Raw genomic sequence first — 134573 nt, forward strand, 5'->3', positions numbered from 1 at the left:
CTAATTAAATGCTAAGGCCTGCTGTTGATACAAAATTAACTGGTCGGGAAGAGCTCCAGTCCCACACGGAGCTTACCAACTAATTATAATAATAATGATGGTATTTGTTAAGTGCTTACTATGTGCCAAGCACTCTTCTGAGTGCCGAAGGAGATACAAGGTCATCAGGTTGTCCCACATGGGACTTACAGTCTTAGTCCCCATTTTACAGATGAGGTACCTGAGGCACAGAGAAGTTAAGTGACTTGCCCAAAGTCACCTAGCTGACAAGTGATGGAGCCGGGATTGGAACCCACGACCTCCGACTCCCAAACCCGTGCTCTTGCCACTGAGCCACGCTGCGGGACCCCTTCCTCTTCTGATGGATGAGGAAACTGAGATACAGAGAGATTAAGGGCCTTGTCCAAAATCACGCAGAATGTCAGTGGCTGAGCTGGGATTAGGATCCAGGTCTTCTGATTCCTTATCCTGTGCTCTTTCCACTAAGACTCCTCTTCTCCTTTAAGTGCTAAAAGGATGGTGTTCCCACGAAATCCCTCTGGCGGGTAATCTCGCTCCCAGCATCAGGGCCTGGCCTGACTTCCAGCAATCACTCCGGATATGTCAATAAGTACATGTGGCAGTCTTCATGTTCTAACTTCTAGGTCCCCCAGGGTGAGAGCCAAGTTTTCAGAGTAATGCTTAATGAAACCCATCATTTTTCTGTCTCGGTGTTCCGCGAGAGTCCTCTCTGATTTATGGGGGATCCTTGAGGTCAGAAGATATTCCCAGGCTATGGGACTAGGAGAAAGGAGGGGGAGGAAATGGAAGAGAGAATAAAACAGAGGGGATGGAGTCAGGAGTAAGAGCTGGAGGGGATATTCTAGGATGGGGTTGAAGGTGCAGAGAAACAGCATGGCCTAGTGGAAAGAGCACGGATCTGGGAGTCAGAGGTCCTGGGTTCTAATTCCGGCCATGGTGTTCGTCTACTATAGTCAGCTGTGTGATCTTGGGCAAATCTCTTAACTTCTCATCACTTAACTTCTCTCTGTTTCAGTGACCTTCTCTGTAAAATGGGGATTAAGACTATGAGCCTCATGTGGGACATGGACTGTGTCTGACCTGATTTTCTTCTCTCTAGTACAGCGTCTGGTACCTGGTAGGCGCGTAACCTTTGTATAAAAAAAAGATGGGGAAAACAGATGGACAGTCCTTTCCAGAAATGAAGGAGGGGGAAAGGGCTAAGGGTTGGGAGTGGTAGTGAAGTGACGAGAAGGAAAAGAAAATGTTGGAGGCTTGTAGAAAGATTTTAGAAGCCTGCTAGCTAGCTGTAGTCTGAACTGTCACACAGCTGGTCCCCTTGGCCCCTTTCTGGCAGATTTGGAGTCCTGTCCTGGGCCAGTTCTTCCCAACAGTTCATTCATTCAATAGTATTTATTGAGCGCTTATTATGTGCAGAGCACTGTACTAAGCGCTTGGAATGAACAAGTCGGCAACAGATAGAGACAGTCCCTGCCGTTTGACGGGCTTACGGTCTAATCGGGGGAGACGGACAGACAAGAACAATGGCAATAAAACAGTGTCCCAGATGGTGGTTAAAGCCAGTTTGCAGCTGACTCCCTGGAATGTCTTTCCCCACTGAAGACCCTTAGAGATGAGAAGGCAGTCCCTAAGATTAAGACAGGCAGCCCAAGGTGATTTTCAGGGAGTTGTGGAGGGTGGGACCACAGAGACGGCAGGAAGAGTGGGTGGATTTCTGGCCTTGCAGTGTGACCTCCCACTCCCTACCACCGTTGGATACCCCAGCCTCAAATGGACCCCTCCACTTACACAGGGCCAGGACAGGCTGCAGGTGAAATGACTGGCTGGCACTCATGTCAGAGATTCATTCAATCAGATTTAATGAGTGCTTACTGTGTGCAGATCACTGTAGTAATCGCTCGGGAGAGTACAAAATAATAGTAAGCAGACACATCCCCTCCTCACAACATAAGATTTCAGTGTACTTTCAGAAATGAGTGGAAAGAGCACTGGCCCGGGAGTCAGAGTTCTTGGGTGCTAATCCCGGCTCCACTACAGCCTGCTGTGTGATGTTGGATAAGTCACTTAACCTCTCTGTGCCTCAGTTACCTCATCTATACAATGGGGATTCAAAACCTGTTCTCTCTTCTACTTAGATTGTGAGCCCTGTGTGGGAGAGGGATGGAGTCTGCCTTGAGCATCTTGTATCTTCCCCAGTACTTGACACTTAATAAACACTTAACAAATACCAAAATCATCATCATCATCCTCATCATGATAAGTGTCAGTGACTGAACATTGCCTTGGAATGCTTACTCCACTCCCATATCCAGGCCCTTAGTCTATCTTCCCAACTGTCTTCCCATTCTCCTAGCTCTCTGATCCCCTGCTCCCTGACCCCCTACCTTTCCCTGCAAAGCCGCTGCTGGGATCCAAAAGCACAAGTCCCCCCATTCACGGTCAATTTGGCCTTGGACAAGCTGCTCCAGTCAGCAATTAAAGAGCCAGAAGCGAGGACCCACCTGGGAACTCAGGGAGGGAGCTTGGGGCCTGAATAACCACTGGGAAGCTTGTCCTGCCCAGAGGAAGGGTTTGTGGTCCCCTTCTGTTGCCTAAATTATCCAAGCAGCTGGTTGATGTCCCACAGCCACAGCACGCCCCCAGACAGCTCCGGCCCCAGATGACCCTGACCCCAGAGAGCCTCGGCCGGCCACTGAGGCCCAGTGTGGCTCTGGGAAGCTTAGGGTCATAGCTGGGGGAGCCAAGGCATGGGATCTCCCTGCCCCCAGCCTCTCCTCTCTCCAGGCCTTTCTACACTCAGCTGCCTGGATCGGTTTTCTAAAACATCCTTCTGTACTAGTCTCCCAGCTTCTCGCTAACCTCCAATATTCCCCCATTCCTCTCCGATTCAAATATAACTCCTGACTGGTGTCTGGTCCCTGGGATCACTTCTCATTTCCCAGCAGGTCAATTCTGATCAACTGCTCCGTCGCACTTAGCTGAGCTAGAGTTTCTATTAAGCTATTAAAAGAGCAGCATCTTAATATTCTTGAACTAGAACATTTCACAAAGGATGAAATCCCATGGACCTCTTGCCCTCTGCCCTTTGTAAACTGAGTTAGTGGACTGCCTTTCTCTAACGTTCATCTCCCGAGTCCAAAGGGACAAATGTCACTATTTTAATTGCTTCTGGGTTCGAATGTCTAGGGCTCTGATGCCATTTCAAGAAAGTCTGCTAATGACCACAGCATGATCCCACAGGGCTGCTTTGCTCCACCTCCCCAGTGTCGAGTCCAAGCTCACAGCTTTGGAAAGAGGTTATTTATTCACTGAATTTCGCTGATCAATTTAGACCACTAGCCACTTCTCTGGGGAATCATCGGGATCAACTGGTGACCCTGCTCTAAAGTATGTCAAAATGAAGTGATACAGCTTTGAATTTCTATTACAGTCTATCTAATACATCCTTTGGTTAACTGTGAATCTAGGGTGAGAACTGGCATCCACATCCTCATGAATCTATCAGTGGTATTTATTGAGCGCTTACTGTGTACAAAGCTAAGAGATTGGCAGAATACAATAGTGTAGGTAGATACAATCTCTGCCCTCAAAGAGTTTCCAATCTAGTGAGACAGACAGACACTAAAATAAATTACAGGTAGGGGAAGTGGTAAAGTATAAGAACCTGGACATAAGTGCTCTAGGGTTGTTTGTGGGTTGGATATCAAAGTGCTTCGAAGGGTACGGACTTAAACGTACAGATGACAAGCAGGGAGGGAAATAGGATGGGAGATGAGACAATAGTCAGAATTAGTCAGAAAAGATTTCGTGGAGAAGATGTGATTTTATGGGGATTTGAAGATGGAGATGGAGAGAGTAAGTGCTCTGTCAGATATGAAGAGGAAGAAGTTCCAGGTAGGTGTTAGGAGTAGTTTGGTGTTAGAGGAGTGAAGCGTGTGGATTGGGATGCAGTGAAAGAGGAGCGAAGATAGGTAGGGGGAAGAGGTTAAGTGCTTTAAAGCTGATGGCGAGGAGATTCTGGTCGATGAGAAACCACTGGAGATAACTGAAGAGCGGAAAGATGTTGCGGAATGATTTTTTGGGAAAATGATACATGTAGGAGAGTGAGGTATGGACTAAAGAGGGGCTGAAGTAGCTGGAGGAAGGGAGTTGGTGAGGAAAATGATGCAGTAGAGATGGGTTAAGAGAAGTGCTTGGACCCCTAGGGTAGCAGTTTGGAAGGAGGAGGGTGGTGGGGGTGAAAGCAGATTGTTGGGGATGTCGAGGAGAGAGTTGGAGAAGAGAAAACGGAGGCAGCAAGTGTTCCAGGAGTTTGGAAAGGAATGGTAGGAGGGAGAAGGAGTGCAAGATGGAAGGTGCTGTGGGAATTGCCTCACTCCTCTTCATTGACATTCCCACCCTCACCCTGTTGATGGAAGTGTCAGGACCCACAAGACATCTAAAACCAGCCAAACCTCTGAACCTTCAAGAGACCCTTGATGGGGAGCTGACGTAAGTCTAAGCAAAGTCAGGAAAATGGGAAGCATCTGTCCTGTGTGGGAGGGTTGGGAACGGCATTTGTGCAAAATGCTATTATGGTCCATTTGTGGAAGATAAAAGCCATGTCCAGCTGGGGGATTTCCACCTCACAGTGTTCCATCACACAGGGCCTGCCAGATCCATTCAGATCAAGCCTGCAAAGTTCCAGTCCCTTTTGCTGCCAAAGATGAGATCAACGATCATTTTCCGGGCAACCCCGAGCCTCCTAAGGGAAACTGGGTCAGGGACACCAGCCACGTTATCCTCCGAGGCACTGACAGCCCCCAGCCCTGGGGTGGGAATGGTGACTCGCAAAGGAAAAGAATCATCCAACAGCCATTTGGAATTTACTCCCCTCTGGCAACCGTGAATATTTTCAGAGAAATCGATAAAAGCCATTTATAAACCTCTTTCCCGATCCTTTTGGCGTTGCTTAAAATGCCCAAATGTCTCTTGCCCTCTCCCATCCGAGTGCACAAATGATCCATTCACAGAAGCTGCCTGTGGATTTCAGTAACTATTACATCCTCAGCTTTCCTTGCCTCTCCCTTGTAAGGCTTCGAAGGACATAATGTCATCAGGCTCCAACCAGTTGGATTCTCAGAGAGTCTGCTAGGAGCAGGAGAGGTAGGATGGAGGAAACCAGTCTTGTTCCTCTAGACTAGAAGCTCCCCGTGGGCAGGGGACATGCCTACCAAGTCTGTTGCTTTGTACTTTCCCAAGCAATTAGTACTGTAAGCCCGTCAAAGGGCAGGGACCGTCTCTATCTGTTACCGATTTGTACATTCCAAGCGCTTAGTACAGTGCGCTGCACATAGCAAGCGCTCAATAAATACTATTGAATGAATTAGTACAGTGTACACAGTAAGTGCTCACTGTTTGCTTCACAAAGTGGATCATGGTTTTATGAGTAGCAAAGGTGCTCTGAGAAGATGAGTGCTTTTCTGAAAACTGTTTTCCCAGTTCCTGAAACCTTGTCAGAATAAGTGTATTGCACAGTAGCCTCTATTGTTATAGCACTTAATCAGTGCTCCCTGGGAACCATACACTGTTCTAGAGAAGCAGCATGGCTTAGAGGAAAGAGCCGGGGCTTGGGAGTTAGAGGTCATGGGTTCTAATCCCGACTCCGCCACTTGTCAGTTGTGTGACTTTGGTCACTTAACTTCTCTGGGCCTCAGTTACCTCACCTGTAAAATGGGGTTCAAGACTGTGAGCTCCAAGTGGGACAACCCGATAACCTTGTATCTATCCCAGCGCTTAGAACAGTGCTTGGCACATAGTAAGTACTTAACAAATGCCATTATTATTATTATTATTATTATTATTAAGTGCTAGATACAAGATAATCCAGTTGGACCCAGTCCCTGCCCTACACGGGGCTCACAGGGTGTCCAGATATTGAGTCCCCATTTTACACATGAGAAAACTGAGGGACAGAGAAGTGAAGTGACCTGCCCAAGGCCACTCAGCAGCTAATTGGCAGAGCTGGGATTAGAACCTAGGTCCTATGACTTCCAGTCCTGTGCTCTTTCCCCTATTCATGCTTCTCCACATGCTTCTAGCTTATCAACAAAATTAACCTATTATCTGGTCAGTTCAATGACTAAAATAGATTCATACAGGAATGTCTGTAGTTTAAAAATAGAAAATGATTTCTCTTTTATAGGAATATAGCTAATATCATGTTGTGTTCTTGGATAAACTTTATATGCATTCTTTTGGTATCATCTCCCAGAGGATGATTTTAATATACTTACAGTGGCAGATATAAAAATGATCCATCCACATATACACTATAATATGCAGTGATAAAATAATATATTAGAATATGTATAATATTAGTACATTCTATTTTTTCTATATCATGATATTAGTGCAATATAGTATTTATGGTTTTATTTAGCATATATGTTATACTATATGTGATATATATAATAATAATAGCATTTGTTAAGCACTTACTATGTGCCAAGCACTGTTCTAAGAGCTGGGGTAGTTACAGGGTAATCAGATTGTCCCACGTGGGGCTCACAGTCTTAAACCCCATTTTACTGATGGGGTAACTGAGGCACAGAGCGGTTATGTGGCTTGCCCAAGGTCACACAGCAGACAAGTGGCACAGCTGGGATTAGAACACACGACCGCTGACTGCACGGCCCGTGTTCTTTCCTCAAAGCTACGATGCTTCTATAATGCTCCCACTTCCACCTTAGCACTTCTGGGCCAGCTGTAACTGAGGCACAGAGAAGTTAAGTGACTTGCCTAAAGTCACACAGCTGACAAGTGGTGGAGCAGGGATTAGAATCCACGACCTCTGAATCCCAAACCCGGGCTCTTTCCGCTGAGCCACGCTGCTCCTCGACTATTATTACTAGTATTACGACTACAACCCCCAGGAAAAGGAGGTCCGGAAAAACCTGCACTCTATAGCTACAAAGATCTGCCTTGAGGAGTGTTGAGGTCCAGGTTACACCAGCTGGTCCCAAGCTGAGGACTTGTCTAATCCAGAAAGGTTCACTCTGCCACAAGAAGCTATATGACCCATCCCCGGCTCAGGCATAAAGGAAATCCTGCTGCAACGTCAACAACGGCCCGATGTTCGAAGAAACCTTTCACGATTCAGGGAAGGATCCCTTGGAAGAACAGAGAAGATGCCAAAATGTAAAGGCGTCACCTTCCCTCTACCTTTTAAGGAGGTCATGGGTACTTTCAGGGCCAGAAAGACTGTGAATCTCTGGTCCTAGAGCCAGGGTAAGACCTATATGCAAGGGTAGGATGCCCTTGGTGACATTTAAAAAGAACAATGGCATTAAGTGCTTACTAAGGTAACAAGGACTCTGCTAAACACATGGTATTTATAGAGCACTCACTATGGGTAGGGCACTGTACTGAACACTTGGGAGAGTACAATACAACAGAGTTAGAAAGCACTCTTCCTACCCACCACAAACTTACCGCTTGGAGGGGGAGGCACACATTAAAATAAATCGCAAGATAATCCGATGGATCACGGTCTACAGGGAGCACACGGTCAGAGCTGGGACTAGAGCCAATGACTTCTGGTTCCCAGTCCACTTGGCTGTTCACATAGGGAATGCTAAGGAAATAGACCAAGATTACAGGCCCAATATGCTCATTTTTTAGACCAATAACTCCTCTCTGGGCTCCCGTGTCCTTTTTTTGACCATCTGATAAAGTCAGTGTTGTTGCTGTTGGCAAGTGTGAAACCCATTTGCATAACATCGATGAATCATGTTCCGCTCAGAATTTTGAAATGTGAAATCGATTAATTTCATTCCATGCATAGCAGTATTTGTCTTACATCGATCAATCAGTGATGTTTATTGGACGCCCTTACTGTGTGCAGAGTATTGAACTAGGCACTTGGGAGAATACCACAGAGTTGGTAGACCCGTTCCCTGCCCACGAGAAACTTATATTCTAGAGGGGGAGACAGACATTAAAATAAATAAATACAGTTTGAACGTGTACATAAGTGCTGGAGGGCTGAAGCGGCCCATGATGTGATTTGAAGCTCTCTAGCCAAAAGATATGTTCTCCCCCTCCAGACTAAGCCTGTTGAGGGCAGGGAATATGTCTATGAGAAGCAGCTTGGTTTGATGGAAAGAGCACTGGCTTGGGCCTCAGAGGTCGTGAGTTCTAATCCCGGTTCTGCCACTTATCAGCCGTATGACTTTGGGCAAGTCACGTAACTCAGTTACCGCATCTGTAAAATGGGGATTAAGACTGTGAGCCCCACGTGGGACACCCTGATTGTCTTGGCCCATAGTAAGTGTTTAACAAAAATCATCATCATCATTATTATTATTATGCTTAGCAATTCTCCCAAGTACTTAAGATATTGGTCTGCGCACAGAAAGCGCTCAAAAAATTGATTGACTGACTGATTGACCAAGTCCCCTCTGGGGACAAGAAAGAGTGGATCAATGTAGGGAAAAAAAAGTTGTCCTTCATATGCAAAGAAATGCCACCGAAGATGAAATTCACTTCCGGGTACTTATGCAGAAACCGCATTCTTGACTACATCATGAAAACGGATAGACTGTCCTCTGTTGTGTTGCTGTATTTGTTGTTGGTGAGGCATGGAGCCGTTTTCCCTTTTCCCTCTGTCACCTGATCCTATTAAAGCTTCCGTTCAAAAAGAAACTCTGATATGCGGGGGGTCAAGCCAATGTGTGCAGTTTCTCCAAGTTTTCAGCTGTGGCCCCATATTGACTGATATTTTAGTGTATCCTTAAGATGTTTCCTCTGCTTCTCCCGCTTCCAGTTACTCCATTTCAGCTCACCATGTGGGGTTCATCGGGCAGCTACTACCATCCATTCTCACACATTCATTTCACCCATCAGAGTTCTTTGTTTATGGTATTTGCTGGAGATTGGTAGGGATTGTCTGTATTTGTTGTCGAATTGTACTTTCCAAGAGGTTGGCACAGTGCTCTGCGCATAGTAAATGCTCAATAAATATGATTTAATGAATGTTTATCAGACACTGGCCCTGTACCAGGCACCATACGAAGCGCTGGGGTAGATACAAGCTGGTCAGGTTGGACACAGTCCCTGTCCCACATGGGGCTCACAGTCTTAATCCCCATTTTCTAGATGAGGTAACCGAGGCACCGAGACGATTAGTAACTTGCCCAAGGCCACCCAGCAGACAAGTGACAGTGTGGGGATTAGAACCCAGGTCCTTCTAACTCTCAGGCCCGTGCTCTACCCACCAGTCCACGCTGCTTCTTGTCATCGTGCTGAGGCGATCGGAGACGCTGTGCTAGTCGGTAGACTGAATTTGATGACTTGAGGCCCGTCCACTTGTTGTTGACGATGGCTGGCAACTGGGGCCGTGATGGAACTGTTCGAGGTGATGAGGTGGCCGTGGCAGTTTAAGGTTTTGCAACTATATAGAAGGTTGGCTAGAAAAACCCTGGACTTGGTCCAAACCGTACTCTGCTTAACTTGCTGCCCCCGTGCTCTGCTTAACCGTCTTCCATAGGTTGTGCTGGCCTGTTTAACTCAATTTTCTACGTCTCGTCGGCCACTGTACTGCCTAGGCAACGGGATGATTCTGTGATGGTATTTAGATCCGGAGTTGCCCTTGAGGAGTTTACAGTCTAAGGGGGAAGAGAGGGAGACACAAATTGCTTGCATACAATAAGAATAAAAACAGATAGAAATGATAAAAAGAAAAGGAAAGCAAAAAGTGAATGACCAGTCAATCGATGGAAATAAGGCCAGTATCCGCGTAAGCGCTGAAGGATGGCTGATGGGAAGACCTCTGACCCAGGAGGTGGGAATTGGTTGGGGAGGGCTTCCTGGAGGAGATGCCTTTTTGGCGGATTTGTTTGGGTAGGGCGCACCGTGTGCAGACAGTTGTGTGCAGCGGGTCAGAGATGGGATAGTGGAGAGAGAGTGGAGGTTAATTTGCTATACTTGTCCTTCTTTTTTTTCTCACAGTGTCTGTTTCTTTCTTAATGGGCATATTGTGTTCAGTTAATTTTGGGGTTTAGATTTTTTTGCATAAATCAAACGCAAGCAAAATATAAACATCAAAGCCAAAGAAAATTAGTGTTAGTATCTCCACACAGCGTTCCTTGGAGAAACTAACCAGGGCAGAATTTAATCCAACCAGCCCTCACTCCCGCCCATGTTCCAGACCCAGCTCCGTCCTCCCCTGCTGCCCTTCACCCGCATCCCGGTCCATGCAGAAACCAACTTTCCTTTTCCTTTCCAACTCACGCTGCAGAGATTGCCACCCTCGCCCCACCCCTGCAGGAGAGAAGCCTTTCCTGTCTCCCTTTCCCCCAAAGGCTGGCCAGTCACCCAGGAAAGCCAAAACTCCCCAATCCTGCCCTTCCCAGCGCCCGCCGGGGACACGCTCTTGGTGGACACACTCTTGGCCGGGACTCTGGGCTCCTCCTGGCAGCGCAAACAGCACAGCTGTGGTGGAAGAGCCCACCACCCTCAACATTGGGCAGGGGGATAGCCAGGCCTGGAGAACAGTGCCAACCCTTTCTAATACAGGATTTTGGGAACCATATTTACTGTAAGGGCTGAGTTACCTCAGGAAGTGGAGTCTGTGGAGTCCCCCAGGACTGCCCAGTGCCCCCCAGACCCCATCGCCACCCATGCCAGTTCAGGGCCCTGTACTTCGGAGTGCCCAGCCTGAGAATGGAGAGGTCGCACAGTCCCCACTGGTCTTTCACGCTCCTCTTGGTTCAGCTTTACTCAAGAGCCTGATTGACTCTGAACTCGCTATTGGCAGGGAATATGTCTACCCAAACTGTTCTACTGTGCTCTCCCAAGCACTTAGGTCAGTGTTTTGCACATAGTAAGCACTCGATAATACCACTGATTGATCTGAACAGATTCCAAATTGCCCTCTTTACTCCAAATGAGTTTTCATTGGGACAGCGTCGGGGAGCGACCTGCCCTGAGTCTGAGCAGATGCCGGCGGACTCCCCGGTTTCCTTCCTCACTGTATCCTGGCAGGAAACAGTCATCTGTTCTGCCTGATCTGGGACAAAGGACCACTGGCCTTGTTTATTTCATGGGTGACCATGGTAACATCACACACTCCAAGCGAGGTCAACGAAGGGTGTTTTCATTTGGACTGTGGAGGGCTGTGCCGAGATGGAACATCTCAAATTGAAATAAGCTTTTGGCTCCAACGTAGGCACACAGGAGATGCCAACAGCATCTAATAGCCTCATTTCTGAGAGAAAAGATTCTTTTGAGGAAAAGCCCAGCTGGGTCAACATCCTGGAGGGTCTATGGTTTTCAGGATATACAAAGAGAGGGCTTTTTATCCCGCAGGGCCTCTGCCATTTACTTCTCTGACCCTGCTCTTTCTCCTTCTCTGCAGTCTCACATTTCCTCCTGTCTTCAGGACGTCTCTACTTGATGTCCCACTGACACTTCAAACTTAACGTGTTCAAAACGGAACTCTTCACGATAATAATAATATAGTATTTGTTAAGTGCCTTCTAGGTGTCAGGCACTGTACTAAGTGTTGGGGTGAATGCAAGCAAATCGGGTTGGACACAGTCCCTGTCCCATGTGAGGCTCGTAATCTCAATCTCCATTCTTAGGATGAGGTAACTGAGACACAGATAAGTGAAGTGACTTGCTCAAGGTCACCCAGCAGACAAGTGGTGAAGCTGGGATTAGAACCCATGACCTTCTGACTCCCAGGCCCATGCTCTATCCATTATACCACGCAGCTTCTCTTCATCTTCCCACCCAATCTCTCTCCTCTCCTTGTTTTTCCCATCAGCGTAGACAACACCACCATCCTCCCTATCTCATAACCCCCTAACTTTGGCATTAGCATCTCTCTCATCTCTCTCGTTCCACCCACATATTCAGACTGGCACCAAAGTCTGCCGGTTCTACCTTCACAACATCGCTATAATCCACCCTTTCCTCTCCCTCCAAACTTGTCTTATGCAGTTGAGTTGTCTCCAACCCATAGTGACTCCATGGACACATCTGTCCCAGAAAGATGTGTAAAATCTTGGTAAAAATACAGAAATGGTTTACCACTGCCTTCTTCCATGCAGTAAAATTGAGATTCCGCCTTCGACTATCTCCCATGCTTCTGCTGCTGCCCCGGACAGGTGCATTTTGACTTGTAGCAGATTGCCTTCCACTTGCTAGCCACTGGCCAAGCTAGGAATGGAACGGGTAGGCCTCTGCTTGACTCTCCCACCCATAGCCGAGACTGGTAGAGTACTGTAAACTTTCCAGGTACGATCCCGATAAAGTGTTACCATGTTAATCCAAGCATGTTTCCTAGCCTGCCTTGATTTCTACAGTAGCCTCCTGTCTCTCCCCATTTCAGTCAATATTTCACTCTGCTACCCGGAACTTTTTCTATAAAACCACTAAGTTCATGTTTCTCCACTCCTCAAGAACCTAGAGTGGTTACCCATCCACCTCTGTTTCAAACAGAAACTCCTTACCATCAGCTTTAAAGCACGTAATCAACTTGTCCCCTCCATCCTTACCTCTCTGATTTTCCAGCCCACGTACTTGGCTCCTCTAATGCCAACCTACTCACTCTACCTCAGTCTTGTCCATCTCACCCTCAACCTGCCTCTGGCCTAGAACTTCCATTCAATAACTACCACCGATTGATTGATTGACCTCTGATGTCATTTCTCAGGTGACCCTGGCTATTTTTTCATATTCTGGAGGGTGATTCTACCGAATCTGAACAAAAGAGAAAACAGCATTCAGGTGCTGCAAACATAAAGCACAATAACACAACCAGGGACAACATTTCTGTGTGTACAATGTGGCCAGGACTGTGGATCTCTCCTTGACGTTTTCAGCCACACACCCATTCCTAGGTGAGCTTTTTTTAATGCTCTTTTTGTTTGGCTCTTCTCCCCTCCCAGTCACAAAGCACTTATGTACATATCCGTAGTTTTATTTATTTGTTTTGATGTCTCGCCCACTGGAGACGATGGGCAGGGAATATCACTGTTTATTATTATATTGTACTTTCCTATGCTCTTAGTATAGTGCTCTGCACATAGTAAGTGCTCAATAAATACAATCAAATGAATGAATGAATGAATGAATGAATGGTACCAGGCACTGTACTAAGTACTGGGGTAGATACAAATTAATCAGGTTGGACACAGTCTCTATTCATCCATTCATTCATTCAATGTATTTATTGAGCCCTTACTATGTGCAGAGCACTGGACTAAGCGCTTGGAAAGTACAATTCAGCAACACATAGCGACAATCCCTGCCCAACGGGCTCAGTCTAGAAGGGGGGCTTTATGACCTTAGGCAAGAGTTATCTTATCTGTAAAATGGGAGCCCCATGTGGGACAGGGACTGGGTCCAACTGATTTGCTTGTATCCACCCCAGTGCTTAGTACAGTACCTAGCACATAATAAGTACTTAACAAATGCCATTATTATTATTATTAGGTTATCCCTTCATCTGGTCCTTTTTAGGTTTATGGTTCACTATTATTTTTACCCTGAAGATAACCCCATCCTGCTCCCTTAATAAGATAGCTTTCCTCCTCCAGCTGCTGCTATCACCCTGTACTTCTGCGTAAACTTTATGATCTTCCCACCCCTTCCCAGTACCTATGCATCCATTAAATCCTTCAAAATGTCTGTACTAACTGACCCAAACAAAGGATTTCACCTCAGGAAGAGAGGAGCTTGAAGGGACTCAGGTTTAGCTAACCTAAAGGGGGCCCTCTAGAAAGAAGACTTTGAGCTCATAATAATTGTGATTTTTGCTAAATGCTTATTATGTGCCAAGTAAGCACTCAATAAATATGATTGATTGAGTGAGTGAAGCAATGGGGTAGATACAAGATAATCACGACACAGTCCCTGTCACTTTTGTGGCTTATGAGGTATGTGGGAAAAGAGGTATCCCGATTTTACAACTAAGTAAACTGAGGCACAGAGAAATTAAGTGACTTGCCCTAGGTCACACAGCAAGCAATCAGCTGATCTTGGGATTAGAACCCAGGTCCTTCTGACTCCCACCCTTGTGCTCTCTCCACTAGGCCATGCTGCTGGCCAAAAGAACCGTGACTAATGCTTGCCGGGTCAAATGTGGATTGCCAAAGTCCTTTGATCACTTTGTACTTTGGGTGTGATTCCACATTGAATTTCTTGTCCAATCAGGGCAGGCTTTATAGTAAGCACTTTCTCTTGCCTCTCCTCCCTGCATACAGCAAACCTTCTAATAATAATAATTATCTCTGTGCGAAGTGCTTACTAAGTGCTAGGGTAGATTAAGGATAATCAGACTAGACACCGTCATCGTCATCACTGGTATTTACTGAGTGCTTACTGTGTGCATAGCAGTGAACTAAATGCTTGGGAGAGTACAGGAGTTACACATGGGACGCATGACCTAAGTGGGAGGAGGAGAAATTTAAGCCGCATTTTACAGATGAGGAAACTGAGGCACAGAGCCATTAAGTGATTTGCCTAAAGTCTTACAGCAGGCAAATGATAGAGGTGAAACAAGAACCCAGGTCTCCTGACACCCAGACCTGGGCTCTTTCCATTGCTCCCTGGCTGCTTCTCAAACAAGTCTCTTCCCAAACATCAAGTGGATGGTCAGGGCTGTGGAGACCTAGAAACTGAAATTCCTTGTAAACTGAGAAATTACAATGGGCCCAGAGGAAGGGGAGGGGAAGGGTGAGCAGGACGTTTCCTTCAAGGGTCAAAGCATCTTTGATTTGGGGGTTGGCAGGAATCACATCACCCCTGTGGCATTCATGGGGTACCTGGCTGAGAATCCTCTGAGAGAGGAGGAGTGGGAACTGGACTACTCCAGTCCACAGGAAGGGAAGAGGCCCGGGCACTTCACCACTTCCAGGCTGGCCAGGTGGTGCGGCTGGGCCTCGGAGCCAAAGCGAATGCCCGCCCTTCATCACCACTTCCTTCCCCAGTCTCCTGGCCTCTTTCCATGCCATACAGCCGTTCAGCTTCTGGTCTGATGCCGGTGCCTGCAGAGAGGGAAGTAAAGGGAAGAAAAAGTGGGGGCTTCTTGAGTGATAGGAGAAGGAAGGAGGGAGAGAAGGAAAGGGAGGGTGGGAGGGAGAAGGGGAGAGAGGACTTGCCCTCTGCTGTGCCCTGATCACTAGGACATGCAGCGTGGCTCAGTGGAAAGAGCACGGGCTTGGGAGTCCGAGGTCATGAGTTCGAATCCCGGCTCTGCCACTTGGCAGCTGTGTGACTGTGGGCAAGTCACTTAACATCTCTGTGCCTCAGTTACCTCATCTGTAAAATGGGGATTAAGACTGTGAGCCTCATGTGGGTCAACCTGATTACCCTGTATACTCCAGCGCTTAGAACAGTGCTCTGCACATAGTAAGCACTTAACAAATACCAACATTATTATTATTACTATGGTGCTAGCCTGGGACAGCTGAGCCAGGGAAGCTGGTCTTGGATGGTGGCAGAAGAAGAGTGGTGTGGCATATGGCAACCAGGCAGACCGGCCCCATTGTCCCCAGCCCGGACTCCAGGTAGTGTCTGGAGTCGCTTCTGGTAGTTTGGTTCGACTGGGGTTAGCTTCAGGGCCTGTGATTAGATGGAGTCCCCAGCCCAAACCCAGATCCCAGGGTGGGTGAGAGGAACCAAAATTATTTCTGGGGGTTCCGTGGTCTGATGGCAAAGGCCAAACCCCGGAAACGGTGATGGGACACTTTGGGCTCTATGGTACAAGATTTTCGGGGCAAGGGTGATGATGATGATGATAATAATAATGATTGTATTTGTAAATGCTTATTATATGCCAAACACTATACTGAGCGCTGGGGTAGTTACAAGATGATCAGCTGGACACAGTCCTTATCCCATATGGGGTTTACAATTGAAATAGGAGAGTGTGGGATTTCATTCCAATTTTACAGATAAGAAAACGTAAGCCCAGAAAAGTTAAGTGACTTAACCATGGTCACACAGCGGACAAGAGGTGGAGCCGGAAATAGAATAATAATTGTGTTATCTGTTAAGCGCTTACTATGTGTCAGGCACTGCAGAACCCAGGTCCTCTGACTCCCAGGCCTCTGCTCTTTCCACTAGGCTATGCTGTAAGTATAGGAGTCCCCCGATCAATTAATCAACGCTGAGAAGCAGCATGGCCTAATGACAAGAGCTTGAGGGTCAGCGAACCTGGGTTCTAATCCTGCCTCTGCCATTTGTCTATTGTGTGACTTTGGGCAAGTCACTTTACTTCTCTGTGCCTCAGTTCCTCATCCACAAAAATGGAGATTCAATCCCTGTTCTCCCTCTTACTCAGACTGTGAGCCCCATGTGGGGCCTGATTATCTTATATCTACCCTGGCGCTTAGTACAGCTGCTATTTAGAGAAAATGCATGGCATGGTGGATAGAGCATGGGCCTGGGAATCAGAAGGTCATGGAATCTAAACCCAGCTCTGCCATTTATCTGCTGTGTGACCTTGGGCAAGTCACTTCACTTCTCCGTGCCTCAGTTACCTCATCTGTAAAATGGGGGTTGAGACCGTGAGCCCCACGTGGGACGGGGACTGTGTCCAACCCCATTTGCTTGTATCCCCACCACAGCTCAGTACAGTGCCTGGCACATAGTAAGTGCTTTACAAATTCCAGAATTATTATCATTATTATTATTATTACAGTGCTTGGCACACAGCAGACTCTTAACAAACACCATTCATTCATTCATTCATTCAATAGTATTTATTGAGCGCTTACTATGTGCAGAGCACTGTACTAAGCACTTGGAATGTACAAATCGGTAACAGATAGAGGCAGTCCCTGCCCAACGACGGGCTTACAGTCTTATCGGGGGAGACAGACAAGAACAATGGCAATAAATAGAATCAATAGAATAGAATCAACCAAACTGTCAGTGGTTTTTATTGAGGAATTTATTGTGTGCAGAACACTGTGTTAAGTGCTTGGGGGAGTCCAATACAATAAAGCTGGTAGATTTGATACCCACCGACAAGGCGATAACAGACCGGAGGTCCAGCCTTTCTAGCCGGGCCTAGCAATTCTCCTTCTCTGAGGATGGAAAGTTAACTCGGTCTGCCATCTTGGCTGAAGCAGAGGTGAGAGTGTTCAGATGAATGGATGTTATCTTTCCTCTCTCCTGGTGTCGTGATCTTCCCAAAGTCTCTGCCTTAAGACAGTTCCGCTATTTCTGATGGCTGCCCTCCAAGCTGACCTGTCCTCTGTGGTTGTCTTTCAGCTGTCCACTGCTCTGCCATGTCGCTTCAGGTTATCCTTCTCCGGGTCTTTAAAGCATTTCCTCTGTGATCCTACTTCCATTTTGGCTCACTGTAGAGCAGCTTAGCTGTTCTGTTGTCATGCCATCTCCTCAGATGTTCCGCCCCAGGTGGGGTAGAATTTACCTTGTTCTGGTTCTGACTGTTCAAGAATCTCCCTTGATGTTCAGAACCGCCCACACCATCAATAGAAAGCAGCACACAAAAACTTCTGCTCGTAGATACGTTTGGAAGAAATATCAGCCTCGTCTGAATTGGCTCCCTCTTGACCATATTGAGATCTTCCTAGTTCGGATCGAATTGTTTCAATTATTATCTCTTTTAGCGGTAATTTCATTCATCTTCCCTTAGAGACTCTGCTTTCTGACCCTGTCTGATGCACTAATTGCCATGACAACAGTAGTGAGATGTGACAGAGAGCCAAAAAAATACAACGGCCATTAAATAGGAGGTTGGCTGAGGTCAGGCAGCGTAATCTCTAGCTCTGGCTCTATTAAACGATAAATCATCAGTATTACAATATTCGTAATTGTGTTGAAGGACCGCATGCTGTCGACTTTCCCTCCACCCCCACCTCGACTGAATCCTTAAAAGAACACAGTCTGGCAAGCTGTCATGTCTCTGAGGCTCCTCTGTCCTCAAGGGGAGAAGGAAGCAAGGCTGAGATACTTTTGGAAGAACTACTGGGGTCCGGGAGGGAGATTCTAGACAGCGGTACGTCATAGAGCCTGAAGAATGGGCAGCCAAGGCAAACAGCAGACTGGCTGCCAGAAAACAAATGTGTTTGAGGGAAGAGAGAGGGTGAAAGGAGGAGGAGAAGAGAGGCAGGCAAAAAAAGTTAGCAAGGGAGACAGACCTGGCTTTCCACCTTTCCTGCTCCTCTGTCTCTCCTCTCTTCCTCCTCCTCCTCCTGCCAAGGACAGCTGTGCACCACTCGACAACACAAGGACAAACTCCAAGGGGCAGGGAGTTGGGGCACCTATCTACCTGCCCAATACCTGTGCCAACTCTAGAAGCCACCGATGCCCTGAGGGGCAGACCTCCTGTTTCAGATCCAACCTCTCTCCTGCAATCGCTGGCACAGAAAAAATGAGAGATGACGCAAATTCCCCCTGCCCTAAATTCATACCGCAGATTCACTCCTCCTGAAGCCTGGTTCTGGGCATGACCAAACAGACGCCGTGAATTCCATCTGAGAAGTTTTCTGCTCCCTAAGGATAACTTGTCCTGCTGGATCGGGGAAGGAAACCACAGTCACGCGGCGCCTTGTGCCCTCCTGGCTTTCATTACGTGCTTTCACAACCTCACACGCTTTCATGGCATCGCAGCCCACAGTGCTGAGCCTTGCACTTCAGGCACCAATATAGGCTTGAGAAGAGAAAGTAACGTTCCTTTCAACTTGAAAATTTGCCCCTGGAGAAAAGGAATGGGATCAGCGTTCAGTCACTTGGAATAGGACTCTTTGTATCCCAGCGCTCTGAATATCAGGAGTTGAAAGGGCTAGAGATGTTTTTTGCCTCCGTGCTCGAGGCTAGCCTTCTCGGGACCAGCCCCCAAGGGATCAGCCTCCATGGGGCCAGGCTTTTTGGTGTCAGCCTACTCAACGTCGGCCTATCTGGGGCTAGCCCTCCGCTGGGCCAGCCAGCTCGAGGCCAAGCTGCTCGGTACTAGCCTCCTTGGAGCCAACCTCTATGGGACCAACCTGCTAGGATTCTGGGAGCTGCTGGTTGCCTTTGAGAGCTGCACTGCCCTTGCTGGGCCTAGATCAGAAAGAAGAGCGGCAACAGAGGGAAACACTGGGCTTTGCCTGGGGATCGATTTCAAAGGCAGATATTTCTTTCTATTTCTATACTTCTGACCTCCAGGTGAAATACGCCTGAAATTTGGGCCACTGTCCCTTCTGTTGCCCCCTCCACAACCAGCTCCCTGTGCTGGGGCTGGGCTGGACTTGGGACTGCAGCTAGTGAAAGGGTCAGGATTGGGGACGGGCTGGGACTGGGGGACGACTAAGGCCGAGCTCCCAAATGCCGGTTACCGTGCCCCTCCCCCACTTATTCCTGGCTCCCTTTGCTTCTAGCCTTCCGCCCTCCCTGCCCCTTCCCTCCTCCACCCACTGCTCTCCACCTCTCCAGCCCCATGCCGTTTAATCCCTCTTCCCTCCAGCTGGATCTCACAGGGTCTAAACCAAAAAATGAAAATTAAAAAAAAACCTTGTAGCAGAGACTGATTTCAGAGGGCAGCAAGACGGAGGATGTGGGAGGAAAAGTCACTGAGAAATGAAACAGCACTGGCAGCCATGCATGAAGATGGCAGAGGTCAGGCAGTTGGGGTAAAATCTGCACTCACTTAGTGCCCATCTTGATGAGATCTCTGTTTCGGGCACCATCTTATACATCCCGAGCAGTGGCCGTCTCGAGGGTGTCAGGAGGTCCGTTGGTGATATCCTGGGCTTCGACCATGCGCCACCCTGAAGCGGCTGCTTCCCTGGATTACCACGTGAAGCCAGCCCTGACTCTGCAGCCTTGGGACTCCTGGGGCAGGAAGCTTAGTTAGGGCAGGCGGGAGGTGGGATGGCAGAGGGGTAGAGGAGGGAAAGGAGGACTGGATTTTGAAGGAGAAGGCGAGCTCTATATCAGGTTCAGGGAGAAAGTGTCTCTGCTCTTCACAGGGAGTTCTTCAAAAGCTTGTTCTGGCCCTGGCAAAGAACCGCTGACTACTCTGGAATAGGGGCTGTTGGCCGCGCTCTAGTATGATCGGCCTTCCGTGGTCCTGTTGATGGTAGGCAAGTGATCTGCAGTCACTCAGTCAGTCAATTGTATTTATTGAGCGTTTACTATGTCTGTGCAGAGCAACATACTATGGGCTTGAGACAGTACAATATAACAATATAACATTCCCTGCCCACAGTCTAGAAGGGGAGGACAAACATTAATGTAAAAAAAAAAAATTAAAGATGTGTACCTAAGTGCTGTGGGGCTGGGAGGAGGGATGAATAAAAGGAGCAAGTCAGGGCGATGCAGAAGGGAGTTGAAGAAGCGTGGCTCAGCGGAAAGAGCACGGGCTTGGGAGTTTGAGGTCATGGGTTTTAATCCCGGCTCTGCCCGTGTCAGCTGTGTGACTTTGGGCGAGTCATTTAACTTCTCTGTGCTTCAGTTACTTTAAAATGTAAAATGGGGATTAAGGCTGTGAGCTCCTGACCTTGTATCCCCCCCGGCACTTGGAACAGTGCTTGGCACCTAGTGAGCGCTTAAAAATGCCATTATTATTATTACTACTGAAGAAAAGGAAAGCACGGCTTAGTCAGGGAAAGCCTCTTGGAGGAGAAGTGCCTTCAGTAAGACTTTGAAGCGGGGGAGAGTAATTGTCTGTCAGATATGAGGAGGGAGGGTGTTCCAGGCCAGAGGCAGGATGTGGGCGAGAGAACAGCGGCAAGATAGATGAGATCGAGGTTCACTGAGAAGGTTAGCATTAGAAGAAAAAAGTGTGTGGGCTGAGTTGTAGTAGAAGAGTAGCGAGGTGCGGTAGGAGGGGGCAAGGTGACTTAGTGCTTTAAAGCCGGTGGCGAGGAGTTTCTTTTTGATGGGGAGTTGGATGGGCAGCCACTGGAGGTTCTTGAGGAGTGGGGAAACCTTTTTATAGAAATATGATCTGGGCAGCAGAGTGAAATATGGATTGGAGTGGGGAGAGATAGGAGTCAGGGAGGTTGTCAAGGAGGGTGGTCCAGTAGTCAAGGAAGGACAGGAGAAATGCTTGGATTAATTTGGTAGCAGTTTGGATGGAAAGGAAAGGGCAGATTTTAGCAATGTTGTGAAGGTAGAACTGACAGGATCTGGTGACAGATTGAATATGTGGGTTGAATGAGAGAGATTATTCAAGGACAATGCCAAGGGTAGGGGCTTGTAAGATAGGGAGGATAATGGTATTGTTAACAGTGATGGGAAAGACGCAGGGAGGACGGGGATTGGGTGGGAAGATAAGGAGTTCCGTTTTAGATATGTTTAGTTTGAGAAGTAGCTGGGATATCTACGTACAGATGTCTTGAAGACAGGAGCCAATGGGAGACTGCAGAGAAGGAGAGCGATCAGGGCTGAGGATTTATTTGGGAATTGTCTGCAAAAAGGTGGTAATTGAAGCCATGGGAGCGAATGAATTCTCCAAGGGAGTGGATGTAGATGGAGAATAGAAGAGGACTTAGACTGAGCCTCGAGGGTCCCCCACTGGCAGAGAGTGGGAGGCAGAGGATGAGCCAGAAAAAAGAAATTAAAAAGGACAAATCAGAGAGATAGGAGGAGAACCAGGAGAGGACAGTGCTGGTGTATCCGTGGTTGGATAATATTTCCAGGAGAACGAGATTCCAGAACGAATCATGTATCCCTTTAACTTATCCAATTCTGATCCCACATTCATCTGTCCATTTCACCCAGGGCCCTGCTTCTCCATAAGCCTTCTTCCCTCAGGGTCTTCAAGGCTGATGACCTTGGATAGTTTGCTTCCACTGGCCACTGCCTTGATGAACTCTCTGCTCCTGGCTGGGCTCTGGGTTTTTTCCTCAGGAAGCTGTGGCAGCCATCGAATCTACCAGATCTGAAGCTGCTGAGGGGATCCTGGCTATCACCTTTAATAATAATGATGATGGTATTTGTTAAGTGCTTACTATGTGCCAAGCACTGTTCTAAGCGCTGGTGTAGATAGAAGGTAACCAGGTTGTCCCACATCAGGCTCACAGTCTTAATCCCCATTTTTCAGTTGAGGTTCCTGAGGCACAGAGAAGTTAAGCAGCTTGCCCAAGGTCACACAGCTGACAAGTGGCGGAACTGGGATTAAAACCCACGTCCTCTGACTTCCAAGTCCCTGCTCTTGCCACTAAGCCATGCTGCTTCTCCATCTCTCTATCTCATATATCTCACCGCCAACTTCTCGCCCACGTCCTCCCTCGGGCCTGGAACGTCTCCTCTTCTCATATCAGATGGATAATTGTTCAAAGCCTTATTGAAGGCACATCTCTTCCAGGAGGCCTTCCCTGACCTAGCTCTCCTCTCCTCTTCTCCCACTCCCTTCTGTGCTGCTCATACTTATTCCTTTATTCATCTGCCCTCCCTTCCCCATAGTACATATGAATATATATCTGTAATTTACTTATTCATTCATTCATTCGTTTATTTATTTGTTTGTTTATTTATATTGTCTGTCTCCCCCTCTAGACTGTGAGCTCGTTGAGGGCAGGGAATGTGTCTGATGATGTACTGTACACTCCTAAGCACTTATTACAGTACTCTGCACACAGTTAGTGCTCGATAAATACAATTGAATAAATGAATGAATAGAACGGAGTTGGTAGATGCGTCCTCTGTCACACCGAGTTTACAGTCTAGAGGGGAAGTCAGAGATTAATATAAATAAATAAGCTCTCTTCTCCTCATCTCCCTCTTCTATTCCATCTCCTTATCCTCCAGACCTTTGCTCTTTCCTTTGCGGGACAACCCTTGGATGGCTTGTCCGAACCATTTGCTGTTCCACTACCTCCAGAGGCCCCTGATCTACTCCTGGAGAACTTGGGCTCAGAGATCCCAACTCCCCTCCACCTGACCAATCAATCAGTCAGAAGTATTTATTGAGCATTTATTGTGTGCAGAGCACTGTACTAACCCCTTGGAAGAGTAGAATATAACAGAGTTGGTAGACACGTGGGCCTGGCCCGACTGGAGAGATCCAACAGATTGCCCCTATGTGTCCACAGGCAGAACGTGGAGTCCCAGTGAGCTGCTTTGAGGGCCGAGGGCTGAGGGGGGTAAGGGGACGGTGAGTCAGAGTCAGACCTGTAACTCTGGGAGATTCGTGGTGCCATACGGCCTCGCTTCGGGAACTGGATCATGCTTCGAACAACAGCTTTCTGCTGGCCCATCGCCAGACTCACCTCGAAAGTCTTGCAACACGTTGGCGGGAGGGACCAGTGACAACATGGCACCCTTCTCAAAAAGTATAATATTGGGGATGCCACAGCTGTGATGGTCACTGGGGCTAAAATTGCCTTACTCTGAGTCACAAGTAGCCCAAAATTCTGCTCTTCTAACCCCAGGACCCTACAGCTTTGATTTTATTCGATTTTGGATTAATCCCTGTCATACATTTTTAATATTGATTTTGTGTTTTTTGTTTTTTCTTTTCCTGCTGGGTGCATTGTAGTCTCCTCTCCCCTTCTTTTCTAAGATTGTGAGCCCCTTGAGGGCTCACTCAGGTAGTCTGTTCCAGTGTGAATAATTGTGGTATTTGTTAAGCACTCACTCTCTAGGTAGGAATAATAATAATAATAATAATGATGGCATTTGTTAAGCACTTACTATATGCCAAGCACTGTTCTAAGCACTGTCAACAGGTATCAAATCCCCATTTTGTAGATGAGTTAACTGCCGCACAGAGAAGTTAAGGTTCCAAGGTCCCACAGCAGACAAGTGGCAGATCTGGGATTAGAACCCAGGCCCGGGCTCTTTCCATTAGGCCATGCTATTTCTCAATGCTTTACGGAGCTTTGCCCTGCTGAGTACTTAATAAATAATCATTTCTACTTTCTTATCCTTGGTGCAGTAAAATTGTCCTTCTTCCCACTGCTAGTGATTGCCCTGATTCCATCATCCTGCTTTCTGTGCACTTCTTATTCATTCCTCTCCCTGTTCCACATGGGGCTCACAGTCTAAGAAGGGGGGGAGAATGGGTATTTAATCCCCATTTTACGGGTTAAGAAGCCAAGGGATAGAGAAGTTAGGTAACTTGCCCAATGCTACCAGCAGGCAATCAGCGGAGCTGGGATTAGAACCCACGTTCCCTGTCTCCCAGGCCCGTGCACTTTCCACTAGGCCATGCTACTTGTCTAAGGGGATCTTTGCTGATTTTCACTAAGGGGTAAGTGATGGGTTTTGAGGAGTGGGATATGAAAGAGGTTTCGGGGAGGTAGGCCTATTGAGGGTGGGAAAGAACATAGGTCAGTCCTTGGCTCCTTCTTAGATCTGGGGATTATTTCTTGGTGCTCTTTGTGGGCTTACTTTGGCTCAGGAGAAGGATGAGGCCTGAAAGGAAGTGCTGTTCATCCAGAGAACGAACCTGTAACCTGTCTCCCCTCCTCTCCTTGCCCAAGGCTGGCTCGCCAATTTCCTGAGTTGATGGAAGAGGACACAATTTATTGCAGTAATTTGCTGAGATTTTTCCAGCTGGGGTCTGAAGCTAACAAGTTTACCTTGAGCCACAGCTGGGCAAGTGAAAATCCGTTCCTTCTCCCAGGGGCTGGAGCCAGGGGAAATGAGACATACCAGGTGCGGAAGGAGAAAATCAATATCCCCAGTGAGTGGTACAGGGAACTAGTAGGTGAAATCAGGCAGTAACCCAGATGCCTTCAGCAAGGGAGTTACTTTAGCCAAACAAAATACAGTGCTGGGCTCCTATTAATAATAATTGTAGCATTTATTAATTGCTTGCTATTTGCCAATCACTTTACTAAGTGACGAGGAAGATACGGGATATTCAGATCAGACACGGTTACTGTCTCACACAGGGTTAATGGTCTTAGAGAGAGGGAGAACAGGTATTGGATCCTCATTTTACAGAGGAGGAAACTGAGGCACGAGAAAATTAAATCAAACAGAAGACAAGTGGTAGAGGCAGGATTAGAATCCTGGTCCTCAGACTTCCAGCCCTGTGCTCTTTCCACTGGGCCACACTGCTTCCCTGTTGTTCTCCAGCATTAAATGAAATAGCCCTTTCTATCAGATCATTGACATAAATTTGTAGTCTTTCCCCAAGGGATATCATTCAATCAATCATATTTATTGAACATGTACTGTGTGCAAAGCACTGTACTAAGTGCTTGGGAGAGTACAACCTAACAGATTTGGTATACACGTTCCCTACCCACAATAACTTTACAGTCTAGAGGGGAGAGACAGACACTAATGGCTTCCGTCCCCTCCACTCTACCGAGACTGCTCTCTCTAAGGTCACCCATGACCTCCTTCTTGCCAAATCCAATGGCTCCTACTCCATTCTGATCCTCCTTGACCTCTCTGCTGCCTTTGACACTGTCGACCATCCCCTCCTCCTCCACACCTTATCTCACCTTGGCTTCACGGACTCTGTCCTCTCCTGGTTCTCCTCTCACCTCTCTGGCCGATCATTCTCGGTCTCCTACGCTGGAGCCTCCTCCCCCTCCCATCCTTTAACTGTTGGAGTTCCTCAAGGGTCAGTTCTTGGCCCTCTTCTGTTCTCCATTTACACTCACTCCCTCGGTGAACTCATCCGCTCTCACGGCTTTGACTACCATCTCTACGCAGATGACACGCAGATCTACATCTCCGCCCCTGTCCTCTCCCCCTCCCTTCAGGCTCTCATCTCCTCCTGCCTCCGGGACGTCTCCACCTGGATGTCGGCCCGCCACCTAAAACTCAACATGAGCAAGACTGAGCTCCTCATCTTCCCTCCCAAGCCCAGTCCGCTCCCAGACTTCTCCATCACTGTGGATGGCACGACCATCCTTCCCGTCCCGCAGGCCCGCAATCTCGGTGTCATCCTTGACTCGTCCCTCTCGTTCACCCCACACATCCTATCCGTTACCGAGACCTGCCGGTTTCACCTCTACAATATCGCCAAGATCCGCCCTTTCCTCTCCACCCAAACGGCTACCTTACTATTACGGGCTCTCGTTATATCCCGGCTAGACTACTGTGTCAGCCTTCTCTCTGACCTCCCTTCCTCCTCTCTCGCCCCGCTCCGGTCTATTCTTCACTCCGCTGCCCGGCTCATCTTCCCGCAGAAACGATCTGGGCATGTCACTCCCCTTCTTAAACAACTCCAGTGGTTGCCTACCGACCTCCGCTCCAAACAAAAACTCCTCACTCTAGGCTTCGAGGCTCTCCATCACCTCGCCCCTTCCTACCTCTCCTCCCTTCTCTCTTTCTACCGCCCACCCCGCACGCTCCGCTCCTCTGCCGCCCACCTCCTCGCCGTCCCTCGGTCTCGCCTATCCCGCCGTCGACCCCTGGGTCACGTCCTCCCGCGGTCCCGGAATGCCCTCCCTCCTCACCTCCGCCAAACTGATTCTCTTTCCCTCTTCAAAACCTTACTTAAAAATCACCTCCTCCAAGAGGCCTTCCCAGACTGAGCTCCTCTTCCCCCTCTACTCCCTCTGCCATCCCCCCTTTACCTCTCCGCAGCTAAAGCCTCATTTTCCCCTTTTCCCTCTGCTCCTCCACCTCTCCCTTCCCATCCCCACAGCACTGTACCCATCCGCTCAACTGTATATATTTTCGTTACCCTATTTATTTTGTTAATGAATTGTACATCGCCTTGATTCTATTTAGTTGCCGTTGTTTTTACGAGATGTTCTTCCCCTTGACGCTGTTTAGTGCCATTGTTCTTGTCTGTCCGTCTCCCCCGATTAGACTGTAAGCCCGTCAAACGGCAGGGACTGTCTCTATCTGTTGCCGACTTGTTCATCCCAAGCGCTTAGTACAGTGCTCTGCACATAGTAAGCGCTCAATAAATACTATTGAATGAATGAATGAATGAACTAATAGAAGGAAATAAATTACGGATATGTACACAAATGCTGTGGGACTGAGGCAGGACTGATAAAAGGGTGCAAGGGTGACCCATAAGGGAGAGGGAAAAGAAGGGAGAGGGTGAAAGGTCAGTGAAGAGTTTGAAGCAGTAATTGAGTAAGGATCTATTTATTGCTCTTGATTCTATTTATTGCTATTGTTTTTGTCTTTCTGTCTCCCCCGATTAGACTGTAAGTCCGTCAATGGGCAGGGACTGTATCTGTTGCCGATTTGTACATTCCAAGAGCTTAGTACAGTGCTCTGCACATAGTAAGCGCTCAATAAATACTATTGAATGAATCTGATGTGTCCCTGGATCAGCTTTGTGGCCATTTGGTTGGAGGTGAAGCGGCAGAGAAAGTTGGGGAGGAACAGTCAGCAGGATTTGGCCAGCCAATATGGAAGCTGAGAGAGAGGAGCGGAGGGACAATCCCCATAGAGGATCAGCCACCCTGGAGGTCGAGGATGGTCAGTTCCTGATGACACATCAGAAGGCAGAGCCACCTTCCAGCTGGGTCGAGGGTGTGAGTGGTGGGCTGGTTCCTGAGTGGAGGTCAGGCACTCAGTTTGCACTAATACCCCCAGAATGGAGCAGCCATTGTAAAGATGTCAGTGGAGAGAGGCTACTTATCGATAACTGATCAAGTCAGAGAGGGGTTAAAGGATAGAAAACCTGTCGGCAAGCTGTTAAGATGGAAAATGCAGCTGAGCTTTTTCAAAGTGGGCTCCACGTCTTTAGAAACACATCTCCATTGGCCTCATTTCTTCACTTTAATGAATCTATGCCCCAGCATTTAAACATGACTCAGTTTTATTGAGATTGCTTCCGTTCATCCATTTACATCTGTTTCAACGTGGTCAGATTGATTTAAGAATTACCAATCCTCAGAGCTATTGCCCTTTTATATGCATAATGCTTCCAACTATCCAAAATGGTAGCAGCAGCTACCTATCACCTGTCACCAGCCACCAGATTCAACAATTTCACCATAGTAGTGAGTATATAATATAAAATATTATAGTATATAATTCTCCGGTGAGAATGATACTTGTATCCTGGTCTTGGCTCTGGAGATTTTATTTCTTTTCACCTATTGAATCGCTTGAGTTTTTGTCTGCATTGGATCTTGAGGGCTTCTTGAGGGCAAGACAACTTTAATCGAAGACCCTTATGCTGATAGAGTCAAATGGTCCCTGTATGTGTCTTTTGGGGGGTGATTTTGTTGGAGGGCTTGGGGTGCTTGGTTTTCAGGGGGGCTGATAGATTATTAAACCAAGAGAACTAAGGAAAGAATAGCCGGAGCTTGCCTTTGAGGATGGGAGAAGAAGACTATTTACAGCAAACAAGCGGTAGGGAATACAGGAACAATACAATGTAGTGACTACAAAAAGGTAGCAAAAGGAGAGAGGACAGAATTGTATAAGGGTGGGAGGGGGACCCCCAACCACAAAGGGGGACCATAACGAAGATCCTTGATCGCAAAGACGATACCGGATGATTGAAAAGTAACCTCTGAGAAGACTGCACAGAATCCATGAGGAATGGGATGCAGAAGAATGAAATCAAACCAGCCTCCTCCACACGTAACCAATAGTCAGGAACACAACGCACATCAGAGGAATACATGGGAGCCAGAGATAGCCTCCCCGGGGGCGGAGCCAGGGATGTCACGGTGCTAAAGTGGCTCAGTGCACTGTGGGATAGCTCCACTCTGCTGGGCAGAAATCACTTCACACACGTGTACCCAGCAACCACATCGTTATGGACCCTCTGGAAAGTTGATTCATCCTTTGGTTTCCCCTGTTGGGAAGTGGGAGCCTATTATAGCTCTTGAGGACCCACGAAATGGTGAATGGTGGAGGACAGATGCCAGCAATAGTACATATTCATTCATTCATTCAATAGTACTTATTGAGCGCTTACTATGTGCAGAGCATGGTACTGAGTGTTGGAATGTACAATTCGGCAACAGATAATACTAATAATAATGTTGGTATTTGTTAAGCGCTTACTATGTGCCGAGCACTGTTCTAAGCGCTGGGGTAGACACAGGGGAATCAGGTTGTCCCACGTGGGGCTCACAGTCTTAATCCTCATTTTACAGATGAGGTAACTGAGGCACCGAGAAGTTAAGTGACTTGCCCAAAGTCACACAGCTGACAAGTGGCAGAGCTGGGATTCGAACCCATGACCTCTGACTCCAAAGCCCATGCTTTTTCCACTGAACCACGCATAGAGACAATCCCTGCCCATGGACGGGCTTACAGTCTAATTGGGGGAGGCAGATGGACAGAAACAAGACAACTTAATCACAATAAATAGAATCAAGATGGACATTTACAGCTTACCTTTGCTTTGGGTCTTCACTGTTGGCTCAGAATCATTACTGAAAGGAAACCTAGTGGGGTCTCAACGTTGTCCTCGGCCCTCTTTGAAGCATCGAGTATCCTATTTATCTATTTATTTCTAATAATGTTTGTCTTCCACTCTAGACTGCAAACTCACTGTGGGCCGGGAATGCGTCTATATATTGTTATATTGTCCTGTCTCAAGTGCTTAGTCCAGTGCTTTGGTCAGAGTAAGAGCTCAATAAATAGAATCATTTAGTAATAATGAGCTGTGAGCTAATGAGAGCTCACCTCCTCCAGGAGGCCTTCCCAGACTGAGCCCCCCCTTTCCCTCTGCTCCCCCTCCCTTCCCCTCTCCCCCACCCTCTGCTCTTCCCCTGCCCTCAGCACTGTGTTCACTTGTATATATTATTTATTACCCTATTTATTTTGTTAATGAGGTGTACATCTCCTTGATTCTATTTATCTTGATGATGTTGTCTTGTTTTTGTTTTGTTCTTTTTCGCTTTGCTGTCTGTCTCCCCCATTTAGACTGTGAGCCCATCATTGGGCAGGGATTGTCTCTATCTGTTGCCGAATTGTACATTCCAAGCGCTTAGTACAGTGCTCTGCACATAGTAAGAGCTCAGTAAATACTATTGAATGAATGAATAATAAGTAATAAATAGAATCACTTAGTACAGTGCTCCGCACAAGGAGAGCACTTAATAAATACCACTGATTGATTGAATGAGGAGTCTGGGGACACCGGAACAGGATTCTTGGAGAGGCGCTCCCTCGGTGAGCTCATCCGCTCCCAGCATCTCTACCCAGAGGACTCCCAAATCTCCATCTCCAGCCCTGACCTTCTTCTCTGCAGTTTCATATTTCCTCCTGCCTATAGGACATCTCTACCTGGATGTCCCATTGTCACCTCAAACTCAGCACATCCAAAACTGAACTCCTCATCTTCCCTTCTTGATCTCTGCAATGTGGTTTCCACTTTTTCTTTTAAAGGTATTTGTTAAGTGATTAGTATGTGCCAGGCACTGTACGGTATAGATTCAAATTAATCAGGTTGGACACAGTCCACGTGCCATATGGGGCTCATAGTCTTAATCCCCATTTTATAGATGAGGTAACTGAGGAGTTTGATTTTCCCAAGGTCACATAGCATATTATTCAATAGTATTTATTGAGTGCTTACTATGTGCAGAGCATTGTACTAAGCGCTTGGAATGTACAAATCGGCGACAGATAGAGACAGTCCCTGCCCATTGACGGGCTTACAGTCTAATCGGCGGAGACGGACGGACAGACAAAAACAATAGCAATAAATGGAATCAAGGGGATGTACATCCCATTAACAAAATAAATAGGGTAATAAAAATATATATAAATGAGCAGACGAGCACAGTGCTGAGGGGTGGGGAAGGGAGAGGGGGAGGAGCAGAGGGAAAGGGGGGGGAAAAGGGGCTTTAGCTGAGGGGAGGTGAGGGGGGTAGAGGGGGAGCAGAGGGAAAAGGGGAAGCTCAGTCTGGAAAGGCCTCTTGGAAGAGGTGAGCTCTAAGTAGGGCTTTGAAGAGGGGAAGAGAATTAGTGGCAGAGCTGAGATTAGAACCCAGGTTCTCTGTCTCCCAGCCCCAGGTTCTTTCCACTAGGCTCCAGTGCTTTTTCACTTTTCACTCCACTGAGGCTGCTCTCTCCAGGGACACCAATGACTTCCTCCGTGCCAGATTTAATAGACTCTATCCTGCCCTGGATAGAAAGAACATCAATTCTTTTGAAATGTAGTGTTGGAGAGGGCTTTTGCGAGTACCATGGACTGCCCAAAAGACAAACAAATGGATTTTAGAGCAAATTAAACCCAAGGGGTCTTTGGAAGGCCAAACGCCTCGACTTAGATTAGCATAGTTTGGATACATAATCAGGGGACTAATTCTCTGGAGAAGACACTAATTCAAGGAAAAGTTCAGGGAAATCGTGGAAGAGGCAGACCAGCAGCTAGATGGATAGAGACCGTAATGATAACGGAAGAACCATTAGAAAGGTTGAGGATTATGGCAGAGGACAGGCCGTTCTGGAGAAAGTATATCCATGGAGTTGCTATGAATTGGAAATGACTCGACAGCACTTAGTAATAATAATCCTGCCCTGATCCTCCTCGAGCTCTTAGCCTTCTTAGACCCTTTGTAAATTCCTTGTGGCCAGGAATTGCATCTACCAACTCTGTTGTATTGTACTCTCCCAAGAGCTTAATACAGTACTCTGCACACTAAGTGCTCAGTAAATACCACTGATGGACTAACTGTTGATTCACCGTGGAAACACAGTATTTAACTCTAGGTTCTCCTTTTATTTCTCTGGCTGCTCCTTTTCAGTATCTCTTCTATTTTCTGTTCTGAGTGCCCTTCTCTTCTCACTTTATGCTCCCTTGAGGAACACAGCTCTTCCCACGGTTTCAAGAGCAACTCTATGTGGGTAACTCCCGAAGGCATCGCACTAGCTCTGACCTCAAACCCCCTCCACTATCACACATTTATTTCTGTTATTCAATCGTATTTGTCGAGTGCTTACTGTCACTGGGAAATCTCTATATGATTATCACCACCGGCCCCTCGAGCTCAATCTCCAGTCCAGCATCTCCCCTCCCAAGTCCCCTCTTCCAACTTTTCCATTACAGTTGGCAGCACCATCTTCCCTTCTCTGAGGACTGAAATGTTGGCATTAGCCCTGATCCTCCCTTTTTCAAAACCTGCATTCAGTTGAAGACCAAATTTGGCCACAGAGAAGCAGTGTGACCTAATGCCAAAAGCACAGGTCTGCTGTGTTACCTTGGGCAACTTACTTTTTGGAACCTCAGCTCCTATATATGTAGATGGCGAGCCCCGTTTGGGACAAAGACTGTGTCCGACCCCAGCGCTTGGTACCGTGTTTGGCATATAGTAAGCGCTCAACAAATATCACAGTTATTATAATTATTATCCGGTCTGGTCAGTACTTCCTCCTCAACATTTTTGGGATCTGTCTCTTCCTCTCCATCCAAATGTCCATCTCAGGTCCAAGCACTTGTATTATCCCAATTTAACTAATGCATCAGCCTCCTCACTGATCTCCCTGCCTTGAGCTCACAATCTTCATTCCTCTTAACTTAACCGACTCCCTTGGGTCATTCTCCTCTCCCCTTCTCCTGTCTTGTCTTATGCGGTCGAGTAGTTTCCGACCCACAGGGACACCACGGACACATCTCTCCCAGAACACTCCTCTCTCCATCTGCAATCGTTCCGGTAGTGTATCCACTACAGTCAATTAATTGCTCATTCCTTCTGCCCTGCCTGGCTCTCTTTCTCCCTCCAAATCTGAGTTCTGAAAGCACATCTCCTCCAGGAGGCCTTCCACAAGGAATCTCAAATCTCCCCAGTGGAAATACTCCCACAACCATCACCTGAGCATTTAACGGCTTTCAACCAACCTCCCAAGCACTTATAAACATATTTTTTACACTCTATTACTTTCTCCTTTCCATAATTGATTTTAGTATCTGTTTCTCCTGCTAGACTGTAAACTCTTTGTCTATACTGATGCTATTGATGCCTGTTTACTTGTTTTGTTTTGTTGTCTGTCTCCCTGCTTCTAGACTGTGAGCCCATTGTTGGGTAGGGAGTGTCTCTGTGTGTTGCTGAATTGTGCTTTCCAAGTGCTTAGTTCAGTGCTCTGCACCCAGAAAGCACTCAATAACATGAATGAATGAATGAAACTTAGAGAAGCAGCGTGGTTTAGCGTAAAGAGCCCCGGCCTGGGAATTAGAGGACCTGGGTTCTAATCCCGGCTCTGCCAATCGCTTGCTGTGGGACCTTGGGCAAGTCACTTAACTTCTCTGTGCCTCAATTCTCCTGTTCTCCCTCTTACTTAGACTGTAAACCCCATGCAGGACAAGGGCCGTATCTAATCTAATTCACTTCCATCTAACTCAGCACTTGGAACAGTGTTTGACAAGTAGTAAGCCGTTAACTAATACTGAAAAAAAACCCCATAAACAATGTTCCTTTCACTGCAGTGCTCTATATAGCTCTTCTTGTATTTATCCTTGTCCTTGCCTTTCTATGTTGTCTTTGTGTGTTTGTTGTTTCATCGTTCTTTTGTGTCCCTCGCCAACTCTCCCCTGCAATCCTTTTCAGAAATTATGAGCCCCCTGGGACCCCGCCTGCTCTAAGGAAATCCAAAGATGTGTTAATAGTGTCTCCTCGTGGCAGCTCCAGACCCTACAGTCTACGCCAACAACTTCATCCTAGTAGGTAGGAATTTCTTGGGAAGATATTTGGGATCCTCCGCACCGGTGGTGAAGGGTTTGCTATCTGCTTGTCACTGATTCTTGCTAACAAATTGAGAAGCTCTCCTGGACACTCTAACCAAAGGGCACCATTTCAGATCCCCACAGGGTGCAAGATAATGATTTAGTGAGAAAAAGGGGAAATTAAGATGGGAGAAATGGTTTGAAAACGTACTTCTTATTGCTATTATGTTAGTGATATAGTTAAATAATTTATCAAGAGAGTGGGGGAGAGAGAGCGAAAGAAGGGGAAACAGAGAGAGGACGAGAGCTTACTACTGCTGCACTGAATTAGGCACAAAGCAATCCATCAATGGTATTTATTGAGCACTTACTGTGTGCAAAGCACTGTGTACTAAGCGCCTTGGAGAGTAACAAACAAGGGAATTGGTAGAATCATTCCCTGCCCACCAGGAGTTTATAGTCTAGAGAGGGAGCTTACAGTCTAAACCAGCAACATAAGTTCACTTCAGCAAACCACACATTTGAAATTCTCTTTCAAAAGCTCCTTGAGGGCAAGATTGTATCTACCAACTCTATTGTACTGATCCAAATACTAAATACAGTGTTCTGCATACAGTAAACTCAATAAATACTAATGATTGATTGACTGAAATGGCATTCACCCTTCAGGAACTGGGCAAAAGTTTAGATCTAAGAGTTCATCTGTCAGCTTTGTGTCTGACTTCTGAGTGACATGGATCAGTTACTAAATTCCTGGACCTTTTCCTGGTATCTGTATTGCTGATAAAATCTTGAATCGATTGCAGCAATTAGCACAGGGCTTGGCACATGGAAATCAATAAATAGTATCATTATTATTTCTATTGTTATTATTATTATATGAGTAACTCACAATGGCTCTCCACATTATGGGCGTGAAATGGCAGTTTTACCATGAATTATTCCACCCATGGTTACCTGGAAGAAGAAAAAGCTATTGAGATGTGTGCCTGAAGCATGGCCTAGTGGATAGAGCACAGGCCTAGGAATCAGAAGGACCGGGATTCTAATCCCGGCTCCTCCACTCATCTGTGCGTGACCTTGGGCAGGTGACTTAATGTCTCTGTGCCTCAGTTACCTCATCTGTAACAAGGTGAGCCCCAAGTGGGACAGGGTCTGTGTCCTACCTGATTAGCTTGTATCTTTCCCCAGCACTTAGTAGAATGCCTGGCATATAATAGAGAAGAAGCGTGGCTCAGTGGAAAGAGCATGGGCTTTGGAGTCAGGGGTCATGAGTTCAAATCCCAGCTCTGCCACTTGACAGCTGTGTGACTGTGGGCAAGTCACTTAACTTCTCTGTGCCTCAGTTACCTCATCTGTAAAATAGGGATTAAGACTGTGAGTTCCATGTGGGACAACCTGATTCCCCCGGGGTCTACTCCAGTGCTTAGAACAGTGCTCTGCACATAGTAAGCGCTTAACAAATACCAGCCTGGCTCAGTGGAAAAGAGCACAGGCTTTGGAGTCGGAGGTCATGGGTTCGAACCCCGGCTCTGCCACTTGTCAGCTGTGTGACTTTGGGCAAGTCACTTCACTTCTCGGTGCCTCAGTTACCTCCTCTGTAAAATGGGGATTAAGACTGTGAGCCCCACGTGGGACAACCTGATTCCCCTGTGTCTACCCCAGCGCTTAGAACAGTGCTCGGCACATAGTAAGCGCTTAACAAATACCAACATTATTAAATACCAACATTATAATAAGCACTTAACAAATACCACTAACAACAACAACAAAAAAAAAAACTTAGTTTGTGTCAGAAAACCAATCTCAGGCCATGGGAATCCTATCACCAGGCTCTGCATCGTAGACCAGTGGAGTTAAGAGGCAGTAAGACCATCACTGTCCCCATTTTCGAAGCCCTACAACAATCCTATCTCCTCCAGGATGCCTTCCCTGACTAATCTCTCATCTCTCCACCCTATTTTCCCTCCCTCTGCAGTTTTTAACTACACACCCCACCCCCACGGAAGGAGTGTACTTATCTTTATACTTTGTTGCTTCCCCTTCCTTTAATTCATCTTAATGCCATTCTCTCGGAGACTGCATGTCCCTGAGGGCAGGAATTGAGGAGCGAGGCCAGTGGGCTGGGAGGGCCAGGGTGGAGGGAGGAAATCGGGAACTACCTCTTGGAGATTGTAGCTCCTGGACATCAAGAGGTTGCTGAGGATGGGCTGAGGTCTCTGGTGTATGAACCCCAGGCTCTGCTCTGGGCCGTCCCAAACAGTGAAACCCAACATAAGAGCCCGAGTCACCAGCTGGTGGGATCAGAATGAGGCAAGCAGTGTGAGTGGCCACATCGGGGTGGCCCACCCAGTGGCAGGGCGCGCCTCCTCAAATACTGAAGATGGTCACCGCATGGGAATGTAGCAAGATGGCTCTCAAGCCAGACCTTAAAAAATGGCAGCCACCTTGCCCGCCCTCCGCCCCTTGTGACATACTCACCCGCGGCTGCCGTCTGGTTTGATTTTTCAACCATCCTCCCTCCCGCTGCCTCTGAAAGCAAAACATCTCCGCGATCCCCGAGGCTCGTCCAGTTCTGCGTCTCAGGCAAACTGACCATGAGCTCTGGCGACGGTAATAACTGAAGTTGGATGTTTTCCAACATTTTGGGCCTTTCAAACTTGGGTTCTCAAAAACTCTGCCCCGCCTTCTCTCTCATTCATTCATTCATTCAATCATATTTATCGAGCACTTACTGTGTGCAGAGCACTGTAATAACCGTTTGGGAGCGTATAACAATAAACAGACACATTCCCTGACCACAACAAACTTTCAGTCTAGAGCGGGGAGACAAACATCAATACAAATAAATTAATTACAGATATGTACATAAGTGCTCTGGGGCTGGCGATAACCTCCCACAGACAAGCCCACTAATAATACTTATTATCACAATTATAGTGGCATTTGTTAAGTGCTCATTGTGTGCCAAGCACTTTACTGACCACTGGGGTAGAAACGGGCTAATCAGGTCATTCATTCATTCATTCAATAGTATTTATTGAGCGCTTACTATGTGCAGAGCACTGTACTAAGCACTTGGAATGTACAATTCGGCAACAGATAGTGACAATTCCTGCCCAGTGACGGGCTTACAGTCTAATCGGGGGAGACAGAGGGACAAAAACAAGACAACATAATCACAATAAATAGAATCAAGGGGATGTTCACCTCATTAACAAAATAAATAGGGTAATAAAATATATAAAAATGAGCAAATGAGCACAGTGCTGAGGGGAGGGGAAAGGGAGAGGGGGAGGAGCAGAGGGAAAGGGGGCTTAGCTGAGGGGAGGTGAAGTGGGGGAAGAGGGAGGGAGCAGAGGGCGGAGGGGAGCAGAGAGGGAGCAGAGGGAAAAGGGGAAGCTCAGTCTGGGAAGACCTTTTGGAGGAGGTGAGCTCTCAGTAGCGGTTTGAAGAGGGGAAGAGAGTTAGTTTGGCGGATGCATACCGAGGTTGGAGTTCCTTAGTCTAGATGATCTGAGAAGGTCAGACATAATCCCTGCCCCATGGGGAATTTACAGTCTAAGAGAACAGAAACCAAATCCCCAATTAAGAGATGAGGAAACTTGTAGGTACAGAGATGTTAAGTGCCTTGCCCAAGGTCACACAGCAGGCAGGGAGGAGAGCTGGAATTAGAAGCCAGGTCCTCTGACTCCCAGGCTTGAGCTGGAGTCACGGTAGGCCACAATCCAGCACTCTGGGAGTTAACAACCAGCTCTGGGAAAAGTCAGCATGAAACATGGCGGGGAGGGCACGGGGGTGCTGCCAGTGATCACCACCACCACCACTCTGACACCACTCTGACACTGATGTAGAACTTTCCAGGGGAACAAGCTTGGGTATAAATCTTCCTGTGGGGAACAATGTGCGGTGGAGGGAACGGTCAGTGGGGAAATAGCTGAAGGCAGAGAGCCACATCCTGCCCCTCTGAGCTCACAATGCCCTTCTTCACCGAGCTGGTCAGCAGAAAAATCACTGCTGTTTCCCTTCTATTTCAATCGCCCTGCTGAAAACAATGGAGCTCTCCTACAGCCAATCATCCCCAGTGAACGCAGTGGTTCTCCTCTCCAGCCAATCGTCCCACCCAAAACGGTGGGATTCCTTCCAGCCAGTCAACCCACTGAAAATCACGGTGCCCCCTCGGCGGAGTCATTTTGCCTGCCTTGGGCGCGGCTCGGGGAGGGCATCCTCAGGTTCACTGTTGATGACAGAAACACGAACTGGTTTCCAGAGAAAGTAACGGGGGTATTAGGAATCCAGGATGGCACACGGCCTCCCCCGGAAGCAGGGTGGACTAACAAAAAGAGCTCGGGCCCGGGAATCAGAGGAACTGGGTCCTAATCCTGCCTCTGCCACTGTTGTGTGACCTTGGTCAAGTCACTTCACTTCCGTGTGCCTCAGATAGCCCATCTGGAAAATGGGGATTAAATCTTTCTCCCTCCAACTTAGATCGTGAGCCCCATGTGGGACAGGGATGTGTCCAACCTGATTATCTTATACCTTGTTAATCACTAACGAGTACCACCAAAAACAAAACAAAAAAACTATTGCTGCCTGGCAGAAGTTCTTACTCTGAGAAAGTCCCTTCTTCCTCTACTTAATAAGGAGGTTCAGGCATGCCTTGGTCTGAGGGAGAGTGTTTTGCCAGATTCTGTGACTTCAAAGGTGATCCTTCTTAACTGGTAGATGACAGCCTTTGAACAAAGGGAGTTAGAAAGAGAGGTCAGCACAACAAAGGAAGAAAAATGCAATCCGACAAAGAAGTGGGCAGGGAGCCCGAGGCCAGGATCGCACTGGTTGGCGTATGGCCTGAAATGCACCAAATCTCCTGGAGGAGCATATTAACCGCAGTTAATAAGGGGCAGTGTGGTCTACTGGATAGTGCACAAGCCTGGGAGTCAGAGAGACCTGAGTTCTAATCCCGGCTCTGCCACTTGTCTGCTGTGGGACCGTGGGCAAGTCGCTTCACTTCTCTGTGCCTCAGTTACCTCATCTGTAAAATGGGGATTAACTGTGAGCCTCACGTGGGACAACCTGATGACCCTGTTTCTCCCCCAGCGCTTAGAACAGTGCTCTGCACATAGTAAGCGCTTAACAAATATCAACATTATTATCATTATAATTTTGCACAGTTATGGCAAGATATTAAGAGGGCATGATATTATGCCATCTAATACCCCCAAACTTTCCCCTCTACATTGCTAATTTCCCACAAGTATTTTATTATGAACCATTTTTCATAAATCTACCCAAAAGCCTTCTTGAAACTATTGATAGTTTAAACTTTAAACTTGTATCTATTGATATTTCAATCTACTGATATTTTAAATTTAAACTTCCAGGTGCCACAGTTAGCCTGTGGCCAAGTTGGGACTTGAACTGGATGTCCTAACTGATGCTCAATCCTGTGTTCTTTCCATTAGACCACACTGCCAGTGGTGTTGGGATGTGGGGAAAAAAGTTCGATTTTCTCCCTCTCCTCTTGTTTCATTATTTTGTAAACTTCAATCCTGTCCCTTCCTGGCTTTCATCTTCCAGACGGAAGAGTCTTAATCCTTATAATCCCTGGAAAAGCCTATCCAAAAGGCTTCTTGAATCTATTGATATTTTAAACTTCCTATGGTAAAATCACAATCTCTGTGTGGACCTTCTTTTGTTTTGGTCATATTTTCTCCAAATTTTTAATCCTCAGAATAATTATGGAATCTAATAAGCCCTTACCATGTGCTAAGTAGATATAAGGTTATGAGATCAGACACAGTCCCACAATGGAGGTCACAGATGAGGAAACTGAGGCCTGGAGAGGTTTAGTGACTTGCTCTAGGTCATACGGTTGGCCTGGAGCCAAGCTAGGACTTGAACTGGACCACACTGCCAGTGGTGTTGGGATGTGGAGTGAAAAATTCCAAGTTCTCCTTGTCCACTTGCTTCATTATTTTGTAAACTTCAATCCTGTCTCTTCCCAGCATTCATCTTTCCAAACTCAAGAATCCTAATCCTTATAATCCCAGGAGAAGTCACCCCATCTCTCTGATAATCTTGGTAGCAATAATAATAATAATAACTCTTCTCTGTCCCCTCTCAGAATTCATATTTACTGAGTTGCCTGATGGACACAGAACATTGAACTCTACATTTTTTTAAAGGCACTTGTTAAGCATTTACTATGTACCAGGCACTGTACTAATATGTGCTGGGGTAGATACAGCGCTTAATACAGTGCTTGGCACATAGTAAGTGCTTAACGAATACCATCATCATTATTATTATTATACAAGGTTACTAGGTTGGTCACAGTCCCCGTCCCACATGGGGTTCACAGTCTAAGCAGGGTGTAATCCCCATTTTCCAGTTAAGATAACGGAGGCATAGAGGAAGTGAAGCGACTTGCCCAAGATCACCGAGCAGACAAGTGGCAGGTCTGAGATTAGAACCCAGGTCATGTGACTCCCAGATCCGTGCTCTCTCCACTAGGTCATGCTGCTTCCCACTTCCCCCGCTTTCTCCACCTCATTTTCACCTTAATATTATTTGTTGTGCACTTCCAGAGTACAGAATTGTGTACAAAACACTTACTGAAATAAGAGTTCTGTACTCCTTACTCTGTGCAGAGCCCAGTACTAAGCCCTTGGGAACATCCAAGAGAAGTAAAATCCAGGATCCCGACCCTTAGAGAGCTTCCAATTCAATGGAGGATAAAGTAGACATAAACCAAGGTATAGTTAAAATGAAAAAAAATATATAAATATTAGGTACAAGCAGACAACCAGCTTTACTGTGCCTTTTACAAGGCTAACTGGCTAGAACTTCACAGCAAGGCCTTAGTTGTTATAGGGCCCTTGGCTTGGTTTCCTGATCTCTACTTACTCCTTCCAGCATCCGCGTGACCTTTCTCGGCAGCCATTGCAGACTGACTCTGTTCTGGTCCTGCTCGTTCACGAGGGTCCCCTACAAAGTCTACGCTCCACCAGAGACGGAGAAAAATGAGATGACGCAGAGAGAGGGGTAGGCTGGCTTCCAGTCAGAGCTTGGAGATGAAGTGGGCCTAGCTCCTGGCCAGCTGCCGCCTTTGTTCTTTGATAAGTTTATCTACAGTTTGGCTTGTTTATTGTCCAGCCCTTTAGCCGCGATTGTTCTTGGCAAAGCCAGCTCGAGCCTTTCAAAGTGGCCGGCTGCGTGACCTTAGGCGACTGGGTTTGGTTGTTTGGATCTCAGGTGTTTGGAAAAAAACAAAATCAAAAGTGGCTCTTGGGCAGGGGGTGTCTCTTGGGAGAAACTGCCATGGTTCCTTCCTTCCCCTTCATCGTTTCTGCCCTGCGGGACCCCTTCGTTACAGCTCCAGGCCCGGGGGACTTGAAGAAAGAGCCCTGACTTCTGTCAGGAGCAGCCAAAGCCAAGAGCGAGCGGATCCTGGCTCCGCCAGAGCAGGGAGTCAGAAGACCTTTCCGTCCATCCCAAGCTCTTGGCCTCAGTCCTGTAGCTTCAGTGCCCGGAAACCTCTTTCTTCTGCCCCCACCGAGGGCATACGTCACCTACCTGCTAGCTTCCTTGGTCACCAACGGCCTCCTGTGGATGTTCGTGGGGGTCTCGGGGAGACGAGATGCAAGTCCCCTCTCTTCACCTCCACAGCAACGTCCTCCCTGAGATTGCCGGGCCTCGTCCAGATCGTCCACGCCCCTGAGCTTCGCCAGACCGGCTGGGAATTCAGCGTGGAAGCCAAACGATGCATCTTGGCCTCTCTCCCTTCTCAGTTCTAGCCACCCTCTGGGAGGTGGGGGCCGAGAAAAGTCCTGCCCAAACCCTGCCCCTCTCTCTCCTCCCCCCTAGACTCTGATACCCCTGTGGCACAGGGACAGGGACAGAGCAGATTATCTTGTACCTACCCCAGTGCCTAGCGCAGTGCTTGGCACACACACATCATTCTGCTGCTTCTTCTTCTTCTTATTGGTATTATTGTTATCATTGTTATTAGAAGTAGCATAGCATAATGGATAGAGCCCGGGAGTCCGAAGGTCACGGGTTCTAATCCCTGCTCTGCCACTTGTCTGCTGGGTGACCTTGGGCAGGTCACTTCACTGCTCTGTGCCTCAGTTACCTCATCTGTAAAATGGGGACTGGGACTTTGAGCCCCATGCGGGACAGGGACAATGCCCATCCCTATTAGATTGTATCCTCTCCAGCACTTAGAAGAGTGCCTGGCACATAAGAAGCACTAACAAATACCATAATCATTATTATTATTATTATTGTTAGTATTAAGCAGCGTGGCTCAGTGGAAAGAGCCCGGGCTTGGGAGTCAGAGCTCATGGGTTCGAATCCCAGTTCAGCCACTTGTCAGCTGTGTGACTCTGGACAAGTCACTTCACTTCTCTGTGCCTCAGTTCCCTCATCTGTAAAATGGGGATGAAGACTGTGAACCTCACATGGGACAACCTGATGACCCTGTATCTTCCCCAGCATTTAGAACTGTGCTTTGCACATAGTAAGCGCTTAACAAATACCAACATTACTATTATTATCACTAGGACCTTGCAGGTCTGACAGCAGGGAGCAGCCATGCCCCTGTTCAGGCTGAAAATGACATGTGCTTTCTCCTCCCCATTAGACCATGAACCCCATGTGGGACAAGGGTTATGCCTCATCTGTTTGTACTGTATCTCCCCCAGTTCTTAGTATAGTTCTTGGTTTATTGTAAAAGCTTAACAAGTACAATAATAGTCATAATAATAAAAATAATAATGACAATGATTAGATCCTGTCATTTGCAAGAAGTCCAGCAGTCTCCATTGATAGCTACACAGCTCCCCAGCCCCAATCCCCGTGTCCCTCATCATCCCAGACTAGGCAGTGAATGAATTCAAGCTCCCAGTGACCCAAGCTGAGCTTCTTACAGGGTCTGGTGTCTTACAGAGACACAGGTATCTCTTACACCTTGGCTTCACTAACACTGTACTCTCCTGGTTCTCCTCCTACCTCTCTAGACCGCTCCTTCTCAGTCTCTTTCGCTAGTTTCTCCTCTGCCTCCCACCCGCTGACAGTGGGGGCTCCTCAAGGCTCTGTTCTAGGTCCCCTTCTATTCTCCATCTACACCCACTTCCTTAGAGAACTCTTTCGCTCCAATGACTTCAGCTACCATCCCTACCCAGATGATTCTCCAAACTACGTGTCCAGCCCAGATCTCTCTTCTTCTCTGCAGCCTCACATTTCCTCCTGCCCTCGGGACATCTCTAACTGGATGTCCTGCCAATGCCTCAAACTAAACATGTCCAAAATTGAACCCCTTACCTTCCCACCCTAATCCTTTCCTCCCTCTGCCTTTCCTATCACTGTAATAATAAAAATAAATGTGACATTTGTTAAGCACTTACTGTGTGCCAGTCACTTTACGAAGTGCGGGGGTGGAAACAAGCAAATCAGGTTGGACACAGTCCCTACCCCACATAAGGTTGGGAAGCAGAGTGGCTCAGTGGAAAGAGCATGGGCTTTGGAGTCAGAGGTCATGAGTTCGAATCCCAGCTCTGCCACTTGTCAACTGTGTGACTGTGGGCAAGTCACTTAACTTCTCTGTGCCTCAGTTACCTCATCTGTAAAATGGGGTCTAAGACTGTGAGCCCCATGTGGGACAACCTGATTCCCCTGTGTCTACCCCAGCGCTTAGAACAGTGCTCTGCACATAGTAAGCGCTTAACAAATACCAACATTATTATTATTATAAGGCTCACAGTCTGAATCCCCATGTTTACATATGAGGTAACTGAGGCACAGAGAAGTGAAGGACTTGTCCAAAGTAACACAGCGGACAAGTGGCAGAGCCGGGAGTAGAATCCATGACCATCTGACTCACAGGCCCATTTTCTATCTACTACACCATGCTGACAATACCACTCTCCTCGTTATCTCAGAGGCCTGTACCTTGGCATTATCCTTGCTATTATCAAAGTATTATCCTTGACCCATCTCTTTCATACAATCCACATATTCAATCTGTCACCAAATCCTGTTGGCTCTACCTTTATAACACCATTAAATATGCCTTTTCCTCTCCATCCAAACTGCTATTCCTCTGATCCCAGAACTTATCCTATCCCGCCTTGACTACTGCCATCAGCCTCCTTGCTGACCTCCCTGCCTCCTGTCTCTCCCCACTCCAGTCCATACTTCTTTGGGCTGCCAGGATCATCTTTCTAAAAAAAAATGTTCAGTACACACCTCCCCTCTCAAGAACCTCCAGTGGTTGTCATCCACCTAAACATCAAACCGAAACTCCTTACCACTGACTTTAGAGCACTCAGTCATCTTGTCTCTCCTACCTTACTCTACTGATCTTCTTCCACAACCCAGCCTGCACGCTTTGCTCGTCGAGTGCCCTGATTTCATTTATCTCTCCAACAACCCTTCTCCCACATCTTCCCCCTAGCCAGGAACTCCCTCCTTCCCTCTCCGTACAAGCCACACCACCATTCTTTCCACCTTCGAAGCCTTATTAAAATCACTTCTCCTCCAAGAGGCCTTCCCCAGTTGAGCCCTTTATCCTCGACTTCCTCTCCTTTCTGTGTTTGTCTCTGGACTTGGATCTACACCTTTCGTGCACCCGGTATTCATCCCTCCCTCAGTCCCACAGCACTTATGTACAGATCCATAATTTCTTTATATTAATGCCTGTCTCCCCCACCTGATTGTAAGTTTCCGGTAGACAGGACACATGCCAATCAACTCTGGTGTGTTGTACTCTCTCAAGCACTCAGTACAGTGGTCTGCACACAATAAGCATTCAATAAATACCATTGATTGATTGATTGATTGGTCAGTGGCCCATAATGTGACCCCTGTGCAGGATTTAATTCCGGCACCCAACTTACTTCCTGAATCTAGTGCACATGTACACTCTCTCTCTCTCTCTAACTGCTCGTTATCTCAAGGATCCAAGTTTACTTGTCCTTGTCACACTGTTTTGAACAAGGGCTGGACACAAGACAGCCCTCCAGCTCTCCCCAGGGCCTCTCAGGTGTCCTTCCGAAAGATATGTCACCTGGACCTTTTCTGTTCTATTTTAGGTAAAGAGACTAACAGGAGATGCATTACAAACTCTGGTCTCTGTGAGTTTAAAGAAGCCTGCCAAGTGACATCTTACTGAGAAAATAGAGAGCCAAGAATCTGTCTACCCCTTCCTAACTCTTTTTCTGACTCTCTCTTGACGTAGTGTGACTTAGTGGAAAGAGCACGAGCCTGGGGGTTGAAGGATCTGGGTTCTATTCCTGGTTCCTCCACTTGCCTGCTATGTGACTTTGGGCTGTTTGCCTGCTGTGTGACTTAACAACTCTGTGCCTCAGTTCCTCACCAATAAATTGGGGATTCAATACCTACTCTCTCCCATTGATCAATCGCATTTATAGAGCACTGTGTGCAGAGGACTATACTAAGCGTTTCCGAAAGTACAATAAAACTGAATTGGTATACAGGATCCCCATTCACAAAGAACTTACAGTCTATTGGGGAAGACAGTCATTAAAATAGCAATATGAATAGCTGAAATAGTGGGGTATAAGAATGCATACAAGTGCCCTGAACCTGGGGTATCAAAGTGCTTAAGGGGTAGTCAATCAATCTTATTTACTGAGCACTTACTGTGTGCGGAACACTGTACTAAGGGCTTAGGAGTACAATTCAACAATAAAGAGAGACATTCCCTGCCCACAATGAGGCTATAAATTATTCATTCAATAGGATTTATTGAGCACCTACTGTGTGCAGAACACTGTACTAAGCACTTGGAAAGTACAATAAAACAATAAAGAGAGACAATCCCTGCCCACAGTGGGCTTAAAATTAGAGATATGTATATAAGTGCTGTGGGGCTGGGAGTGGGGGATGAATAAAGGGAGCAAGTCATGGTGACACAAAAGGGAATGGGAGAAGAGGAAAGAAGGGCTTAGACAGGGAAGGTCTTTTGGAGCCAAGTGCAGGGAAGCAGTGCGGCTTACTGGGGAGAGCACAGGTCTGGGAGCCAGAGGTCATGGGTTCTAATCCCGACTCTGCCACTTGTCAGCTGTGTGACTTTGGGCAAGTCACTTAACTTCTTTGTGCCTCAGTTATCTCCTCTGTAAAATGGGGAATAAGGCGGTGAGCCTCACGTGGGACAACGCGATTACCTTGTATCTCCCCTGGTGCTTAGAACAGTGTGTGGCACATTGTAAGCACTTAACAAATATCATTATTATTATTATTAATTCAGGCTCTACCATTTACCTGTTCTGTGACCTTGTGCAAGTCACTTAACTTCCCTGTGCCTCAGTTATCTCATCTGTATAACAGGGACTAAAACTGTGAGCTCCATGTAGACATGGACTGTGGCGAACCTTATCTACCCCAGGGTTTAATACAGTGCCTGATCCATAGTAAGCGCTTAGAAAGTACCATTTTTAAAAAATTGCCTAGTTGTTGCATAGTGGAAGGCAGGTAGGGGAAATGAGGGCTTTGTCACAGAAGGCCCTTTGGAGGAGATGGGATTTCAGGGGTTTGAAGGTGGGGAGAGTTGTGATCTGTCAGATATGAAGGGGGAGAGGAGGTGGGCAAGGGGTCAGCAGTGAGATAGATAATAATAATAATAATAATGTTGGTATTTGTTAAGCATTTACTATGAGCAAAGCACTGGGGTAGATACAGGGTAATCAGGTTGTCCCACGTGAGGGTCACACAATCCCCATTTTACAGATGAGGTAACTGAGGCACAGAGAAGTGAAGTGACTTTCCCACAGTCACACAGCTGCCAAGTGGCAGAGCCGGGATTTGAACCCATGACCTCTGACTCCCAAGCCCGGGCTCTTTCCACTGAGCTAGATGAGATTGAGGCAGAGTGAGTAGGCTGATTGTTTTTTGGCTGGGGGCGGGGGAGAACTGATTAATGTTTTAAACATTTTACTATGTGCCCAGACACTGTACTAAGCACTGGGGCAGATACACGTCAAACAGGTTGAACAGAATCCATGTTCCACATGGTTTCACAGTCTTAATCCCCATTTTACCAAGGAGGAAACTGGAGGCTCAGAGAAGTGAAGTGACTTGCCCATGGTTACACAGCAGATAAGCGGTGGAGCTAGGATTAGAAGCCAAGTCCTTCTGCCTCCTTGGCCCGTGCTCTATCCACTAAGCCAGACTGTTTACAGTAGGCAGGGAAGTGTGGGGCCGGGCTGCAGTAGGGAATCAATATGGTAGGGTGGGAGGGGGAGATGAGCCCCATGTGAGACAGAAACTGTGTCAACCTGATCGTTTTATATCTACTACAGTGTTAGTACAATGCTTGGCACATAGTACTGAACGAATGCCATCATTATTAGTAGTAGTTGTAGCGGTATTTAGTTTCAACGCAGTGTCAACCTTTGCCGACGCCCTTTTAGGTGACCAACAGAAGAGTGAGCGGTGCTTTTACATCCAGAGAACCTACGGGAAACAAGCACTTCAGAAAAGCCACCTCACAGACCAAATCATCCCACCATCCGATCTGCAGAGCAGGGATCTCTTTCCGGATTTCCCAAAACGCACTCTCATTGTAGTTCACTAGCTCCATCTTTTTTGGCGGGGAGGGCTGGGTGGAATGGGGCTGGTCGTGGCGTAATCTGTCAGGAAGAAACCCCAGGCGGGGGGAGCGTTAGCGTTGTTAGCCTCCATCCTTATCACTGCACCTCATTCCCCTCAGCCTCTCCTTAGCCCAGGATGCTCAGCAGCTGGAAATGCAGGGACCTCAGAAGACCAGAAAGGCAGCAAGGTCACACAGCTTCAGAGGGGAACTGGTGGGATAAACTCCCCAGATCCATCCCGCTGCCTCTGGGGAAAGATGGAAAGTGACTGTGGAGGAGGGGGAATAATAATGAGAAGCGGCATGACCTAGTGGCTAATGCATGGGCCCGAGAAGCAGAAGGACCTAGGTTCTAATCCTGGCTCTGCCACTTTTTTGCTGTGAGACCTTGGACAAATCACTTCACTTCTCTGAGCCTCAGCTATCTCATCTGTAAAACTGGGATTAAGAGTGTGAGCCCCATGTGGGAAGGGGACTGTGCCCAACTCGGTTATCTTGTATCTACTCCAGCGCTCAGAACAGTCCTTGGCACACAGTAAGAGCTTAACAAATATAATAATAATAATGATAATAACAATAAGTCTGGAGTTTGTTAAGCATTTACTATATGCCAAGTACTGGACTAAGCTCTGAAGTAGGTTCATGAGAAGCAGCGTGGTCCAGCCTGGGAGTCAGAAAGACTTGGGTTCCCAGCTCTGCCATTTGCATGCTGTGTGACCTTGGGCAACTCACTTTACTTCTCTGGGCCTCAGTTACCTCATCTGTAAAATGGGGATTAAGACTGTGAGCCCCTTGTGGGACAGGGACTGTGTCCAACCTAATTAGTTGATATCTGTACCAGTACTTAGTACTTTGTTTGGCACGTAGTAAGCACTCAACAAATACTATTACAAAAAAAAGAATCAGGTCCCACCTGAGGCTCACAGTCTCAGTAGGAGGGAGAACACATATTGAATCTCCATTCTGCAGATGAGGGAACTGAGGCACAGAGAAGTTAAGTGACTTGCCCAAGTCCATACAGCAGCTTAGTGGCTGACCCAGGATTAGAAGTCAGGTCCTCTGAGTCCCAGGCACGTGCTCTGACCTCTGAACCACACTGCTTTCCTAACGGGGAAGTGGAAACCCCATTGGAAGTGTCGAAAATCCAAGCAAATAGGAGGCCCCCATTAGCTCGGCACATTTATGTAGATTGCCATCCTTCCTTCTGAATAAGTCATGAACCAAACCCAGAAAATCCCCTTGATACGATGCTGTAATTAGATGAGAGAACATCGAGATTGGAATCCATCTGGCTTTTTAATGCTGTCCTCTGCAGCTTGTTTACGATTCTGCCGACTGGAGTCGGGGAATTCCATCACTTATGGGTATAATCATCACTTATAATGGGTGAAATCTTTTGCTACTTGTCTTTTATCTACTTGTCATTATGTTACATCAAGCAACTTAATTTTGACTGGGTAGAACCACGATTTTTGCATCCGAATGTAATCACTGAAAGTGTGGTTCCAAACCAGACCCTCTGCTCCCCGTTTCCTGTCTGGATCTGGAATTGGGTTAGGTTGGAGTCAGGGTTAGGAATTGGGTTCAAAAGAGGCTCGGAGCCGCATTGCCGGAGGCTTCATTATCCTGGATATACTGAAGAATGTCCATCTCATTCATGGTTTGTATCTGCTGTTCCCTTTGTTTGGTGTCCCGGGCCGAGCTCTCCCCCGTCTTTGGCAAGACTTGTGGTTTCGCAGGTACTTTGGGTTTGGGTTTGGGCTTGGGTTTGGGCTTTGACTCTAAGTTCAAGATCTTCTCCAAGTCATCTTCAACCCTGGCAAAAAAGGACAGACAATTCTTAACCAAGGTTGTTGTGGCCCTTTGTAACAGTGTGGACAATCCAGTCCAGCCCTAAGATATTCCTTCTGGCATGTACTGGACATTCTTTCACATATGTGATCATAATTAATCAATTGTATTGATTGAGTGTAGTGTGCAGAGCAATGCAGTAAGCACTAGTGAGAGTACAATGCGACAGAGTTGGTAGACACATTTCCCGCCCTCAACGAGCTCATAGTCTAGAGGGGGAGGCAGATATCAAAATATATAAATAGGGTACAGAAAGATATGCGCATAAGTGGTGTGGGGCTGCAGGTGGGGTAAATATCAAATGCCCAAAGGGTAAAGTGCATACGTGATACAGAAGGGAGAGGAAGTTGGGGAAAAAAGGGCTTTATGGGGAAAGAATTTTGTTTCCTTCCAGGTTCCCCATGCCCTGCTTAATGTCACAGACCCTAAACAACTCTTTAGCGTAGGGCTGATCGGTAGAAGGGGAAGAGGAAGAGGGAAACTTTGATTCCACCTTGCATCCAGGGCCTCAGTGCTGGTTCACTTCTTGACTACTAGGGTCCTGACTTCGAGGATCAAGGGAAGGCACAAATGTTTAACGAAACTCTGGGAAATATATCTCATCTGGCCTCAACTGGCTTCAGAATCGACAGCACTGCCATGACCCGCTCTGAGGACCTTAGAAGTTCCATAAACAATACGTTTCCTGTCAAGCCACCTAAATTCATCCCCTCTCCTCTTCAAGGTACCTAAACTCAATCCCGATCCATCCACGCAGGCCTGAGGCCTCTGCAGCTTTCCTTCACTATGCCCTCCTCGATTTTACATCTGTTCTGGTGACCTATTCATTTTTTCTACTGCTCCAATGCTACTGGTCCCAGAAGCAGCATGGCCTAGAGCACCAGCCTGGGACTCAGGCAACCTGAGTCCTCATCCCGGCTCTGCCACTTGCCTGCTGGGTGACCTTAGGCAAGTCACGTCATTTCTCTGGGCCCCAGTTTTCTCATCTGCAAAATGGGGATCCAATACCTGTTCTCCCCTCATCTTGGAGGGATAGGAACTGTGCCCGACCTGATTATCTTGTATATACCCCAGTGCTTAGTACAGTGCTTGGTACAGAATAAGCACTTAACAGATGCCACGATTATTACTGGGGATCTATTCTGTAAATACTATTTCTGCCTCCTCAGCTCTCCCAGCCCCTTCCCTGCTAGCAACCCCAGCGCTGCCAAGTCGGTCCAAGGGGCTGGATCGAGGCAGGATTGGGGAAGAGCAGGTGATGGCAGAAGAAGGGGAGAAAGTGAAGAGAGGCTTCCACCAGGCTGAAAGGGAAAAAGCACACTAGCTAATTAATGTATCAATCATCAATCACATTGATTGAATGCCTACTATACACAGAGTATGAAACTCTTGGGAGAGTTCAATAGAGTTAGCAGACATGATCCTGCCCTCAAGAAGCTGACAATCTAGCAGGACTGATGGATAAGAAATTAATTTACAGATAGGAGAAACAGTGGATATGAAAATAAGTGAGGGCTCAGATAATAGGGTAAGCAAATCGATACGTACAGAAGCGATACAAATGTCTATAAATCCAAAGTGCACAGCTGGCCCAGAAGTGCTGAGGTAGAGGTGGGGGGGTTATAGAAGCAGCGTGGTTTCGTGGAAAGAGCACAGGCTGGGGAGTCAGAGGTTGTGGGTTCTAATTCCGGCCTCTACCACTTATTGTCAGCTGTGAGACTTTGGGCGAGTCACTTAACTTCTCTGTGCCTCAGTTACTTCATCTGGAAAATGGAGATTAAGACTGTGAGCCCCATGTGGGACAACCTGATAACCCTGTATCTCCCCCAGCACTTAGAACAGTGCTTGGCACATAGTAAGCCCTTGACAAATACCATCAATATTATTATAGCCTGGAGAGATGAGAAAGCAGGGGAGAGGAGATGGTCCTGAAGCAGATGTGATTTAAAAATAGCTTAGAAGGTGGCGAGAACTGTGGTGGGCTGGATGTGGAGGGAAAGGGAGTTCCTCGTCAAACGAAGGATGTGGTCAAGGGGTCAAAGCAGAGGTACGGTGGACAACACAGAGGACAAGGAGGAGGGAAAGAGCTGATGGGGTGCCATAAAAGTAATGGTTTGGCATCGCTGTTTGATGTGAAGAGGAATGAGCAAGCTTTGATGGTTTCTGAAGAGTGGGTACGCACTTGTAGAAGAACGTTTTAGAACAATCACCAGGACAGCTGAGGAAAATATGGAACGGAGAAGGGAGAGGTGAGCAGCAACGAGGAGGTGGGTGCAACAGTCAATTCAAGATATGACAAGTTCCTGGAACAGAGTGCTGGCCATTCAGATGGAGGAAAAGGGTGGATTCTGAAAATGTTGCGGGGGTGGAAAAACAACAGGATTTATGGCAATGAAGAGAAGAACTAAAAGAAAGGGAGGAGTAATGTATTATTTCATGGATAAGAAGCAGTTTTGCCTAATAGAAAAAGCAAGGTCCTGGGAGTCAGAGGACCTGGGTTCTAATTTCAGGTCCACCACTAACCTGCTCTGTGACCTTGGGCAAGTCCCTTAATTTCTCTGTGCTTCAGTTTCCTCATCAGCAAGTTGGGGATTCAATACCTATTCTCTCCCCTACTTAGACTGTGAGCTCCATGTGGGACTTGATTACTTGTATCTACTGCAGAGCTCAGTACAGTGCATAGCACATAGTTAGAGCTCAACAAGGAGCAATGTAATTATTATTGTTATCATTCTTCTTATTATTGTGGCTTTTATAAGGCGTGGAGGGGGACGGTGTTGTCAACTCTGATGGGAAAACAAGGTGGAGGAGAGGGTTTGAGAGGGAAGATGAGGAGTTCCATTTTAGACATATTCTCTGGAGGGAGAAGGGAATGCATAACTGGAGCAGAGATAATAATAATTGTGGTATTTGTTAAGTGTTTAGTATGTGCCAGACACTGTACTAAGCGCTGGGGTGGATACAAGCAAATCAGGTTGGACACAGTCCCTTTCCCACGTGAGGCTCACAGTTTCAATCCCCATTTTACCGATGAGGTAACTGAAGCACAGAGAAGTGAAGTGATAAATCACGGGCCTGGGAGTCAGGAGGTCATGGGTTCTAATCCCAGCTCCACCACATGTCTGCTGTGTGACCTTGGGCAAGTCATTTCACATCTCTGTGCCTCAGTTACCTCATCTGTAAAATGGGATTGAAACCGTGAGCCCCAAGTGGGAGAGGGACTGTGTCCAACCTGATTAGAGTGTATCCACCCCAGTGCTTAGTACAGTGCCTGGCACATAGTAAGTGCTTAACCATCATCATTATTGTTATTAATGAGCTTACAGTCTAGAGAGAGAAACATTAGTATAAATAAATAAATTATGGATATGTACACGAGTGCTATGGGGCTGGGCGGGGGGAATGAATAAACTGAGCATGTCAGGACAATGCAGATGGGAGGAGGAGAAGAGGAAAGGAAGACTTAGCCAGGGAAGGCCTCTGGAAGGAGACGGGTCTTCGGTAAGGATCTGAAGGTCGGGGAGAATAAATTGTCTTTCGGATTTGAGGAGGGAGGGTGTTCCAAGCCAGAAGCAGGACGTGGGCGTGAGGTTGGTGGCGAGATAGATGAGACCGAGTTAAAGTGAGAAGGTTAGCACTAGATGGAGCGAAGTGTGTGGGCTGGGTTGTAGTAGGAGAGTAGCAAGGTGAGGTAGGTGGGGGCAAGGTGGCTGAGTGCTTTGAAGTCAGTGGTGAGGGCTTTTTGTTTGATGTGGAGGTGGATAAGCAACCACTGGAGTTTTTTGAGGAGCAGGGTGACATGTCCCGAACATTTTTGTAGAAAACCATCAGGGCAGCAGAGTGGAGAATGGACTGGAGTGATGAGAGACAGGAGGCTGGGGTCAGCAAGGAGGCTGATAGAGTAATCGAGGCGGGATAGGATAAGTGACTGGATTAACATGATAGCAGTTTGGATGGAGAATAAAGGGTGGGTTATGGCCATGTTGTGAAGGTGGAAGTGACAGGACTTAGTGATGGACTGAATATGTAGATTGAATATGAAAGAGAGAGGAGTCAAGGATAATGTCAAGGTAACAGGATTGTGAGGCAGAAAGGATGGTGGTGCCGTCAACAGTGATGGGAAAGTCATGGGGAGGACAGGGTCGGCGTGGGAAGATAAGTTCCATTTTAGACATATTAAGTTTGACGTGACAATAGAGACGTCTTAAAGGCAGGAGGAAATGTGAGACTGCAGAGAGAGAGAAAGAGATCAGAGCTGGAGATGTAGGTTTGGGTATCGTCCGCACTGAGGTGGTAGTTGAAGCCAAAGCGAGTGGGTGTAGATGAAGAATAAAAAGGGACCCAGAACTGAACCTTGAGGGACCACCACAGTTAGGGGGTGGGAGGCAGAGGAGGAGCCCACAAAAGAGACTGAGAATGAGTGGCCACAGAGATGAGAGGAGAACCAGGAGAGGACAGTGTCCGTGAAGCTTAAGCTGGATGATGTTACCAGGAGATGGGGGTGGTAGTTAGTGTCGAAGGCAGCTGAGAGGTCCGAAAGGAATAGGACGGAGCAGAGGCTGTTGGATTTGGAAAGAAGGAGATCCTAATCCTAATCCTTCTCGACCTCTCAGCTGCCTTCGACACTGTCGACCACCTCCTTCTCCTGGAAACGTTTTCCAACTTTGGCTTCACTATCCTCTCCTGATTCTACTCTTAGCCCTCTGGCTATTCATTCTCAGTGGCCCGCACAGGCTCCTCCTCTGCCTCCCGGCCCCTAACTGTGGGGTCCCTCAAGGTTCAGTTCTGGATCCCCATCTACACCCACTCCCTTGGAGAACTCATTCACTTCCAAGGCTTCGACTACCACCTCTCTGCAGATGACACCCAAATCTACATCTCCAGCCCTGATCTCTCTCCCCCTCTGCAGTCTCGCATTTCCTCCTGCCTTCAAGACATCTCTACTTGGAATCCCTTCCGTCACCTCAAGCTTAACATGTCCAAAACAGAACTCCTTATCTTCCCACCCAAACCCTCCTAACTTTCCCCATCACTGTAGATGGCACTACCATGTTTCCTGTCTCACAAATCCATAATCTTGACATTATCCTTGACTTCTTTCTCTCATTCAACCCATATACTCAATCCATCAGTAAATCTTGTCAGTCTCACCTTCACAAAATCATTAAAATCCACCCTTTCCTCTCCATCCAAACTGCTACCATATTAATCCAATCGCGCATCCTATCCCTCCGTGATAACCCTATCAGCCTCCTTGCTGACTTCCCTGCCTCCTGTCTCTCGTCACTCCAGTCCTTACTTCACTCTGCTGCCTCAATCATTTCTGTACAAAAATGTTCAGGACATGTCATCCTGTTCCTCAAAAAAGTCCAGTCGTTGCTCATCCTTCTCCATAACAAAGAAATACTCCTCACCATTAGTAATAATAATTAATAATTATGCTACTATGTGCCATAATTCTAAGCACTGTTTTAAGCCCTGGGGAAGATTCAAGTTGTCAGGTTGGACACAGTCCCTGTCCCACATAGGGCTCTCGCTCTTACTCCCCATTTTACAGATAAGGTAACTGAGGCCCAGAGAAGTGAAGTGACTTGTCCAAGGTCACACAGCACACAAGTGGAGAAGCCAGGATAAGAACCCATTACCAGATTTTCAGGTCTTGCTCTATCCACTAAGCCACACCAAAGAACTCAATCTCATTACCCCCTCCCACCTCACCTTGTTACTCTCCATCTTTAATCCAGCCCACACACTTCACTCCTCTAATGTCAACCTTTCCTCTTCTTCATTCCCCTCTGCGTCTTTCAGACTTGCTCCCTTTGCTTCTCTCCCCCCCCCCCCCGCCCCCAGCCCCCAAGCACTTATATACATATCTGTCATTTATTTATTTGCATTGATGTCTGTCTCCCCCGGCTGTGGGCTGTAAGCTCGTTGTGGGCACGGAATGTGTCTGTTTTTTATTGTACTCTCCTAAATGCTTAGTACAATGCTCTGCACACAGTAAGCGTTCAATAAATACGACTGAATGAATAAGATCATTGGTGACCTTTGAGAGGGTGGTTTCTGTGGAGTGAAGGGGACAGGAGTCAGATTGGAAGGGGTTGAGGAGTGAACTGGAAGAGAGGAATTTGAGACAGTAGACAACTCATTCAAGGAGCTTGGAGAGGAATGATAGGAGGGAGAAGGGGCGATAACTGGAGGGAGCCATGGGGTCAAGAGAGGGTTCTTTTAGGATAGAGGAGACATGGGCACGTTCGAAAGCAGTGGGGAAGAAGCCATGGGAGAGCAAACATTTGAAGATGGCAGTTAGGAAGGGAATAATAATAATAATAATGATGTTGGTATTTGTTAAGCGCTTACTATGTGCCGAGCACTGTTCTAAGCACTGGAATAGACACAAGGGAATCAGGTTGTCCTACGTGGGGCTCACAGTCTTAATCCCCATTTTACAGATGAGGTAACTGAGGCACCGAGAAGTTAAGTGACTTGCCCAAAGTCACACGGCTGACAAGTGGCCGAGCTGGGATTCGAACCCGTGACCTCTGACTCCAAAGCCCGTGCTCTTTCCACTGAGCCACGCTGCTTCTCTATAATAAAGGTGGTATTTGTTAAGCGCTTACTATGTGCAAAGCACTGTTCTAAGCGCTGAGGGGATATAAGGTGTCAGCTTGTTCCACGTGGGGCTCACAGTTTTAATCCCCATTTTACAGGTGAGGGAACTGAGGCACAGAGAAGGGAAATGACTTGCCCAAAGTTACATAGCTGGCAAGCGGCGGAGCCGGGATTAGAACCCATGACCTCTGACTCCCAAGCCTGGGCTCTTTCCACTGAGCCACGCTGCTTATAAAGAAGGGAGGGGGCAAGTGTTTTGATAATGTGAGAAGGAATGGGGTTGGATGCTCAGGTGGAGGGGGTGGATTTTGAGAGAAGGCAAAAAATTGCCCCTAGAGATAATGCTAGGAAAGATGAGATAGTTGAAGAAGGGGCAGCAACAGGGAGGGACTTGGAAAGGGCAGGGGAGATTTTAGGGAGCTTCTGAGGAGGGAGTTTAACATCTGCAACAACTGGTGAGGGCGATGTGAATGGGTGTTAATAAGGAGAGAGAAATAATTTTGCCAGGCAGAGTTAAAGCACGCAAGGATAAACTTGAAGTGGATGAAGTTGCCCTGATATCTAGATTTCCAGCAGCAGCAGCAGCCTGTGGCTCATGGACAAGAGTGAAGGAGGCAGACCATGGAGGTGATCCAGGGTTGTGGGTTAATGTACAAGATTGACCAAGGGATAGGGGAATGAATGAGTTGAGTTCAGTGAGAGGATGGTGTCGAAAGCATCAGTTTGGTCATCAATAGGAGGTAGTTTGGATATGGAGGCTAAATAGGGCATGTTGAGTTTAGAAAACTGGATGGGGTCCAAAGATTGGAGGCCTCTGTGGGGGAACAGCACACATTTGTGGGGAGGAGGTGAGTGTGGGAAAGAAGGCAGGTAAGGAAGTTGTGGTCGGGTAGAGGGTTTTCAGAGTTGGAGAGGGTAGAGATTAATTAGTGACCTTGGAGATAGTGGTCTCTGTGGAGCAAGGGGGCTACAAAGCAGATCAATATTTAGAGGGACAAGAAGAGAGTTGGAAGAAAGAAATGGAAGCAGTTGGTGGAGGAGAGACTCACCCTGAGTCACAAAGGAAACTGAAACACCCTCTTCCTCCTGAGTTCCAGGTCTGGAAATTCCCAAGACTCTGGGCAGGGAGCAGCACAGTGACTAAGGTTAAGCTCTCACTCAGCAGCTGCCAGAGCTCAGAGGTAACTCCTACCCTCAATGGGGGACCCAGAACTGAGTACTGAGGGACTCTCACAAGTTAGGGGTTGGGAGGCCAAGGAGGAGCCTGGGAAAGAGACCGAGAATGGGCAGCCAGGGACAGAGGAAAATCAGGAGAGGACAGTGTCAGTGAAGCCAAGGTTGGATAATGTTTCCAGGAGAAATGGGTGGCCCACAGTGCTGAAGGCAGCTGAAAGGTCAAGAAGGATTAGGATGGAGTAGAGGCCATTGGATCTGGCAAGAAGATCATTGGTGACCTTCGAGAGGGCAGTTCTAGGGGAGTGAAGGGGGCAGGAGCCAGACTAGAGGGGGTCAAGGTGAGAAATGGAGGAGAAGAATTTGAGACAGCCAGTGGAGACAACTCCCTCAAGGAGTAGGGAGATTGGGCGATAAATTCTAATACCAACCTACTCTCTGTACCCAATCTCACCTATCTCACCACCAACCCCTTGCCCGCATCTTCCCTCCGGCCTGGAACTCCTTCCCCCTTCACATCTGACAGGCTACCACTCTCCCCACCTTCAAAGCCCTCCTAAAAATCAAATCTCCTCCACGAGGCCTTTCCAAACTAAGCCCTTTATTTCCTCTATCTGCCCTCCCCTCTGTATCGACTATGAACTTGGCTGTGTACCAAAGCAGCACGGCTTATTGGGTAGAATTTGGGCCCGAGCGTCAGAAGGAACTGGGTTCTAATATCGGCTCCACCACATGTCTGTTGTGTGACCTTGAGCAAGTAACTTCACTTCTGTATGCCTCAGTGACCTCTTCTGTAAAATGGGGATAAGCGTGTGAACCCCATGTGGGACAAAGACTGGGTCCAACCTGATTAACTTTTATCTACCCCAGCACTTAGAACAGTGCTTGGCACATAGTAAATGCTCCACCATAAGAGTAACAATAATTATTATTGATAAGCACTTTGATACTCATCCCAGCACCACAGCACTGATGTTAATACTCTATACTCTACTCTTTCCCCTAATTATAACTTATTTTTATGTCTGACTCCAACTGTAGGCTGTAAGCTCCTTGTGGGCAAGGATCATGTCTATCAACCCCTTTGGTTTGTACTTTACCAAGCACTTAGTACAGGGTTCTGCACACAGCAAGTACTCAATACATACCATTGATTGATTGAATGCTTTTGGTCCAGAGGACAGAACACTGCTCAAGGAATCAGTAGACACGGGATTCTACTTCTGATTCTGACTGAGCAGGCTAATGTGGGTGAAGGCCATACCGTAGACTACAATCTATCAACGGTATTTACCGAGTGCTCACTGTAAGCAGAGCACTTGGGAGAGTACAGTACAACAGGGTTGGTAGACACGTTCCCCGCCCACAGTGAGCAGGGGAGACAGACATTAATATAAAAAATAAATTATGGCTATGGACATAAGTGCTGTGGGGCCAGGGGGAGGATGAATAAAGGGTAGAAATTCAAGAGCAAGTAGGACGCAGAAGGGAGAGGGAGTAGAGGATATTAGGGCTTCGTCGGAGAAGGCCCCTGGGAGGAGATATGCTTTTAATAAGCCTTTGAAAGTGGGGAGAGTGATAATTTGTCGATATTCCATTAGAATCCTTTAGGGTGCTATCTATTATATGAGCTATAAGTAAGATACCAACTAACAAGTGCAATTAACTGCTTGCAATAAATGACAAAAAATGCGTCGGCTAGTCTCTTGGCTCTACTAATGAAGTTATGCATTCAATAAAAGCCTGATTCTGAGGGAACTACGTATAAACAGATGCTGAGGACCGTTATTTTGGCCTGCGTGTAGTCAGTTGTGTGTGTACTTTTTCGGTCCCCTGCTGTGGGTGCAGAAGCCTCGGGAATTTTGCAGTGCAAATAACAAGCTATCTTACCCATGCCCTGTGTGGACTAAAGTATGCATGAACCACATTTATCCTTCCTTACTTGGCCTGGGCTACAAGAAAACTGGATTTATGAGCTTGAAGAACCTGCCATCCAATTTGAGAATGAATGAATGATAAATGAAAAAGAAAAGCCTTCCAAGCTGAAACTTCAGTTTCTAAAACAAAGCAATTCAGAGCATGCAAACATACACACCCACACGTATGGGTCACCTCGTAATGGCAATACATCATATTTGCACACCTCCCTTCGAAGGAGCTCAATTTCCAGATTCCAGGAAAGGGAAATGAATATTATTCCAGCCATTTACACATGCTAAAAAAATATCTGACCCTCCCTTCCTTACCCAAATTAGGGCACTGAAAAGCTGGATCACCACAGTCTGAGGAAATTAAGATCTAGTGCTGTGGGTTATACTGTCCATTTTTTGGATAATTTTTTTAGAAAAATTCTTACTGCCGGAAACCTAATCTGTACTGGGCTGTTGGATTCAGGGCCTAATTGATCAATCAATCAATCAATCAATCAATCACTCAGAAGCATTTATTGAGTTCTTTTTGTGTGCAGACCACTGAACTAAGCACTTGGGGACTACAATACAACAGAGTTGGAAGGATAAGGGAAATAGTAGAGATTAGAACATTTACAATCAGTGGTATTTATTGAGCACTTTTACTGTGCGCGGAGCACTGTACTAAGCATTTGGGAGAGTTCAGTCATCAGAGTCTGCTCCCTGCCCACAAAGACCTTAGGTCTAGATTTTACGTAAATAATGTGGATCTTACAGGCTGCACAGCCTAGTGAATAGATGGGGCAGACTACCCTCCCGTGAATTGGGAAGGAGTCCAGGTGAAGTGGGAAGGAGTCCAGGCTCAAGGGAGTACATAATAATGATGGTATTCGTTAAGCGCTTACTATGTGCCAAGCACTGTTCTAAGCACTGGGGTAGATACAAGGTAGATACAAGGTTGTCCCACCTGGGGCTCACAGTCTTAATCTCCATTTTACAGATGAGGTAACTGAAGCACAGAGAAGTTAAGTGACTTGCCCAAAGTTACACAGCTGATTAGTGGCTGAGCCGGAATTAGAACCCACAACCTCTGACTCCCAGGTCTGTGCTCCAGCCATTAGGTCACATTATACCTCCAGAGGAATCTTATTTTTGCCCAAGCCCAGCAGGACCCAGTCTGCTGGGAAGTAAAACTTAAGATAACACTGTTCAAGTATTTCAAGCCTCTAAGGAACTACTTAGTTACTTGTGTCCTTTTAGAAAGCACTGGGTTTATGGCCTGGGTAGGATAATAAAAACTAAATAAAGGATCAGTTCTTCCCATGAAGCTCGTGAAATTCCTGTGAAAGAATATCTGTCTGGAAATGCAGCATACATTAATTTCCTGAGAAGTCGAAGACCAAATTTGAAAATTCCAGTATCTTTCATGCTTATGGCAAATTGGCTCAAGTAGTATCTCGACAAATTAAATCTATCTTTTCAAAATGTTTGTGGCGACTACTACAGGACACGCCACAGTCAACAGATACTTGAAATCTGGAACATTGAATTTTCAGAATCTGTTTCACAAATCCAGGCTCCAGTTGATTTTGGTGGATTCCTATACCACCACCTTAACCAAGTCCTCTCAGGCCTCAGTTTTTCCACATGCAAAATGGAAAAATACCCTTGCTTCTGCCTGAAAGTATGATTTCATGACACATTTTGGACAGGGCACCACAGCTGAATTAGGGAAGGGTCTTCTGACAATACCTATCGGCATACGGCATGATGCGTATCAAAAGAAGTGGTTACGTGCCCTTGCAAAGGGTCAAAACACAGGGTAAGTGTTGCAATACGCATTTCTCTCAACCCAAGATTCTTCAGGAAATGACACCCAAGGTATGGGAGAATTTAGCATATCTCTTGCTCCTGTTTTTTCAGAGATGTGGTATTTGTTAGGTGCTTACTATGTGCCAAGCACAGTTCTAAGCACTGGGGAAGGCACAGAAATATAGATCGGACTCCATCCCCAAACCATGTAGCGGACAGGATCTAAGTAGGAGGGAGAATGGGCATTTAATCCCCATTTTACAGATGAGGAAACTGAGGCACAGGGAAGTTAAGTGCCCAAGATCATCCAGGAGGCAAGAGGCAGATCTGGCTTCAGAAACCAGGTCCTCTAACCTCCAGGCCCACATTATTTTCATTAGGCCATACTGCTTGACTATAGCTAGTTGTGCTGGCCAGGAATCAATGTAGGCTGCCTGCACGGCAGGTGAAAATTAGATGTCATGAGATCATCGGTGAACGCCCTGATACATGACATAAATACAAGTTATTTTCATCAGCTGTCATGTGACTATAATATTTCTGAATTTCTTAAAATGGCCAACTTCCGATGCTGTCCTTGAGTAGCACGGCTTAGTGGCCTGGGAGTCAGAGAACTGGGTTCTAATCCTGGCTCTGCCCCCTGTCTGACCCTGGGTAAGTCTCTTCACTTATCTGTGCCTCAGTTCCCTCATCTGCAAAATGGGGATTAAAACTGTGGTCTCTAGTGGAACATGGACCGTGTCCAACCTGATTACTTTGTATCTAGCCCAGTGCTTAGAACAGTGCCTGGCATAGAGGAAGTGCTTAACAAATACCACAAAAATAAAAAAAAAATCCAGCACTACATCTAGGATCATTTGAACTGTTCCTTGAAATGGATCCCTTTAGTAGAAAGAGGCCCCCAGATGTCCAATTAATCATATTTTTTTAGTGCTTACTTTGTGCAGGGCATTGTATTCTGGACTTGGGAGAGTACAATAAAACAAAATCGGCAGGTAGGTCCCCTACCCACGAGGAGCTTACAGTCTAGAAGAAAGGAAAATAATGGGAGCTTCCTGTGTCTCTCTGGCCCAGGTCTGAGAAGATGAACTGGGAAACTCTGTCCGAGTCAGTGAGTCGTCTCTAGACTGTGAGCTCGTTGTGGGCAAGGAATGTCACTGTTTATTGTTGCATTGTATTTTCCCAAGTGCTTAGTATAGTGCTCTGCAGTAAGCGCTCAATAAATACGTTTGAATGAATGAATGAAGTAGAGGCAGCATAATACAGTTGAAAGGCCAGTTTAGGGTCCTGAGAAATGTGGAGAGAGGATTCTCATCTTCATCTTCACTTAACACTGGAGGGTCCAACGTGGGCTGAGCAATGAAAAACTGCTTCTGTTTCTACCGAGAGGGATGTGATTTCTGCTTTTCCATCCACTACTCCACTGACATCCTCTCCCTCACAATCAATCAATCGTATTTATTGAGCACTTACTGTGTGCAGAACACTGTACTAAGCACTTGGGAGAGTACAATACAATAGACCTCAAGGAGCTTACGATCTAGTGGGAGGGACCGTTATTAAAATAAATTGCAGAGGGGAAGGGGTTAGAGTATAAGACTGTGAACGTAAGGGTTGAGGGGCTGGGGGGTGGGATAAGTATCAAAGTGCTTAAGGGGTAATAATATTAATAACAATGGCATTTGTTAAGTGCGTACTATGTGCAAAGCACTGTTCTAAGTGCTAGGGTAGATACAAGGTAATCAGCTTGTCCCACTTGCGGCTCACAGTCTTAATCTCAATTTCAATTTAGAGAAGCAGCGTGGCTCAGTGAAAAGAGCCCGGGCTTGGGAGTCAGAGTTCATGGGTTCAAATCCCGGCTCTGCCACTTATCAGCTGTGTGACTGTGGGCAAGTCACTTAACTTCTCTGTGCCTCAGTTCCCTCATCTGTAAAATGGGGATTAACTGTGAGCCTCACGTGGGACAACCTGATTACCCTGTGTCTACCCCAGCGCTTAGAACAGTGCTCTGCACATAGTAAGCACTTAAATACCAACATTATTATTATTATTATTATTAATCTCCATTTTACAGATGAGGTAACTGAGGCACAGAGAAGTTAAGTGACTTGCCCAAGGTCACGCAGCAGGCAAGTGGCGGAACTGGGATTAGAACCCACGTCCTCTGACTCCCAAGCCCATGCTCTTGACACTAGGCCATGCTGCCTCTCTTGGGCTCAGAGACCCAGGTTCATTAGGTGCTGCAATAGGGAAGGCAAAAAGGGTGGGGAAATGATGGGTTAAGCAGAGAAAGCCTATTGGAGGAGATGTGATTTTAGTATCCCACCCGCTTAGCATTCTGACCCAAAAAGTGAACCTGACCCCAGTGCCAGACATCAAGGGGAAAAGCCTAGCCGTTCTCAAAAATCAGCTTTAGCTAAGGCAGAGAACAATTCTCATTTCATCAATTTAGAAATGAGGAGACCTACAGAATCCAAAACAAAATGAGAGAAAATAGAAGGGACAGGGGAAGAGAGCAACCTGGGTGGGAAATTGGAGCAGAGGAATCCTGATTTTATGAAGAAATAAAAAATAAATTCATTTTAAATATAAAGAAGGATTTATGGGATGGACACCAATTTCAAATTATCTCTGCGATTCCCACAACCCTCCCGGGTTCCAAAACCTCATGATGGCCATATTGAGATCAATCAATCCACTGTATTTATTGAGTTTTTACTGTGTGCAGAGAACTGTACTAAGCACTTGGGAGAGTACAATATAACAGAGTTGGTAGACACATTCCCTGCCCACAAAGAGCTTACAGTCCACAGGACACCTATAGACACCTATTGAGCAGTGACATCACTTCTCTTCATCCTGCAAAATCGCTCACTGTGGGCAGGGATTGTGTGTACCAACTTGCTTTGAGGTATAATTTCAAGCGCTCCAACGTCCAGCTCTGAAACCCTGTGGTCACCAAACCTGGTGTATTTTACTCTCCCAAACACCTAGTATAGTGCTCTGCAAATAGTAAGAGCTCAATAAATACCATTGATGATGATGATAGTATCACGATAATTTTGTGCTCTCCAGGTGAGTAGAGGAGAAAGAGACAAAACTGAGGCTGAGGCTTCAAGCCAGGCCCATCTATTCCTCATGACTTTAAAAATCAGCATTTCATTTCAGTGACAAAACTCCTGCTTTACTGCGGGGGGAGGAGAAGGGTGGAAGATGGGAATCCCACTAGGAAACCTATGCCATCAGGAAACCAGGTCTCACTCAGGCTTCTCCCCGAAAAACTCCCTCTCCAAGCTGCAATCTCCCCCATCAATCCGGGGACCTGACGCACAATAGAAATCCATCTGGAAACAAACAACCTCGAGGTGAACAAAGATAGGTTTTCTGAGTGATGTGCCAGTGGCAGAAATTTAACAGCCACTGTGCACCTTGATTCACTAACTCTGGGAGGGCTAGTTTTTTTTTTTCAGTTGGTACTAATTATTAATAATGAGGAGTAACAGAAAGAAGCTGGTGGTGAGAATAACAAGAAGAGGGCTGTGGCCCATAAGGATGAATTCTTATGGACCATGTCCCTCTCGAAATTGCAGTCCTTGCATAGGACAGATTTTGTGGCTAATATGTAGTTACTTAGCCACTGCTATAGACACCTATTGAGCAGTGACATCACTTCTCTTCATCCTGCAAAATCGCTCACTGTGGGCAGGGATTGTGTGTACCAACTCTGTTGCACTGTACTCTCCCAAGCACTTAGTACAGTGTTCTGGACCCACTAAGTGCTCAATAAATAACAGCGATGATTCCGCTAATGAACATTTAAGCCAAAGCTATTTTTCCTATTGGACTCTAATTTCCTACTTGAAGTGAGGATGGATTTGGGAAGATTCATGCACAACCATTCATTTGATCGTACTTACTGAGATCTTATTGTGTACAGAAGATCTTATTGTGTATCGGAGAAGCAGCGTGGCTCAGTGGAAAGAGCCCAGGCTTGGGAGTCAGAGGTCATGGGTTCGAATCCTGGCTCTGCCACTTGGCAGCTGTGTGACTGGGGGCTAGTCACTTCACGTCTCTGTGCCTCAGTTACCTAATCTGTAAAATGGGGATTAACTGTGAGCCCCATGTGGGACAACCTGATGAGCCTGCATCTTCCCCAGCGCTTAGAACAGTGCTCTGCACATAGTAAGCACTTAATAAATACCAACCTTACAGAGTACTGTACTATTTGCAACTGTGGGCAACAGGAAATTTCATCTGCTTTTAGGGAAGCAGCATGGCTGGAAGAAGAACATGGGCATAGTAATCAGAGGTCCTAGGTTCTAATCCCCATTCTGCCACTTGCTTGCTGTGTAACTTTGGGCAAATCACTTGACATTTTGTGCCTCACTTTCCTCAACTGTACAATGGGGATTCAATACCTGCTCTCCCTCCTACTTAAAGTGTAAGCCCAGTGAGGGACAAGGACTGTGTAAGCTTGTTAAGGGACAAGGACTGTGTAAGCTTGTTGAGGGTCAAGGACTGTGTAAGCTTGTTGTGGGGAGGGATTGTATCTATTCATTGCTATATTGTACTCTCCTAAACACTCAGTACAGTGCTCTGCACACGGTAAGCGCTCAATAAATACAACTGAATGAATGCATGTCTGACCTAATTATCTTGTATGGCACAATGCATGGCACATAGAAAGCACTTAGTTACCAATATTATTATTATCATTATCATTACCATTATTATCATTATTATTACTAAGAACAACCTCAGCACTCCAATGTTCTTGGGCTGGGCTTGGGTTCTAAAACTCTTACTCTGAACACCTGTGTTTGAAGGGGAATATGATCTGAGTTCGATCAATACCTCAAAAGATCCTCAGTGGCTTCTTCATGGCCGAGCCTCCATTTAGGCTCTGGAGTATCACAAGTCAGCGGCAATAGAAGTGAATCTCCCATTTTAACAGTCCCACCGAGATCTGGATCATCGAACAATTTCAGATCTAAAGGTGAAACAGATTGAAAGTTATAAAAGGTCCGGTTAAGTCTATATTCATTCATTTAATCATACTCACTGAGTGCTTAATATGTGTACAGCACTGTACTAAGCGCTTGGCAGAGTACAGTACAACAGTAAACATACATCTTCCCTGCCCACAACCAGCTTACAGTCTAGAGGTGGAGACAGACGTCAATACAAACAAATAAAATTACAGATATGTACATAAGTGCTGTGGGGCTGGGAGGGGAGAAGAGCAAAGGGAGCAAGTCAGGGTGACAAAGAAGGAAAAGGGAGATGAAGAAAGGTGGGGCTTAGTCTGGGGAAGCCTCTTGGAGGAGATCTGTCTTCAAAAAGACTTTCAAGGCGGGGGGAGAGTAATTGTCCGTCGGATTTGAGGAGGGCATTCCAGGCCAGAGGCAGGACGTGGGCTAGTGGTCGGCAGCGAGACAGATGAGATGGAGGCACAGTGAGAAGGTTAGCACTAGAGGAGCGAAGTGTGCGGGCTAGGTTGTAGAGGAGAGAAGTGAGGTGATGGAGGAGTGGGCAAGGTGGTGGACTGCTTTAAAGCCAATGGTGAGGAGGTTTTGTTTGACGCGAAGGTGATGCGAAAAATAAAAACTGAAGGCGCTTCCATATTTTCAGGAGAATTTGGAATAATTTATTTCTCATATGTGCTACACATTTAAGGTATTTCTTCAGTGAATGCAAAATGATTAGTCAGTATGTTTGGAAAAAACCCAATCTGAAAAATTAAAATACAAAAGGACATGAAGTAAGCTCGACTTACTGTCTTTTGCAGGTTTCACTTCGGTGCTTTTGGACGAAAAATCTTTAACTGAGCCAAACAGGTCCTGATCGGGATCTACTTCCTCATCAAAAATGGTTAATTTTGGTTTACTGGCCTTAACAGGAACTGGGATTTTTTTCTTTTTCTTGGATCTAAGGAATTGGAAACAGGAAATATTTTAAAAATCACACATTAAGTGACTTCTTACAACAATCAATATTATAATAATACTTGTGGTATTTGTTAAACCCTTACTATGAACTATGCACTAGGGTAGATATAGAATATGCACTTCAGACAGAGTACCTGCCCACATCGGGCTCACATTTCTTTTCAATGGTACTTGTTAAGTGCACTCACTATGTGCCAGAAACTGTCCTAAGTGCTGGGGTAGGTAAAAGCCAATTGGGTTGGACTGAGTCCATGTCCCACATGGGGCTCACGGCTTTAGTGATCCCCATTTTACAGATAAGAAAACTGAGGCACAGGGAAATTCAGTGACTTATCCAAGGCACAACAGGCAAGTTGCAGAGCCGGGATTAGAACCCACATCCTCTGACTCCCAGAACCGTGCTTTTTCCATTAGGCCATGATGCTTCCAATAGTATTTGCTGAGCACATACTGTGTTAGTTAGTAGACATGATTCCTACCCTCAAGGTTCTTATACTCTTTCTGCGAGACAGACACAAATATAGTTTTTAGAAAGCAGAAGGAATTCATACAAGGGTTAGTACTTAAGTCGAGTACATAAAACTGATACAAAAGATCTTATGGGAGTTTATTAATTCGGTTGAAGTCCTCAGATGGCTCAGAGGTACTTAAAGTAGGGTGAGTAGAAATTCATCAGGGAAGACCTCTTGAAGGAGGGGTAATTTCAGAAGGGCTTTGAAGATGGGGAGAGCTGTGATGTAATGGATTTGAAGAACGAGTTCCAGGCAGAAGGAAGCATGGCAGCAGGAGGTCAGAGGCGGGAGAGACAAGAATGAGAAACAGTGAGAAGTTGAGGCTAACTTGAGAGGAATGAAGTGATAAAGCTGGGAGACGAGGGTGGGTGAGAGGAGGGAGGAATAGAGTGCCTTAGGATCCAATGGTCAGTAGGTTCGGCTTGATGTGGAGAGGTATGGGCAACCTTTGGAGGTTTCTGCAGAGTGGGGAGATGGATGCAAAATGATATTTCAGAAAAATGACCCAAAAATTAGAGTGAAGTCTGAATTGGACAGGGGAGAGATTAGAAGCTGGGAAATCTGCGAGGAGGCTGATACTGAGGCTGAGGCAGAATATGACATGTCCTTGGACCAGCGTGGAGGCAGTCTGGGTAGAGAGGGAGGGGGAAATTCTCCAGCTTTTGTGAAAGAAGAACTCATGGGATTTGGAATTGACAGGGCTGAATACGTGGGTTAAAAAAGAGAGGGGAATCAAGGATCGTACCTACACTATGGGCTTGAGAGACGGGGAGAATGAAGGTGGTTAGATGGGAAAGTGAAATGGAGGAGAGGATTTAGGAGGGAAGGTGAGGGGGTTCAATTTTGGATGTGTTGAGTTTGAGGCACCAGAGGGACACCCATGTAGAGGTATCTTGAGGCCAGGAGGAAATAGGAGTTGCAGAGGAGGAAAGCGATCAGAGCACGAGAGCTAGATTGGAAAATCACCCACCTCGAGGGGGTAGTTGAAGCCATGGAGGTGGATGGAAACCCGAAGACAGTGAATGTACATTGAGAAGATCCGGAACAAAGCTTTGAGGTACATGGTCACTTAAGGAGTGGGAGGTGGAGGAAGACCCGACGAAAGAGGCTGAGAAGGATCGGCTAGAGAGGTAGGAGAACAAGAAGACTGAGTCAGAAAATTGAGGTTACTTAGCATTTTCAGGAAGAATCCACGAAGGCTGCCTAGAGCTCAAGGAGGATTAGGCTAGCGTTGAGTCCGTTAGATTTGGCAAGTAGGAGGTCCTTGGTGGTCTGGAAGTTTTTGGTGGAATGAAGGGGTTGGAAAGCAGACTGTTGGAGAGGATTAGTAATATCACAGTATTTGTTAAGCACTTTCTATGAGTCAATCACCGTTATAAGTGCTGGGTAGATCAATCAATTGTATTTGGGCCACGTCCTCCCGCGGTCCTGGAATGCCCTCCCTCCTCACCTTCGCCAAACTAATTCTCTTCCCCTCTTCAAAACCCTACTTAAAACTCACCTCCTCCAAGAGGCCTTCCCAGACTGAGCTCCCCTTCTCCCTCTACTCCCTCTACCGCCCCCCCTTCACCTCTCCACAGCTTAACCTTCTTTTCCCCCAATCTCCCTCTGCTCCTCCCCCTCTCCCTTCCCATCTCCTCAGCACTGTACTCATCTGCTCACCTGTATATATTTTCATTACCCTATTCATTTTGTTAATGAAATGTACATCGCCTCGATTCTATTTAGTCGCCACTGTTTTTACGAGATGTTCTTCCCCTCGACTCTATTGCCATTGTTCTCGTCTGTCCGTCTCCCCCGATTAGACTGTAAGCCCGTCAAAGGGCAGGGACTGTCTCTATCTGTTGCCGACTTGTTCATTCCAAGCGCTTAGTACAGTGCTCTGCACATAGTAAACGCTCAATAAATACTATTGAATGAATGAATATTTATTGAGCAGTTGCTCTTTGCAGAGCACTGTAAGCACTTGAGAGAGTACATCTACTTATTGCTATTGATTTTGTCTGTCTGTCTCCCCCGATTAGACTGTAAGCCCATCAATGGGTAGGAATTGTCTCTAGCTGGTGCCGAATTGTATATTTCAAACGCTTAGTACAGTGCTCTTCACATAGTAAGCACTCAATAAATACTATTGAATGAATAGAGTTGGTAGATGTTCCCTGCCCATAGTGAGCTTAGAGTCTAGAAGCCAGATCCAGAGGCAGAGAATCTACTGCTCATATGTTAATAGGGGTGGACACACTCCGGGTCTTATATGGGGCTCCCAATCTGAGAGTACAAACTTTGGAGACAAGGAAAAGGAGGCAATGGGTGATTTCATAGCTTAGGGATTAGAGCACTGGTCTTTTAAATCAGGGGTCATGGGTTCAAATCTCACCAGGACCTATTCCGCTATGCTTTAGAGAAGCAGCGTGGCTTAGTGGAAAGAGCATGGCCTTGGGAGTCAGAGGATGTGGGTTCTAATTCTGCTCTGCCACTTGTCCGCTCGGTGACCTTGGGCAAATCACTTAATTTCTCGGTGCCTCGGTTCCCTCATCTGTAAAATGAGGATTAAGACTGTGAGCCCCACATGGGACAACCTGATTATCTTGTATCTACCCCAGCGAATAGAACAATGCTTGGCACATAGTAAGTGCTTAGCAAATACCATTATTATTATTATTGACTGGTTTGGAGAGGAATGGGTAGAGGGAGACTGGGAGATAATTGGTGGTGCAATGGGGTATTTTTTTAGGATGGGGGTGCATGGACATATTTAAAGGCAGAGGGAAAGAACTGTCACAGAGTGCGCGGTTGAAGACGGCAGTCAGGGGAGAGGCAGTGCAAGAATTTTTATGAAGTGAGAAGAGATATGGTCAGAAGGCTGTTTGGCTAGTTGGAAAGCAGCCAAAGATCTCCTTTTGGGTGATGGCTGAAAAGGTCAAGACACTGGATGAGAGTGGTAGGAAGGGGCTAGAGAGGTGAAGCGGAGATTTGGGGGACCTCACCCTGTTGATTTCTTCAACGAAGGGTTTGGCGTGGTCATCGGGGATGGGAGGTTGGCAGGGAGGACACTGGAGGTTTCAGGAGGAAGTTAAAGCTCTAGAGTAGTTGGTAGAGGCAAGAGATAAGGGAATGGATAAGGAAGATGAAAGGCATGGGCTACCACCAGCCAATCGTGCGCTTGAATTGTGTTAGCAGTAGTGGTGGTTTGGACTGAATCATCTTCACTCTCTGTACTAGCAACTACAATGGTCAATGGCCGGAACTGTGAGACAGCAGGTCATCAACAGTAGCTGACACCATTTAGCTCTCCTCATCCATTTGATGGACCACTGTTAAATGCAATACTCCTACTGCCTTAGTGAGGGTTGGGAGCGTCTTTCCCACTCCCTTGAGAAAACCCAGGGAAAAGCAAAAACCAAGAACATTTAGCTCTCCTCATCCATTTGATGGACCACTCTTAAATGCAATACTCATATTGGCTTAGTGAGGGTTGGGAGCATCTTTCCCACTCCCTTGAGAAAACCCAGGGAAAAGCCAAAACCAAGAACATTTTCCAAACAATGAACACTAACAGCAACAACCACAAATACACAGCCATCCTCCACACTACTAAATAGTCCGGAGCTGGAAAACAGAAGGAGAAATCCGAGCAGGGCATACGGAGGGAAGGGTTGTTTCGGGGAGCGGTATTATCTCACTGGACTTCTACCTAGTCAAACAATCGATGTTTTTTTATTGAGCACTTATAGTGGGCAGAGAACTGTACTAAGTGCTTGGAAGAGTACATACGACGGAGTTGGTAGGCACATTCCCTGCTCATAAAGAGTTTACAGCCTAGAGGGAGAGACAGACAATAAAGTATGGATATATACTTTAGGGCTGTGGGGCTGAGGGGTGGGGTGGATAGCAAGTGCTTAGAGATGCAACTGCATAGGTGATGCGGAAGAGAGAGGGAGTAAAAGAAACAAGAGAAACAAGTTGGGTAAGGCATCTTGAAGGAGACGTGAATTCAATAAGGCTTTGAAGGTGGGGAGAGTGGTGGTCTGTCATATATGAAGTACACTGCTAATGAAATGTACATCGCCTTGATTCTATTTATTTGCTATTGTTTTAATGAGACGTTCATCCCCTTGATTCTATTTATTGCTATTGTCTTGTCTGTCCGTCTCCCCCGATTAGACTGTAAGCCCGTCAAAGGGCAGGGACTGTCTGTTACTAATTTGTACATTCCAAATGCTTAGTACAGTGCACTGCACATAGTAAGCGCTCAATAAATACTATTGAATGAATAAATGAATGAAGGGAAAGGGAGTTCCAGGCCAGAGGCAGGAGGTCGGTGAGGGGTCGGCAGCAGGATAGACTTACTCTATCCAGCACTTATCCTATCCCGCTTACTCTATCAGCCTCCTTGGTACCTCCTTGTCTCCTGTCTTTCCCCTCTACAGTCCATACTTCACTCTGCTACCCAGATCATTTTTCTACAAAAACATTGCATTCATGTTTCCCCACTCCTCAAGAAGCTACTGTGATTGCCCATCCACCTCCACATCAAACAGAAACTCCTTCCCGTTGACTTTAAAGCACTCAATCGCCTTGGCCCCTCTTACCTCACCTTGCTGCTCTCCTCCCAGCCACAAACTTGGCTCCTCTGATACCAACCTACTCAGTGTACCTAGATCTCACCTATTTCACTGCTGACCTCTTGCCCACATCCTGCCTTGGGCCTGGAATGCCCTCTTTCTTCATATCCAAAAGATAATTACTCTCCCCACCCCAAAGCCTTATTGAAGGCACATCTCCTCCAAGAAGCCTTCTCTAAGTCTTCTTTTCCTTCTTTTTCATTCCCTTCTGCATCACCCTGACTCGCTCCTTTTATTCATCGCCCCTTCCCAGCCCCACAGCACTTATGTATCTATCCGTAATTTATTTATAATAATAATAATAATGTTGGTATTTGTTAAGCGCTTACTATGTGCCGAGCACTGTTCTAAGCGCTGGGGTAGACATAGGGGAATCAGGTTGTCCCACGTGGGGCTCACAGTCTTAATCCCCAGTTCACAGATGAGGGAACTGAGGCACCGAGAAGTTAAGTGACTTGCCCACAGTCACACAGCCGACAAGTGGCAGAGCTGGGATTCGAACTCATGAGCCCTGACTCCAAAGCCCGTGATCTTTCCACTGAGCCACGCTGCTTCTCTTTATTTATTTATAAATAATATTTATATTATTTATATATAATAAAATATATAAATATAGACAGATATTTATATTAATATCTGTCTCCCTGTCTGGACTGTAAGCTCATTGTAGGCAGGGAATGTGTCTGCTAAACTGGACTTTCCCAAGCTCTTAGAATAGTGCTCTGCCCACAGTAAGTGCTCAATAAATACTACTGATTGATTGATTGTTAGACGTGATCAAGGTACAGTGATCAAGGCTCGGCATTAGACGAGCGAAGTATATGGGCTGGGTTGTAGTAGGAAATCATTGTAGAAATGATTGAACAGCAGAACCACATCCCCTCAGTCCGCTTCCGCCCCGATGAGACAAGGTGTATCGCAATCCCTTCCTCACGAACCACATCCTTCATCAAGTCCTAAAGTCCTACGGCCACATCCAGGGCTGGAATACCAGACCCACACATGTCTGGTCCATATGAAACAAGTGACACCATATAGATGATATCAACATCAAGGAGCACCGTGGAAAACAGTTTAAAATCTACACCACACCCACCAGGAAGCCGGGATGGGGGAACCATGACTCCCCATAAACCCTCTTTTTGGGTTTGAATCCAAGGAAGGACACATCCACACATACACACAAAAAGAGACAGTCATGTTTCTACACCCCACATGATCCGTTCTCCCTGGCCGATGCAGTGAAGCAGGTGTGTAGAGTGGACCGCTCCCTGTTCAATTTATTCCACACAGCCATGTTGGAAGATGCCACAAAAGACCCTGATGCAGGTCAGAATACTCCAGATGACCATCCCCAGAGGCACACACGCCTAAGAAAACATGCAAATAGTTGTAAGCTGACTTGTCATATCATCCAGACATTATGGACTGATGATGTGTAAATAAAACCAAGGAAATGTATCAGAATGCTTCAAGGAAGCTGAACATAAAACCAAATACATATTTGAGTGTGTGTGTTTGTATACATTTATAGATATAGTTATCCTTGCTATTTAAAGAAGACACCATTGAACTGTAAGCTCGTTTTGGGTGGGGAAGGTGCCTGTTCTATTGTACTCTCTGAAGTGCTCAGTACAGTGCTTTGCACACAAGAGCCCTTAAGAAAGAGGACTGAATGAATGAATGTTGAGATTTGTCTACAATTGCATGTGTGGCTGAAAACGTCAAAGGGGACCCACAGTCCCAACCATCTTGTTCACAAAAAAAGTTGTCCTTTATTGTGTTATCATGTTTAATGTTTGTAGTATCCGGTGCGGTTTTCTCTCCTGACTCCTGGTCTCTTGTTCCTAACAAAGCTTTTGTTTGGAAGAGTCACTCCGTCTTAATAACAGCGCACCATGTACTGCCCAGCAAATGATTCCCAGTTTCCAGATGGGAGGCGGCATTGTCTGAATCTTTCTTTTACTGTACCTTTGAAATGTTTCCTCTGCCCTTCTTGCTTTTGGTTTCCCAATTTCAGCTCTCCACAGAGCAACTGTTTGGGTATCTTGCTGTTACTCACTCTACTCTAGTGTCCCACTGAGTATATCTGTGCTAAGATGAGCAGAGCTTGGATGCGAAGAGGCTGACTACGGCCCAGAACTCGGTTGCTCGTGTAATCTTGTCTTGCTATTTGATATGGAGTGAGGCCCAAAGACAGAGCTGGTGGAGCTGCTCCAGGAGCCAGATGTGGTACTGGAGCACGGTCCAGGTGTCCCAGCCGGAGGGAAGGTTGGACATCACTACACCTCCGGAGGCCTGCAGTTTGGTCTTGAGACGGATTTCACGCTGCCCAACACTCTGACAGTCTCCCAAGGGATGAGCTGACCTTCCCCATCCAGCTTTCAATTTTCTTATCTATTGTTGCAGCGTTGGCCGTTGTCCTGCCTAAGTCACAAAATTCTACGATAGTATTTAGCTCTGTATTGCCAATATAAATTTTGGTTCTACCCCTCTAGACTGTAAGCTTGTTGTGGGCAGGGAACGTGTCTACCAACTCTGTTATGGTTTACTCTCCTAAGTGCTTAATACAGAGCTCTGCACACAGTAAGTGCTCAATAAATACGATTCATTGACTAGTTGCGTTTATGGCTTCTCCTGATATCAACTGTTAGATTGCCTTGGTTTTCTTTAGACCCATCTTCATTGTGAGCCCGTTGTGGGCAAGGATTGTCTCTATCTGTTGCTGAATTATACTTCCCAAGTGCTTAGTAGGGTGCTTTGCCCACAGAAAGCACTCAATAAATACGATTGAATGAACGAATGAATAAATTCCATAATGCCTGGCTACTTCAGGGAATCGGATCACCATTATTTGCATGTCATTTTGGGTGTGGACTTTAGAGGACAGTCACTTGTACAAAGAAGTTCGGAAATGACTGTTCCTAAGACTTTGGATAATAATAATAATAATAATGTTGGTATTTGTTAAGCGCTTACTATGTGCAGAGCACTGTTCTAAGCGCTGGGGTAGACACAGGGGAATCAGGTTGTCCCACGTGGGGCTCACAGTCTTAATCCCCATTTTACAGATGAGGGAACTGAGGCACAGAGAAGTTAAGTGACTTGCCCACAGTCACACAGCTGACAAGTGGCAGAGCTGGGATTCGAACTCATGAGCCCTGACTCCAAAGCCCGTGCTCTTTCCACTGAGCCATGCTGCTTCATGCTGGATGATGCACAGAGTCCGTTGACTTGGAAGAGTTTCCCACAAGTGCATTCTAACACCAGGTCTTTTGTGGCATCTTCCGGCACGGCTGCAGAGAACAAGTTGAACAGAACCGGGCCCACTTCCCGCCCCTGCTTTACTCCACAAAGGGGAATGGCTCAGATTGAGCACCTTTAATAATAATAATGATAATAATAAAGTAGTAATAGTTGTAATAGATGAGATAACTGAGGCCCAGAAAAGTGAAATTACTTGCCCAAGGTCACACAGCAGACAAGCAACGGAGCTGGCATTAGAACCCATGACTTTTGGACTCCCAGGTCTGTGCTCTATCCACTAAGCCCAGCCAGCCAAGGCATCATGAAGCTGTCTCCTTGTAGATGAACTTCTCAGGACAGTCAAAATTATTTAGTAATTTCTTCAACCCAGATCTACTGATGGTAGCAAATGTTTTGACCTATGAAGACTGGGTAGAGATCTTGGTGCCATTCTTGGAAATTTTCCTGTGTCCAACTCACAGCAAGGATCATATCTGCTGTGTCACTTTGCGGCCTGAAGGCACACTGGGATGTCGGGAGGTATCTGGTCGATGATATTCGGTCTCAACTTCTCTGTGCCTCAGTCATGCCTCAGTCACCTCACCTGTCTAATGGTCATTAAATCCCACGCACTCCTCCTGTGAGCCCCATGCAGGACAGGGACTGTGTCCAATCTGATTATACTGTACCTACCCCAGTGCTTAGAATAGTGTTTGGCATATTGTAAGTGCTTAATAAGTACCATAATTCCATTACTATCACTATTATAATTATTAGTAGCTGATCCGGAAAGACTCTGGCTAAGATCTTGCTGGTGATGGAGAGTAACGGGATGCCTCGAGAATCTCTGCCATCTCATCTTTCGCGCCTTTCTTCTTGAAGACCGGTGATAAACTTGGCATCTTTGAGATCCTGCAGCATTATTCTCAGTGGTCCAAATGCTGAGGAAGAATCCGTATAAGTGCTTAACCAGGGTGTCCCCTCCCTGTTTTGTAGACTTAAAAATCCACACTGACAACACAGTAACAGTTTGACAGTGTCACAAAATTCGACTACTCAAGCAGGACGGGAAGTGGAAAATCAAATAAAGGAGACCCTCACATTCTTTGAGAGAGGAATAGAGCATAGGGGCACTGTGGAATTAGGTTCCTCGGGTCTAGAGCGCTGGTATGCTACCCAACCTTCACTGGGCACACATGTCCATCCAGAAGCCACATCCAACCCCTTCCACTAGCGTAACCTCTCAGCTATAGTCAGCATAAAATAGCCAAAGAAAATCACAAAAAACAAAATCCTTGACCCAAGTCCATCTTCTAGATTTGAAGCTCTGCTCATCTCAACAACACTTGTGCTGGATGGCACACGCAAGGAGAATGGATGACAGCAGGGAGCCAAAAGAGCTGCTCTAAGGGGAACTGAAATGGGGAGACCATTGTGGGAAGGATTTTCACATCTTCATATATGGCCTGAAAGAAGGGAGTAGGCGGAGTCAAATCTCCAAGTGTGCAAGCTAGGTCTTCCAAGTGTTGAAATGTCATGGAGAAGGAGATGAACCCCAGAAAGCCTCCCAAATGGAGCTACCAGGTATTCAAAATGGCGGATGAGTCTCAATTTGACCATCTACAAGGTAATAATACACCTGGGGAAAATACTTAGAAAAGAGACCATGGTGTCACTGTTACCTGTTCTTCTGAATCACTGATCCCAAGTGAGGCCCAAAAGGCCAAGTGAAACCATGGTACCTCCATGCCTGAATCACTGGGTTCAGATCCGGTCACGGGGAGGTAGAAAAGAGAGCTGAAGTAAAGGTAAAGAAAAGGACAATTAAAATGCTTGGAGAAATGACTTTAAAATGATTGGAGAAATGAGTTAGTTTACCTTTTCTAAGCTGGAAAGGAATCCAGCTGAATGGAAGAGCAAAGGAAGGGCTAGATTAGGGGGTGGATGGGTGGGGAGGGTGAAGGAGGGCAGAGGGCTGCCATAGCCAAAATGGAAAGTCCAAGACCAGATAAGGAGGTTGGGGGGCGGGGGGAGAGAGGGGATTTCTGGACAGAGCCCTTTATCTCTTTTTAAGAAATCAGGGGTGGGGATAAAAGAAAATGGTGATTATCTCACTTCTACTAAAATAACAGGAGTCACATTTTTGATACTCCGTCACTTTGGGAAAGTATAATGTGAAAAAACCATTTACGGTACAAATTTTTTATTTCAGCAATGAAGCAATAGGAGGCTTCAGCTGGTGGCATATTTGTATCCCAATAACAGTAATAATAATAAAAATAATAATAAAATCACTGTGCTGGTGGTGGTATTAGTTAATTGCCTGCTATGTGTCAATAAGCACTTATTACAGTGCTTTGCACACTGTAAGCCCTCAATAAATACGATTGAATGAATGAACAACTGCGCTAACTGCTGGGATAGATACAAGATCATTAGGTTGTACTGTGCCTGGCACATGGTAAGCATTTAATAAGCACCACAGTAATCATTATTATTATTATTATTAGGCTAGACATAGTCTCTGTCCCAAATGGGTCTCACAGTCTAAGTAGGAGAGGGAACAGGTATTGAATCTCCATTTTACAGATGAGGAAACTGAGGCACAGGGAAATTAAGTGACTTGCCCAAGGTCACACTGCAAACAGGTGGCAGGATTAGAAGCCAGGTCTTCTAACTCCCAAGCCGGATTCTTTCCACTAAGCTATGCCGCTTTCTTGCCTTGTAATAAAACTACTCTCACTTTCCCGGCTTGGCTTTGGTTTTGCTGGAACCGGACATGGTCTCTTCTCCTGAAACTGGTGAAGTGGCACGAGGAGTAATTCACTCAAACATGCCGCAAACTAATGTTTCAGCTTGTTAGTGGCCTGGCAGCCTCCTAGAGGACCCCAGAATAATGTTCCGCATTTGCCGGTAGTGATTTAAAATAACAGTGCAGGTCGTGGGGAAGTCAATTTAATCAAGGACAGAATATTCCCACAGCTCCAAATTTAGTAATCCAGTAAAATCCCATGCTCCTGCTTCCACAACGTGGGGCAGGGAGGGGTTTGTGATGGCTAGAAACCATAAAGAGTTGGCCAGTGCATTCTGCACTATAAATAGATGACCAAAATGCCAAAGAGCACAACAAGGCAAACATTATTAGAAACAAGGAAGAGATCACTCTGCCCTACATGGCTTTGATCTTGGTGTGGAGGCTGCCTTGAGGTTGCCTCTCAGGGTAACTAGGGGCAGTCAGAAGGAAGGAACATCTCCACCAAATCTGTTGTATTGTAATCATAATCATAATTACTATTACGCTATTTGTTAAGCACTTACTATGTATCAAGCACTGTTCTAAGCACTGGGGTAGACACAAGTTAATCAGGTTGGACACGGTCCCTGTCCCATATGGGGTTCACAGTCTAAGTAGGAGGGAGGAGGATTAATCCCCACTTTAGGGAAGAGGAAACTGAGCCACAGAGAAGTTAAGTGACTTCCCCAAGATCCCAGAGCAGGCAAGTAGCAGAGTTGGAATTTGAGCCTGCGACCTCTGATTTGCGGGCCTGTGCTCTTTCCATTAGGCCGCGCCTGCTCCCAAGTACTTAGTACAGTGCTTTGCACACAGTAAACACTCAATAAATCCCATTGATTGATTCCAGACACAAATATCTTCCAGTCTATGTACTCTACTTGACTGGCAAGAAAAGAAATTCAGTTTTGAAGCTAGTACATCCTACCCTGGAGAGTGTTATGGAGTTGGTGGCTTACATTGATACCACTGGGTTTCTCTGAATCAGTAATAGTAGTAGCATTTATTGAGTACCCACTTGTTGCCCAACGCACTAGACATTTGGGATGTACTGAATACTGACAAGAAATGATCTATTCCCTCTCTGCAAGGAGTTTATGCGCAAATGTAAAGGACGAACTTAAAATATTTACAATTGTAGAGGTCAAAATGAATAAATAAAACCAGCATATACACATGACGCTAAGGCAAGTGTAAATGAGTTTCTCCTCAGTCATATTTATTGAGAGGTTACTGTATGCAGAACTATGTAATAAGCGCTTTTTTTTTTTTGCACGGCTTAGTGGAAAGAGCCCAGGCTTAGGAGTCAGAGGTCGTGGGCAATAATCCCAGCTCCTCCACTTGTCTGCTGTGTGACTTTGGGCAAGTCACTTAATTTCTCTGCACTTCAGTTACCTCATCTGTGAAATGGGGATTAAAACTGTGAGCCCCCACGTGGGACAACCTGATTACCTTCTATCTACCCCAGTGCTTAGAACACTGCTTGGCACATAGGAAGCGTTTAACAAATGCTATTAATATTATTATAAAAGACACATTCCCTGTCCACAACAATGTTACAGTAGAGTTGGCTGAGGGATGATATGGCTCAAAGTGTTAGAAAATTAATTGCTGGAGGAGGTGGGATTTGAATGTGGAGAGAGCTGTGGTCTTTCTGATGTGGGCAGGGAGGGAGTTACAAGCTGGGGAGACTGTAAGCTCATTCTCTAGCCCGTGGTGGGCAGAGAATGTGTCTACCAACTATATTGTACTGTCCCAAGTGCTGTGTCTTCACACAGTAATTGCTCAATAAATACCATTGACTGAACACCAAGAGCAAAGGGAGGGAGGAGGAAGAGACATGAGCAGGGTATAGCTAGAAGGTGGCCTTGGAAGGAAAGAAGACAGCAAGTTGGAAAATACTGGAAGATGGAGGATACGTACAATGGGGACAGAAAGTGGAGAGAGAGCCTCTAAGTGGTTTGTGAGCAGTTTTTGTTTGATAATGATGATCGCATTTGCTAAGCACTTTCTATGTGCCAAGCACTGTTCTAAGCACTGGGGTAGTTACAAGGTAATCAGGTTGTCCCACGTGGGGCTCACAGTCTTAATCCCCATTTTCCAGATGAGATAACTGAGGCACAGAGAAGTTATGTGACTTGCCCAAAGTCACACAGCTGCTAAGTGGAGGAGACGGGATTAGAACCCATGACCTGTGACTCCCAAGCCCGGGCTCTTTCCACTAAGCCATGCTGCTAAGCCATGCTGTTTGATGCCAAGTGATACAGTGGAAGATTTGAGGAGGGAGAAAGAGATATAGGACGAACAATGCTTCAGGAAGATGATCCTGGTGGCAACGTGGAGAATAGGTGGGAGGGGGAGAGTCTGGAGGCTGGGAGAAAGAGACTGCAGGCTAAAGCCATAATCCAGCCATGGCAAGATCAAAGGATGAGGGCAGTGTGGGTGAGGAAGGAGAGGCAAATCTAGGGAAACATTCAGGAGTTATAGCCATTTAAATGAAAGGGATTATTTTCACCTCTTCCCTGCACAGGACTCCACAATTAATCACCAAACTGGACATGTGGGAGAAAGCTTGCCATTATTTTCCAGTGTATCTATGAAGGCCAAAAGCTGCCAAGGTCTTATGGAAAATCTACGGCACAGAAACCATGGGCTTTGTTTAACTTCTGTGAGAGGAAGTGCTAAGGAAAACCCTTTAACAGATTATAAAAAGACACGAGATTCAAATCAGCCTGGGCCAAATTACAACATTATGCAGTCTGGGCAACATCTCCTTCCGCTTCGGTTTCGCTTTCTGTAAAATGGCAGTAATAGCATCTGCCTATTTCTGCCACTCCTGTATACAGAGAGGATAAATAAGTGCTGCAATCTATTCTATTAATGCAGGCCAGACAGTGGATCTGTGACAACATTTGTGTAAATATCCTATACTCTATTTCCCCATCCATAATTTAAGTCTGTCTTCCCCTGTAGACTGCTAGTTCCTTGAGGGAGGGGATAACGTCTACCAACTCTCTTGTACTGGACTTAAGAGCTCAGATAATAATCGCGGTATTTGTTAAGTGCTTATTATGTGCCAGGCACTGTATTAAGCACTGGTGAGAGGGGAGGAATGGTAGGAGATGGGATATACAACAGAATTGGTTGATTACATTCCCCAACCATACAGACCTTAATCAAGAAGGAGAGACAGACATTAATATTAATAAATAAATTGCAGATACAACCAAAGTGCCATAAAAAAAAGATCTGGGCAGCGGAGTGAAGTGGGGAGAGACAGGAGGCAGGGAGGTCAGCAAGCAGGCTAATACAATAATCAAGGCAGGATAGAAGAGTCAGCAACAGGATTTGGTTATTGACTGGACGTGTGGGTTGAATGAGGTGAGTCCAGGATAATGCCAAGGTGATGTCCCTGTGAGACGGGGGGATGGCAGTGTAATCTACAGTGACTGGAGAGTCACTGGGAAGACAGAGTTTGGGTGGGAAGATGAGGAGTTCTGTTTTGGACATGTTAAGTTTGAGGTATTGGATGGATATCCAAGAAGAGATGAACTGAAGGCAGGAGGAAATGGAAGACTGCAGAGAGGAAGAGAGATTTTTGCTGGAAATGTAGATTTGGGAATCATCTGCATAGAGATGGTTGTCAAAGCCATGGAAGCAGTTCCAGAATAGAAAGGGACCCAGAATTAAGCCTTGACAGACTCCCAGAGTTAGAGGGTGGGAAGGGAATTAGAAGAGGAGGCCGTGAAAGAGAGTGAGAATGAACATCCAGAGAGATAGGAAGAGAGGCTAAGAAAGAAAAGTAACATGTCAGCATCATCTCCTTTTTCTCCTCAGTATTCATGCAGAGCAACTTGAAATAGCTAGGGGAAAAAGGTATTCCTCTCAACCCGCTTGCTAGGGTCAGGACAAATTCTGCTCCTCTAGACTCATACCCTACTGTTTTGGGTTTTTTTTTTTTACTTTATTCTGTTTGATTTCACTCTGGGTGAATTTACTGTTTTAATTGTTTTATTATCTCCCCTTATGATCCCTGCCCTAAACATATATACATAAGTGCAACAGGGTGTGAGGTTGGGAGTGAGGACACAAGTGCTTATGTGACCCAGAAGTGCTGAACTAGAAATTGGGAAGGACTAGGGCAAGGAAATGGGAGATTAATCAAGGAAGGCCTCCTGGAGGAGACATGATTTCATCTTCCCATCCAAGCCTTCTCCTTCTTGCAACAAATTTCCCATTACCTGTGACACTACCATCATCCCACCTGTGTCGCAAACTCGTAACCTAGGCATTATCCCCAGCTCCTCTCTCTCCTTAAAGCCAACTAAACTACTACATCAGCCTCTCCACTGGCCTCCCTGCCTCCAGCCTCTCTCCTCTCCAGTCAATTCTTAACTCTGCTTGGTTGGCACTGAGAGAGATGACAACAAGGCACAGTGAGTACCTTAGTTTGAGAGGAACACAGCAACTAAGCTGGGCTGTAACATGAGAGGAGAGAGGAAAAATGTGGGGGGAGAGTGGATTGAGTGTCTTAAAGCCAATGGTCAGTAGTTACTACCACATGCAGAGAGGACTGGGCAACCACTGGAAGGTTTTGAGAAGTGGGGAGATGTGCACAGAGTGATTCTTTAGGTAAATAATGATGATAATACTAAAAACAAAAATAACAATTGTTGTATTTGTTAAGTGCTTTCTATGAGCCAAGCACTGTGCCAAGTGCTGGGAGTAGATACAAGATAATCATGTCCCACATTGGGCTTACACTTTAAACAGGAGAGAGAACACGTTTTGAATTCCCATTCTGCAGATGAGGGAACTGAGGCACAGATAAGTTAAAAGGCTTTCCCGAGGTCACACACCAGGTATGTGGCTGAGCCAAGATTAGAACCAAGGTCTCTTGGCCTAGGCCCATGCTCTTTCCACTAGGCCGCATGCTGATCTAGGCATCGGATAATGAGAAGTATGAACTGGAGAGGGAGAAACTGGATTCAAAGCAGCCTGTGAGGAGTTTGAAGCGCTTGCTGAGTTGGGCTTTGACAAGTGTTTAGACCAGCCTGGTGGCAATTTGGATGGAGAAGGGGCAGATTCTGTGGAGGAAGAACCAACGGGATTTGGTGACAGACTCAACTATGGGGGTTGAAAGAGAGAGAGGAATTGAGGATAATGCCAAGGTTATGGGTTTGAGATATCAAGAGGACGGTGGTGCTGTAAACTATGATGGGAAAGATATACGGAGGGGAGAATTTGGAATGGAAGATAAGGAGTTCAGCTTTAGCCACGTTGAACTTGAGGTGCCCGTGGGATATCGTCGAAAAGATGACCTGGAGACAGCCACTGCTGACAGAAATGCCCTGGACATGTCCAGTGTGGCGCTGCCATGTTCCAGTGGCCAAGCTAGAAAACTCCAGAAAACTTCTAGAAAGAGGCCATTCTAGGTGGTGCCACCGCCGAGAAAGAAAAGGAGTGGAGGATGAGGCTGCATGGTCTCTTTCCCCATTCCAACAGCCACTTCCTCCACTCTTCCACCTCCCTGCTTCTGCTTTTCAGTAGTGACCACTACGGCACAAGGTCTCCTTCCAACACCCAACCTTTTCTGTGCCAGCTCTGTTTGGCACCAAGAACCCTCACTGATCTGCCTAAAATGCTACTTATGGTCACTTTTCCCACAAGGGAGCTGGGGTATGAAAAGGCTGAGGTATCTCGCGTTTCTCATAAGAAGAGAGACCGGCAGGCCAAGAGGACAAGCAGGTTCAGAGCCAGGCTCAGGAGACAGCTCCAACACATAAAATGTTTGTAAGTAATACTACATAAGATAGATGTTCCTTGGTGTCAGCGCTGTCCACTTCAACAGCTGTCATAAAGGTCTTCAGAGGCTTCCAGAGTGTGTTCTGTTCTTTTTGCATAACCTGCAGCTTGAGCAGAGAGTTCCACACTCAAGGTAATGTAAGCAAAACTTGACTGGCCAAAATGTGGTGGCCAAAAGAGAGCATATTGAGATTCTAAGGGGACCGATTCACCTATATCAATAAATATGATTGATTGTATCCCATTTGTTCCAATTGATTCAAACCACTTATGTGGTTAGAACAGGTCCAATGACCAGATTCTATGGATATTTGCCATGAAAGTAGTCCCTGTATTAAGCACTGCAAGCTAGCAGCGTGGCTCAGTGGAAAGAGCCTGGGCTTGGGAGTCAGAGGTCATGGGTTCGAATCCCGGCTCTGCCCCTTGTCAGCTCTGTGACTGTGGGCAAGTCACTTCACTTCTCTGTGCCTCAGTGACCTCATCTGTAAAATGGGGATTAAGACTGTGAGCCTCACATAGGACAATCTGATTACCCTGTATCTACTCCTGCGCTTAGAACAGTGCTCTGCACATAGCAAGTGCTCAACAGATGTCAACATTATTATTAACAACTTGTTTCCTCATTTAATAATAATAATTGTGGCATTTGTTAAGTGCTTACTATGTTCCAGGCACTGAACTAAGCCCTGGGGTGGATACAAGCAAATCGGGTTGGATATAGTCCCTGTCCTGCATGGGGCTCAGACTTAATCCCCATTTTACAGATGAGGTAACTGAGGAGAAGTGAAGTGACTTGCCTAAAGTCACAGACAGCAGACAAATGGCAGAGCTAGAATTAGAACCCATGACCTTCTGACTCTCAGGCCCATTTTCTAACCACTACATCAGGCTGCTTCTTTGTAAAATGGGGCTTCAGTACTTGTTATCCCTCTCCCTTAGACTGTGAACTCCTTATGGGTCAGGGATTGTATCCAACCTAACTTGTATCTACCCCAGAATTTAGCACACGGTAAGTGCTTAAAAAATACCACAATTACCATTATGATAATTAGTAGTAAGAGTAAAATTCTGAAGGAAACCATAAAAGAGGTTGCAATAATCTCTGTGGGTAAAAATTGGGATGTTTTAGCCTTTCAGCTAGGATGACTCATCCCGAAACAACCAGAAGAAGCATTTCAAAACACGCAATCGTTTTATCAGGCTAGACATTCATTTTCCCCAGTGACGGGACACCACTTTACAGAAATGACACATCTCCCATTAGCCTTTTGCTCATAGAGCTCGCTTACAGGAGGAAATCATCAAATCCATGCTTGGTGCCCGGGATCATTCTGCACTTTTTGCCAAAATTATTTATGCTTTATGCCGGGCTAGGTTTCTCAGGAGAAATCCCACAAATTAGGAGTCTTGGTGGGAAAAGCCCAATCGAAGCCCCTCATACACTTCCTTTCAGGTTTACCTCACCCATTACACCTATGAGAGAGACACAGCCGTACCTCGCAGTGACGCCTCCTCTCTCCTTGCCAACCCTGTGAGCTAGAAGGGGCAGGTATCCAAGGGACAGACATCCAGCCCCGCTGAACGGGTCAGATCACTGATGGATACCTCTTTGCTGGCTTCTGACCCTGCAGAGCCTTCGCAAATAAGAAGGATCTCGATGGAGATGATTTCTCCCATTGGGAGCCCCATGTGGGAGAGGGTCTGCGTCTGATCTGAGAGTATTGTATCGACCCCACAATTTAGTACAGTGCTTGGCCCATAAAAAGTGCTTAACAAGCATTATACAACTACTATTTGGGCCTATTAGTTTATTTCTAGCCACAATTCCAATCAAACGCTGCTGGAAGAGAGAGACAGAGAAAGAGAGAGTCAGTCAAGGGAGCCCCCTGGTTCCCATGGCTAAAAGGTGCCGCCTTTAGAGGGCAACTGGAAACAATGTCCCTTTCTCCGGGAGAACGTTCTCCCTTTCCCTGGGAGAATGGGGAAGAGTCCTTTAGATTTCTCTAAGGGTCACTGGTTAACTTAGTAAGTGCAGTCTCGATGGAGTAGAGGCATGGACAACCTGGCTTGGTGAGTCAAGAGGAGAGGTGGTGGGGAGGAAATGAAAACCCCATTCCAGGAGTGTGGATGGGAATGGGAACAAGGGGATAAGTCTATCACATGAGGCCTTTTGTTTAATAGCAGAGAAGACTTGAACATGTTTGAAGGCAGAGGGGAAGGAGCCATTGGAGAGTGAGAGGTTGAAAATAGTGATCAGATAGAGGAAGCGATTTTAGGAAGGGAGAAGGGATGCAGTGTCAGAGGCATGAGGCGAGGGTGTGGATTTAGAGAGCAGGCAATTAATCAATGAGTGGTATTTATTAATAATAATAATAATGATGGTACTTGTTAGGTGACTGTAAGCCCGTCAAAGGGCAGGGACTGTCCCTATCTGTTGCCGACTTGTACATTCCAAGTGCTTAGTACAGTGCTCTGCACATAGTAAGCGCTCAATAAATACTATTGAATGAATGAATGAATGGGTCAAGCAGTTCTAAGCGTTGGGGTAGATACAAGCTAATCAGGTTGGACACAGTCCCTGTCCCACAAGGGGCTCGCAGTCTTAATCCCCATTTTATAGATGAGGTAACTGAGACCCAGAGAATTTAAGTGAATTGCCCAAGGTCACACAGCAGGCAAGTGGTGGAGCCGGGATTAAAACCCAGGTCCTTCTGACTCCCAGGCCCGTGCTCTAGTCACTTCACCATGCTGCCTCCCTCCTTCTTGAAACACTATCAGGTCCCGGATAGTCTGACACAGAACTAACCTAGTTCTCCTCCCTCTCCCATCGCTTCCTGGTTTTGCCCTCTTATTCCTCCCTTTTATACTTCTTATCCTTTTGCTGTGGGTGTTCCACACCACTCTGGCCTGTGTCTCCTGCTTTTCTCATTGAATTATCACCTCCATGCAGATGACTCCCAAATCTACCTCTCAATCAATCCATCAAACAATGGCATTTATTGAGCAAATAGCAATCGATTATATTTACTGAACGTTAACTGGGTGCAGAGCAGTGTTCTAAGTGCTTCGGGGAGTAAAATAGAGTTGGTAGAAAAGTTATCTGCCCACAGGGAGCTCATAGTCCAGAGGGGGAGGACAAACATTAAAAACAATTACACACATGCATGTAAGTGCTGTGGGGCTAAGGAAGGGGAGACCTCTCATCCAATCTGTGATTTTACATCTCTTCTGAACTGAGTCCCCCACCAGAATTTCCAACTCAATATGTCTAAAATCCAACTATTCACCTTTCCCTCAAATCCACGCCTCCTTCGAAATTTTTCAGCTCGGTTGATAAAAATCACAATCCTCCCTGTCCAAAGAGCCCACAAACCTGGCGTCGCCATCGATTCATCGTTGTTCTAAACACTTATATTCAATCTGCTGCCAAATCCAGCAGTTCTTCCAGATCGGCCCCTTCCTCTCCAGCCCAACAGCCACCACCCTGATTAAGTTTGAGTCATATCGTGGCTAGACTATTGGGTCAGTCTCTCTGTCTCCAAGCTTCCAGTCTCCCCACCTCCAAGATTTCTGCTCGAATCATTTGAAAGCCTCCCTCAGGAGACATCTTTCCACTCCCCAGAGCTTTAAACGGTCTTCACATATGCCACATCCTCTTCACAGTCGGATTCAAGGCTCTCCACCAGCCAGCCCCATCTTCAATATACGTTCTTCTCACTCGCCACTCCCCTCTTCGCTCCCTTGGTTCCCCAAGCCCACCTTCAAACTGTTCCTCCCGCTCAACTCTTTTGTCTCCATACCCTCACCTGCACTATTGCCTCGGCTTGGAATTCTTCCCGCCCTCCCTATATTCAAAGCCCTTCTGAAATTTCACTTCCTCTGACGAGCCTTCAGTGATCTATTCCAACACCTCAAATCACAACAGTCCGACAGCCATCTCTACCACTTCTCAACTCATTTATACTCACCTTCATCACTTTTGTAGATTCAATTTTACCCTCAATTAATTTTTAAATTCTATTTCCCCCAAAGAGTGGAAGTGCCATTCAATCAATCAATCAATGGCATAGTGGATAGAGCACAGGCCTGGAAGTCAGAAGGTCAAGAGTTCTAATCCTGGCTCTGCCACTTGTCTGCTGTGTGACCTCGGGCAAGTCACTTCACTTCTCTGTGCCTCGGTTATTTCATCTGTAAAATGGGGATTGAAACTGTGAGCCTCACATGGGGCAGGGGCTTTGTCCAGCTCGGTTTGCTTGTACCCACTGGAGTGCAGAAATGGTCTAGAAAAATCCCAAGAGCCCTAGGAAGTCCGTGGAAGGCAGTATTTTCATTCTCATTTGGTGAGCTAACTGTGGCCCCTAGTGCAATCAATCAAAGGTATTTATTAAGCACTTTTCCTGGGTACTAAGCACTTGGGAGAGTAATAACAATAATAATAATAATGTCGGTATTTGTTAAGCGCTTACTATGTGCCAAGCACTGTTCTAAGCACTGGGGTAGACACAGGGGATTCCAGTTGTCTCACTTGGGGCCCACAGTCTTAATCCCCATTTTACAGATGAGGTAACTGAGGCACCGAGAAGTTAAGTGACTTGCCCACAGTCACAAAGCTGCCAAGTGGCCGAGCCGGGATTCGAACCTATGACCTCTGACTCCAAAGCCCGTGCTCTTTCCACTGAGCCACGCTGCTTACAACAGAGTTGGTAGACACGTTCACCGCTCACAGTGAGCTTACAATCTAGAAGGGGAGTAGCTAAAACATCATAATATCACAATCACTTCTACTCCAGACGATGAGCTTAGCATATTTCAACTCCCAAATCTCTCATTAGCTAAAATCAAGGCAAACAGAAACCAGGGCCTACAAAACTCAGAAGTCAGACACTGCACAAGAAGCAAAATGAAACCTGAATGGAAAATGCCCTCTCTGTTGAAGTTCTACAAAGCAAGACACACAGTGGCCAGAGAAACTTCTATCTCGCTTGAGCAATGGACTGCCTAGAAAAGATTTCTGCTTCATCTACTGACTCAGCATTTTCTAAACAAAGGAATCAGAGTCAATGAGGTAATGGTCTTTGATTTAGCTCAGAATCTGGAGTCATCCCCTTAATTTGAGCTCAGGAGACACAAAAGAGAGGTCTATCTGCCAAATCCCATCACATTCCCCCCAGGCTAATGCCAAAGAATAGAATGGAAGGCTGTCAATTGTTTAAATTTTTATTTTTGTCTTCCTTTCCTGTAAGAGCCCCGGCAATTCTTTAAAAAATGGGCTGCTCGCACAGTTTCCTTCATCAGGGAGTGACAGAGGGTAGCGTCCCCAATGAGAAATTGTAATTGTTGAAAATCGATCACCAAGGGGATTTGGACAATGTTAAATAAAACATTCTGGATTGAACTGATTTCAATATATACATTACAAAATAAAATAAAGTATGATAGCCCTGCTGCTTCATGTCAGCTTTCCAAACTGATGAATTTTAATTCTCCGTGTGGCTTTTAGCAATCAGTCAATGGTATCTGTTGAACATTCACTGGGGGCCGAGTACGAGAGACACAAAAATATACATTCCCCGTCCCCCTGGAACTTAATAATGTTGGTATTTGTTAAGCGCTTACTATGCGCCGAGCACTGTTCTAAGCGCTGGGGTAGACATAGGGGAATCAGGTTGTCCCACGTGGGGCTCACAGTCTTCATCCCCATTTTACAGATGAGGGAACTGAGGCACAGAGAAGTTAAGTGACTTGCCCACAGTCACACAGCCGACAAGTGGCAGAGCTGGGATTCGAACTCATGAGCCCTGACTCCAAAGCCCATGGTCTTTCCACCGAGCCACGCTGCTCTTACCATCTAACACCCAGAGAACTTGAAACAATTACTTAAGAAAAATTAAGAAAGACTAGACATGCATTTAGAGGGTCTAAGCCCAAATAAATCCCCTCTCAGGTTTGCATTTGGAAAGTTTCCAGTATTCCACCAGTCTCGACTATGGGAGGGAGAGTCAAGCAGCGGCATATCCATTCCACTTCTAGCTTGGGTGGTGGCTAGAGAATGGAAGGCAATCTGCTACAAGTCAAAGCTTACTTGTGCTGGGCAGCAGCAGCATGGGAGAGGATTGAAGGCTCAAGTCCACTGTGCGGAAGGAGGCATTTCCTCATTTTTACCAAGAAAACTCTATGGATCCACTATCAGAACGATTGCACATGGAGGTGGGGTGTTCTGGGAGAGATGTGTCCATGGCATCGCTACAGGTTGGAGACGACTCCTCAGCGTAAGACAAGCAAGCCCAAATAAAACTCTGAAATGGACTAATTGATCATCTGTTGAGTGCATCCAGGGTTGGATATAAAGTGTCCCCAAGCTCAGTAGGATCCAGCACAGGAAGTGATTGTCACACCTGCCCTCGAGGTGAATGGATGGCGGAAGTGGTGGTAGCCTCGCCTGCAGCGACCAGCTGCCAACTCGCCAGGGCTGCCCTTGGCCACCTCTGCATCCCCACGTTGGAGCTGCTGGACCTCTCCGGGGGGGAGGCTGGTGGGTGGCTGGTTCCTGCCCGCCCAAGATCAGCAGCTGGGAGCCCACTCAGGGGTCCTCGGGAGTCTCAGCCCCCTTCCTCCTACCACTCTTCCCCGGGAGTGGCCACTTGCAGTGCGAACATCCCCAGGACTGGAGAAGGCCAGGCCACTGATGTAATTCTTTCCACCCTTCCATCTTTACACAGTGAAAAATAACCACAGAGCAGTCAAAAGATTCTGCTGGTCTAGGGGGACGATTGGGAGGGCATATAAAGGGGGAGAAAGAGACAGCGACGGAAGAGTAAAGAGACAAAGAGGGCACAGTTTAGAGAGGGAGAAGGCAAATGGAAGATAGAGAGGGGAGAGATGATACCACCCTAGATCTATCATCAAGTGGGGAGCCAGAACCCCCAAACCCCTGCACATCCTGCCGGAAACAAGGCATGAGGTGAACTCTACATTAGGGGAGACACTGATACAGCACAGGAGGCCGGCATGTACACAAAACCAGTGAAATCTGCTCAACCTGTGAAACAGGATGTGGACCAGAGCCCAAGGTGAGAGAGACAAAACTGACAATGGGGAGAGAAGAGAGTGAATGACATTATGGAGCCATGGCTTGTGAGACAGAGAGCAACCCTCATCCATCACGTTTCAGTGAAGCCTCCTCTTCTCAGAAATAATAATGCCATTAAACAATGCAGCGGGAAACAACCAAAAGGCCATTTCCACCCTGCTGAATCCCCATTGAGCCCGAAAACCATCAGGTCTGGAGCCTTTCACGAATCTAAATCACAGGAGATCGAAACAGTTGGCAGAACAAAGGGGAGGCAAGAAGGAATGAAAGTGATTAATTGTGTGAGGAGAAATTACATGAAAATTGTAATTACTTTTTATCTACTTGCCAATGTTGATGTGATAAAGGATTTCTCAAACTTTTCTTCGCTGTTCATTTCCCTCTTAATCAGATTCCCATTCTTGTTTTTCTCTCCAGGGACCAACATGAACCATACTAAGGCAATGCTTTCCCAGAGTCTTTCTGGTCAGCTACAGACACCTGCCCCCTAATAAGAGATTCCTCAAAGTCAAAATCTCAGAGACCATTATTGTGCACCTAGTGTAGTGGGGAAGGAAGGTGTCTGTTTATTGTTATACGATACTCTCCCAAACGCTTAGTGCAGTGCTCTGCACACAATAAGTGCCCAATAAATACAACTACCTGACCTCCATCAATTCTGGGGACCATTCCCAAGGACCAACAGTTCCAATTCATGACAAATGTCACCTCCTTGTCAAAAGGTCCCACCTCAGCCATAGTCTCTGGCCACACCTTGGTGATGATGATGATAATAAATAATAATAATGATCATTAATAACAATAAAACGTTCTCCCTTCTACTTAGACTGTGAGCCTCACGTGGAACAGGGACAGTGCCCTACCTGATTAGCTTGTATCTATCCAGGTGTTTAGAAAAATGGACAGAGTACTTAACAAATATTATTATTATTGCCATTATTATTAATAGTCGGCACTGTCACTCCTGTCAGCAGAGCAGAGAACTGCAGGGCTCCTGCTTCAGGTGATTTTTGGATATTCTAGGAAGAGGGAGCACATCTAGAGCTTGGAAATTCAGTTCTGACTGTTCTGTTTTGAAATTAAATAATAATAATAATAATGATGGTATTTGTTAAGCACTTACTACGGGCCACGCACTGTTCTAAGCTCTAGGGTAGTAGATACAAGGTAATCGGGTTGTCCCACATGGGGCTCACAGTCTCAATCCCCATTTTACAGATGAGGCAACTGAGGCACATAAACAGTGTGTCCAGCTGCCACGCTGACATCCTCTTTCAATCAGAGGGTGAGTCTATTAGAATGAGCACCTGACCTCCAAGAGAAGCGGTGTGGCCTAGTGGAAAGAACGAGAGCCCGAGACTCTGAGTTAGGACCTGGGTTCTAATCCCAAGCTCTGTCACTTGTCTGCCGTGTGACCTGGGGCAAGTCACTTAACTCTCCTGTGCCTGTTTCCTTTTCTGTAAAATGGGGAAATACCTGTTCTCACTCCTACCTGGGCCGTGAGCGCCATATGGGACAGGGACTGACCAGATCCTTGTATCTAGCCCAGGCCTAGGCCATAATAAGTACTTAAAAGATAACACAGTTACTATTATTAACGGCGTCTCATTCTTCCTCCTCCTCAAATGTAGAGATTCACTTGCCCACTTAGTGCCACAGAGAGAATAGACACCATGAGTCCATCCCCTGATCATCTTCCTTCCGGTCATATACAGCCCAGCCAATTTTCCCTCTGCCTAGTGAGGCGTCATATTCGATAGTATTTATTGAGCGCTTACTATGTGCAAAGCACTGTACTAAGCGCTTGGAATGTACAATTCGGCAACAGAGACAATCCCTGCCCAATGACGGGCTCACAGTCTAATCGGGGGAGACGGACAAAAACAAGACAACTTAATCACGATAAATAGAATCAAGGGGATGGGCATCTCATTAACAAAATAAATAGGGTAATAAAAGTATATACAAATGAGCACAGTGCTGAGGGGAGGGGGAGAAGGGAGAGGAGCAGAGGGAAAGGGGGCTTAGCTGAGGGGAGGGGAAAGGGGGAAGAGGGAGGAGCAGAGGGCGGAGGGGGAGCAGAGAGGGAGCAGAGGGAAAGGGGGGCTCAGTCTGGGAAGGCCTCTTGGAGGAAGTAGGGCTTTGAAGAGGGGAAGAGAGTTAATTTGGCGGAGCTGAGGAGAGAGGGCATTCCAGGACAACGGGAGGACGTGGGCCAGAGGTCGACGGTGGGATAGGCATGAACGGGGCATCAGAGTGAGATGAGAAGGAAGTAAGCTAGCCTTTGTGCCCTCATCGATTCCACGCCTCTCTCTCTCTCGGGCAGGAGGGCTACTGACAACGCCACCACCCTTTTTTTTTTAAAATGGTATTTGTTAAGCCCTTACTATGTGCAGGTACTCTACTAAGCTCTGGGGCAGATACAAGATAACCACTTTGGAGACAGTTTATGTCCTACACGAGGCTCACAGTCTTAATCCCCATTTCACAGATGAGAAACTGAGGCACAGAGAAGTGACATGATTTTCCCAAGGTCACACAGCAGACAAGTGGTGGAGTCAGGGTAAGAACCCAGGTCCTTCTGACTCCCAAGCCCGGGCTCTTTCCACTAGGCCACATTGCTTGTTAATACAAAACTGTGCAAGTGAATGATGTCTCTGTGTGGTGTTTATGGGCCTTCACTGGCAAGGTCCCATTCACACTTTGGTGGGATATGAGGCAAGGGCAGGTACCTCTGACCTATTTTACAGAAAGGAAAAGAGGATCAGCTGGAAGCCAAAGGACTGGTCCAAGCAGAACAAGCCTTCCTGACTTCCAACTTGGAGTTCCCGCTCTGAGCAGAATGGAACAACGTGCAGTTAATCAAGGTGAAAGTTCAGGTGTGAAAAACAAATTTGAATGATAGAACGGGTGTGGGGTCTCCAAAAATCTGCCCTAACAGGAAGGAAGGAATCAATGTGTGGGTGAGAATTTCTCAGAAAACTTCTTTTTGATAACTGGAGTCCCTTCCATCGGGACTCCAGGCCCTATGGGGGAGGGATGGTCCCCAAATGTACACACCCCACACCTCACCCTCCCAGTTCCCCCAGGAGAAGATGGAGTCCAGCAGACACCCTGGCCCAAAACTTGTTTCCTGACTGCAGCAATGAGGGAATCCGTTAAATTGTGAAGAGTTTTGGCTGTTGATAATGTATTTTTTTAATGGAAAATACAAATGCCATCCATAATCTGAAACATGTTCTAAGATTTGGAATATTGTGTTGGGCTATGGAGTTTCATTTCTGACAACAGTTATTTTTATGCTAGGGTATTCAATTTCAAATTAGTCATTTCAACATATCTATGTGTCTCTAATTTATTTGCATAAACCAACATTAAAATAAAGTTTATAAAATAAACAGGATAAGAAGGTCACATCAATATAACTTATTGGGATTAGGCCTAAAATAACAATATTAGTTAGCTACTCATCTCAAATACATTTGCAGAAAGCAATGTTAATATGAAGTTCACAAGATAAACAGGATAAAAAGGGCAAATCAACCTAATCTGTTTGGATTAGACTTACAATGCGATTGTTGCAAATATGATGTAATGTAATTTTTTAAAAAAACCAAACAATGCAATAAAAACAAAACTACTTGCTACATTTTATGGCCAAATGCAATTTGACCCAAGCACAGAAAGGGAATATCTTCCATAACCCTGTGTGCTCCTTCTGGGCAAAAGTGTTTTTACTTCTGTATGCTATTTATCTTGATCAAAAAAAATTAGGGGGGCTATTCTCACCGCTGATTAAATTAACTTTGGAAATTAGCTGCCTTTAGAGCTGTGCTGTGCCCCAAATCTGCTTGTGGCCGTTTGAACCCTATCAGCCTATCACAGTGGACACATCCCATGAAGTAAAAAGACCCATCAGAGAGACCACTCTCTCACGCTATTTTATTGCGCAGCAGTTAGTGCCCTAGTCATTTCCCAAGAGACCCTTCAGATGCATTGGAAAGGGAGAGTGAGGAACTAGGACATGGGAAGTGGCGGGGCCCAGTGGAAATGGCACAAGCCAAGGAAAAACTGTAATCCAGAATCAATCAGTGGTATTTATTGAGCGCTAAGTGCAGAGCATGGTACTAAAAGCTTAAGAGAGAACAATACTCTAGAATTATCGGACACGTTCCCTGCCCATAATGAGCTTGTGATCTTGTTTGTTGAATTTCATTTCTCCCTTCATTTTTTTCCTCTTTTTAATCATGAAACACCTCCTAAAATTCACAACGCTAAAAACTTGAGGTTTGGTGTCTTGCCATTCACTTTCCACTTCGCAGAAAGGCAATGTAAGTCACCCACCCCTCTCCTTAGACTGTGAGCCCCGTGTAGGACAAGGACTGCAGCCAACCTGCTTTTCTTTATCTACCTCGGGGTTTAGGACAGTGCTTGGCAAATAGTAAGTGGATAACAAATATCCCAACTGCTATTATTACCACTTCCATCAAAGTGTATATTTTAAAAAAGGTATTCAATGGACATACACCCACGGTGTAGTGAATAGAGCATGGGCCTGAGAGTTTGAATGTCATGGCTTCTAATCCCGAAGCCGCCACATGTCTGCTGTGTGACTCTGCGCATGTCATTTTACTTCTCTGTGTCTCAGTTACCTCATCTGTAAAATGGGGATGAAGACTGTGAGCCCTATGTGGGACAGAGAATGTGTACAACCTGATTACCTTGTATATACCCCAGTGTTGAGAACAGTGCTTGGCACATAGCAAGTGCTTAATAAATACCATAATAGTAATTATTGTTATTGTTATTATTATCAAGCTAACTGAGGATCTCTAATACCTGCTTTCTGAATACATGGCCTGCCCGCCCCCTGCCCCACACAGTCTCCCCTGCCCCTTCCATCAGGTCTCCAGGCCCTATGGGGAGGGATGGTCCCCAAATTTACACACCCCACACCTCACCCTCCCAGTCCTCCCAGCAGAAATTGGAGTCAGGCAGACACCCTTGCCCAAAGCTTGTCCTGACTGCAGCAATGAGAGGATCTGTTAAACTGTGGAGAGTTTTGGCTGTTGATAACGTATTCTTTTAATGGCATTTGTTAAATGCTTACTATATGTCAAGTACTGTTCTAAGTTCTGGAATAGATTCAAGCTAACTAGGCTGGGTACCATTTCTGTCCCAAATGGAGTTCACAGTCTAAGTAGGAGAAGAGACTAGGTATCGAGGAACATTGAAGATAAGGGACTTGACCAAGATCATACAGCAAGCAAGTGGCAGAGTTGCGATTAGAGCCCAGGTTCTCTGCCTACCAGGCCTGTGCTTTATCCTCTAGGCCACATTGCTCCCCAACCATATCACTGTGGAAATTTAATTGTTCTTATCCACAATTCATTTATTTATATTCATATATCCATTATTTAATTTTATTCATTTATTTATAGAATTGTCTCCCCCTCTAGACTGTAAACTCATGGGCAGGGGACTTGTCCATCAACTCTGTTGTCTCCATTCATTGAATCATATTTTTTGAGCACTTACAGCTGTACTAAGTGCTTAGAAAATACAGTTCAGCAACAATTGTGCTCTCCCAAATGCTTAGGTGCCCTGCACCTAATGAGAGCTCACTAAATACCAGTGATTGAATACCGCTGATTGATTCTTTCTTCATTCTGGTTTACATCATTGTTGAACTTTCCCTGTGTTTCCTTCTGTCCTCTTCAGAGCAACTTTGGTTTCAGACTGTCCCAAAACTCTAGCCTTCTAAATCTGGCTAAAGGGTTGTCTCTGGACAGCTGTTGACCTCCACTCCCATCCAAAGCGCATGCACTCCAACACTGGTAGATGGCAATGATGAGAATGAAAATTTCTACGAAGACGGGGACAACGGATTTACTTACAACTCTGAGAAACTGTGTGGAAGTGCCTATATCCGGGTAAGGCCGCAGATCGCAAAATCGCTTTTAGATTTACACTGGCTGGAAAATTGGGGGCTTATTACCCAGACTGTGACATCCCCTCACAAAATACTGACAGAAAATAATTCATCGCTCTGATGAGGGGAATGAATAATAAAATGGTGACAACCAAATCTGAATACCTGAGAGTCCAATTCACTTAACCCTTGAGCCATCTACACCTTAAAATTGGAAAGTTCCTTTTAACAGCTCATTCAAACCCTATTTGCTCTTTAGCTCAGTAACTGAGGGGGAGGAAGATTTCATGAACATGGGGAGAGAGAATGAAGGGCAGCTCATGAGTTGGAGGAGGTAGGTAGAGTGGGCGGTCAGGACCTGAGAGGCCTTAGTCAAAAGTCAAGCTTTTTGAAAAGAAGACTTGTCAGCCTGGTGCAAATTTTGCTTTAGGATTCTGACAGCAGGTAGTCATTTCATTTGGAATTTCGTTTCACTATCAGTGCAGTTCAATGCCATGTCGACGTCAAGTCTTTTCCGGTGTAGCAACCGTAACGTTAATAACCCTAAAATGTCCTTGATGGCTGGCACAGGAATTCTGAAAATGTAACCTGAATACAGGCAGGGTTTAAAAATACACCTAGAGTACTATACATTTTGAAAGGACCGCGATAATAGAATAAATAAAAATTGATGGAGGGAGCTCCAAATGTAATTTTGACATCATTATTGATGTTCCAAATATTTTCCATCATTCTGAGCCCATGTGGGATTGCAGAATCCAGACAATGGTTGGAGCCGACAGTGTCTCAGCCCCAGCACTGGATTTACTCATAAAATCTTTCAACTTGGTTCTTCTTGTATTGGATTTATATTGTGCTTGCATTTCATTTCTCTTCTTTCTTTCAGGTACCCTTGCCTCACGGGGTAGATCGGCTGATTTAGGAGACTATGGACAAGGAGTCTAGGGTGTAATCGTGTATCTTGGAAAGTTTCACATCTTTTTAAATCCTGGCACTGCATTGTGCTGCATTGGGTCTCCTCCATCTTGCTGAAATCACATTTTCGCCCTCCTCCTTTCCATTCCTCCAAAAATTGCCATCAAGCATTTAAACCCTATTCATTCTTTACAGTTGCTGCACTGCATCCTCATTTTTGGGGTCCCAAAGAACTCAGCCCTAGCACACAAGTACCTTTGGGGGAAGGAATCACATCTCAATGAAGTCTCCTAGTTCACCAAATCCCCCCTCAAACAGTACTCAGTTTCTTTAATGAGATAAATGAGGCTTTGGCTACTGATAATAACATCAGTCAACTGAGTTATCCTTCATCCGGTAGTTTAAGAAGTTTATTACAAAAATCTTTTCAGAATTTCTGGTCACCTACCAACTGCTGGAAACCTTGAATTTTTAAGAAAAAGCTTTTAGAGCATTCTTCAGCTTGCCCTTTTGTACTTCTGCTTATACCTTTATCAGCCCAAAGAGAATTTCTTGTCTCTTTTGGACTGCGCTCAGACAAATAACCAAGGAGGTTAACGTTCTCTGGTGTCCAAGAGCTCGTAAATCATTCTGGATGCCGGGTGTACAGTATTTTTAATCCACCCTCATTTTGATCAAAATTCATCAATATGGTTAGATACTGAACCTTGCACCTTGGGAACTCTCGTATGCCTGCTGGGTGGTTACGAGTGATCATGTTTTAATATGCTATTCAATCATGATGGTCATTTGTTACCAGTTTAGTTGAGTCTTTGTGAACTCTGGAACAACAAAAAAGTTGAATTCCTTTCATGATTTGGCTTTTGCTTTACACTAAAATGACACTGACTTAAATTTGTAATTCACCTTGAAATGAAGTAGGCATTTTGAGCCATGTTGGTGCATGACAGAAGCTTGTCGATTGCAAGGTCCTCCTAGGACATGATCTGCGTAATTCCCGCCTGTGTACTTTTTCCCAGCATTTAGTACAGCGCTCTGCACACAATCAGTGCTTAATAAACACTCTGGCTACTACTCTTCACTTTGGGCTACGCTCTACAGCAGCTTTGCAGGTGCTTCAGCAACCCACCTGCATCAAGAGAGGGAGAGATCCTCAAGTCCTGTGGTCCTTTGAGTTATCTCTACGGGGTATGCGAGGGGGGTGGGCCTGAGGGGCGGAGGGGGAGAGGGCCAGGGCCCCATCAGGGTTTGAAGACACGGCCAAGGGTTTATTGCCCCAAGCATTTCTGAAACATCTGGATCAAGCTTTCATTAAATAATAATAATAATAGTGACGGCATTTGTTAAGCACTTTCTATGTCCAAAGCATTGTTCTAAGCGGTAAAGCACTGTTCTAAGCAAACAGTGTTTCTAGGAGGAAATGTCCAGAATCCTCTGGGGGCAGAGGAATGGGGCAGAGCAACAGCAATGAAATAGGTTTCTATAATAAATAGAGTCTACTAGGGTCTGTTTTTTATAGCCTAATTGACCAGCCAGAGGCCGTGAGATCTTTCCTTTCTGAACCCGAAAATAGTCCGTCCTTTTGTTCTCCGGAATATCTAAGGTTCTTCTGTAGATCTCTATCTTTCTGTCAATCTTCACTCTGTCACTCTGTCACTCTTCAAAGGATGGTGGTTCTGCCTCTCCGTGGCCAGGACAGAACAAACTTCAGCTCAGGCGGAGCCCCTCAGCTCTCCAATAGCCACACCCTGCCTCGCGTGCCCTCTGGGGAGGCCGCCAACAATCGGCCAGACGGACTCCCCCAAAACGGGAACTTTCGAAACGGAGCTCGGCAAGGGAGAAGACAGGGGAGCAGAGGGGGAGAAAGCAGAATAATTAAACATAAATAAGGAGAAGAAACAAAGAAACAAAGAAAGAGGAAGTGGAGATGAAGAAAAGGGCTAATCAAACAAACCCAGGGCCCAGGCCCAGGCGAGGTTCTCTTAACAATCGTTATTAAGAAATGTTATTCCCCAAGTCACATACAAAGACACTTTTGTCTCATGAACTTAAAAGGCAGGCTCGGTACTCTAAGGAGGAGTGACGGGCTTGATGGGAACGGGCGATGGTATCCTGGGTACAGGGGGTGAGGAAACAAAGAACGAGCACAACAGGTAGAGCAAGAACTGTTGGGTTTGGTTGGTGATGGCCTAGTACTGACCCCATACTGTACGGCCCTGACTGTTCCTGGAGGGTCCCAATGATGAGATCCTCTACAAACTCTGCCGAGTGCTTAGTCCACTGTTTATCAAGCAAAAACTCCTCACTATTGGTCTCTCCATCAACTTGCCCCTTCTTACCTCACCTCCCTTCTCTCCTTCTACAACCCAGTCCACACACTCCGCTCCTCTGGTGCTAACCTTCTCACTGTGCCTCTTTCTTGCCTGCCCCACCGTCAACAACGACCCACATCCTACCTGTGGCCTGGAACGCCCACCCTCCTCATATCCACCAAACAATCACACTTCCCCCCTTCAAAGCCCAACTGAAAGCTCACCTCCTCTAGGAGGCCTTCCCAAACTAAGCCCGCCCTTTCCTCTGCTACCCCCTCCCCTCCCCATCACTCCAACTCGCTCCCTTTGCTCTACCTCCATCCCCGCCCACAGCACGTGTATATATGCACATATTTATAATTATAATTCTACTTATTTCTATTAATGATGTATATATATCTGTAATTCTTTTTATTTATAATAATGCTACTGATGCCTGTTTACTTGTTTTGATGTCTATCTGCCCCCTTCTAGACTGTGAGCCCACTGAGGGCAGGGACTGTCTCTATTTGTTGCTGAATTGTACTTCCCAATTTTACACAGTAAGCGCTCAATAAATAGAATTGAGTAAATGAATGAATAAATGAATGCTTTGAACAAAGTAAGCACTCAATGAATATGACTGATTGATTGGTACAAACAGTAGGTCTGAATTATGCTTTTGATTCACACGCAAATGCCCTGATTCAGCATGAATTCCAGTCATCCCCTGAGCCACACAGTTTACCCTACATACAACAGTAAATCCTGGGGTTTCCACTTGGACAAAGGGGGTCCCACACAATAATGAGGAAAGCAAATGCCCCCACCTTTACCCTCCTCAGGTGCTATGAGGAGAATGAGGCCCGTTCGTCATTGCCTGGGGAATTTGCCAAGCAGACACCATTTGAACTTCCAATTCTGTCACACTATAGCTCACTAAGCACCAAGAATATCACTTGGGAAGTATTTCTGAAAATGATATTTTAATAAGTCTTTTCACGGACAGTAGTCATCATATGAATTCAGCCAATGAAGAGGAAGCACTCTTCCGTAAATCACCATATATTTAGATACAGTAGTGTGTAAGTAGAGAGAGAAAGCGAGAAGGGGGAAGGAGATGAGAACCTGATGAATCAGCGGGGGTGGTTTTAGCTACTATTTTAAGGCAGAAAGGAAGGCTGTGACGCTCGGCCTTGATCTCCCTCTCCGTTGCTAATTTGTGAATTCCTGAACACGAGGATCTCTGAGGGTCTCAAAGATACCACCATCATCACCATGCTCAAGGAGGAAGGAATCAGATCACACTGTAGCAATTCTGGACTGCTCACTGCTCTCCACTGTTGGCGAAATCCTAGTCAGCGTCCGCCTGAGTCGGCTGTTAAAGAATGTCATTGATCAGATGATCCTGGAGTCACAGTGTGGATTCACACTACAGTGTGGTGCAGCAGATAAATCTTGGCTGCATGTCACAGACAGGAGAATGGCACGGAATGGCACCATGACCTCTACAGAGTTTTAAAAGATGTTAACAACAAAGTTGATTCGATCAGCACATCTGTGCACTGGAAACTGCTAAGCAAATTTGGCAGTTCTGAAAAGATCCTAAGAATTCTGAAACTACCTCAGGATGGCATGGCTAATGGAAAAGCAGCGTGGCCTAGTGGTAAGGACACGGGCCTGGGAGTCAAAGGACCTGGGTTCTTATCCTGGCTCTGCCAATTGCTGGTCATGTGACCTTGGGCAAGTCATTTAACTTCTCTACTATTCAATTTCATCAACTGTAAAATGGGGATTCAATTCCTGTTCTCCCTCTTGCTACAGACTAGGAGCCCCAAGCAGGACGGGGACTGTGTCCAACCTGATTAACTTGAAACAGTGCGGTTTGTGGAAAGAGCAGAGGCTTGGGAACCAAAGGATGTGGGTTCTAATCCTGGCTTTGTCTGCTGTGTGACTTTGGGCAAGCCACTTAACTTCCTGCTAGGTCGGGGGGTTATTCAAGCCCGTTCTCTCTTAATGGGTCCGGGAAGGGGTTGAGGAGAGCACAGGAGGGTGAGGAGGATGACTTAGAAATAATTGGAAGTACTGCAGTAGCTTACAAGCTTCCTGTAGGCAGGGACCTGTTCACCAAACTCTGCTGAATTGTACTTTCCTAAGCGCTGAGTAAAGTGTTCTGCACCATCGAAGCCTTCAATAAATACCATTGATTGATTGATTATTGCAATTTTATTTCTCACATCTAAGTTTCTTGATCTGCAATTTGGGAAAATTCCCAACCAGCTTCAGGACTTCAGTAATCGGCTGAGGAATTACAAGAATTAATCAAGACGTAGATGGTTTGAATGACAACTATGCATTCACTCTGGAGGGAGATGAATGGTTGAAATTAATGATGGAACTTTTCTACAACTGCAGGAAGCTAGATGAGAAGCAGATTGCGTACTATGGGGATATCGATCATCGCTCTTCAATTTCTTGGACTGACAGGTCTGATGAGTCAGGGATCAAGGGGCTAAAAGTTATCCTTACTCCACCTGGCCAGCACAAAAGCACAACAAGCGCTACACACCTACTCAATGTATCTCGAGCTCATCTATCTGACCGCCAACCTCTCGCCCACATCCTGCCTCTATCCTGGAATGCTCTCCCTCTTCATATCCAACAGACGATCACTCTCCCCACCTTCAAAGTCTTATTAGAAGCTCATCTCCTCCAAGAGGCCTTTCCTGACTAAGCCCTCATTTCCCCTTTTCCCACTCCCTTCTGCGTCATCCTTGAACTTAGATTTGCACCCTTTATTCCCCATAACAATAACAGAAGATCCATTAGAAAGGTTGCGGATTATGGCAGACAGGACGTTCCGGAGAAAGCAGACCCACTGAGTCGCTATGAATCGGAAACGATTCATAATAATAATAAAATTCACCCTATCTCAGCCCCATAACACTTACGTACATAGCCATAATTTATTTATTTGACTGTATGTCTTCCCCCATAGACTGTAAGCTCACTGTGGGCAGGGAACATGTCTAGCAATTCGGTTTTACTTCATTCTCCCAAGCACTTAATACAGTGGTCTGCACACAGCAAGCACTCGATTAATATGATTGATAAAAATCCCATCTCCTCCAACAAGTCTTCCCCTTCTAAGCCCTCATCTCCCCAACTCCCTCTCCCTTCATCACCCTCTCCCTTCATCACCCTTGCACTCGGATTTGTACCTTTTACTTGCCCTACCCTTTGCCTTCCAGCCCACAATTTATTTTATATCTCCTCCTCTAGACTGTAAGCTCCTTATGGGCAAAGATCGTGTCTATCCAATTCTGCTCTGCAGCACAGTAAGTGCTCAGTAAATATTCACTGATTAACTGAGAGAAAAGATGAGGCCAAGGACCCTCTTTTCATGACTTAACTACATTATTCCACAGCTCGTGGTGCTGAAGTCCCTTTCTGTTCTATATCTCTCAGCAGCCTGCTCAATCAGTTAATTTTGATTATTAATTATTTATGAGCACTTACTGTGTGCAAAGCAGTGAATTAATCACCTGGCAAAGTACACTGTGGCTCACCCCCTTAAATTTGGAAATCATCCATGTAAAGATGGCAATTGAAGCCAATGGAGTGAGCGAGTTCTCCAAGGGAGTGCGTGTGGATGGAGATTAAAAGGGGACCCAGAACTGAGCCTTGAGGGACTCCCACAGAGGGTAGGAGGGAGAGGTGGCACTGCAAAAAACAAGATATAGACGTCACACGGGTGGAGAACCAGAAGAGTAGAGTGTCAGTGATGCCAAAGTAGGATACTGTTTCAAGGAAAATGAGGTGGTCCACAGTTTTGACTGTCTAAAAGCCAAGCTAAGGTGATTTTATGAGATCATTCTAGGTAGCCCCAGTCCTGGAGACAGGGAAAGAAACCCACAGGTTTTAGGTAAAAGAACCATCCATTTATTGGTGGTGTGACCTTCTCAAGCTAGCCCCTTGCATATATAAATGAGGCAGGGTGTCACCCACTGATTTTTGGCTCTGGAAAGGACCCTGAGGACATGAGGGGGACAGGGAAGGACAATGGGAAAGGGGGATGGGGGTGCTAACAGAAAAAGAGCAGCAATTTTAAGTGAACAGGAGCTGCACGATCCTTGGGATAGGGTGCTGGGGGGAGATTTCTCCATTTTGGGGGTGCAGGAGTGTGAATCCGGGGAGCGTGACTCCCTCCGCACAGTTGGCTGGGGGTGTCTGAGAAGGGGAGCACTGAAGCAGGATGGTTCCAGTAAAGGAAAAGACCAGGGCTAATTTTGCAGGAAAGCGAACGGGTCCTGTGACAAGATGATGGGGGAAAGTGATTTTGATAGTTGGAATTTATTAACAGTTGTTCTCGAATTAAGATCATTATTATCAAGTGCATAATATATTACAACCCGGTTAAGGTCCCTACCCTTAGAGTCTGGCTTAAACCTAGGGAGTTCAAGGCCTCTGCTTGCCAGCGGACATGATCCCTGGAAGCAGCAGAGTGAGAGAACCTTTCCGAAACCCGGCAATGAGCCCTCTCAAAGTAGGACTGGCTAACTGGGCCCCGAGATGATTCGCTTGCTATTTGGGATACCATTTTGAAAGAGTCCTGGGATGGGGGTAGCAATTTGGGAAGTGGTGTCTGGGGTTTACTTTGAGATCTATGACCTGAGTGCCTTGAGATCTTGGGAACACCTCCTTTTGGGGATAATTCTGGCCGGGGGAATGGCTAGAGGGCTGGAGGGCCTCCAAGGGGGCACAAAAGCAGGGTGTGTTCCCCAATAACTTCACATTAAGGAAAGCTTGTGCCATATAGTACGCACACCTTGACCAACAACGCACCCACATATACAACTGTTTCTTCCAAAACTGTAGTGCACGGTGTCTAGACAGACAAGGGTTGTCAGAAGTACCTTCCCCCCTTCTGTCATCCCGTTTTGTCAAAACATGCATTTTGGGAGAAGTGACTGTGCTTTCTTCAGCCAACAGGAAAATGTACCTCATTATGCCAAGAGGATCCATAATTTCTTCCTCCTCATCATCTTCCAAATCCTGCCGGGCCTCCTGATCTTTCAAGAACTTTCGATGAGGGGTTTCCATGGATGCTGTCTCTGGCTGCTCGAAAAAGTCGAAGAACTCGGCGTCTCTTCCTTTGTCTTCTTCCTCCAGATGAGGGTTGTTTCCCCCCCTTAAGTCCGCAGCCTCTGACGGCTTGGTTCCTGTTGTTGGGGGGAAGGAAAGGGGAAGCACGTCAACCCGTTCCTTTCGGGGACTATCCACTGGACATTCATCTGGACTCCTTTTTTTCCTTTTCGTCTTTATGGTAATTGTTAAGCACTTACGTTATGCCAAGCACTGTATGATGCACTGGGGTAGATCCAAGCGAGTCATGTTGGACACAGACCCTGTCTCACCCTGGACTCACAGTTTTCAACCCCATTTTAGAGCTTCAGTAAAGGCGGTCCAGAGAAGTTGAGTGACTTTCCCAAGGCCACACAGCAGCTGAGTGGCAGAGATGGGATCAGAACTCAGGTCCTTCTGACTCCCAGGGCCGTGCTCTAACCACTAGGCATGCCTCTCTCCAGACCGGTGAGCCTCGAGTCTGGGAGCCAGAAGACCCTGTCAGTGTGACTGAGGACGGGGGGGGGGATGGAAACCCACCCCGGCAGTAGGCTGTGTGAGGGAAAACAAGAGGAAGCTGGGGATTCTGAGACAATAAACAGTGACCTGAGAAAAACCTAGATATAACCGACTCCAGGAGAACCCTGTATCCCACTGTAAGGGAACAGTGATTATTAGCGTGGCTCAGTGGAAAGAGCCCAGGCTTGGGAGTCAGAGGTCATGGGTTCGACTCCCGGCTCTGCCACTTGTCAGCTGTGTGACTGTGGGCAAGTCACTTCACTTCTCTTTGCCTCAGTTACCTCATCTGGAAAATGGGGATAAAGACTGTGAGCCTGACGTGGGACAACCTGATTACCCTGTAAATCTACCCCAGCACTTAGAACAGTGCTTTGCACATAGTAAGCGCTTAACAAATACCAACATTATTATTATTAAGAAGGGTTGGAATATGTGAATTGGGACGGTGACCTCTGGCAAGACACTTCTGTCAGAGAAGAGGCCCTGGACTCATCCACAAAGAGGAGGTGCCAGAAAGGAGTCAGTCCTGGTGGGAAGGGAGCAGAGGGCACCCCCACCCCAGGCCTTGAGGTATCTTATTCCTTCTTCATCATCGTCAATGGTATTAATTGAGCAAGCTCTTTACTAAGCGCTTGGGAGAGTTCAATGCAACAGAGTTAATGGGACCGTTCCTTACCCACAGTGAGCTTGCAGTCTATCGCCTCCATGGAATTCACTTCGTGATGAGAAGCAGAATGTCACCTGAAAGATTCAGGCTCCTGGAACACCACAATTTGAGGGTAAATCTGGCCAGGACAGGGGCTGGAGTGCCCCCAAAGAGGCACAGAGATTGCCGTCTCTTCCCCCTGCCAGAGCCTGGATTCGAGATTCCAGTTCTCCTCCATTTGCCCAGAAGGGCTTGCGGCCACAGGGCTTCATAGAGATGAAAGATGCTGCTTCCTAATAGAGTGTGTACGCTTACCTAGGAATTCCAGCAACTCGGGGCTTGTGGCTAGGTCGGCGTCCTTCGAGACGTATCTCATGATTTCATCGAACGCTACTCTTCGCTCTCGGATATCGGACTCCCCGACCAGCAACATCTTCCTTGGGAGCAGTGGGAGAGCTGCCTCTGGGTAACGAGTGGCCAGCTTCTGGTAAAACTCCTCAATCTCACTGTACTTTTTGGAAACCTGCAATGAAATGGGGGAAATATTAGATTGGGTTTTCCCAGATAACAGCATGAATAATAGCTGTGGTATTTCGGTAAGCGCTTACTACAGGCCGAGCACTGAACTAAGCGATGGGGTAGACAGGAGGCCTCGGGGAATGTATGAGGTAGCTCATCAGCATTCCCTTCACCCTACCTAAGGAACTTTCCTGTGTCTCTTGGCAAATTGTACGCTGGGATTTGTAGAAGGGCGGTATCAACAAGGCATCTCTGCCTCATCCCCAACAGCAATCTCCAGCACTCATTCACACCAATCCTTTATTTCTCTTTATATGCATTATTCAATTGTATATCCAATCACTTTGATTCTCTATTTTTAAATACTTTCTGTCTTTCTCTCCACTAGCATAGCGGCGTGGCTTAGTGGAAAGAGCACGGGCTTGGAAGTCAGAGGTCGTGGGTCCTAATCCCATCTCTGCCACTTGCCAGCTGTGTGACTTTGGGCAAGTCACTTAACTTCTCTGTACCTCAGTTACTTCATCTGTAAAATGGGGATTAAAACTGGGAGCCCCACGGGGTTCCCTTCACCCTACCTACCTAAGGAACTTTCTTGTGTCTCTTGGCAAATTGTACGCTGGGGTTTGGAGAAGGGTGGTATTAATAAGGCATCTCTGCCTCATCCCCAACAGCAATCTCCAACACTCATTCACACCAATCCTTTATATCTCTTTATCTTTATTATTCAATTGTACATCCAATCACTTTGAGTCTCTCTTTTTAAATACTTTCTGTCTTTCCCTCCACTAGCATAGCGGCGTGGCTTAGTGGAAAGAGCACGGGCTTGGGAATCAGAGGTCATGGGTTCTAATCCCATCTCTGCCATTTGCCAGCTGTGTGACTTTGGGCAAGTTACTTAACTTCTCTGTACCTCAGTTACCTCATCTGTAAAATGGGGATTAAAACCGGGAGCCCCACGGGGGACAACCTGATTACCTTGCATCTACTCCAGCACTTAGAACAGTGCTTGGCACATAGTAAGCGCTTATGAAATACCATCATCATTATTATTAAGTGCTTAACAGAGTGTAAGCTCCATGTGGACAGGGAATGTCACTTTGGTGTTTTGTACTTCCCCAGTGTCTAGTACAGTGCCTTGGATCCAGTAGTCACTCAAATACTGTCATTCCTGCTGTTCCTGCTACTATCTCCACCAACGTCATCTATCCAAAGCATATGGATTCACCGGGCAATCTCAGCAACCTGTACAAACACGGAATGAAGGGAAGGTAGCCGACTGAGCCCGTGGGGATCGATCCTAAGAGCAAGGTGGAAGCTTCCCAGACTTATCTGCGGCTTCGCGGTGTTAGCCAGCTAAAGCTGGGAGAGTTAGCTACTGGTGCTTTGACTCAGTTGTGCATTGGGGTGACCCTTGTTCCCTACTAGACTGCAGCTGTCTGTGTGCTTCCTGGTTGCACAAGGTTGACAGTTGGTGAGCTCCCCTGCATGTCTCCACCAGTCCCCCTAAATGCCTGAGGTCCCACAGGACAAAGGTAGGGGTGGAATACCCAGGGGATCGGAGTTCCACAGACAGGCATGGTGTGGAAGAGCGGTCGGTTACGGACTAGTGGAAAAAGCACGGGCCTCAGAGTCAGAGGACATGGGTTCTAATCCCAACCCCACTACTTGCCTATTGGGTGACCTCGGGCAAGTCACTTAAGTTCTCTGTGCCTCAGGTTCCGCAACTGTAAGATTCATTCATTCAATCGCATTTATTGAGCGCTTACAGTGTGCAGAGCACCGTACTAAGAGGTTGGAAAGTACAATTCGGCAACAGATAGAGACAATCCCTTCCCAACCACGGGCTCACAGTCTAGAAGGGGGAGACAGACAACAAAACAAGTAGACAGGCATCAATATGCGGTATATCAAGCTTCGGTATCTGTTCTCCATCCTGCTTACACTGTGAACCCCATGTGGGACAGGGACCGAGTCCGACCTGAATAACCTGTATCTACCCCGGCACTTAGAACGGAGCTTGACACATAGAAAGGAATTAGCAAATACCATTTAAAAAAACCAAAACAAAAAAAAATGTATTTTTAACACTGGGCTTCCCCTGAACAGACTTGAACCCCAAAATAATAATAATGATAATCTCATTTGTGAAGCGCTTACTGTGTGCCAGGCACTGTCCTAAATGCTACGGTGAATACAAACAGAGAGGACACAGTCCCTGTCCCACATGGGGCTCACAGTCTTAATCCCCAGTTCACAGCTGAGGTAGCTGAGGCACAGAGAAGTTAAGTACTTGCTCAAGGTCACAGAGCAGACAAGCGGCAGAGCCGGGATTAGAACCCAGTTCCTTCTGACTCCCGGGCCGTGCTCTTTCCACTAGACTACGCTGCTCAAGTCTGCTCACCCTGTCTCTTGTTGCTCCACTGTCTCAATGGAGCGGTGGGAAAATATTATAATTCGGAATATTACAGCCGGAAGAAGGTTTCGTTCACTAAGGTGCAGGTATTCCCATGCACTTTGTGTCAAAAAAAAAAAAAAAAGCTCAACTACCTTTAAATGGTCTTCCTGATGATCATTCATTAATTCATTCAATCATATCGAGCGCTTACTGTTTGCTAAGCACCTGGAAGAATACAATAAGAGACACATTCCCTGCTCACAACGAGCTCACAGTCTAGATGGGGAGACTGATATTAATATACATACATAAACAAATCACAGATATACACATATGTGCTGTGGGGATGGGAGGGAGGGTGAATGAAGGCAGCAAGGCAGGGCGACGCAGACGGGAGTGGAAGAGGAGAGAGTGGCTTAGTCAGGGGAGGCTTCTTGGGGGAGATGTGCCTTCAGTACGGTTTCGAAGTGGGGGAGCGCAATAATCTGTCTGATCTGGGGAGGGAGGGCGTTCCAGGCCAGAGGGAGGATGTGGGAGAAAGGTTGGCGGAGAGATGGACAGTGGAACAGAATGGGGTCCTGTCATCTGCAGAATTTAAGAATGAGTTTTGGATAGAATACAGCCTCAACTGCAAATCCCTGCCTCGTCCACCTCATTCCCAATCTGAAGATGTCCACAAATGGCTGCAAGGAAAACGCGGAGAACAGAGAAGGCCTCGGGGAAACAATTCCCATTCTAAACCATGGTGCCTGAGCTCCCTCTCCTGGCCCTTTCTTCCCCTACGATGAACTGCGACATTTGATTTTCCATTTCGGTCACCTCTCCCCTAAGGAGGTGGGACGGTTGGGTTCAAAGGTGACTCTGCAGTCGGTAAGACTGCAGCCGTGAGCTAGAGTGCGTTGGGGAGATAACGCGGCGGTTGCGTACGTGCGGAGCCTCCTGGAATGAGAACGATGCAATCGTAGCCATTGGTTCTCTGGGGATTGAATTTATTTCCAGTCAACGAGAACTAATGGGTGGATGACTCGACGGCAACACCATGACTGACCTTTTTTGATACAAATTCATCGACGGTGACGTCCACCACTAGCAGAAGGCTTTACCGCCGGGCCACTCATTGTTATTTCAATGCGTCGGGTACCGGGAAGTTGCAATGGGTGGTACGGTTCACTCATTCATTCATTCAATTGTATTTATTGAATGCTATGTGCAGAGCACTGTACTAAGCGCTTGGAATGTACAATTCGGCAACAGATAGAGACAATCCCTGCCCAACGACGGGCTCACAGTCGCAACAGGAGAGAGAGACAACAAAACAAAACAACGGTTCAGCAAGGCAGAGCCAGGAAGGAGGGAAGAAGCCTGCCTCGTATCCCATCTTTAGATGACTGTGACACAGAGAGAGTCGTGAAGACTGAGATACCCAGAAGAAACAATGCCGGGGAAGGGGGTGGGCAACTGGAAGGAAGCCCCCGTGACCCTTTGCCCACATCTCCCCATAGCCCTGGAATTCCCCCTTCATATCCAACAGCCCACCACTCTCCCCATCTTCAAAACCCTCTTAAAAATCACATCTCCTCCAAGAGGCCTTCCCTGACTCTGCTCTCATTTCCCCTCCCACCCTCCCTTCTATGTCAGTTATGAACTTGACTGTGTACGGGGAAGCAGCGTGCCTCAGTGGAAAGAGCCTGGGCTTCGGAGTCAGAGGTCATGAGTTCGACTACCGGCTCTGCCACTTGTCAGCTGTGTGACTGTGGGCGAGTCACTTCACTTCTCGGTGCCTCAGTTACCTCATCTGTAAAATGGGGATTAACTGTGAGCCTCACGTGGGACAACCTGATTACCCTGTATCTACCCCAGCGCTTAGAACAGTGCTCTGCACATAGTAAGCACTTAACAAATACCAACATTATTATTATTATTACCCCTTAAATACGTCGATACTCGTATCCCAACCCCACAGACTTTATGTGCATATTCTTATATTCTACGATTTCCCCAATCCCTAATCTAGTTGCTTGTTAGTCTCCCCCTATGGGATGTAAGCTGCTTGTGGGCAGGGATCACATCTACCGACTCTGATGAATCGTATTTTCCCAAGCGCTCAGTACAGTGCTCTGCAAGTGCTCATTAAATACCACTGATTGACTGATTAATGAGGGCAAAGATGTCTGTAGGATGGGTCACAGACACGGGGGAGGGCGGGCAAGGGAGACACGTGGGATGTGAGCTCATTGTGGGCTGGGATTGTCTCTCTTTCTTGCTGTATTGCCACTTGGCCAAGCGCTTAGCACAGTGCACAACACATAGTAAACGCTCAACAAATACGATTAAATGAAAGAATGAATGTGTCAGAGGCAGACATCCACAGAGACTCGGAGGGAAAGATTAAAGGAGAAGAGACTTGTTGCTGCTGCTCTGCTCAACCAGCAGACCCAGGGGGTGCCTCCATCTTGGCTCTGGTGGCTGAGTGGCCTCGGTGGACCGGCTGGCCACCACCGCAATCCTCTCTTGCGGGAGGTGCGGCCATGCTGAGGAAGCAGGAATATGGTCCCCTCCCTTCAGGGTCACTTCCAGCCCAATCTTCATTTTCCACACACCTCTCGAGGCACAGTATGGCCTAGTGGAAAGAGCACAGGGCTGGAGTTGGGGGACTCTGGCTGCTGGGTGACCTTGGGCCAGTCACATAACTTCCCCGTGCCTCAGTTTCCTCGTCTCTAAAATGGAGATTCAGTGCCAGTCTTCCCATCTACTTAATAATGATGGCATTTGTTAAGCGCTGTGTGCCAAGCACTGTTCTGAGTGCTGGGGTAGATACAAGGTAATCACGCTGTCCCGTGAGGGGCTCACAGTCTGAATCCCCATTTTACAGATGAGTAACTGAGGCACGGCGAAGTCAAGTGGCTTGCCCAAGGTCACACAGCAGGCAAGTGGCAGAGCCAGGATTAGAACCCACATCCTCTGACTCCCGATCCCGTGCTCTTTCCACTAAGCCATGCGGCTTCTATCAGCTCCATGTGGGGTAACGACTGTGACTGACATGACGGTCCTATAACTATCCCACCGCTTGGCACGGGGCTTGGCACATACAGTGACTGTTGAGTCAGTGCTCAACAAACACCACAGTAATCATCATCATTAATAAAATAATAATTATTATTAATGATGAAGACGATGATGCTGATTCCCATGAGGGGGTGGAGCACTCAGAGATGGCGACCCAGACAGCGACGACTCCGCGTTCTTACAGAGCGAACTCTAGATTGTTCTCCCGCAGCTGCCATAAAGCCCGTCTAAGGGCAGGGACTGTCTGTTACCGATTTGTCCATTCCAAGTGCTTAGTACAGTGCTCTGCACATAGTAAGCACTCAATAAATACTATTGAATGAATTGAATAAAAGACAAAAGGAGAGTGCAGGGAGGCTGCCCGCTTCCCTGTGACCCGAGTGGGACCGGCCTTGCTCGGACCTGACTTACGGGGGTTTGGGGACCAGAGACTCTGTCCCAGTGCTGACCGTCAGTCAGGTTGAGCTCGGGCTGCCAGCCGTGGAATGGCTGACTCGGCCTGGGAGTCCCGGGGGGCCGGAGACTTGATTGTTTTGTTTGTTTGCACTTGTTAAGCGCTCACTATGTGTTCAAACACTGTTCTAAGCACCAGGGTAGGTACAAATCAATTAGGTCTGAATCACAGGCCTGTGCTCTTTCTACTACTAATAATAATAATGTCGGTGTTCGTTAGCGCTTACTATGTGCAGAGCACTGTTCTAAGCGCTGGGGTAGATACAGGGTAATCAAGTTGTCCCACGTGAGGCTCACAGTTAATCCCCATTTTACAGATTAGGTAACTGAGGCAGAGAGACGTGAAGTGACTCGCCCACCGTCACACAGCTTGACAAGTGGCAGAGCCGGGAGTCGAACCCATGACCTCTGACTCCGAAGCCCAGGCTCTTTCCACTGAGCCACGCTGCTTCAACTCCTACCTCTATGTGGACGATTCCCAAATCTCCATCTCCAACCCTGATCTCTCTCCCTCTTGGCAGTCTCATATTTCCTCCTGCCTTCAAGAAATCTCTACTTGGATGTCCTCCTGACACTTCAAACTTAGTAGGTCTAAACCAGAACTTAGCGTCCCACCCAAACGCCGTCCTACCCTTCACTTTCCCACCAGTGTAGATGGCACCTCCATCCTTCTTGTCTCATAAGCCCGTAACCTTGGCGTTACACTTGACTCTTCTCTTTCATTCAACCCATATATTCAATCCATTACTAAATCCTGTCGTTTTCACCCTCACCACATCGCTAAAATCCTCCCTTTCCTCTCCGTCCAAATTGCTACCACATTCATACAATCACTCACCCTATCCCACTTGGATTACTGCATCAGCCTTCTTGCTGACCTCCTTGCTTCAGGTCTCTCCTCACTCCAGTCCACACTTCACTCTGCTGCCCGGATCATTTTTCTACAAAAACATTCACGACAGGTCTCCCCACTGCTCAAAAAACTCCAATGGTCGCTCGCCCGCCCACCCACCTCCGCATCAAACAAAAACTTCTCACCAACAACATTCAATCACCATGCCCCTTCCTACCTCACCACTCTCCTACTGCAATCCAGCCAGCTCTCTTCGCTTCTCCAATGCCTAGCCTTCTCACTGTGCCGCGATCTCATCTATCTAGCTGCCGAACCCTAGCCCATGTCCTATCTATCTATGGTCTGGAACACTTTCCCTCCTCATATCTGACACACAATTTCTCCCACCCACCCTTCAAAGCTATTTTGAAGGCACAGTTCCTCCAAGAGGCCTTCCCTAAGCAGCCCCCTTTCCTCTTCGCCCACCCCCTGTGACGCCCTGACTTGCTCCCTTTGTTCTCCCCCCCACCCAGCCCCACTGCACTTATTTACACATCTGTAATTTATTTATTTATATTAATGTCTGTCTCCCCCTCCTCTAGACCTAAGCTTGTTGTGGGCAAGGAATGTGTCTGTTTATTGTTGAATTGTACTCTCCCAAGTACAAAGTGCTCTGTACACAGTAAGCGCTCATTAAATACGATTGAATAAATGAATTAATTCCATATTTTCTATTACCCCATTTCAGCTCACCATAGGCTTATCCTGGCTTATTCCTTCTCTTCACACATCCCGACTAGCTAAGGTGAATTGGGACAAGCAAGCACTGCTTTGATGCTGGTGGTCTGACTGTGCTGCCTATCTGTGCTTTTCATTTCTTTTATAAAACTGTATTTATTTTAAAGTCTATCTTCATGACTATCTCCCCTTCTAGACTGGAAGCTCCCTGTGGGCAAGGAAGGTGTCTACCAGTTCTATTGAACTGTACTCTCCCAAGCACAGTACAGTGCTCTGTACACAGTAATGACTCAATAAAAACCATTACCCGATTGATTGGTGTCTCACCCCTTGATATTAAGTATCGTATGAAGGTAAAAGCTGCTTCACCATCTGGTCATTGAGTTTCCTCATCTGTAATGTGGAGATTCAAAATCTATAAAATGGAGATTTCCCCTTAGACCGTCAGCTTCATGTAGGACAGGGACTGTGTCCACACTGATTATCTTGTATCTGTCCCAGAAAACAGTACTTGGTATACAGTAAGCACTTAACAGATCCCACAACGATTATTATTATTGAGAACTTTATCACCTAGTGAACGACTGGCTATCCCCTAGGACTTTCACAAAACTTCCCCATCCAACCTAGCCTGAAACCTAATGATATTTTTCGATAATTCCTACTTGAACTCTCGCGGTTTTAGTTTTAAGCCATTTGCTATTCCTGAGGGGACTGTCTTCTTAGAAAAAGATGCAAATGCAACTGAAAAATCTATTATTAAAAACAAAAATAAAAATCAGGGAATTGAAATTCCTCTAACCACATCCACTTATGAAGACAAATGAAAAAACCCAACTCCTCCTTCAGGAACCTTCAATTGGGTCAGTGATCCGTGGTTTTCCACGTCACTTTTTAAAATCCTATTGTTTTATACCACACACAGATGCTATTTGTACATATGGATTGTTTTCCCAAGAATAATATTTTCCCAGCTATTGTTCCAAAGCCAGAGGCATTTGGTTTGCATAATTTGGGTAAGAAATCAGGACAGCCAATTTTAATGTTTCACCATGAAAAAGGAAGCTTTATCGCAAAAACATTAGTCATAGATACAATTTTATTGGAAGGCCCTTGCAGACTAATGTCTTTTTCGCTTTCATTTCCAGAAATGCAGTTCTACAGCTAAGTAGAAGAGTTAGATTACCTCAGAGTCATCCCGAAGACATCATTGTTGTTTATGTTACACAGCTGTTTGGGACTGGGAGTGAAGCAGCGTGGACTAGTGGATAGAGCATGGGCCTGGGAGTCAGAAGGACCTGGGTTCTAATTCTGCCTTCGCCATTTGTCGGCCGTATGACCTCGGGCAAGTCGCTTCACTTCTCTGTGCCCCAGTTATTTCATCTCTTAAATGGGGAATAAGACTGATCTCCATATGGGACAGGGACCGTGTCCGACCTAATTACCTTGTGTCTAACCCAGTACTTAAAACACAGTAAGCACTTAAAAATGGGCACAATCTTCAATAGTTTCAATTATAATCATTATGGAGCATCAAAGGGGGAGAGTCAATCAACAAACGATGGCGATGATAAAAACGGTATTTGTTAAGCGCTTCTTAAGTGTCAAGCACTAGGAGTTGGGCTCGATATGAGCTATCTATATGAGGTATAGATATGAGGTCAGGCAAACATTCCCAGATGGGCTCAGAGTCTAAAGGGGAGGGAGGGAGAGTGGTCTTTACTGAGTGCTTATTGTGTGCAGAGCATTCTAACTAAGCACTTGGAAGACGACAATAGAAATGGAAGACATGAATGATCCCTGCCCACGAGGAACTTACAGTCTAGCAGACGTTAAAATAAATTACAGATAGGGGAAGCCACGCGATATAAGCATAAATTCATACGTGATGTAGAGGTGGACACCAAAGCGTTATGAGGGTACGGCCTTCCGCTGCATAGGCGATGGGGAAGGAAGGGAGTCTATGTCAGGAGATGAGAGGCTAGTCAGGGAAGGCTTCTTGGAGGAGATACATTTTTCGTAGGGCTTTAAAGATGAGGATAGCGCTGGTCTGTCAGATAGGAAAGGGGAGGGAGTTCCGGGTGGAGACGGGGCATGAGCGAGAGGTCGACAGCGAGAGACGAGATCAAGACCCAGTAAGTACGTTAGTGTTAGAGAAGCGAAGTGTACGGGCTGGGTTAGAGTGGAAGAAGAGCGAGGCTAGGGAGTGGGGAGAGAGTTGACTGAGTGTCTTACAGCCAGGGGTGAGGTGTTTCTATTTGATGCAGAGATGGATGAACGTTGGAGGTTTCTGAGGAGTAGGACGTCAATTGTCAACAGTAGGAACTGTTTTGGGAAAAATACAGGCATTAGAGTGCAGTGTGGACTGGATAAGCAAGAGGCTGGAAGCAGGGAGGTCTGAGAGGAGGCTGAGGCTGCAGTTGACGTGTGACATGCTTAGACCAGGCGGTAACGGTTTTGATGGATAGGAAGGGGAAGACTCTGGAGATGCTGTGAAAGCAGAAGCAATGGAATCAGGTGACAGACTGAATATGTTGCCTGATGAAAGAGATGGAAACGCCCTCCCTCCTCATATCTAACAGACGATTACTCTCCCCCTTTAATGAAGGCTCATCTCCTCCAAGAGGCCTTCCCGGTCTAAGCCTCATTTCCTCTTTTCCCACTCCCTTCTGCGTCGCCCTGACTTACTTCCTTTATTCACCGCCCTGCGTTCAGCCCCACAGCACTTATGAACATATCTGTAATTTATTCCTTTATATTAATGTCCGCCTCCCCCTCTAGACTATAAGCTGGTGGTGTGCAGGGAATGCTATATTGTTATATTCTGCTACACTGTTCATTCATTCATTCAACCATATTTATTGAGCGCTTACTGTGTGCACAGCACTGTACTAAGTGCTTGGAAAGTACAATTCAGCAATAAAGAGAGACAATCCCTGCCCACGCCGGGCTTACAGTCTAGAAGGAGGGAGAAGGATATCAAAACAAGTAAATGGGCATTAATATAAATACATAAAATTATAGATATACACACATCAAAACAAGTAAACGGGCATCAATATAAATATGCACATATATACACAAGTGCTGGGGGCAGAAGGGGGATAGAGCAAAGGGAGCAAGTCGGGGCGCCCCACAGGGTATGGGGAGCTGAGGAAAGCGGGGGAGGGCTTGTATTGTATCCTCTCAAGCATTTAGTACAGTGCTCTGCATATAGTAAGCGCTCAGTAAATACGATTGATTGAGTAGAGGAAAATGCCAAGGTCGAAGGCTTCTGAGGCAGGAAGGGTGGTGGCGGAGTCACCAGCAAAACGGCAAAATAAAAACTTTCTAGAATGGAGCCTTTACCTGGGGCGGAATGGAAGACTTTCTCCAGATTGGAACCGAGCTACCAAGACCTGAGCCCTGCTCTCTCTTGAGCTTACCATAAACTGGACCACATCTTCAGATTTGTGCCTTGTAGATTTAAATGCAGCCAGACAGGTAACAGCTACAATCTGATATTCCACGTGGCCGGACATCATCTTCCCCCGTATCTCTTGGTACTCCGGGACAAACAGATCAAGGCCGGTGTGGGAATTCTGAACTTGCCTAGAGCAGGAAGAAAAAAAAGATCAACAGGTTCAGTGGACTATCAGTCAATAAATGGCATTTGTTGAGCATCCACTGAATTCAAAGCCCTGTACTAAGCACTTGAGAGAAACTACTATTCTCATTCATTCATTCATTCATTCATTCAATAGTATTTCTTGAGCGCTTACTATGTGCAGAGCACTGTACTAAGCGCTTGGAATGTACAAATCGGCAACAGATAGAGACGGTCCCTGCCCTCTGACGAGCTTACAGTCTAATCGGGGGAGACGGGTAGACAAGAACAATGGCAATAAATAGAGTCAAGGGGAAGAACATCTCATAAAAACAATGGCAAATAAATAGAATGACGTACATCAGGTGATGTACATCTCATTAAACAAAATAAATAGGGTGATGAAGATATATTCAGTTGAGCAGATGAGTACAGTGCTGAGGGGGTGGGATGGGAGAGGGGGAGGAGGAGAGGGAGAGGAGGGAGAAGAGGGTTTAGCTGCGGAGAGGTGAAGGGGGGGGATCCTGCCTCTTCCATGTTATCCCCGGAATTTTCCTAGCATTAGTGTCTTCTCCAGAGAATTAGTCCTCAAGAGAAGCAGCGTGGCTCAGTGGAAAGAGCACGGGCTTGGGAGTCAGAGGTCATGAGTTCGAATCCCAGCTCTGCCACTTGTCAGCTGTGTGACTGTGGGCAAGTCACTTCACTTCTCTGGGCCTCAGTTACCTCATCTGTAAAATGGGGATTAACTGTGAGCCTCACGTGGGACAACCTGATTACGCTGTATCTACCCCAGCGCTTAGAACAGTGCTCGGCACATAGTAAGCGCTTAACAAATACCAACATTATTAATCCTCCTAATGTGTCCAAAATATGCTGATCTAAAGTCATTTGGCCTTCCAAAGACCACTTTGGATTAATTTGCTCTGAAGTCCATTCGTTTGTCTCTCGGGCAGTCCGCGGTATTCGCAAAAGCTTTCTCCAACATCCCTCCTAATGATAATAATTGTGGTATTTAAGTGCCAAGCACCGTACTACCCGCTGGAGTGGATACAAGATCATCAGGTCCTACATGGGCTCACAGTCTAAATAGGAGGGAGAACGGGTATTGAATCATCATTTTTCAGATGAGGAAACTGAGGCACGAAGAAATGACTTGTCCAAGGTCACACAGCTTGAGAAGAGGTGGGGCCAGGATTAGAACCCAGGTCCTCTGACTCCCAGGCCCATATATTTGCCACTAGGCCATGCGGCTTCTTGATCGCCTGTTTCTGCTTTCTAAATTCACTTACGGGCTACACACATCAGATGGCAGGACGGGATAAGAAGCTACATTCGGGGCGACACGACCGGGCTGGATGGGGCATGGGAGGAGACTGGAAGTCAACAGGATACCCGAGCAGAGGCTGTACGGCAAACTGAAACTGGGAACCGAAAGGAAGGAGGCCAGGGGAAACAATTTGCGGAAACGGGGACACAAAGCTTCTGACAACGCACCCTCCCGCCTTAAAGCCGGGAGCCAATTGCGCAGAAAAGACCGGCTCGGCGTAGGGCGTCGGGAAATGAGCAGAGCAGAAGCTCCGGAGGGATTGTGAAACAAAGATTGTGAAATAAGGAGGCGAAAATAAGGAGGCACTGGAAGCAACAGATCTGAAAGCACAACTGGGGGGTGGTGGGGAGTGAGTGCTGACTGTGCGCACAATCCCACCAGGACTATAAATCCTGCATTAACTTTTTCAGTCACACACACGTCCACGTGTGAATCGCTCCATCCCTAACGTCTTCCTCAGGCAGGAAGGGCACCCATTCATATGCACCGATACTTATAAATCCACCCCTTCGCCTATATCTTCCATCTTAGAGAAGCAGCATGGCCTAGTGGATAGAGCTGGGGCCTGGGAGTCAACAGGTCATGAGTTCTAATCCCAGCTCGGCTGTCGGCTGTGTGACCTCACTCGATCAGACCGTAAGCCCGTCAGTGGGCAGGGATCGTCTCTTATCTGTTGCCGAATTGTACATTCCAAGCATTTGGTACAGTGCTCTGGACCTAGTAAGCGCTCAATAAATATTATTGAATGTCACTTCCCTTCTCTGTGGCCCAGTTACCTCCTATGTAAAATGGGGATGAAGACTGAGCCCCATGTGGGACAGGGAATGTGGCCATAGGACGACTTTTAATAGATATCCTCAGCGGGTGTAAAAGTGAAAACTGTAGCCAAGGTTTTAATCCCCGCTCCGCCGGTTGTCGGCTGGGTGACCTTGGACAAGTCACTTCACTGCTCTGCGCTTCGGCGACCTCATCCGGAAAACGGGGATGAAGACCGTGAGCCCCAGCTGTATCTCTCCCAGTGCTCGGCGCGTAGGAAGCGCTTAATAATAATAACGACGATGATGTTGGTATTTGTTAAGCGCTTCCTACGGGCCGAGCACAGCGCGGCTCAGTGGAAAGAGCCCGTGCTTGGGAGTCAGAGGTCACGGGTTCGAATCCCAGCTCCGCCACTTGTCAGCCGTGTGACTGTGGGCGAGTCACTTCCCTTCTCTGGGCCTCAGTCCCCTCATCTGTAAAATGGGGATTAACTGTGAGCCTCGCGTGGGACGACCTGATGACCCTGGATCTCCCCCGGCGCTTAGAACAGTGCTCGGCACGTAGGAAGCGCTTATTATTATTAAGCCTTATTATTAAGCCCTGGGGGGGGGGGGAAGGGGGGGGAGCTCCAGGGTCATCGGCTTGTCCCAAGTGAGGCTCCCAGTCTTCATCCCCATTTCACAGATGAGGTCACTGAGGCACTGGGCAGTTAAGGGACTCGCCCACAGCGACGTTATCATCATTATTGTTCTCCCAAATCTATGAATCCCCGCCATTAAGTGCCCAATCAATGCTACGAACGGACTGGAGCTGGGGGCCGGAGGGGGGGCAGTGGATGGGGAGAGGAAGGACGGGCTCCATGCGGTCAGTGGGATTGATTGAGCGCTTACTCTGCGCAGAGCACTGTGCTAAGCGCTTGGAATGGACGGTTGGGCAGCAGAGAGAGACGAGCCCCGGCCTGCGACGGGCGGACAGTCCCTAGGGAGCTGAGCCGCGTGGGACGGCTGCGGCGGGGGCACGGCACGGCACGGCACGGCACGGGACCGAACGTCACCTGACCCGACCTCACCTCACCTGCTGGTGACGAGCTTGGCCGGGGTCTGCATGGCGCGGCGGACGGCGAAGCGACGGGCCGGACCGGACCGGACCGGGCCGGGCCGGGCCGGGCCGGGCCGGGCCGGGGGGCGGGGCCAGCGGGAACCAATCGGCGGGGAAGGAGAACCGGAGGGGCGGGGCCGCCGCGCGGCGGGGCGGGGACCACCAATCGCGGGGCCGGAGGCGGGAGGGGCGGGGCCGGACCGACCAATGGCCGGGAAGGAGGCGGGAGGGCGGGGCGGGGCCGACCAATGGGCGGGGAGCGAGGCGGGAGGGGCGGGGCCACCGCGCGGCAGGGCGGGGACCACCAATCAGGGCGAGCGAGGCGGGAGGGGCGGGGCGGGGCCGACCAATGGCGGGGAAGGAGGCGGGAGGGGCGGGGGCGGCGAGTGGATGACGTCATCACGGAAGGGGGCGCCCGCGGCGGATGGCGGGGGCGGCGGGAGTGACGTCATCGCCGAGGGCGGGGGCGAGGGGTGGAGGACGTCATCCCGGAAGGTGGTCCCCGCGGCGGATCACCGGGGCGGGGCGGGGCGGTGGGGTGACGTCATCGCAGAGGGCGGGGTGGGTGACGTCGCTGCGGGCGGTTCGGCGGGTGACGTCATCGCGGGGGCGGGGCGGTCAGCGAATGGGGGGGCGGAGCAGGAGGAGGTGGCGCCATTCATTCATTCATTCATTCATTCATTCATTCATTCATTCGCTAGTATTTATCGAGCGCTTACTCTGCGCAGAGCACTGCACTAAGCGCTCGGAATGGACAATTCGGCGCCAGATAGAGACCATCCCTGCCCATTGACGGGCTCGCAGTCTAAACGGGGAACAATAATAATAATGTTGGTATTTGTGAAGCGCTTACTCTGTGCAGAGCACTGTTCTAAGTGCTAGGGGAGATACAGGGTCATCAGGTTGTCCCACTTGAGGCTTACAGTTAATCCCCATTTTTATAATAATAATGTTGGTATATGTTATGTACTTACTAGGTGCAGAGCACTGTTCTAAGCCCTGGGAGAGATACAGGGTCATCAGGTTGCCCCACGTGAGGTTCACAGTCTTCATCCCCATTTGACAGAGGAGGGAACTGAGGCCCAGAGAAGTGAAGTGTCTTGCCCACAGTCCCACAGCTGACCAGTGGAGGAGTCGGGATTCGAACCCATGACCTCTGACTCCCAAGCCCGGACTCTTTCCAATAATCATAATGTTGGTATGTGTTAAGCGCTTACTAGGTGCCAAGCACTGTTCCGAGCGCTGGGGCAGATACGAGGTAATGAAGGGGCCTCCCGTGGGGCTCCCAGGCTTCATCCCCATTTGAAAGATGAGGGAACTGAGGCCCAGAGAAGTGAAGTGACTTGCCCAAGGTCACACAGCTGCCAAGTGGCGGAGGCGGGTTTAGAACCCACGACCTCTTGCCCTGGAGCCAGGCTCCTTCCTTAGGCCTGTCTGTCGTTCTAGCGCGCTCTCCCAAACGCTTAGTGCAGTGCTTCGCAGTCGTGCCAGCCCGTCGGTGGCCAGGGACGGTCTCCATCTGTTGCCTAATTGTTCATTCCAAGCTCTTGGTAGGGTGCTTTGCACATGGTAAGCGCTCAATAAATACCATGGAATGAATGAATGGTAGGCGCTCAATAAATACTATGGAATGAATGAGTGGTAAGTGCTCAATAAATACTATGGAATGAATGAATGGTAAGCGCTCAATAAATACTATGGAATGAAACAATGTAAATACTATGGAATGAATGAATGGTAAGCGCTCAATAAATACCATGGAATGAATGAATGGTAAGCGCTCAATAAATACCATGGAATGAATGAATGGTAGGCGCTCAATAAATACCATGGAATGAATGAGTGGTAGGCGCTCAATAAATACTATGGAATGAATGAGTGGTAGGCGCTCAATAGATACTATGGAATGAATGAATGGTAAGCGCTCAATAGATACTATGGAATGAATGGTAATAGCTCACTAAATCCGGCCGGACTGAATGAATGAAAGGAGCCTCCCCAGCGGGGGATGTTTCTTCCTCCTCCTAAAATCGATCAAAACTTGCCCCTCTCCCGTCGTGGGCGGGATTCGAACCTGAGCCGGGAGACCCCAAGGGGTTACCGGTCCGAGGGGGAGCGGGGCCCTCCGCCCTCCCCAAATCTCTCACCCACCCGAGGGTCTTTACTGAGCGCTTTTACTGTGCGCACCTCGCTGGGCTAAGCGCTTGGAAATTGCGTTTCTGCAAAGAGCGCCGGGGTGGCCCGAGGTGAATCGTGTTGGACGGAGGCCCGCGCTCCCGCCTGGGCCTCACTGCCCCCTAACCCCTTCCCGGGAAGGGGTTTGGGGGTTGCCGGCTTTTGCACGGGCTCAGGCGAAAGAGCCCGGGCTGGGGAGGCGGAGGCCGTGGGTTCTAATCCCGCCTCTGCCGCTTGTCAGCTGTGTGACCTTGGACAAGTCACTTCACTTCTCTGGGCCTCAGTGACTTCATCTGTAAAATGGGGATGTCCCACGTGGGACAACCCGATCACCTTGTATCCCCCCAGCGCTTAGAACAGTGCTCTGCACATAGTAAGCGCTTAACAAATACCATTATTATTATTTTTATTAATCCCAGCTCCGCCGCTGGCCAGCTGTGTGACTTTGGGCAAGTCACTTCACTTCTCTGGGCCTCAGTGACCTCATCTGTAAAATGGGGATGAAAGCTCTGAGCCCCACGTGGGACAACCTGATCATCTTGTCACCCCCAGCGCTTAGAACAGTGCTTGGCACATAGTAAGCGTTTAACAAATACCACCATTATCATTATTATCATTATTATTTTGGCGTGTCTTGCTTTCTCCCTGGCCCTGGCCGAGTACTTTCCAGAAAAGCTGGTCGAGGCTGTATTTAACATGGATTTCCTAGCCACGTTGGATTCCCACATGGAAAGTAGTATTTCAGTTCATTTTATAAAATTTTGCCCCATTCCGAATTACAACCCTTAATGCTGATTATAATATTGAACATTTAGTGTACTATTAAGGCATTTAATTTAATGACAGAATGCATAGTGAACCTAATGCATGACGAATAGCCTCAAAAGCGATTTTTACAACACAGAATCCTTTATGTGTAAAATAAAGTCTCTAGCCTACTTGCCTGTCTACTTGCTTTGTTTTGCTGTCTGTCTCCCCCTTGTAAACTGTGAGCCCGTTTGAGGGGAAGGAATTGTTGCCAGATTGTACATTCCAAGCGCTTAGTACAGTGCTCTGCACACAGTAAGCGCTCAATAAATACACTTTGAATGAATGAATGAATGAATGAATGAATGAATGAAAGGAACACAGCACGGACCCAAAACGGCAAAAAAAACAAAAACCTCAAAAAAACAACTCAAGCAACACCTTGTTGTACACAGAGTCTCAAAATTAACAATCCGGAGAAACAGAGGCAGTTGCAGTAATCCCCCGTTTAGACTGTGAGCCCGTTACTGGGCAGGGATTGTCTCTGTTGCCGAATTGGACATTCCTGGAGCTTAATACAGTGTCCTGCACATAGTAAGCGCTCAATAAATACGACTGAAAGAATGAATGAATAATCCAAGCGGGTGCCACGTTATTCCATGCAGTTATCCCGCCTGGATGACTGCATCGGCCTCCTCGCTGACCGCCCCACCACCCCCACCCCCCCAGCCTCCTGCCTCTCCCCACTCCAGTCCATTTTTCATTCTGCTGCCGGGATCATTCTTCTACAAAAACGTTCAAGACCTGTCTCCCCACTCCTCAAAGACCTCCAGAGGTTGCCCATCCACCTCTGCATCACACAGAAACTCCTTCCCATTGGCTTTGAAGCAGACAGTCCTCTTGCCCCCTCCCACCTCCCCTGGCTACTCTCCTACTCCAACCCAGCCCGCACACCTGGCTCTCGCGATGCCCACCTTCTCGCTGTGCCTCCACCTCGCCTGTCTCACCACCGACCCCTAGCCCACATCCTGCCTCTGGCCTGGAACGCCATTCATGAATTCATTCCACCGTATTTATTGAGCGCTTACTGTGTGCAGAGCACCGTACTAAGCGTTTGGAAAGTCCCTCCTCAAATCCGACAGACACTCTTCCCGCTCCAAAGCCTTACTGAAGACACATCTTCTCCAAGAGGTCTTCCCAGACTGAACCCTCCTTTCCTCTCCTCCCGCTCCCTTCCGCATCGCCGTGACTGGCTCCCTTTGCTCTTCCCCACCTCCCGGCCCCACAGCACTTACATACGTATCCGTAGTTTATTTATATTAAGTCTGTCTCCCCCTCTAGACTGTAAGCTCATTTGGACACGGAAGGTGTCCGTTATATTGTTGTATCATACTTTCCCAGACACTTGGCACAGTGCTCTGAACACAGTAAGCATTCAGTTGTGGGCAGGGATTGCCTCTCTTTATCGCTGTATTGTACTTTTCAAGTGTTCAGTACAGTGTTCTGCACACAGAAAGAGCTCGGTAAATACGATTGAATGAATGAGTAAATACAATCGATTGACCGACATACTATTTAATAAGGGTATACTATGTGAAAAGTAATAATAATAATGTTGGTATTTGTTAAGCACTTACTATGTGCAGAGCACTGTTCTAAGCCCTGGGGCACTGTTCTAAGTCCTGGGCATGCTAAGCTGTGGAAAAAAATACAGGTGGAAATAAGAAGAAGAAGATCTCTGAACACTGAGGGGCTCACAGTTTTAAAAATAAGGCAGTGGAGAGAGCGGACTGGACAGGTACATTAGGACAGATAAAACACAAAAACCACATAAAAGTCAAGGACAGTGTCAAATACAAATAGAGCACTGTGGCTACAGAGGCAAGGTTGCAGGCTCTTGGAGGCTCAGTTCAACAGTAATAATTATTATGGTATCTCTTAAGCACTTACTATGTGCCAAGCTCTCTACTAAGCACCGGAGTAGATACAAGATCATCGGGTTGGGTACAGTTCCTGTCCGACAGACTTCAGGGATTACGCTCGAATCTCCATTTTACGGAAGAGGAAACTGAGGCCCAGAGAAGTTACGTGACTTGCCTGAGGTCACCCAGCAGACTAGGGGTGGAGCCGGGATTAGAACCCACAACCTCTGACTCCCAAGCCCGTACTCTGGGTTCACCTTGGGACAGGGAGCCAGACATTAATATAAATAAATAAATTATGGATATGGACATAAGTGTTGTGGGGCTGGGTGACACAGAAGGAGGAGGAGATAATAATAATAATAATGATGATGGTATCTGTTAAGCGCTCACTATGTGCCAAGATCTAAGCGCTGGGATACAAGGTAATCAGGTTGTCCCACATGGGGCTCATAGTCTTAATCCCCATTTTCAGATGAGGTAACTGAGGCACAGAGAAGTGAAGCGACTGGCCTAAAGTCACACAGCTGACAAGCAGGATTAGAACCCACGACCCCTGCCTCCTAAGCCTGTGCTCTTTCCACTAAGCCACGCCCTTGTGCCTTCAAGGAGGCTTTGAAGGTGGGGAGAGTAACTGTCCACCTCTAGGACACAGAGCACCGCTAGTCGCCCCACGCATAAGCATGTGTGTAAGAACACGTGGCGAGGGAGACGGCATGGCCTAGCGGAAAGCGCACCAGGGTTGGTGCCAGGAGACCTGAGTTCTAGTCCTGGCCCTGCCACTTGCCTGTTGCATGACCTTGGGTGAGTCATTTAACCTGTGTAGGCTTCGTTTTTATCACCTGTAGATAAGACATTTCTGACAAGGCAAACAGAGCAGAGAAGAGGGAAGGAGGAAAGCTGTTGGTTACCTGTGGTGAAATCCTCAGTATTTCTGGAAGAAGTCTGGGTTTATTAGTCGCTTGTTAGGCATGAGCGGTTGTCAAATGAGCCAGACCACGATCTTTGTCTGAGTCCACTGTAAAGGGGGGAGGTGGGGAATGGTGTGTGTGTGTGTGTGTGTGTGTGTGTGTGTAGCGCAAGGACCACTACATCTTGTCCATCAATCAATGGTATTTATTGACCACTTATTCTGCTCAGAGCACTGTACTAAGCAACTGGGAGAGTACAATACCACATTCCACAGCGCTTGACGCATAGTAAGCACTTAACAAATACCATCATTTTTATAATACAACAGAATTGGTAGACATGTTCCCCACCCACAAAGAGCTTACAGTCTAGGGGAGGAGACAGAGATTAAAATAAATTACAGCTACGAATATAAGCGGTACAGGATTGAAGGAGGGGAAATACCGAGTGCCTAAAAGGTGCGGATTCAAGCGTGAGGGTGACGCAGAAGGAAGAGGGAATAGGAGAAATGAAGACTTAGTAGGGAAAGGGCTCTTGGAGGAGATGGGATTTTAATAAGCCTCTGAAGGTGGGGAGAGTGGGGGTGGTCTGTTGTATATCAAGGGGGAGGGAGTTCCAGGCCAAAGGAAGAACGTGGGCAAGGGGTCGGCAGTGAGATAGACGATATCGAGCAACGGTGAATAGGTTGGCGTTACAGAAGCAAATAGCATGGACTGGTTGTAGTGGGAGACCTGATTAGTAGGTGAGCTGATTAAGTGCTTTAAAGTTGTAATCAACCAATCGATCATATTTATTGGGCATTTACTGTGCGCAGAGCACTGTACTATGCACTTGGGAGAGTACAATATAACGATATAAGAGACGCGTTCCCTGCCCACAACGAGTTTAGAGTCTAGAGGGGGAGACAGACATTAATATAAATATAAATAAATTACAGATATGTGCAGAAGCGCCGGGAGGGGAGTTGAGTAAAGGGAGTAAGTCAGGACGACACAGAAAGGAGTGGAAGAAAAGAAAAAAGCCTCAGTGAAGGAAGACCTCTTGGAGGAGTTGTGCCTTCAGTAAGGCTTTGAAGACAACGGGGAGTTTAATTGTCAGCCGGATATGAGGAGGGAGGGAGTTCCAGGCCAGAGGCAGGACATGGGAGAGAGGTCGGCGGCAAGATAAGACGAGATCGAGGTACAGTGAGTAGGTTGGCATTAGAGGAGTGAAATGTACGGGCTGATCTGTAGTAGGAGAGTAGCGAGGTGAGGTAGGAGGGGGCAAGGTGATTGAGTGCTTTAAAGCGAATGGTAAGTGTTTGATGCAGAGGTGGATGGGCAACCAGCGGAGGATCTCGAGGAATGGGGAAACATGGACCCGATGTTTTCGTAGAAAAATGATCCAGGTAGCAGAGTGAAGTATGGACCAGAGTGGGGAGAGAAAGGAGTCTGGGAGGTCAGCAAGGAAGCCCATGCAGTAATCAAGGTGGAATAGGCTAAGCGCTTGGATTAATGTGCTAGCAGTTCGGATGGAGCGGAAAGGACGGATTTTAACGATGCTGTGAAGGTTGAACCGACAGGATTTAGTGATAGGTTGAGTATGTGGGTTGAACGAGAGAGAGGAGTCAAGGATGATGCCAAGGTTATGGGTTTGGGAGACAGGAAGGACGGTGGTGCTGTTTACAGCAATGGGAAAGTCAGGGGAAGGACAGGGCTCGGATGGGAAGGTAAGGAGTTCTGTTTTGGACACGTTAAGTTTGAGGTGACGGCAGGACATCCAAGTAGAAAGATCTAGAAGGCAGGAAGAAGTGCGAGACGGCAGTGAGGGAGAGAGATCGGGGCTGGACATGGAGATTTGGCCATCATCCACATAGAGGCCATGTGAGCGAATGGTAAGGAGTTGCTGTTTGATGCGGAGGTCATTCATTTCCCAGATCATTTAAAACATAGAGTAAAAAGTAAGCTATATTCAACGGCAGAGGTTTAAGAGAAGTGAAGCAGAGTGAGACTTTTCCATTTATTCCTGCCTCTCCAATTTTCCGAGAGGAGTGAAATAGCTGAACATCAGCGCTGACTTGTTTTACTCCGTTGAACAGCAGATGGTAGCATTTACCAACCCTCAGCTAAAGGCAAGCTACACAGCTTCGGAGCAGTGAAAACAAGGAATAGGATAAAGTGCCGAGATGATCCCCAAACCTCGTTTTTAACCAATGCTAAAAAGTAGCAAAATCTGATTGAAGTTACACCTTCTTTCTCCTTTGTGGCTCTTAGAGCAGGAAATTGATGCCAAAGGTGGCGTGTAGTAGGTGAGAGGAGGGACAGGAGGGAGAAGAAGAAGGAACAGGAGGAAGAGGAAAAAAAGAAGAGGAAAAGGAGGAGGAAGAGGGACAGGAGGGAGAGAAGAGAAGAGGAAGAGGGAAGAGGAGAAAACTGGGGACCAAGAGGTGGAGGATGAAAAGGAGGAGCAGGAGGAGAAGGAAGGGGAAAAAATACAAGAGCAGGAGGAGGGGGAGAAGGTGGAAGAGGACAAGGAGAAGAAAGAGGAGGAAGAGGAAGAGAAAAAAGTGGAAGAATCCTGTATCTTCGATAATCCATTAACTGTAAAATAACTCACTGACAGTCAAAATTTGACTGTACTGACTAGAGTCCCACATTCATCCCTGATTCTGTTAAAAATTGTTCTCAGGATGCTATAATAAGGAGATCCTTATTTGCAGGGGAGGAGCTCCTCTTCCCCTGTGTACCCAGAGCAACTGGAACAACTGTTTGTATCTTGAAGGAGTCCGACCACAACCGCCATCGAAAGCATTCATTAAGTGTCTCACACCATCGCCATCATCCGTGATATTTATTGAGCACTTATGATGTGCAGAGCACTATACTAAGTGCTTAGGAGAGTAAAATACGAGAGAATCAGTAGACACATTGCCAACCCACAAAGAGCATACAATTTAGACGGGGAGACTGACATTAATATAAATACATTTTGGATACGCACATAAATGCTGTGGGGCTCAGGGAGGGTGTAAAGAAAAGGTGCAAATCTAAATGCAAGGGAGACAGAAGAGGGTGGGAGAAGAGGAAATGGGGACTTAGTCAGGGAAGGCCTCTTGGAGGAGATGTGCTTTTAATAAGGAGGAAAGAGTGATAGTCTGTCAGATTTGAGGGAGGGATTTCCAGCCCAGAAGCAGGATGTGGGTGAGAGGCTGGCAGTGAGACAGATCAGATCGAGGTACAGTGAGTATGTTGGGTTTAGAAGAACAAACTGTGTGCAGTGAGTTGGAGCAGGAAATCAGGGAGGTAAGGTAATAAAAATAATGTTGGTATTTGTTAAGCGCTTACTATGTGCCGAGCACTGTTCTAAGCGCTGGGGTAGACACAGGGGAATCAGGATGTCCCACGTGGGACTCACAGTCTTAATCCCCATTTTACAGATGAGGTAACTGAGGCACAGAGAAGTCAAGTGACTTGCCCACAGTCACACAGCTGACAAGTGGCAGAGCTGGGATTCGAACTCATGACCTCTGACTCCAAAGCCCATGCTCTTTCCACTGAGCCACGCTGCTTCTGTAGGTAGGTAGGAGGGGGTGAACTGATACAGGTCTTTTAAGCTAATGGCGAGGAGTTTCTGTTCCATGCGGAGGTGGATGGGCAACCACTGGAGGTTCTTGAGAAACGTGGACTACAAGAACACTGACAGTGTTTCCACAAACACAACTTGGACCACCTTCCCAAAACGCCATCCAGCCCACAGATCTCCATCCTCAAAAATCTCCAGTGGTTACCCATTTCCCTCCTCAACAAGCCAAACTTGGCTTCCAGGCTCTCCACCAACTTTCTCTCCTCCTTTTGTATCTGCTTTCTTCCCCTGCTTTTCCCCAGTTTCCCCTGCCCACTACTCCCAAGCTCACCTTCTCGCTGCCCCTCAGGTTCCCATCTCCCGCCTCCTTTCTCTTCCTCGCACCCTTCGGCAGGTCTGGAATGCTCTCCCTCTTCAAATTGGCCCCACCACAACCCAGTTTCAAAGTCTTCCTAAAATTCCACCTCTGGACCTCAGTTTCCTAAGTCTGAAAAATAGGAATTCAGGACCTATTCTCTCACCTTCTTGGTCTGTGGGATAGGGACTCCGTTCAACCTCATCATCTTGTAACTTCTCCAGTGCTCAGTACAGTGTTTGGCACATAGTAAGTGCTAAACAAATACCATTAAAAAGAAATTTTTTAAAAAGAGGGCTTCCCCAGTGAATTTCATCCTCTGCAGGTTGGTTCATCTTTACCACCACTACTTATATACTCACCTTAACTCCGTAGCCTTTAGATTCATATTGATTTACCTACTCTACCTGCCTATTTTTCCACTTCTTCTTTTGCTTTAAATAGCTGGATAAACATGTTCCAAGATACAAGAGGGCAGTGTTCATTGAAAGTGACGTCGTGGCATTAATTGTTTTATCGTCGGATGCATTGTCTTCTAGGCTTACATATTGTAAATTAAGATCTATTTTAGATAATAATAATATGCATTTCCTTCACACGTTCTATAATGCTCTGCTAATTATTAGCTTATTGTTAAATCTTTGTTTCAACAAATCCAGAACATCACTCCATTAGGTAAATGGGCAAGGGCAGTATGAGTCTTCGTAGGACAGGGCGGAAGTAGAAATTTGTTATTATTTTATGTCACAAAGGTCAATCACTTAAAACCAGATCATAGGAAAATATTAAATCAACATTTTAAAATGACAGCTCCCTTGCCGTTTTCATGACCTCATGCCCACTTTCTTGTTTCCCTCTGAAAACCTCCTCATTTTAACTATCATATGAGTCCAGCCTTTCATTCCAAAATTGTCATCCAGATTTTACTTGTACATCCCCAATTTGGACTCCCTATTTTGGAATCCTTAAATCCTTTCACCCAGAGTCTCTCCACTGCAGACCTCCCAGATGGCAGGTGTTCTCATGTTTCTATTCTACATTCATTCATTCAATAGTATTTATTGAGCGCTTATTATGTGCAGAGCACTGTACTAAGCACTTGGAGTGTACAGTTTGGCATCATATAAAGACAATCCCTGCCCAATAACAGGCTCACAGTCTAATGAAGTAGAAGCTCACCTACTGATTTTGGTGGTAATTTTTCAATTTTACAGAATAATTTGTCCAATTCAGGTTGAACAGTAGTGCTCTTCTTTCCTTTGAAAATTCCCTGAAGCAGGCTACCTCCCTCACCATTACAGTCTTCAAACATTTTCATAAATTCATCCGCTTTCTTGAAAATCAACGAAAAGAGTTCTGAATCCCCAAATCCGAAGAGGTCATCTTTTTTGGCATCTGGCAATGATGCACCGGATTGTCAGGAACAGCGATTCTTTTGAATGAGATGCAGTTAGTTCATCCACATCTGCATCAGCCATTTGAGAATGAAGTTGCCTCCCTAATTCAGCAACTTCTAAAGTTACTGGCTCAGGGATCTCTTCTCTGATTGTGGGCAGAGCTTTCTCCAGGATTTTATTCACTGTTAATCGATTCATCTTGCTCAATTGAGATGGGGCAGGGAGCGATTTACTTACCTGGCCTGCTCAGGCGAAATGTTGGGTTGGCCCGGCTTTAGGCAAAGAGCAACGGCATCAGAGGCTTTTTTTATTATTATTTTTAATGGCATTTGTTAAGCGCTTACTAAGCGCTGGAGTAAGTACAAGCTAATCAATTTGGACACAGTCCATATCCCACCTAGGGTTCACAGTCTGAATCCCCATTTTACAGATGAGGTCAACTGAGGCACGGAGCGGTTAAGTGTGACTTGCCCAAGGTCACACTGCAGACAAATGGCAGAATGGGGATTAGAACTCAGGTCCTTCTGACTCCCAGGCTCAGGCTCTATCTACTTGGCCATATGCTGCTTCTCATGGTTGTGGCTCTAGGGACGGTGTACCTTGGGATGTTTGGTTGTAACGTAGGGTGAGGGCTAGAACTATCCTGGTTGTAACTGGGGGTTTATCTCTGCCTTGGCCTTTCCTCTTAGCTGTAACCTCCCCTCTATACTGTTAGCTCCTTGTGGGCAGGGTACATATCTACCAACTCTGTTGTACTGTACTATCCCAAACGCTTAGTACGGTCCTCTGCACACAATAAGAACTCAATAAACACGATCGATTCGTTGTAAATAATTGGTGTCAGCCTGTCATTCTCAGGAGACAAAGTTCTTTGAAACACAGAAACACAACTTTACTCCACTGTACTTTCCAAAGCATTTGGTACAGAGATTGATTGGAACACACACTTCATCTCATCATGCCTAGCTACTGTCTGATCTCCAACCTCCCCAACTCTGAAATTCCGTTCTCCGATCATGACCTCATGGCCTGCCTTCTCTCCCCCACACACAAGCCCTCCCTGGAAATCCATCACGCTCCCTTACAGAGACTTCCAATCTTTTGACCGCCTCGAGTTTCCAAAGTCATCTTGCCCCATTAGGACTCCTTACGCAACCTATCGTTTCTTGACACACAAATTCGCACCCTCAACACTCTCCTGAAATCTCCCCTGTTCCTCTCCAGTCCTTTCCTCCTCTTGCCCTCACTTGAACTGTCTCATTCTTACCAGCAGTATCTTGAGGAGCTCTTCCACCTACTCTCAAAATCCACCCCTCCGAGGGCCCATGCCTCCGGTCCCCTCCCGTCTCACCTTATCAAAACATGTCTTCCTTTCTTCCCTCCCTGACCTCCATCTTCAAACCACTCACTTTCTGGAGGCTTCTTCTCCTTTGCTTTTAAAAATGTCCATGTCTCCTCTAGCTTAAAAACAAAAACAAAAACACCATTCACCCCATGGCTTCCTCCAGTTATCACACTAGCCCCCTCCTGCCATTCCTCTCCAAAATCCTCGAGTGAATTGCCTAACCCTGCTGCTTCCATTTCCTCTCTTCCAATTCTCTCCCCAACTCTGTACGATCTGGCTTCAGCCCCCTTCACTCCACAGAAATGGTCATCGATGACCTCTTTCTTGCCATATAAAATGACCGCTACCCATCTTAATCCTCCTCAGCCTTTCAGTGCCTTCAATCATGTAGAAAACCCCCTTTTCCTGGAAATATTATCTAACCTTCACTGACACTGTCCTCTTCTAGTTCTTCTCCTATTTCTCGGGCCGTTCATTTTTGGTCTCTTTCACAGGCTGCTCCTCTGCCTCCCACCCCCTAACTGTGGGGACCCTAAATGTGCCGGGTCCTCTTCTATTCTCCATCTAATAATAATCATGTAATAATAATTATGATATCGGTTAAGTGCTTACTATGTTGGTATTTGTTAAGCGCTTACTATGTGCCGAGCACTGTTCTAAGCGCTGGGGTAGACATAGGGGAATCAGGTTGTCCCACGTGGGGCTCACAGTCTTAATCCCCATTTTACAGATGAGGGAACTGAGGCCCAGAGAAGTTAAGTGACTTGCCCACGGTCACACAGCCGACAAGTGGCAGAGCTGGGATTCGAACTCATGAGCCCTGACTCCAAAGCCCGTGCTCTTTCCACTGAGCCACGCTACTATGTGCCGAGCACTACTCTTACCTCCGGGGTAGACACAAGGCAATCGGGTTGTCCCACGTGGGGCTCACGGTCTTAATCCCCCTTTTACAGATGAGGTCACTGAGGCACAGAGAAGTTAAGTTGTTTGCCCAAAGTCACACAGCAGACAAGTGGCGGAGCTGGGATCAGAACCCACGTCCTCTGATTCCCAAGCCCGGGCTCCTTCCACAAAGCCATTCTACTTCACTCACTCCCTTAGAAAACCCATTCGCTCCTACAGCTTCAACTTACCACGGATACTACAATGATGATTCCCAAATCTACCTCTCTAGCCCGGATCTCTCTCCTTCTCTGCAGTCTTGCATTTCTTTCTGCCTGCGGGACATCTCTATGTGCCTCTCCCGCTGACATCACAAACTAAATATATCCAACACAGAACTCCTCATCTTCCCACCCAGACCTCGTCTTCCCCCCCCGACTTTCCGACCACGGTAGACAACACCGCTTTCCCTTCCGTCTTACAAGCCCTTGACTCTGTCATTCTCCTCAACTCATCTTCCTCCTGCAACCCACATAGCGAGCGTCACCAAATCCTGTGCAT

The 134573-nt window shown here is 46.8% G+C and overlaps 1 protein-coding gene across 3 annotated transcripts; it reads right to left on the minus strand.

Moving 5' to 3' along the window:
• Window positions 1-18705: 18705 nt before the first annotated feature.
• Window positions 18706-120775, minus strand: HS1BP3 (HCLS1 binding protein 3). Of its 3 annotated transcripts, none has more exons than XM_039913028.1 (7): window positions 120693-120775; window positions 117375-117540; window positions 106262-106469; window positions 104660-104879; window positions 66279-66430; window positions 65357-65492; window positions 18706-18739 (listed from the first exon to the last, which is right to left on the minus strand). In XM_039913028.1, the coding sequence occupies exons 1-7, from the start codon at window positions 120722-120724 to the stop codon at window positions 18721-18723; spliced, it is 933 nt and encodes a 310-aa protein (XP_039768962.1). In that variant the 5' UTR covers window positions 120725-120775; the 3' UTR covers window positions 18706-18720. The 3 variants fall into 3 exon arrangements, with proteins under 3 accessions (XP_039768962.1, XP_028927693.1, XP_028927695.1); XM_029071860.1 differs by lacking the exon at window positions 18706-18739 and adding an exon at window positions 48422-48960; XM_029071862.2 differs by lacking the exons at window positions 18706-18739; window positions 117375-117540; window positions 120693-120775 and adding exons at window positions 48422-48960; window positions 109013-109080.
• Window positions 120776-134573: the final 13798 nt, after the last annotated feature.

This window comes from Ornithorhynchus anatinus, chromosome 9 (genome assembly GCF_004115215.2).
Source record: "Ornithorhynchus anatinus isolate Pmale09 chromosome 9, mOrnAna1.pri.v4, whole genome shotgun sequence".
In the NCBI taxonomy this organism is placed as follows: Eukaryota; Metazoa; Chordata; class Mammalia; order Monotremata; family Ornithorhynchidae; genus Ornithorhynchus; species Ornithorhynchus anatinus.

Bases quoted from the DNA above. Each gene is read 5' to 3' on its own strand.
- HS1BP3 (XM_029071860.1), bottom strand. From the start codon at position 120,724: ATGCAGACCCCGGCCAAGCTCGTCACCAGCAG. The intron at 117,541-120,692 runs GTGAGGTGAGGT...TTCCTGCTCTAG, and splicing joins GCCAAGCTCGTCACCAGCAG to GCAAGTTCAGAATTCCCACA. The intron at 106,470-117,374 runs GTAAGCTCAAGA...ATTTCATTGCAG, and splicing joins AAGATGTGGTCCAGTTTATG to GTTTCCAAAAAGTACAGTGA.